Source organism: Tachypleus tridentatus, chromosome 4 (assembly GCF_004210375.1).
Source record: "Tachypleus tridentatus isolate NWPU-2018 chromosome 4, ASM421037v1, whole genome shotgun sequence".
NCBI lineage: Eukaryota > Metazoa > Arthropoda > Merostomata > Xiphosura > Limulidae > Tachypleus > Tachypleus tridentatus.
Genome location: NC_134828.1, coordinates 88,511,530 through 88,640,498, shown reverse-complemented (window position 1 = coordinate 88,640,498; position 128,969 = coordinate 88,511,530). Strand labels below are relative to the sequence as shown.

The 128,969-nt window shown below is 33.5% G+C and overlaps 2 protein-coding genes across 4 annotated transcripts; both read right to left on the bottom strand.

The window, feature by feature from the left end:
* Positions 1-8,444: 8,444 nt before the first annotated feature.
* Positions 8,445-19,764, bottom strand: LOC143249652 (uncharacterized). Of its 3 annotated transcripts, none has more exons than XR_013027885.1 (3): positions 19,596-19,764; positions 10,863-13,688; positions 8,445-8,858 (listed from the first exon to the last, which is right to left on the bottom strand). XR_013027885.1 is itself a non-coding variant. In XM_076499904.1 (2 exons), exons 1-2 carry the CDS (start codon positions 19,762-19,764, stop codon positions 12,826-12,828), a joined length of 1,032 nt encoding a protein of 343 aa, XP_076356019.1. In that variant the 3' UTR covers positions 8,445-12,825. The 3 variants fall into 3 exon arrangements, 1 of the variants encoding a protein (XP_076356019.1); XR_013027884.1 differs by having other exon boundaries at positions 8,445-11,018; positions 12,023-13,688; XM_076499904.1 differs by having other exon boundaries at positions 8,445-13,688.
* Positions 19,765-19,852: 88 nt separating this feature from the next.
* LOC143249651 (histone-lysine N-methyltransferase, H3 lysine-79 specific-like) lies at positions 19,853-89,024 on the bottom strand. The gene is made up of 17 exons (XM_076499903.1): positions 88,851-89,024; positions 88,567-88,607; positions 48,638-48,712; positions 47,328-47,391; positions 46,454-46,591; positions 44,881-44,971; positions 36,604-36,698; positions 34,546-34,664; positions 31,200-31,248; positions 29,837-29,936; positions 29,335-29,441; positions 27,966-28,007; positions 27,403-27,613; positions 25,916-26,107; positions 24,897-25,114; positions 23,352-23,477; positions 19,853-20,899 (listed from the first exon to the last, which is right to left on the bottom strand). Exons 1-17 carry the CDS (start codon positions 88,923-88,925, stop codon positions 19,853-19,855), a joined length of 2,790 nt encoding a protein of 929 aa, XP_076356018.1. The 5' UTR covers positions 88,926-89,024.
* Between the last annotated feature and the right edge of the window lie 39,945 nt (positions 89,025-128,969).

Genomic DNA, 128,969 nt, shown 5'->3' with positions numbered 1-128,969 from the left:
GAAAAATCTTTTTAATAACAGATTTTTCCGTTATTCCAACTACAACTTTTATGAAGTATAAATTTTCCGGCCTGTGTTATTTGTCTTTAAATTCAGTTACTATTTAATTAAAAGTAAGTAAACTTTGCGCATTTATGTTACTTAATTATACACTCAATAACTTAAAACACCAAACTTGTTAATGGTTTAATACATAGGAGGTGGGTGCAGGGAACGTCACGTGCTTGCTGCCATTCGTCGAGATTTCTTTAACCATTAGTTTCCGCGTTTAGCAGTTAGGTAATCACGTGCTCCAACCATCTTAATATAAACTGATAACAGGAAAGGATTATCAAACAAACGAATGTTTAAATTTTTACCTTTGGCCTCTGATATTCTCACCTAACTTGTGGACGTGACAGTAAAATAGTTCAATAATAGTTTTACGCATTTATAAACTTCTGTTTAATTTGCAGAAGTAAGTAAAATAGTTAACATGGGTATTTTCATTTTTTTTTAAATTAATTTATTATTACATGACATGATTGTTTCCATAAAAATAAAATAGTGCATTTTCTCTTTCCTGTGTCTTCAGTATTCAGTTTACATTCTAAACGTCGAATCTTACACATAACACATACAATTAGTATAAACTGGACAAATCTATGTTTGTTCTTTCTGGTTGGGCCGGGTATGTAGTGATAGAAAATGTGTCTGGACTGTGAATCTAAGGGTTTGTATCTTATTGGCGAAAAAATGCTATTCTGTATTTCAGCAGTGGGTGCGCTACAAGATTACTGTATTCACACTCCACAATTCCATCAAATAAGAAATGGTGGTAAATTCTGTTGACTACCTGTCTTCCCTATACTCATCAGGGGTTCGCATCCCCTCAATATACAATAGGTGGCTTTGTTATTAAACACACTTACACGTTCCTTATAATCTATCAGTTCAAAGTTCGGCTGAAGTGTCGATAGGCATAACCATAACCATATAAAACCATACCGATATTATTTTCGGAAGAGCAGGGAGGTAAGGAGGGACTATAAGCCCGAACGCCGAGTATTTTTAATTGGAACAAAGCAAGTATTTATTACCTTTCAATCTTAATTGGTTAAAGAGCTATCAACTAAGAAATCAGTCCCCTCCTTCCACGTCTTCTCTTTCATGATTTGTGAATACAGTTCTCTCTTATGTCTACGACTATATTAGTTATAATTATAACAATTGATTACACTATGTAACAAAAGTTTACTTTTTCTTGTTCCTAAGCAGAAAGTGTTATTTCCCAATTGCTTATGCCTAAAGTAAATGGAAAATACTTATTTTTCTCTTCAAACTTTGCTTTTGTGACCTGGGAACGTATAACGAAAACGTGATGGGAGACTATATTTGGGAGCTGATACGTAAAAGTGGTTTACATTACAGTCGCAAATCTTAAAAAACTACTCACTTCTAAACATTTTTGTATAACTTTAGTACAAAAACATGTAAATCTTGATTCATATGTTGTTTTATTCAGACCTTATGTAAATGAAAATGTGCAAATTTGCCCGTTTTTACATAGAAAATAGGTTAATTACTATATTTCATTATTCAGGTCACAAAAGCAAAGTTTGAAGGGAATAACGGCCATTTTCTGTACTTTTACAACATAAGCAATTAAGAAATAACACATAATATCCAGGAACAAAATTTGTTACATAGTGTTATAATTAATGGACAGGTAAGATTTTCGTCTATCAAATGACATATTATATTATTTTCTGTATAGAGATTTGTAACTCACTTTCTACGAATTTTTGTTTTTTCCCACAAAAACGATATTGAGTACACGGATGACATTTTGATGGTTCATATTGCGCTAGAAACGTCAGAGAAATTGTAATGGTTACAGATATTATTGCATTATTTTATTAGATATAAATCATTTAGTGTACTTTAACCATGAGTATGAAAGAGCAGTGTTCACAGAGATACAGATTATCTTTTTTTCTCTCTCTCTTGTAACAAAAATAATGATCTCCTAAGAAGATAAGATCTATATAACGAATCAGCTTAAACCGAAGTGGCGCCAAGCGTGGTCTTACTGTATTTATTCTACCGTATTTAAACCTAACTTGAGATTACTTTAACTTACAGGAGAAAACATTAAACTGATAAGAATCATTCAATAAAGTATTCATTCACTTTTATCGCCACTGAGCACTTGTTCTGTATGTAATTGTTTACAGATTGCATTGTAACAAATTCGTGTTATTGTCAATGCTTATGTCTTTGAAATTTTCATACTATCGGTATCGAGTTGTTTTCCTAAATGACGCGAGTGGAAATACGATCAACACTTTTGCTACATAGTATAGTATTTTTTTAACCTTCGGTTAACAGACCTAAGAAACTGCTGTGTTGATCGCGAATGCCATGATAACAAAATCACTCAACCTCTTAATATTTTATGATGCATTACAGGGACCTCGTAGTCCACTACTTCTTTTAAACAGTGTGAGTTCTTTGTCCCATCTTATATCTCATAGTTGTATACTGCCTTGATATTTACTTTTCCCACCTTTTATACTCACCGTTGGTGAGCCATATGGACAACATTCAACATTACACTTCCTAGTTCTACGAAGAAGTTCAATAACATAACATATTTGTTTCTTTACTTTTACATCTACAGAAATATGGCACCAAATATGTTTAAATGTAATATTTTCTTATGTCCTCAGTTAGGATATCCATCCTATCAGCTAAACTTGTACGATAAGCCACTTCCAGTTGATGATCCTAACTTCTCATCCATGTTTCTGAATATTCCTGTTATCTGTTTCAAACGGTTCTCTCTTTAAGAAATAAATACACTTTCTTTTCCAATCATAACTTCATCCACATGCAAGTCTTCGTGAATTAATATACTAATACGTTCATTGTACACTATTAATCATCACTTTAATTATATCTCTTGGCTGAAGAGAAAATGTGGCTTTCTGATGACTCGTAAGACTGGAATTAAGTGCCAAGGAGAAAAACGAATATTTTTGTCCTTGATCGTCTAATCCAACAAATGAGTTCTGGCACTTAGTGAAGGTCCTCTTAAGCAGTGAGTTGTGGAGACTTAACGATGCATATGAAATGGTATTTATACACACATCTTATTTGGAATAAAAAAAAGACATTAAGAGAAACCTGGCAAAAACGTTTGAGGTTACATGATTTTTATCACAGATTTTAGGCTTATTGGTTTTAATGCTTTTCAGGTCTTAACATTTAAGTCACAGTAACTGAGAAAATATCTGAAATTACTATATATACATGACTACAAAAAAGGCACACTTAACTGGGAACATTTACATATCTATATCTGATTATGTATATATATTTAGATAAATAAATGTAATCAAAATATATGTTTGTACTGATAACTTATCAACTAATTCCAGGAAATGTTGATAGTTTATCTGTTCAATATCATATAAACTAGCATGAATAAATATGATATTGTAAGTACCGCTGACTTAACACTATATATACATACATAACGTTTTCTAGAATTAGTTGATAAGTAATCAGTACAAAAATATATTTTGATTACATTACCGACGAGAGTTTGCAGAATCCTCATCGTGATTAACTGCATCAAGTACTTTACTTGTTGCATGTTCATGTGATGTTCAAGAGGTAGAAATGTGTACTATGGCGATGGAAACCTATGACATAAAAAAAAGAAACACACACACAAACACAGCTTCACACTGTTCATGACCCTGAGTTGCACTGATCGTACTAGCAAAAGTTAGATGACCAACTGATGCTGTGTCATAGAAAATCAATATGTGGGAGAAGAACCTTGAGCCATGTGTTATGACTATAATTTCATCCGTAGAAGATTAATGCATTGTTTGTAATGAGAACTGTTCCTAGGTATACGACTTCGACTGATTGAGCAAATACAATTTAACGGTACAATCATGAAGGTTGCTTTTGGAAAGTATAGAGAAGGTAGACAACGTGGCAAGAACTGTATGCAGCAATACAGGAAACTTACTTCTCTTGCTCAGACGTTTTCCGCAGTCTATTTAATTTCAAATATTTTCTCCTGCCACAGCATGTGTTGACTAATGTTAGGTAAAACATATTATATATTGTGTCAACAATCTTTTCATTTCCAGATTCAAACATTGTTTATTCCTTTTGTTGCACTCTTCTTTTGTTCTTTCTTTGGTTAAGATGTCGTTTAAGTTCTGAAACCTGTGTTCCAAGGAAATTCTATATATGCTGTAGTGAAAAACCCCAGTCAATCAGAAATAATTCTCACGAAATCCCCTGTCAATAACAAATAATTCTCCCTTTTGAAGATCGTTAAACCGGAGTTGTCCAACTGGCTGCATAGAGTCCTCATCAGAACCACGAAGGATTTTAAAATGGCTCGCCAACGAACAAGTGTATATGATACTATGTATACCCGTCAGCACAATGGTACATTTTGACAAAAATTCATATAATATTAAGAAATACTTATATTTTGTAATGTAAGCTGAAAAAAAATTTCCATATTAGCAACTGCCAAATGAGCCAGCCCAGCATCTTTCAGTATTAAGTCTGAGATGGTCTCCAAGGGTATCATTTCAGAAAGCAGTGATTCAGGGTTATTTCGGTAACTCTCGATAAATGAAGCTCGGCATAATTTTCAAAACCAAAGCAAAAAAAACAAACAAACAAAAAACAACTGAATAATGAAAATATGACATGATGAAATCTATATGGATTAAAGTATGATGGAACCATACTGGGCATTATATCATCCTTCTTCTATTAACTCTTCGTCGCAGAAATAACAATTATAATGTTAAAATGGTTAGCAACATCATCCTGTAATGCATCGTGCTTCTGATGCAACTTCATCACTGCATCTGTGGTCTTCACTGCGCTGTAAGTTTCACAAAATGTTGAAACTAATGATTTCTTATGTATCATTCTAATATTCACTTTTGACGATAACCATATTATTGTACCAGTTTGTTTGTTTTTTATTTTGATGTCAATGCAGTAATAAATTGACGAATATCTATGTAGCTTCCATGTCAAATCGACTGGGATATCTTCGTATAAGTTCTCCCCTCATACGACCTGGGCACATAGCTTAGCTTAATCGCTACATTTAAACAATCACATTCACGACCAGATCTAAAATATTTCAAGCATGTTTCACTGGTATACCGTTTTACTTTACATTTACAAGTTAACTTTTCCATGTTGGCTCTCATGGTTTCTGGTCCGGTCACGGAACCAGTAACCTAGTCCTCGAAATAGTCTAATCAAAATAACCCAAACATTTCAGGGATGATTCTTTTTCTAATTTGGATACAGATCAAGGTACCGAACTGGGTCGGATGACAAGTATAAATAATATTGAAAATTCCTTATTCCGACGGTTCTCAATATAAGTTAGGCTTATGTGACATTTCTATGGCAACGTCCCCATCACCTTCAAACAAAATGTACCTTTATCCGTTCTTATTTGCTGTTATCAATATGTTTGAAAGTATTTCTGTGTTATTAAAGATATGTTACTATTTTGATGATAATTTTTAATTACAAAAAATAGGCAGTAAGTCTATGGATTTACAGCACTAAAATCAGGGGTTCGATTCCCTTCGGTGGGCTCAACAGATAACTGTTGTAACTCCGTAGACTTACTGTCACTGTCCCATCGTGGCATCCCAGTAAAAGCACATGAAACACTTTGAAATTAGAATGGGTTGATCCGGTTTTTCGCTTTGAAAATCCGAGCATCCTAATTAAAAATGAACATGCCTAAGAAAGAAAAGAAAAAAGAATAAGTGTAAATCATCAGTTTCCATGACGTCGAGAAATTGAATACTTAATTCTTGAACCACAGTGCTTAGTGTGTTTACAGAAGGTGAGTGTATGAAAAGACTGTAATATAAAAGAGGCATCATGCCTTTCTCCATGAATGGCATGCCATGGCCAGGTGGTTAAGACACTCGATTCGTAATCCGAGGGTCGCGGTTCCGAATCTCCGTCATACCAAACATGCTTGCCCTATAACCCGTGGGGGAGTTATAATGTGACGGTCAATCTCACTATTTGTTGGTAAAAGAGTAGCCCAAGAGTTGGCGGTGGGTGGTGACGACTAGCTGCCTTCCCTTTAATCTTATGCTGCTAAATTAGGGACGGCTAGCGCAGATAGCCCTCGTGTTGAAAAACAAACAAACAAAAACAATTCTCCATGAACAAAAATATCTCAAGTGTACAGAGGAATCGAAACCTGCACTGGTGATGGACTGAAGAAGTAAACTGAACATGTAAAATTTATTTACAACAGTTACAATTAGTCAAAACGTGGTCGTGTCAACATTTCTTCTTGTTTCTCAAACAGCAAAAGTAAATAAAGCATTTTGTGACGGACAATGAATCAAACATGGCGTCATGAAAATGGCACGGTCATATATGATGAACAAATTACTAAACATTTTTATTTTCACACCACACTATTACATGTCATATTTCTGTGATAGATTAACGAGTTAGTAAACTATTGTTCCCAGATTTATGTTGCATTGGACGAGAGTACAAATATATACTGAAACCAAACAGGCGCGCATTTTCATTAGAACGGTTAATGAAAATTTAGTCCTTTAAAAGAGTTGTTACACTGGCATCATTATATGAAACTATAAAAGAAAAGAATATTTATCATGAAGTAAAATTCGCAGTTAGTGAATATGATGATTTTGTCAAGTGTACAAATATTGTTCCTGAAAGTGCTAAATCAATGACTGATCAAAATAGTTTTGCTGGATTGCTGAAAAAAAAACAACAACACAACATTAAATGCCGGGCATTACAATGCGTTTGGCACAAAGAAACTCTATTTGGGTCTTCCTTACAATTGGCCGATTCGGTTGTTTGTTAAATTTCGCACAAACCTATTCAGGGGTTATCTGAAATAGCCGTTCCTAATTCAGAAAATATAGAATAAAGGAAAAGCAGCTAGTCAACACCGCCAGTCTTCACCTCTTGGGCTATTTTTTTTTACCGATAAATATTAGGATTGACCGAACATTAAAAAATGTTCAAACATGTTCGATGATGAAAATCAAATTCACGCCTGAAGACTTCGAGTTTAGCTATCCAAAATGTCATGAAGATTCTTTTGCGAAAATTACCATCTTTAATTGAAATCCTTTTTGTAAGTGGTTATGATGCATTGTTTCTTCATTGAGCACCCTCACTGTTAGTTTTGCTTCTGCCAAACCCTTTACGGGTGAAACAGTGTCTCCAACTTAATATGAATACCAAATATTTTTGTGTATTTCACATTCCATAAATCACGTTTTGAAACTTCCCGTAAATTAAGTCCTTCTTATGCGCAAGATTTTCTACAAATATCGATTTCGTACACCTAAGAGATCAGGTCATATAATTCCCTTTGTTCCTGCTGTATCAAAATCACAAACTTAGCTAATTATACAGAAACGTCTAAATGCTACTTCACGAACTTGTATGTGTATTTTAGATCTAAATAACTCTGAAATACCCATGTAAATTCTATTTAGTGTAATGTTAATTTTATTTCAGTAAACTGCACACACGTTAAGTGTTTTCTTTTGTGTGTGTGTCTGAAATATTTCGCAAATAAACTAAAGTTGAAATCGAAGTCAGACGTCACGTGATGACAACAACATTATCCTATTGTGTACAATCCTTGTGCATTGAAAAGTTTGACAAAGTAAAAAACTCGTATTGAAAAGTCAATATTCAAACCATATTCCTCGGACAAGTGCTTTTTTAATTATATGATATTTGTAGCTTTTGATCCAAAAATGTGATAAAAGTTGTATTTTTCACCACTCGCTTATGACGCCACCTATCTGGCCAAATTAAAACAAGATCTGAAGCTTTTTTATTTATATAATTGATCTTTCTATACTTATGAAGTGTCGCGGGTTCGAATCCCCGTTACACCAAACATGCTTGCCCTTTCAGCTGTGGGGGCGATATAATGTCACAGTCAATCCCACTATTCGTTGGTAAAAGAGTAGCCCATGAGTTGGCGGTGGATGGTGATTATTAGCTGCCTACCCTCTAGTCTTACACTGTTTTAAATAAGAGACGGCTATCGCAGATAGCCCTTGTATAGCTTTGCGCAAAAATAAAAAACCAAACAATAGCCTTATAATATGAAAAGTAAATATAATACTTGATGTTAACCCGAATATTTGACACTTCTTCTAAAGACAGCATGAAAATACAGTTTCTAATCCAAACACAAAATACAGATATCTAGTGTTGTTGTTGTTTTTAACGTGGTTAATTAGAATGTGCTTTGTTCTCCCATCTTAAAAGTAAATGAAACACGAAAAACAGCGTAGTTTCGTATATGGATAACGAAGTTGTGAATAAGAAACAACTATTTCACAATATAAATATATGTTGTTAAACTTTATCAAAACTACATAATATACATACACAATGCTCCTCATTAGACGGTACAATAAAGTAATGCCACATGTATATAAAATTCAAGATAGAGTAGGCAGCAATGTTGAACTTTTACTCAAAAACATATTTAAAACACTGAGATCACCACATGATAAATACAGACAATATTAATTATATGTGATGTTACAATATCAGATAAATTAATCATTTACTGAATGCGAGTTTGTTTGTTTTCAAGCCTACAGTGGTAAATATACTGAATTACATTCTTCCACAAATCAAAGTTACTAAACATCTACGCCAAAGAGTTCTGTGTTTGTACAAAACAACATTCAAGTTTGCTGTCTTTAACTAGAATCGTTATTATTGAGGAAGGTTTTGTTGAAGCTTCCAAAGTTTGAGAGGCACAGCTGCAGAAAAGTAAACATAATATTTTGTTACAACATATACCACCACTATCGAACTCCCTAACCTTTTACGTGTAACAACAGTTTGGATACATTTTATAAACATTACACGAGTATAAGAAACTTTTTTTTTTCAGTTATGTAGTCGAAATCACACAAGAGATTCTGTACATTTAAAACAAGGTACCTGCTTCCCACGTGGTAAAAAAATAAACATACATCTCAAAGAACAAATGATGTCACAGTAGCTGTTTTTACTCCCTGAAGTTACTGAACCTTAAGACATCTACACTCCAACTTGTTTTACAAAAAAACTTAATTCACACTCTGTACAGGTAGAATTTTGCTTTATCTGGGGGATATAAATAAGTTAAAAAATAACCAGTGAGGAGAAGTAACTAGTTACATGTGATGCACTCACTGTGGCAATTGGCCATTATCAATTCTTTATAAAGAAGAAAAACAATTTCTTTACTCATCAGTGGCAGAGGTGATTGTGATAAGGTTCACACATGATGTACGTTTATGTACATAAATATTTTTCCACATATTTGAAAAAAAAAATTAAATAATTAGATGTGTCACTGAAGACGTACTATTTTAGCACCGACTGGATTCAGTTCCATTTCTTTATATATTCAACCAAATACATCAAGAGGTCAAGAGATATCAAGGATAATCATGAAAGACGTTGGTTAATCAGTTTCTTCCATTGAGTAGTTCTACTTTATTTGATACTGATATAACAGAACTCTTACCTGTGTAGCTGGCAAAAGGTACTTGTCTGTACAAAACAGAAACTGGTGTTTTTTTCTCTGTAGCTTGATAATAGTTTATGTAAGAATGATTCAGAACATTTTTGTTTTTTCAACTGTTTAACTACAGAACTAACAATTCATCACACAGGTAATTTTCTACGTACTCCAAACAATAATTTAAATCAGTCTTTCTAAAGGACCTTACTCTGAGGCACATAAATAAATTACAAAAACCTTTACATCATATAAGTATGTGGTTACATATGTTGGCCTACTTCATGAAAGGCTAAAGTTGCTTTTGTTTTTCTTCAATTCACAAATAAATTACATGGAATCATTTCCACACTTCCTTTGAGAAATTAAAAAAAGTGCAAAAAACAACTTAATTACACATTGCCACTCATATATATTTCAGTAAATACTGAAACCATGGTTTTAAAACTGATAGTTCAAATAATAGTGGAACAAAAAATATATACTTACAGGGGCTTGCTACTTAACTAATAATTATCATACTTCAGTACATTATATAACATTAAAAACAGAACAGAATCACTAATCTATTATGTGCCAGAAAGACTTAAAAGCTTAACCATTTTTTCCAAAGTTATTTTAATTACTTGCTTTCACAAAATTAATATCCAGGTTTTCTCTACCACCAAATGATTTTTTAAATCTATTCTTTGAGTACTTGGAATTTTTATTTTTTTATTTATCTGAGCTATACTGAATGTAAGGCTCGCTCTATTCATGTCACCTAGATTTTATATTATTATTTATATGTGAACTTTCAAAATTGATGTACTAATGTCCTTTTCACATCAGTTACATTTTTATACATTATGGCAAAATTAAGTTCAGACAAGGGACAATCTATGAGAAACAAGACATAAGGCATGAACTAAGAATTTTAACGACCTTGTGTACTTCATGATCGATATCATTAAAAAAAATGAATGTAGTTTGACCATTTTAGTTTCTCAATCAGATTTCAGTCCCAAGACCATCTAGCCTAGCCAAAAGCTTGTCTTCAAACAACTGATATAAATATATATAGATATACCACTGAAACAAATACATGTTAAAAATTAAAATCAATGACTTATGCCAGACTAAACAGTCAAGTCATTTTCACTAAATTTGTTGCTATGTACATTTCTTAACAGTCTGCCATGCCATTAATGAGTAACAAACATACAAGTAAACATTTCAGGCACGTACTGTTAACAATACTTAAGTCCACACTCACATGAAAGGCAGGATTTGAAGGACTAAAATGATGGCTCTTGTGCCTGTGTTGTCAAAAATGGAGCACATGGTAAAAAAAGTATGTTTTGACACTTCATCTAATGGTTCAGTGGGATCCTTCTTCTGATGATAACTGAATTAGATTCATTACAGAAGACTGAAATGAATTGGATAGGCTGTGATTTAGAGACTTCATTTAATCAATCAAGTAAGATAAGAGATAAGGTTCACACCAGCATATTTTAAAAATGTAGCATTAGGGGCTGTGGCCTACTTAAAAAAAAATCCATGAATTATGGCAAGGAATAAAACTGGTCACAAATAAGTGATTGTGAGCAATGTTTTTTACTTATCAAAACTTAGAAAATATTACAATCCTACAGTCCATTTTCATAAAAAACAAGTAATTTTTTACATTTCTTGTCTTTGGAACAATCCACAACTAAAATACTAAATTTAAAGTCCTAAAATGGAGATAAAATTCCAAAATCTAAGAAATGTTTCCCAGAAGAAGATGTACTTTAACAAAATCAACATCATGTAGAAATTTAGTCAATCTTGACATACGAAAAAGAACACAATCACTATAATAAATGTTTTCTCTATATAGCTACTATGAAAAATCATAATTCCTAAAAATATGTCAGTCAATAGATGTATCTGAACTAAAACGAGGAACACAACAGCAATCAGTTAACCAACTAATTATCCATTCTGCAAGTAGTAACAGGTTTTTAAGAAAGTTGGGAGTTGTATGAACACAATGGCATAGCCATCTTCCAAGAATGACTGAGACAGTCTCAACTAATATTTGATGTTTAGAAGATGAACTGAGTATGGCCTGTAAAGTAAATATCAAGATAAGCCAGGTTTTACAAAGAAAAGCAAAGTCATTAAAATGAAAGAGGTTTCTTGATTAATACTTGATTGTCAATATCACATTATGTTTTGTACATATTTAACCACAAATTTTACTTGTAGAACTTTCAATACATTACAATACAAGCATACAGTTTTACTTCAAGCCAATGCAGTTTTGGTTTTCATATTAACACTATGTGAAAAAAATGGAAAAAAAATCAATACTGATAAAATTACAAGACCAAATATATACTTATAACTCTTAACTGAAAATAAGAAATGTTTCTAGGTTGGTTTTACCTTGGTGCTGTTAGATACAACTGGCACTGCTTTGAATACTAGAGTGATTACTTAGCTTCTGATTGGCTATTGATCTATAGTTCTGCACTGGCTTGGCTATCCATTTGTTAGCTGAATGAAAAGATATTGTGCCTTTCTGGGACACAACCCCTATCAGCAAAGACATAGTTGGATAAGAAACTGATGAATATACTTGTGTCTGGATGTAATCATTAATGGGCAGTGACATCAATGCCTATGAGACATTTATTTCCAGAAGCCAGTACTGTAGGTGTACATGGACATTAAGGATGAATCATTAGACTGTTTTCTATTGCAAACTGAGATGACAGCTATTTAGCTAAAGTCTGAATAGTGCATCTCATCAGGAATGATTGAAAGAGACTGTCCACTAACTGTACAAGTTCAGTGAGGAGTTCAGATGAATATTACTACTAGTAGTAGATGATCATACAGTAGATGAGGGAACATTGAAATCAGGAAGTGCTTCAGGTAGAAGCACATTAGTTGAAGTATGGGGAAGCATGTCACATTTAGGTGGGGAATCACAGGCTGAGAAACACTTATTGTCAGTTAACTTGGGTCATTAGCACTGATAAATGTGCAGGAACCAAAACTAAGGTAAAAGTACCTGCAGGGATATCAGCTGGAGTAGACAGAAGTGGTGAAGAAGACTGAAGTGGTGGTGCAGAAGATTGAGAAGGATTGACTGTTTCTCTAACACTGACTGTGCTCTGGCTGAGTGAGGCAGAATTATGAAACACAAACTGACCAGTGTAATGAATATTCTGAGAGCAAAGATTTCACAGAGCTATAACAGGATGCCCTCCCATGTAGGCTGAATAAGTTGTCATGGGTACAAGAGTCTTTGATCCAGTTTCTACATTACAAATTTTGTCATTGTTCTTTAATGAAGCTGTTAAGTTCCTTCCATTTTTATTCTGTTCAGCAGATGTTTCCATACTAATTTGTTGTTGATGAGGTCCTCTTGATATGGAGTATTTCCCAAGACTACTATTAGAATCTATACTACAAGCTGACTCTGAACATGCCTGAGGGTAGTCATGTGAATGGCAATAAGGTAGTCGTTCATCACCATAACAAAGTGGGCCCACTAATCTACTCTGACTTATACTACTACAGAGACTTTCAACACTGCTAATAGGGCTGTAACAGTGGTATGAAAGTATGTATGTGGTTGGTATTGTAAAACATTCAGGAGCTGCTGATGGTGTTACAGGAGGTGTCTCTGGAGGAGTCCTTGGGCCTTTCCTTGGTATATGTCTTACCCTACAAGGAGAAGACTCTTGGTGATCTTCCTGGATACAGTGGCATGAATTTGAAGGACTCACTGCTTTAAAGGTGATGGAAACAGAACTGTCTTGAGAGCTGGCCTTGTGGTCACCATATTTGATGTTGCCTATCACCCACTTCTTAGGTTCCTGAGGAGGCAAGGTCTGTTCACTGGCACTTTTTCTACAGCCAGTGCATGAATGTCCACACTTATCTGATTTCAATAACTCCTGCTGCTGATCATCTTTATTATTTGATGTTAAAGACAACAGTTTATCAAACCTGTCACTGACTATGGCTTGCCAGTGTTTTTTTTTTGTTTGGTCTTCATGTTTAATATTTTCCTCCTCTGCTTTAAGAAAATTTGTTGTGGCTGTAATAATAATAATAATGCATACACTCTTAACTCAATGACCAAAATATAAAATCATGAAATTAATCCTTATTTCTATACTGAAGCTAGTCATCATGACATATCTTTGATACTAGTTAAGGATTGACAAAATATTCTCTTGCCAAATTGTATAAATAAGTGTAGAACTGTAATGTGTAAAAAATACATATGTCTAATTATACAACTCATGAGTTGGGTCAAAATATAAGGTAAACATTATTCAAATGTATAGTACACTTAACCTGCCCCCTCCCTAGTACAGCGGTATGTCTTCGGATTTACAATGCTAAAATCAGGGGTTCGATTCCCCTTGGCAGGTTCAGCAGATAGCCTGATATGTCTTTGCTATAAGAAAACACACACACTCAACCTGAAAACAGATTCATGAAATGAAAAATACAGTCCACTGATGAACAACTAACCATGAAAGTGATGAATAATACATATTTTTGAGCATTTCAGAATACATACACTCTATCTATCTCCAGCAGAATCTTATACTTCATAGAAAATAATATTCACAAATAACAGTATGAATGTTAAATACATTTTTTTTTCTGTACAACTACAAACATTTAAAACAGGAATGTTGAAGCTCAAAGTGTGGGTGTAATGTGCAAGAACCAGTAAATGAACTTACATATAGACCAACAGTAAATAAGCGAGTAAATATATTAAAACAAGCTTAACTCAACAGAAGTTATTACTTAAGCTAGGAAAATTTTTGCTTAATCATGAGGCTCTTTTTATTCAGAAGTTCCAAATTCATTTGGTCCTTAGTTAAACCTTTAAAATCCACTGATAAGATTGTGTGCCCAGTAATTTGATTTTGGAGTGATAGAAAACTGACAAAAAGTGACCAGTTATGTAATAAATGTCCATATTTTCATCAAATAAGAATTTACTGTAAACTATATGAAATAAGAAATATCCTTCATTCAATTGCCTGTTGACCTCACTTTGTTCACATGTCACTTACTTACATACATGTGGTAGCTGCAAAGCCATCAGTCTATATTCCTAAAACCAAATACCAGTTAACTGTGTATATTCAGAAACAAATGAAGATTTCTCACAGGACTGATCACTTTGTATCATTTCTCAGTACCTCTGCTAGTCACATACACAATTATTGATCAATCATTTGCATTCTTTGTTTTGTATAAGATTTCCATTTCTGGTGGAATTTCTTGCAGTTGTTCATCATTATGAACTGTTGTGAAGTTCTTATCAATGGTTTGTGTTACAGTCCCTATGTGAGTAGTTTCTTAGATGTTCAAGAATTTTTTTCACATGCAGGATGGTAAGTTTCTTCAATATGCAAAAGGTGAAAGATGTTGCCTCAAAACTCACATATAACATATTATTACAGCAAACATTTTTTTTAAACCTCAATAACATAATTTACAATTTTGATTATTCCAAGTCATTGTTAAAGCTCCAATGATGGTCTTACAAACACTTATCTTTACCTCTTCCCAGTTTTCTCTAATAAATGTACATCAGATTTTTTTAAATTGTTTTACAAACTTCACAGCTGAAGTGTTACAAAAAATCTATTTAGTAATTAAAGTGAAGAAAGCATTTTTACCCTTTTTTTCTGTTATTTAGTTTTATAAATGAACTCTGCTCTCAAAAGTGTCATCCTTGATTGATAAAGTCAACTTCTGTCAAGCATTCTCATTAACTTACATAGGTACATTTGTTTGTTTTGTTTCCATTGTGAGTCTATATCCAAGTACATTTACTTTGAGTTTCAATATTCTTATTACAAATGTTTATGGTAGGAAGAAAAAGTTAAACCCAACACTTGTGTTTTCATTCATAATTATTGTTCTCTATTTATTGTATGAAGCTGCTGAAGATGACATTTATGTATGTATTCAAAAACATTAAAATTCATTACTTGTCACTTCTACAGTTGTTTCATTACATCACTTAATCTGTTAACAGAATTACTGTAAGGTACATGATATTCAATAATTTTTAACAAAAAGAAAGCAGATATGTTGAAGAAATAGTACTTTTAACCCTTTCACAAAAAGGGCTCCTTTGAATACTTTTCTGTGCCAATTACCATGTTACATTTAGTATTTAATTGAACACTTTTATTATCATTATATATGAATGAATTTAATACTATAGTGTGTGTTATGATTCAAAGTTGTATTTTATCCAAGTTTTTAGTTCTTTATTTCAAAATAAACCTTTAAAAAAAACTACTCAAGTCTTCAAATGTATTGTAAAGTAACCAATGAACTATGAACATTCTCTATTTTGGCTCTCTGTATCTTCAATAATGCAATGGTAGTTGAACAGAAGTACATCTAGACAATAAGATGCTTAAGTAACTTTTTAATGTGTAAATTTCAAAGTTCTCTAAATGAATACAACACAAATAATAATTTTAACCCCCGACAAGAACCATGTTCACTTTCAACACATTTGTTTGAGGTTCATAGCCTACAAGTAATGTTACACACTCATGTGCATGATCATTAGAAAGAGCTCATTTTACTCAATAATTCAATGTTTTGAAATTTATATGCAAATGTTATCATGAATTTCACATAATTGACTGTAGTACTATTGACTGCTTATTCAACAAGAGCCTTTACAGTTGTTTCTTACCTAAGTACATTGTAGTTAAAGACACAGTTTAATTTACATTTATATCTTAATATTAAATTATATTTTAAAATAAATAATTAAAATTGTTAAGCATTTTATAAATACACATCCTACTTTCCCCATCCTCAAGATTTAGGATATTAAACACTGAACAAAAATTTTGGTGAAGGGTTCCACATCTCCCAAAGAAAATGTAACATTAATCAAGGATACCACTGGCTTGTGTTGAGATGAATAATAAGTGGTAATGAATAATACAGGAAAATAAAACATCACAGATTAGCCATATGTGAAAAAGAAATGATCAGTAACGAGAAATTTAACAAAATGAAAAATCATTAAAGATACTATACAAAATTTTTTTATAATTACTAATTATAATTAATTCACTGTATTGCACATTGATTATAATAGTTAAAATGAGTGATAAGGTGAAGAAAGTTAAAAATAAAATATAAATATTTACCTTAAAAACTTTCAATATCCTTTTAAGTGTTTATAGAAATTATGCAAAGGAAATATTAAAACAATAAGATGAAGAAATGTATTTTTATACATAAAATTAGAATGACCTTGCATTCAAATTTGTTAATAACTTGAATGCTTTAAGTAAAAATATTTAACTATAACATCGTCATTTTTTGGGTACAATTTACTTATGATCTTTAACAAAATCTTACCAGTTTTTGAGAGTATACATAAAGAAACCTCCAAGTTATTACATGTTTAGTTGTACAAATGAAATTTGTAACTCAAATTTCAAAAACTACTCGAACCAATTGTGAAAGAATTTTGCACTGTGCCTTCTTTTTCTTTTTATCACCTTTTACTAGCTTCTAATTTCACCCACATAGATTGGGAAATACTGGAGTCAAACAGTGAGGAATAAAGGTTTTTGGAAATTGTTCAGGATAGCTTTAATCACCAATTAGTTAAGAAACCTACTAGAAATAATGCAATTTTAGGTTTATTGTTAACTCAAAATACAGAAATGATCAAAAGGGTAAAAACTAGTGTATATCTGGGTGTAACTGATCACTGCTCTATTAAGTTCAATGTTTTGCTGCATATGGAGGTAAGAAATGATGATATTTTGGTTACAAATTTCACAAAAGCAAATTTTGAAGAAATGCAACAAGAATTATTTGTTGTGAATTGAGCAACTGAGTTATTTGGAGACATCGATCAGATGTGGAAAGTTTTTAAATAAATTTTAAACATTAAAAGTAAACATATTTCTTTAGGGGAAAAAAATAGGTTGGAGATAGAATTAATGAAAAGCATCATAACTTTAAGAAATTTAAAATGTCAGGTATGACAGGAGATTAAAAAAATTATAGAAAATCAAAAACATTGGTGACACAGGAAATTATGGCATCAAAAAGAATATTTGAGAAAAGGTTGGCTGAAAATGTAAAAATTAAGAGCAAGTATTTCTTTAGATACATTAAGGGTAAACAGATTATAAGGATGGGGTTGGACATTTGAGGAATGATAAAGAAAGCCTTGGAAATGATGATTACAAGATGGCCAACTTACAAAATGTTGTTTTTTTTCAGTTTTTCCTAATGAAGATATAAGCAACATTTCTCATTTTGAACAGTTGATAGATGAAAACAAGATTGAACAAGATGATCATATTAATTTTGAGCTTGGTAAGATGAAACTGGGAGATTTAAAGAGTGATTATGCTTCTGGTCCATATAAAATTCCCCAAGGGTTTTGGCTGACTGGATATGTAAACTACTTTCTACTATTATTTGTCAGTCTTTGTAAATTAGCTAAAGTCACTCCTCTTTTAAAGGGAGGTATTAAAAAATTGTCCCAGTAGTGTTGCACAGGTTGTGGGAAAAAGTATGAAAAATCTGATAAAAAATGCTCTGCAAAGTCACTTGACAAAGTTTAGAATTTTATTGGTTAGTCAACATGGTTTGACTAAGAGAAAAACCTTATCATACAAATCTTTCAACATGCTTTGAAAAGGTTATACTTATGTAGATAAGGATAATGATGTAGATTTGGTGTATCTAGATTTTCAGAATGTATTTGACAAGATGCCACATAAAGGGCTTTGAAAAAAATTGTCTCTTATTGGTATAGGGGATAAGTTAAAAAATCAGACAGAAGAATGGCTGGGTGGAAGCAAGCAGGAGGTTGTTATAAATGTAGTGCAGTCAAACTGGATTAATGTCACATGTAGGGTACCAAAGGATTCAGTCTTAGACCCTTTGCTGTTTTTTATTTACATCAATGAAGGAATGGTCAATAAATTAGTTAAATTTGCAAACTATATTATGGACTTCAGTGTTGCTAACTGTGAAGAGGATGCTAATGCTTTACAAAAGGATTTAGATCATTTATTGATTTGAGCAAATAACAGGCAGATGATTTTTAATTATAAGAAATGCATGATAATACATGTGAGCTGTCATATTTTGAATTATACTTTGAATGGAAATAACCTTAACAGTGTCATGAAAGAAAAGGAGCTTAGTAACAATAGTGTGCAGTGATAGGACAAATAGGATTTTAGGTTGCATATACAGAGATATTAAATATCTATATTTATCTATATTAATATTAAATATTAAATGTCTAATGACATTATAATTTCATTGTGCATGTCACTGATTGTGCTACATTTGGAATATTATGTTCAGTCTTGAGCTCTTTAGTTTAGGAAATACATCAAAGTATTGGAAAAGGTTCAGAAAAGTGCTACTAGGATAGAGCCTCAGAAGGAGGGGTTGTCATATGAGTAGAGGCTGAAATCTCTTATATTGTTTTCTTTTGAAAAAAATAAAAGTTAAGAGGATCTTATTGAAGTGTTTAAGATTGTAAAGGGAACTGATAGTACTGATGCATCATCTTTTTTCATATTTAACAGTTAGAATAGCAGGACTAAGGGACACAAGTATAAATTTTGGCAAGGTAGGATAGTTTTATTTTTCTAATAGTGGCCTTTGAAATGTGTTGCTTTCAGATGTTATAAAGACAGTAAATTTAAACAAGTTTAAGATAAAGCTTGATATGTACATGAATGATAATGGCTGACTTTAAATCTTTTGTTTTGTTTTTTAAGTTAATTTAGAGTGAGGAACAGCCTAGATGGATAAATAGATGTGATCCTGTTTTGTCCTAAAACATTACGTTAAGTTATAATTCAACGTTTGTATAAAGTTAATAAACAACAAAACACTAAAAAATTAGCTAACACAGAAAGCTGTAATGAAATTAAAAAGCCATATGACCCACCTACAGATCTTGTTACATTTTCCAACTGTTTTCCAACACTGGTTGATGAGACTCTGTTGACATCTGATACATCTGCAGTCAAACAGATTCCACTGTCCACAAGAGGTGAATCTCGTGCTGAAAGACTGCAAGCATTCAAGAAGTCACTACTTTGTGACACAGATCTCATATTCTCAAAACCATAGTCAGAGGTACGACCAAGAGGTAAACAGCCACACTTTATTGGTACAGTATTTCCGCTTCCACTAAAAGAAGAGTTATATTTTCGTTTTTATGTTTTTATGTTTTATTTCTTCATACTTGGGATTGGTTTTAGGATTCTTTGCAGCTAAAAGACTGCCTAAATTCAGCACTAAACCCTTCAGAGCTTTTGGACTTGAAAACTTCCCATACGTGCCTTGCTGGGAAGCATTCGTGCTTGAACAGTGCTTCCAAGGTCTTGATCCACAGAGTTGATGATAACTCTGTTTCCCAGCTTTACATACCTTTGGCATTTCTAGCTTTGAATTGTAAGGTAAATGAGGATCTCGACTAAGAAGGGGTGAGGGAGTGACTTTTTCAACATATTTGTGGGTGGTTTGAACTTCTGAAGAGGATAAGCAAGATGTAAACCTTGTAGTGTTTAATCCTTGATGACCACCCAATGAATCAGACTTAGTTGAGGATGATACAGGTTCATACTGATTCTCTAGAATATTACTTTGGGATGATGAAATTCTGCTAGGGTTAATTGAAGAGTAAGAAATGGTAGGTAAAAGATCCCCTTGGAAAGCATTGTCTCCAATTAGATGTGTACAAGTTATGGAAGAATGGATTGACTTCATTACACTTTGGTAGTTACAAGCTAAACCTCCAACATCACAATTACTGATGTTAGGTGAAAAATGGTCAGAGGTGATTACTGGTAATTTTCTCTTCAAATCTTGTTCTTGACATGCATCAAAAGGTGGGCAGGAAGTGAAATTATCCATATACTTATCACAGAATACTGAGCATCCAGTCAGTACCACAGAAGAAAATGGAGCACCTAAGTTTTCATTTTCTTGATTTTCCAGTGTTAGAGGCTTTTTTTCATTTTTCACAGCTCTAGAAACCAGAAGATTCTCTGAAAAACTGTAGTTAATGTGTTGTTCCATGTTATCTTCAGGGCAATGAAACATCTGTTCTTTAACTGTTGTTTTCTCAAGAGAGTAAACTTCATCATCCAACTCCTGTACCTTACTATGGAGAGCTTTGTATTGGGTTAGGACAGATGAGATTTCTTTCAGGATGTGGTCTTGTACCACAGGAAGATACTTAGGATTCTAAAATACATGTTAAGCATAGAAGACATTCAAACTCATTAACAATGATATGAAACTTGACATCTTACAATATGAGGATACAAGTGTTATTATCAGAAAAACAATCAATGAATTAGAAGAGAAATGAAAAGCAGCTCTACATAAACAACTTAAAACCTTTATTTATCTTCTTTTTTTATATGTCATTGAAGTTGAAACATAAATTTTTGTTAATAACACTGATGAAGTTTGTCTGTCATGCATGCTGACTTACACTAGATAATATGTTTTGGCACTCATCATAGTTTCATTATCACAGATAATGAATACTCCTCTGGAAACTATTGATTTGGTTATGTGAACTTTGATTCCTTGAAATAGTCTTAAGCTTTGAAATCACATTAGCTAAAACTTGTTTGTTTTGTTTTGATTTTAATTTTGCACAAAACTACATGAGAGCTATCTGCTCTAGCTGAAACAAAATCAGTTTTATGTAATTTAAAACCTATAAAAATAACTTCTTTTTACAATACTTAAATTTCAAAATGTGTTTAAAAACATAATGAAAGAATGCATGTTTATAGAAAAAAAACGTTCATTAATTATTTCAATTACATTTAATTAGAATCATTTTATTAACAAACTGTTTTGAATAGTGAATGACAACATAGCAACACCTTAGCTCCAAACAGAATAAGCCTAAGCCAGAGTTTAGATACAGCTAAAGCTAATGGTAAATAGCAGTAAAAAACATCCATAAGGTAAAGTAATCTGAAACCCTTCATGAATGATATTTCTTTTAAATAGTCAACCTACAATGTTTCTGATGCCTTTCCTATTATAAAAGGTGAAACATGGGTGTATATATATTACTCAATACTATTACTGATCTTGAAAAGTGGTTTAATTTTGGAAAATGTTTTTTCAAAATTAAATTTTTTTCTTCTTCTGTTGTTGTTTTTGTAATTCCTTTATCTATTTAAATCAATACCACTGAAATTTGTGTTGTACTGTTTATTAACATTTGTATCAGGTCCTGTAATGGATAAAATTTGTATTTTAGTTAGTTGATACTATTATTTTGATTTCTTCTGTCATTATGTTTTAAAGAACTGTTTGTACATTTTTTATTTTGACTGTTTACAACATGATGACAGAAGGAAAGCTAAAAATTTACCAGCAACAGTAAAAACTGATGAGAAATAAATTAGAGATGGGCTGAGACTGACTTACATCAGTAGTCTTATTAACAACTTGAAGAGCATAAGCAAAGAAGAAATTTTGAAATAAAAAAGGATAAGAATCTGAGAAAGTTACAACTAATAAGACTCTGCTTAGGTTTGATTAATTACACTACGTAACAGAATTTTTACCTTTTCTTATTCCTGGACAGAAAATATTATTTCCCAACTGCTTATGCCTAAAGTAAATGGAAAAGACCTATTTTTCTCTTCAAACTTTGCTTTTGTGACCTGGGGCATATAACAAAAACATGATGGGAAACTATATTTGGGGGCTGATACATGAAAGTGATTTACATTATAGTTGCAAATCTCGAAAACCTATTCACTTGTAAACAATTTTGTATAACTTTAGTATAAATGCATGTAAATCTTGATTCATATGTTGTTTTATTCAGACCTTATGTAAATGAAAATGTGCAAATTTGCCCGTTTTTACATAGAAAATAAGTTAATTTCTAAATTTCATTATCCAGCTCACAAAAGCAAAGTTTGAAGGGAATAATGGACACTTTCTGTACTTTTTCAACATAAGCAATAAAGAAATAACACATACTATCCAGGAACAAAATTTGTGTTACATTGTGTAATTAATAATGATATTCTGCTAAAGTGTGATACTTAAAGAGTAGATATAAACCTAAGCTCATTAGGATGAGAGAAGGAATTTAAGAGGTTAAGTTTTCTGTACAGTAACTACAAACACAATTTATTTCCTCATGCACTTCACTAATATGTTAACTTTATAGATGATTAATTAGGTTTAAAGTTTTTATTCCTCTTTGGATATATTTAGTTTTAGCTTCTAGGTAATTTTTATTAATCATTATTTAATACGCTTGTAACTAACCTATTTTAAATCTGTACCAACTTTCATTTCCATACCTATATTTTAAATCAAGATTTCAGTGCACATTTTTTACATTTAATTATTTATGCAATAATGCAATTAAAAATATATGACCACCTTACCAATTTTAAAACACTGTAAATCCAGAAAAAAACAAAAATGTTAGTTAACAATTTAAATTTGAGAAAAAATTATGACATCTTCATTGATAATTTGATTTGCAAAGACCAGTACATGTTGTTATGGGTACGTATAACAATTGTTTTAGTGAAACTTACTCATTAAAAACATAGAATGCTTTGATACAAGCACAATATTATACCATTTTAAATTAGCAATAATTCCAGAGTTTAAACCACACACTTATTCTAAAGCTACATACCTTCTTAAACATATCTAAAGGAGAGTCTAGCAAACAATTCTTCAAAAGAGGGATGCTATCTTCACTAAGTGCTTCAATTTGCTTTTCTAGTTTGCATGCTCTTGAGATCAAATTCATTTTTCGTAGCTATGAGAACAATTAGTGATGTTGTAAGCCTGGTTTTTATAACACTTCCACAAGTTCCAATTTTAGAAGCATCAATTCATTGTGGTTGTAATTGCAAGGTGAGAGCTCAATATTTTTTAAACTGGTCTCACTTGTAATAATATAGATTTATTTCTTACTGGAAATCAGTGCTGAAAGATGATTTCAGTTATGTTTTCCTCTACCCACTTTCCTCTTTTTACCGTAGATAACATTTAATTTTCCTATTACCAAACAAACTTACTTCTATATATGTAAAAATGGCTCATTTGGGTTGAAAAAATATTTTACGCATAGGAGTGAACAACGTTTCAACCTTCTTCGGTCATTGTCAGGTTCACAAAGAAAGAAAGAGGAAACTGACCAGAAGCTGACCACATGTTTGAAAGGAGTTGTGTAACTGAGTGTTGAAATGCAGAGGGCAGTGTTAGATGTTTGAATATATAATATTATATTATTTATTATATTATTTTTAATATAGATATAAAGGTGTTCCTTTGTATTGGTTTATTTTGGGTTTAAGTTGTTGTATAAGTAAGGTTTCTTTAATTTTGCGTTTATGTTTGTTTCTTTATTTAGTATTTGAGTGTTTTCTATGGTTATGTTGTGTTTATTTGATTTGCAGTGTTCAAAATGTGTAAAGGTGACTTTTTATGTTCTTTGAATCTGGTTTCCATTTTTCTACTTGTTTCTCCAATATAGAAGTCGTGGCAGTTATCACATTGTATTTTATAATAATGTTGGTGTGGTGTTTGTCACTGTACTTTTTACATAGTATAGAGCTCAGTTTTGTGCCTGGTTTTTGAATAAATTTGGTATTAACTGGAATGTCATATCTTGTTAATAGTTTTTGCCAAATATTGGTTATTTTTCTGCTGATGTTGGGAATATACGGTATGCAGCAGTATATGGTTTCGTGATTTTTTGATTCATGAGATATATTTACTTTTGTTGGTTGATTGTGCTTTCTGTCTAGGTGTGTGCGTATAATGTTTTCTACGTTTTGTGGAAGAAACTTATTGATGTGATGAAGTATTGTTTTATTTTGCCTAATTCATCGTTAATTTTATCTTACTTCTAAATATAAAATCTGAAAAAAAAAAAATTAATGAACAGAAAAATCCAGAAAATAAGAATAATGTCTATCTTTCAGTTAAACAATAATTTATAATGAGACTTGAAAGTTTACTTTAGAAATTTCAATAAATCTGAAAATAACTAAGATTTCATCACAATCTCTGCAAAGAGCAATACAAAGAAACAAAGAGACATAACTTACCATTTTATAAATCCCTAATCTAATAAAAGTTTTAGTAACAAACATGAAATACTTTGAGGTCTAAATATAGTAAGAAGTTACTACAGAGATGTTAGTTCTTGACATTTCTATAGCTTCCATACCTTTTCTTTTTCAATTTTGTTTTTCAGGTCTTCTTTGTATTGAGAGGTTTTCATTTTTTGCAAGAAATACAAAAATTGACTTTTGTAATTATCTAGTAGTTCTTGCAAAGCAGAAGAGTTTTCCAAAGAAGGAAAAGAAATGCCAGAGTTAGCTGAATTCACAACCATATTATCTAAATTATGGTCAATACAACCAGGAGAGGGTTTGGACTGTTCACCTGTTCAATGTTAAAAAGAATCATTTCTTCACAAACAAACTATAAAAACAATAATGACTTAGAATTTAATGTTTAAATTTTTGTTTTAATTTAATTAAAGTTTATAATGTGGTTATTTGTATGATTACAATGCTATATATAAACTTAAAGTTAAGTTTATGAAACCAAAGAAAGACAAAGGTGAATTTTGTTCAAAGGCTCTTTCCTTCTTATTTTGATAAGACATAAGATTAAAATTCTCCATTACAAAAATGTTAAAAACACTTTAACAAACAAAATATTACTGTAGAAAAAAGTATGATTGTCAAGCATATCTCAAGTTACATACATTTACTGTAAGTAACAAAAATATGAACATACAAATGGTAAATTTTGGAAATACAAAACTGATTGAAATTGCTGTAAGGAAAAAGAAATGTGTGGTCAGTAATTTAACCAACTGATCTGAACAGTCTTGATAAAGAATATTTCCTGAAACAATGACCACATATTTGTCTTTTACTGAGAAATTTTAACGATTCTTCATGTTTCCACAAATAATAAAGCTTGTTTGTGATTTACAAGTTATAATACAAAATATCAAAAATTTTCCTGAAACAATAAAGTATTTCAATATTTTCAACTTTTCTTTTAACCAACTGTGCTCGAATCTTATACTTTAACTACTTGCTTAGCATCAAAGCTCTGAGGCTCAAACTATCAGAATGAACCTAAACCAAGTTTCCTAAAAGTACTAAGAGTTGTATGTCACATAAATCTACCTTTCAGAACTAATCAGTTCATGAGAAGTAATCATCATACCTTTACTAGAAGTACTCAGAACAGTGTGTGTGTGAAGAAGGTCTAGTCCACTAAAATTTAAAGCTTTGTGAGGTTTAGTCCGAATTGTGCCTTTCTTAGGTCGCCCAGGTTTTTTCTTTTTTTCCTTTAGTTTCACTAGCCTCTGTTGCTTTTGCTTGTCTAAAGGCTTTTCTACAGGCCTTTTAAGTGGCTCTGTATAATAAGAATATGCTATGAGCAATGTTGTGATATAGAAACCTTTATTACATAATCAGAAAAATATGCAGAACTGTTATAGTTTTCTCAGTTATTTTGATGAGAGCAAATTTATTATTGAAACAAGTTTAAATTGCATTGTTCTTTACATGAAAATGACACTGATATATTAATCTTTTGTAAAATAAATTTTATAGGCTAAACAAGCAAAGTAAATATACATCATTCAATTAAATTTACAGTAAAACTTGATTACCTCAACAACATTTGTGCAATATGACTTCCTTCTATTATACAAGAACTATACCTGCCATAAAAGAAATTGAGAAAATCCTAGCTAACACAGAATATAAACCAGTTATATATATAGCAATAAAACAGGTTACACATCTTATACACAAAGTATATGGAGTAAATGACCTATGTTTACCCAGTAGACAAACATTTTGGTTAAAATATAGCTACTTACATAAAACATACATAAACTGATAAAAGATACCACGAGAGGAAAGACGTGACACACCTGTGATTACAAAGAAACTTCAATGGCACAAGTCAAAATCAATATGAAAAGCTAAAAATTTGAACTTCCATACCAAATTAAAAATAATAATTTAGGACATTTCACTAAACTGTCATGCTTTTCTGATAGAACTTTAAGAAACACATATTGTATTAAACAATGTAATTAATTATCACAAATTAATGATGACTACATGCAGGGAGCTATAACTAAGCATTTTTTTAGCTTATACCAACAACTAAGTCAATATGTTCTAATAAGGAAAGCATGAATATAAAATTAAAACCTTGAATTACTAGCCTAATTGTGTTCAAATTCCAGATGTTTAATATCACCTGAAAAGAAATAACAAACAGAAAGTCACAGTTAAAGTATGATATACAAAAGTCATAATATTTTCTTCTAATCTGTCGTGACCAGAAGATAAAAGCATTTTAAACAATTTAAGCTAAGCTGGTACAATTTAGTGATCTGTGTGCCTAGATGGTGAATTCCAGACTTTATGGGGAGTAATCCACTGGCACAAAGTATGCTCCACACTTTGATGTTATGGATGCGCTATAAGAGCGTTCATCAAATCACAACATTTGTTTAGACACGAATAAAGCAATTGTTAGCAATGGGTGCTGTGGTTATGCACTCTCTCAATTCTACAAGTTAAAAATTATTGACTGATAAGTGCAAGTCACCCTTGTATAGGTATATGCAAAATATTCAGGCAAATAAGCAATTTATAGTTTCTCACAGCATAATCTGAAAATGAAAATACCATTTTCTTCATTGCTCTCTTGTCCACTAGTGCTGATAATTATTGACTTGTCACGACTATTACACCATGCTGACCAGGCTTTTCTTGTGGTCGGTCCAAAAATTGCTGTATCATCCTTGTTTAGATCTTTAGAATCATTAGATGAAGAATCCATCAGAGAATGGTTAGAAGCTGTGATTTTACATTTCCTGGCACGAGAGTTTCCCACTTCCTATGAAAGATCACATACAGGAAACCATTATTGTCGTTTGTTGTTTTTTTTATACAAATGATCAAGGTTTTATATTGAACAAATCATACCGTAACTCTTCTACCTGTTTATCTGTGTAAATTAAAGAGCTGATGGATAATTTTGTTTTAAAAAATATTAACAGCAGATGTATTTGACAACATATTAGCATGTAGTATGAATGTGACAATAAAATAAAAATATAAAGTGACTTTTACATTCATGTTTAAAACATAAGTACCCTAGATTATAAGCTTAAAATGTTATGAAGGCATTTTTATGAAGAGAACACATGAAACAAAATTTTTTTTTTAATAACACCTTCAGTTCTTACCCTGAGTTTAGGATTCTTCAATTTCTGGAAATAGTGTTCTAGCTATGAAGAAAACAATTTCCTTTTAAATTTTTAAAAAACTAGCAACTTTCTTATTATACTGTGAAAACTTAAAGCAAAAATGTTGACTTTAAAACAAATACTACCTTTTTAACATTTAATAATTTGGGATTTCTACTTCTTTACTAGAAAAATAATCTGTTTGCCTATTTTCAATTTTTTTTTTCAAAAATTAGATGCAAGTGAAACATCTCAATACCATTACTTTTCTTTTATTCCAGTATTCAAATTGTATAGTAGTACTGAAATCATACTGTAATGTTACAAAAATAACTTAGTAAAATGGTTACACTTGTTAATATAAACTTCTCTGAGGAAACAAAATGATATCTTTAAACTTGAGAGACAATAATAATTCAATAGAAATTTGCATGGACAAATGTAATGCATGGTAAAACGAATACAAATAATAATCAATACATATTTACAGAATATTAGTTAAAAGTTGTTTTCTTATTGCATATTTTAAATTCCTCTTTACTTGCATTTATATAAATTATTTTTTTATTTAAATACAGAGGGTTTGGTATGATATCTGATTTCACGAACCATCCTCCACCTAACTATAACTTCAAATCTTTGTGGGTGACTTTGAAGTCACTGAAAATCTATTACAAATCAACAGTTACAGTTAGATTTTGTTCAAAATCTCCATGTATGAAGCCAAAGACTATCATTTTTATCAAGTTGAATGACCAAAGTAATATTTATCTAAGCAGCTACACAAAACAAAACAATAAAAGTTTTCTCAATTTGAGACACAAATATCACAATTTTTTCAGATTAGTTTGGCTTGGCTATGAAGTTGCTTGTGACCTTTTACTTTGAAAGACTAACACCCATGTGTGCATTCTATCCTAAATAGTTGGGTCCTTGAATAATAATTTTGGTTTTTTAGTTAACATAACTACTTATTCGTCCACAATGAACAGCTTCTTTAATGGGCAAATAACCAACAGTGGCAATCATGCAAAAACTGAATTTTCACATGGTGATGAGAGAACGGCAAATGCATGCTTTTTTTACAACTAAAACTGACTAGATTTTATTTTTAAACATAAAAAAATTGACATTTGACTTATTGCATTACTTGCAAATATTGCTTTAAAATTCACCCCTTTTATTTTATATTTTGTACATGATGCAGTTTTATACCAGAACTAAATGACCAAAAACTAAATGAGCTTGAAAATTAGCCAAACACTTGCTACAAACTGAAGTGAAAACAAAATCCTGTGAATGTAGTTTGTGTCGTCATAAGATTTTCTACACAGTACAACCTACAAACATGCCATTTTTCAAAAATCACCTTCGTCCGATCTATTGTGTGTAAAAAGTACGATACAGGTTTCCCAGTCCATGACACTGAACCTTTTATGGGAGTAATTTCCTTCACGTGCATGATGGTTCCAATATCTGAAAGCAAGAAATCTGTTTTCACCTTCAGGTACAATGTGACAATGAAACATTTCATCATCAAGTTACCAAAGGCAATTGATGTTTCAATTCCATGTAAAATAATTTTTTTTTAAAAGAAACTATTATTGCACAGTATCAGTTCACTGAGTGAACTTTTTTCAAGATTATTTCTCAAAACAGTGTATGTGTGTGTGTGTATGTATATGTATATATATGAGTGAATTTATCATCACCTCCCATTTCAGTGTAGTTACAAGAACCATTGTAAACTAAAGAAGAAAAGTATACTTTTGATCAAAACACACATTATCTATCTATTTATATATACATATAATGTAAAACAAAATGTGATAGTATTATTTCATCTACAGTAGGATTCTCTTACTACATACCACTCATAGTTCTGTCTGTGATACGAAAATTGAGATGACAAAATGGTTTAGATGACACAATCCTAGCACCATCTCTCAAGTCTGCAAACCTTTCTTTCAACTGCAAGAACAAGGTAAACACACTTTTTAAAAAAAATAATTAAATAAAAATTCTTCGAATTAAGAAAAATCCATTTTAAAAAAGAAGTAATATTAAAATTGAATAATACAATTGAAGTAATAAAAAGTAAGTGCTAAATATTTAAAAAAAATTGTAGAACATTAACTGGACAACAATAATTTTGAGAACTATAAACTAACTGTGTATCAAATATGCAACTTAACTGATTTATTAACTTCATTATTAACTTCTTTAAATGTAACAAAGTTTATCAGTGTTATTATGTCTAATGATATATTTGTGGATGAATTAACTCATTCACTGCAGCTGGGACATGTACTTGAAAGCATGTATCCTTGCTACAGTTAAGGGGTTAATATTGACAAAATATAAGTATACACTTAAAAGAATAAAGTAATTTGAATTATTATTAAAAAATAAAGAAAAACAAAGCAAATTTCAACATTAGTCTAATTGTTGATTTAGAAATAATAAGTACAAAAATAATATATTTTAATATACAAGTTGAACTTGTAAGAATTGCAGTTAACCAGAAGGTTGATAGATTTAGTGTTTGGCTTTTACTCAAAAAAGAAAATCAAAATAATAAAAACTTTACAGCATTATACCACTTCTTCAAATTATAGACTCTTTCTTAATGTACTATATATATATACTCTTTTCCTGCATAATTTAACTTAATCAAATGCACTAGATGTCACTTCAACTGACATCTTTGGAATATACAATAAATCGTGCATAATTTAACTTAACCAAATGCACTTGATGTCACTTCAGCTGACATCTTTGGAATATACAATGAATTGTGGAAGTTGTATTCAAAGTTGTTCTCATCTGAAACTAAGAAATTTCAATTAATTTGAAGAAGACACATAATATGCAGCCAAAAGTTTTGTTGTTGTTTTTTTTTGTGTGTGTATATGTAGGTTTAGCAGTTATGAAAAATAATCTTACTTTTTAATTTGTATTCTTCCAATTCTTATTCAATTATACATATTTTCTCTGATGCTCGTGCAGAAAACTCTCATTAGTGACTTTAACAGTGCATGCATTAAGGGTAAAGCAAAGACAAAATATTAATTTGCATTGTAAATTACACTTTATACAAATAATAACAAAATTGTATAACATACAATTCTTAAACCACAATGTGAAGTCAAATATTTATTCTGAAATTAAATAGTTATAAATAATTTCAATTTATTCATAACTTGTAAGTTATAAATCTTTTTTATTACACACCATGTGATCCACAGTGGGGCCAAAAGCAAAGTTGTTCACAAACACCAACCTTTGCAAACAAATGTTACTTATTAGTATATAAAAATGAAGAACATTAATAAAAATCATTCCTAAGTGTAATGTGCTTTATAAAAAACAACTACAAAACGAATGAGTACAAACTTAAAATAATTTTGATGAAAAGCACAGCAAAGAATAGAGTTTTCTATGTAGTTTTTGTTTTAAAATGTTCAAGTCAATTTCTTACTTTAACAAAAAGTGAAGAATAATTATGCCTTTATTTCAACATTAATATACATTCATTTAAAAATAAAAATAATATTAAAACTGATCTGACATATAAATTTCTTGTTGTTTATTACTGCTAGAAATGAAGTGATGGAAAGTAAGCACTAAATCTTGGAAAAAATAAAACATTTGTAGAAAAATAGCTCGTAGATCTTTACTTCAAAAAATACTTCCTGCAGATTTTTAGGTGATACTTTAACATCTTAGGTGTCAATTCTATCCCAAATAGGCAAGTTTATGAATTATTTATGTTAAGTTGTGAAGCAGGTAATACACCATTGGTCTTTGGTGAAAAGAACATTCCTTAAGCTTCGTCTTACTATAAACCTACTTGTTTTAAATCTTTATATTAGTTTAGAATACAAAAATATCAGTACATACACTCAATCATATAAACATGTCATCTTTATAATACAATGACATGATATTGTTGGTACTCTTACTGCTGTCTAATAGAGAAAGTTTTTAAACACAAGAAACTCAGTTTATCAACAATCAGCATCCATACAGTGTTCTAAACCTAATATTTCTATATAAAAGTAATTTTTTTTATGTATTAATGTACAAGTGTGAAATGCATAATACATATTTCACATAATGATAAAATGAAGTTTATTTTATTTAATATGAAGTATCAGTTGCATATGAAATATAAGATTTTTAAAGAAAAATGTGGAACAAGTACATCTTTTTGTTGTTTAATTTATTTAATCAAAATAAGCTCCGTTAGACTCAATATACTTCTGCCAATGAGTTGTTATTTTATAAATGCTGTCTTTAAAGAACTGGCTGTCCTTTGGTCCAACAGCCTTTAAAGACATGTTCAATTGACCTTTGTCTTACAAACGTTCTTTCCTTAAATAAACGAGTCCAAATGTTTAAAAAGTGATAATATATAAGGAAAAATTCTGGTGAATATGATGGATGAGGTAAAGTTTTATACTGAAGTTCATTTATTTTTCGGACAGTAACACATGAGACATGAGGTAGAGCATGCATTGCCATAAAGCAGTATGTGTCCACTATTAACTATTATTGGATGTTTTTGTGACAAATGCTGATGCATATTTTCAAGTTCACAGCAATATATCATATGCTATGACTGTTTCTCCTAAGTTTAAGAATGAAAAATAGGTCACACCTGCTGATGACCACCAAACACTGACTATAAGCTTCTTAGAGTAAAGAGCTGATGTTGGTGTATATCTTGCTGCTTTATCATAGTTAAGTCATTGACTGTCATAAAGAATTCATTTTTCATCACAGGTGACAATTCTATGGAGAAATGGATTGTTTCTGTTGTGTGTAAGGAGTGAAAAACAAATTTCAATTTGTCATGTTTGATGGTTTGCAGTCAATTCATGAGGTACCCATTTATCAAGCTATATCACCTTATCAATTGTTTCAAGATGTCCAGAAACTGTTGAATAATGATCATCAGGTTTGTCAGCAAGTTTTATCACAGTTGACAGCTTTCTGATTCAACTAAGGCCTTTAATTCTTCCTCATTAAAGGCTGTCTGAAGGTAGTACTAAGGCTCATTTTCAAGGCTTGTCATCAAAGCAAAAATCTCCTAAATCAATTTATGATAACTCTTCTCTTTCAGCCACTAAAAATCAAATTTCATATTTGCACATGAAAATCCAATATTTCATATGCAACAGCCTGATAATTATGTCTCCTACACTCTGATATTAGCAATAAGTAAGAAATCTGGAAGTTAGAAATCTGAACCCTGAAGATTTTAAGTTACAATGTAGACATATTTCTATGTTCCAATTAAAGTGCATGTTTATTTGCTTATTTTATGTTATTGAACTACCACTGTCAAAACCTGCCATGGTGCAAAGAGGAATTTAGTAGTCTCTTTTCTGAATTGGCAATTCTTTTGGGAATAGTAAAACTCTTAAGCAAAAAGTTCCTTGATATTTAAGTGATGATCAATCTCTTCATTAAGAGTAACCAATCATGTGAAATACTGAGTCCAACTGCATGGCTTGTCTGTTGAATCATAGAACTTTACTTAAAAATCAATGTTCATGATCTGTTAAGAAATGTAATGGAAAAAGAAAGAATAGCACCCACTTTAGTAAGCTTCTATAACTATTTCAACATGGTTATTACTAAATTTGTGCATATTTAATAATTAAAATGTCTACAAGTTATAAAATCTATTTGTACTATTTAACAAGATACTAAAATGTGTGAACTATTCTAAAGTATCACACCGACCTCAATTAGAACTGGAATTTAGTGACCTATCTCTCAAATCTCCCTGTTTTATCACACTATCAAATAATTAAGTAGTATAATTTTTTCAAGAGGGCACATTATGAAAGAGTAAAGATGGTTGAAAGATAAACTCCTGAAAGTTTTGGAAATCTTATATTCTCTTTTGAAAAAAGAAGAAGGGTTATAAGGGCATGATTGAAATTTTTAATATTGTTAATGGAACTGGTAGTTTTGTTGTGCCATTATTTTTCTTTTTAATACTTAAAGGTTAGAATAGAAGGACTAGATGATACAAATATAAATTGACAGAATAGGTCATTGATGCAGTAAAGTTAAAGGAGTTTATGGGAAGTTTTGATAAATGTGAGTAGTAATGGCTGGCTATGAGTGTTTCACTTTTATTTGAAATTTCTGTGTAGAGGATGGGACAATCCAGGTGGACCAATCAGTCCTATATTGTCCTCAAATGTAACATTAATTCCATGACAATACTGTTAACTGGAATTTCTCAAATATAGACACATTAAATTTTTCAAAAGTAAAATTTCAAATTATTTTTCAGTCAAACAAATATACTTCCAATACAAAGTGAATATCATTATGGATGAAGCTGCAAAAGCATGAGTTAGTTCTGATAGAGTGAAAGATATTAATTATTCTGTGTATATTCTGATCTACTGTTGAAATGCTGGAACTTCAATGAAAAAAGTTGTTTTAAAACAAATTATTTTGTATTTGAATAAAACATTCCCTAATTCTCTCTCTATTATATTTTATGGTTATAACAAACTTAATAAAAATTAATGAAATGAGAGAAAGAACTTACGAAGCATTGACAATTGCATCTCTATGCTCATCTGCAAGAAAATCCCCTTTTACAAGCTTGTATTCCCCATGTGTTTTTCCATACCATTTCATCCAGAATCTAAAATGCCTGTCCATTGCCTAAAATTGTTAAATAAATGTTGACAAGAAATACAAACGATATGCACATGGATGGTTTACTGCATATATAACAAAATGCAATAAAAGGTTAAACCACTTGGAAAAATAATTTACCATAAGTTAACAAAATCCTACTAAAAAGTAAATTTGATAAAAAAACAAACTGTAAAATCACACAAACAAGCATAAAAATATCAACAAAATCTTTGTATAATATTTATTTAATATGAATATCTAGCTTTAAGAAAGATATATAACAAGATTTTTACTGCTTTCTAATTTGGATCTAATATAATGTACAATATAATCTTAATATACAGTCTCACATTTACTGACTACTACTGTTACTTAAGTTACTTGGTAAATCATTCACTTGCTAAATATAATAAACTACATTCATCAATCCTTGTGAAGAAGAATGAAAACTTATTTCACTTTTAAAATTTAGGTAAAATAATTTTACAATATAAATGTCATTTTTTGGAAAATTTTCATACACAAAAAAGATTTGTCATAAAGTTAGGTCCCATAATAATCGAAGTTTTAGTGTGTGTTACTCTTGTCTTTGTTTTCACAAAGTGAGAGTAAAATGGAAATGAGAAAAACTATACATCATTAATAGACTGCCTATGTGTGATTTATCTCAAGGATACACAAAAGTATAATACCAGACATTATTACCATCATAAAAGAAAATACATTTAAACATAAAAGTCACTAAAACACAAAATTTCAACCAAAAAAAATTAAACTTATAAAGAGCTTTGGATTAATTTGAATAAGTGATTTAATGTTCTGTATAAATGACATAAGACTTTTAATTACAAAGGGAAACAAGTATTTATGACACCAATACTACTACACAACAGAAAACAATACAAGACTTTTGAAAGTTATTGGCACTTAAATAAATACAACTGTATTGTATCAATATCCACAGCAACAATCTACTATATCGGTACAAAATAAAATCACATTCTGACCAATACTCCTAATTGCTTATTTCAGTGTGCTTATTTGTGTTGCCACAAAATTCTAACAAGTCTGGGAAAAAAGAACACTATACACAGGTAGCAAGAACGTTAAAATCTTTTGGTATTTGTAAAAAACAATTTAAGGAAATGAGTAGAGGGACAGAGGTTTTTTTAACTTTGGCAATTTTCTTCTTTTGGACAATAGTAGCTTAAGTGACAATTCATCTTTCTAATGCACATATACAGTTTTAAGTTAACTTAATAGTACTATATTATCAGTGATAAAAATACCAAAATATCAGGATAAAGTACACTCCAGATATTAGAAACAGTATCACTATTAAATTTCAATTAGAAATATATGAATATTATAATCTGGTATTCATGTAATTTCACAATTTATAAAATTAATGTATTTTCTATACGTTCAGTTACATAAGAACAGTTTAATACTATGCCACCCTTAACTATTACTTAAGCTAAATTACAGTGTTATTGTTTATTTGTTTTGAATTTCACTAAGTTACACAAAGGCTATCTATGCTAACTGTCCATTTAGCAGTGGAAGACTATAGGGAAGACAACTAGTCTTTACTGCATACTCTTGGGCTACTCTTTTACCAACAAATAGTAGGACTTACTGTCACATTTATAACACACTAATGGCTAAAAGGATGAGTAAGTATGATGGTATGGAGATCTGAATCCATGACCTTTGGATTGCACCGTAACCACCTGGCCATGCTGGGCCATTTTCTATGTGATAAATTGACCAAGTTAACCAAACACCTCTGAGGCCCAAGTTAAGTTTTTATTATAAATAACAGTTTTATCCTGTACAGAAAAGCAACTAGTTCAAATCAAAACATCCAAGACTAAGTGCTATTTCAATACCTTATATTTTAACCATTCAAAATACATCATTGTTACTAAAAGAAAAAAAGAATTATGATTAAGATTATTACCTCAGCATAATGTGTGGGGACATCAGCCTTTTCAATTCCAATACACATCTTACATGGAGACATTGCAGCCAACTGAAGAACCACTTGACCAAGACCTAGAACAACAGAGAGCACTGTTCATTAAAACTTATAGTTTTGTGCAGTATATGCTTTATTTCTGATATCAATAGTATTAAAAATAAAATATTTAGCTTTTTCAAAATTTATGAAATATGCAAGCCCACGATGGTTCTATTGTCTTGAAATTTCTTCAAATTCTATCTGTAAATCAGGTCAAATTTAGTTATGATTAAAATGTTAACAATTACTAGCTATAGATGTGATGTGTCATTTCTGGATAGTATTTATTTGTGTGAGCACTTTGAAATTATTTTTTCTTTTCATTATGGCAACAAGAGGTTGTGTAAATGATCCAAATACATTATATTTGGTGTAAATTTGATCTAAGTAAGAGGTTTTTTTCCTTTCCCAATGTGTAAACATTTATTTTTGAAATCTGTGTAGCTGAATTATGGAAAATCTGTTATTAAAACCTAAACAACTTTCATGAAGTTTAAATTCACAGGCCTGTGTTATTTATAACAACTTTAGAGTAAAAGCAATGAAAAGTGTATAATAACATATAACCACACTATAATCACTAATATCAACCTTTATAGCTAAAAAATAAAATTCATTTAAATATACAAAGGCTTTAAATAAGCTAAAATGTGCAATTCAGATACTCCCAAAAAATAACAAGTTAAAATGCTATTTTAAATTAGTAAAAATTATTTTCAGATGACAGGTAGGGCTTACACATATTACCCTGAGTAAACTTTAAGTGAAATATATACAGCACTGTGCAAAAGTGAATATTTTTTTCATATTTTCCATTTCATGAGGTTAATTCTTCTACATCATTACACATATTACCCTGAGTAAACTTTAAGTGAAATATATACAGCACTGTGCAAAAGTGAATATTTTTTTCATATTTTCCATTTCATGAGGTTAATTCTTCTACATCATTACACATATTACCCTGAGTAAACTTTAAGTGAAATATATACAGCACTGTGCAAAAGTGAATATTTTTTTCATATTTTCCATTTCATGAGATTAATTCTTCTACATCATTAAAGAACATCAATTTCAACACAATGAAAATGTTTTACTGATCCTTTCTGACAACTGAATGAGACAAGGTGACAATACTTTTTCTTTAGAAATCACATATACTTCTATCAAGGGAATGTTACCATGTTATAAAGGTTCTTCTTGAATGAACATGATGATTAAATTTAGTCTGAAATAACTGTGATGGTACCATATGCAGTATCTTAAAGGTGAATTTTCAACAAATTTAATAATTGCCTTAGAAACTATACTTTGGTTAGGTATAATTCCTGTGTGGTTGCCATATTTATAAACACTTTAGTTTTTGAGTAAAAAATGAAACAAAATATCGACAAAGAAACCATTTGCAACTGTAGAACCTTCAAAATTAATCAGTATGAGTAGTTCTTTTGACTGCAAAGTTTTTTTTTTCTGTATGCATATAATACTGTAGCATGTGCTGGTAGTTGTCCACTAAAGGCATTCATCTTTATAATGAAAAGTGTAACACTCAAGACACAGCCATGGGGATTCCAAGTTCCTGTGGGAAAGTGTCGAACCAACACGGACTTGGAATTGACAGTTCGTTGCAAAAATGTTTAATACTGCATAAAAATGAGAGAAACAGTGTTTAATATAATGTAATAAATTTTGTTGTCATGCATACAAATGTCAGTAAAGCACAGTTCACATTAAAGGTTTATGTGATGCTGGTTGGACTCTCCAACAAATTTCTGCAGACTTGAACTGATTCTGAAACACTTTCAAGAACATCCTAGTTCATAAAACCAAGACAGGCAATTTTGAAAATAGGAAAGTAAAAGGCAGAACACCTATATTCACTGATATTGATGTTAAATATCTTCATTTATTTATCCTTTGGGACAGATGGAAGCCTGCTACTGATCTAAATCAAATATTATTAAGAGACTGAAATGTGCTAAAAAGTATAAAAATTGAACTGTTGATAACTGGAAAAGGGAGTTATGAATGGATAGACGAGACAAATTTTAAAATGTTTGGTTCAGAACATAAGTTGTACGTTCAGTGGAAGAAAGGTGAAAAATACTTACCTCAATACATAGCACCTATGAAGCATACATATAAAAAAGACAAGATATCTGGGTGTATTCAACCAATGTACAATTTTTCTAAGTTTCAAGTCAATCTGCCAAGAAATTAAGGAATACCAGCCAATAAAAAGGTGCTTGGTTTGGTTTGAATTTCACTCAAAGCTACTTGAGGGCTATCTGCACTAGCTGTCTGTCCTAACTTAGTAGCATAAGACTAGAGGAAAGGCAGCTAGTCATCACCACCCACCACCAACTCTTAAGCTACTCTTTTACCAACGAATAATTGAATTGGCCATAGCATTATAACACCCCCATGGCTGAAAGAGCGAGCATCTTTGGTGTAATGGGAATTTGAACCCTTGACTCTCAGATTACAAGTCGACTGCCTTAACCACATTGGCCAACAACAAATAACAAACACAGAATAATGTCTCTCTGAAAAGACACAAGTTGGTTGGTTGTTTAGTGTTTATTGGTGCAAAGCAACTGAGCTATATACATCAAACAGCCGGTAAAAAGTAAAATCAGTAGAAAGGAATTATGCTGAAATCTGTGACATAGTCCAATTTTCAGATTAAAATCTTAAATAGAGTTAAAAAGATCAATGGTCCTTAAAAATTTAAAAATATAAATTAGGTGGACATTATCATCTTCACCAATGACACTGACCAATGTCAAGGGTGAACCCACTGTAAAAATATGTTTAAAATGGTGCCATCACTCTAGATTATAATGACAGCATAACAGTAAGATGTATGCTTTGTGATATGAGTTCCACTCAGATCACACATTGGTGCATCAGTACCAAAAAAAGGAAAGTGGCAAGTTAAAAAACTGTGACCAATGCATTGCATAGTCAGAAAAACTTCTTCCTTCTGATTGTTAGGAAAGCAAGAGAGCCAAAGAGCAATAGAAGTTTTGATTTGGAAAAGCTTATTATCACATTGCTCACTCCAAGTTGACTTCCAACTGGCATGGAGCCGAGCCTCGAATACAGGACTATGGTCCATGTATGGGACAGGCACAGCAACGATAGAACACAAGCATACTGACTTAGCTGCAATGTCAGCAAGCGTTTTCTTGCAAATACCAATGTGGTTTGGTGTCCAGAAAAACTGGACAGAAGTAAATGATAGAGAGAAATGGGCCAATTGGTTTGAATATCGATGAGAATAGGGTGAGAACTGACATGAAGTGATTCCAAGGCTAACAGAGAGTTAAGTGAATAGGCATAAATGGTGCAGTTGGTGTACTGCATAGCTTCTATGTGACCCAGGACAAGAGAAATAGCATACAGTTTGGCAGTGAACACAGAAACTACAGAGGGGATTCTGTGTGCAACAACTGAATCACAGCAAACCATGCAAAGTCCACAGAATCATCTGTATAAATGGAAATGGAAAAAAGGTTTGAAAAATGTTTGGCAAATAAAAGGCAATATTTCCAATCAGGAGTATCTGCCATCTTCAGATAACTCAAAGAAAGGTCACGTTTTGGAATAGTAATTAGTCATGGTTGAATGGGCTGATCTGTGGATACCTCTATGTCATCCAAAGATAGACTCAATTCATCCAACTGCACCTGGATACGAAAGCTAAAAGGAACAATGGCAGACCATCTATTATAAAAAAGTGTGGCCCACTGAGGAAGGAAAACACAACCCCATGTGGATTGTTGTGGTAAAAATCAAAGTTCTGAAGCATACTTTAAAGACAGTTGCAAACAACAAAGGTATGGTGGGGGTTCATAGGACTCCGTGTACAAACTCTGGACTGGAGAAGTGCAGAAGGCCCTTGTACAGAGCCTAAGCTCCTGATGGTGAACAGGGTCCATCATTTGAAAGGCTGAGGTCTTGGATATCCATAGTCCAGTTTTGATCAAATAAGGACATAAGAGATTTTTTAGTATGAAACATCGATCCACCCCCCAAGACGGGAAAGAGAGGACACAGAGCATGTTCAGTGCCCATGTATTCTTGACATATAGCTGCTTGATGTGTGGAATAAAGGTTAGCTTGTGGTCAAAGATAAGCCCCAAGAGATTGCCTCAGGAACCACAGGAAGTACAACTTCTCCAATATGGAGTTCAGGATCATGGTGAATACCCTGTTGATGGCAAGTGTATGCAAACAGTTTTGGAGAGAGAAAGATTAAATCTGTTTGCTGTGGTCTACTTCAGTAAATGATTGAAGGCAGTCTGTATCTGCCACCTAATATCTCATGTTTGATGACCAACACCATATGTGGAAGTCATCGACAAAGAAACCATTTGCAACTGTAGGGGTAGTTGTCCACTAAAGGCATTCATCTTTATAATGAAAAGTGTAACACTCAAGACACAGCCATGGGGATTCCAAGTTCCTGTGGGAAAGTGTCGAACCAACACGGACTTGGAATTGACAGTTCGTTAAAAAATGTTTAATAAAAATTGGTAAATTGCCACACAACCCATACAAGTAGAGGTCTTGCAAGATGCCATACCTCCACGTTGTATCATAAGCTTTCTAAAGGTAAAACAACACAGAAACAAGATGTTGTTGCTTGAGAAAGCCTTCCAAGATTGATGTTTCAAGTCAAATCAGGTGGTCCATGGTGGAGTGCTGTCTTCGGAACCTACGCTGAGTGTTGAGAGGTAGTTGTTTGATTTGAAGAACCAAACAAGATGAGTATTAACCATCCTCTCTAAGATCTCACAAAGACAGCTTGTCAAAGCAACTGGATGGTAGTTTAAAGGAATCTTGGGATCCTTCCCAGACTTAGAAAAAGGTAGGACAATAGCCTGACACATTATCCTGCCAGATCTGGTTAAAAAACAATCAGAAGAAGAGCAAGAGAAGCAGAAGATAGATGGTGCAACATCTCGTAATGAATATCATCAGATCCAACTGATGTACTGCCAAACTGATGAATATCAAGTTTAAGTTCCACCAGCATAAGGGGGAGATTATAGTCATAGAGGCAATCAGCCCAAAAGGAAAGAGGCATTCCTTCTGCCCATATTTTAATGGCTAAGAAGATGGGAGATGAAGTAGAAGTGCTAGATGCATAAGAAGAGCTTTTACCACAAGTATTGGCAATGCTCTGGGCATCAGCAACTTCTTGGCCATCTGAGAACAAGATCAAAAGGGGGCAGAAGTATACTAGCCACTAATCTTTCAAATTTTGTCCCATATGACTTTGGAACTGGTGGTAGAAGAGATGATAGAGGTGTATTTAATCCAAGATTCCTTCTGGCTTTGACATCTGATCTGCTGAGCATGTGCACGAACCTGCTGAAATCCAATACAGTTTAAAAATGTAAGATACCTATGAAAAGTATCCCAAGCCTGTTTTTGAGCTTTTCTTGTCATGTGGCAGGCAGAATTCCACCAAGGACGAGGATATTGTGGGAAATGTGTTGAGGCTTTCAGAATACACTGAGCAGCTGCCTGGACAATAAAGTCAGTTACTGCTGCCACACAGTCATCTATAGATGGCTCACACACAATGGCAGGATTGAGTTCTGAGAGAGTGGTGAAAGAGGCCAGTTAGCCTGGTCCAACTTCCATCGAGGCACATGGGTCGAATGGCATCGACCACAACCAGTCTCTCTCCGATAGGAAGATGATCACTGCCCCATAGATTTCTACCGACCCTCCAAAAAAGGAAGTGAAAAGTGAAGGGGTGCAGATAGAAAGATATGTAGCAGTAAAAGACTGATTAGGTGCATGAAAATAAGTATAAAAACCAGTATAGAGGAGAGACAGGTTGTGGTCCAAGAGCATATGCTCTATAACACAACCCTCCCATCAATACTAGCACCACCCCATAGGGGATTATGTCCATTAAAATCCCCTAATAGTAAAAAGGAGGATGATAATTGCTCAATAAAGGTATGAAGGTCTGACTAATTATAGATCTCTTCTGGAGTCAGGTAGAGAGAACAAATAGTGATGGTACAACCCAAGGAAACACAGATGGCTACAGTCTCCAAGGGTGCATCAAGTGACAAAGACAGCATAGGCAAATGCTGATCAACCAACAATGCCACCCCACCATGCACTCATCCATCACATGACCCAGTGTTTCTGTACAAAGAAAACTGCCAAAGGGCGACTGTATCGCCAGATTTCAGAAACGTTTCTTTTAAGGAGAGACACGTGGAATGGTAAGAATCAATAAAATCCTTAACGTCATCTATATTTGATCGAAAACCCCTTAACAGTTTGACTGGATCAAAGTGGCCATTTTTATTTATGTGGAGGGAAATGTGATGGGGAAACTTTCTGTTTACGATCATGGTTCTTTTCTTTATTGGACAAAAATCTATCAACCTCCATGGATCCTGCCCTGAGTCAAGTACGCAGATCTCTGTCTGTGGACAAAGATTCCAATGACTGAGGGCATGAGCAAATGGCTAGCTTAATTCTTGAGGTTGCAGAAGAGGATGAACTTGAAAAATCACTTGAACCTGAAGAAAGTAGAACTGGGCAGTCACTGGAATAAGTGGAAGGGACAGAGATGGAAGTAGACATAGATGCATGAGCTTTTTTAATTATGAAGGGCACAATATTCTTAAAGATGTTTTGTACAGAATAGTATATATGTACTCCCACTGTGGCAGTGGAATGGAGTGCTGCAGCATATGTCCAAGATGGAGATAAGGACAATAATTTCCAAGCCTCTGGGTAGACAATATTATTAACAGTCTTCAAGCACCTCTTTCTCTTCTTCCCATTTAGGGCAAGAAATAGAGTAAGAGGGGTGTGGGATACTACAGTCAATACACTGTGGTTTCAAATTGCACTCAAAACCATTGTGATTTTTACCATCACAATGAGCATATATCAAAGAACCATGACATGATGTTTTTGAGTGACCAAACTGCTGACACTGTAAACATTTGAGAGGGTTAGGAATGTAAGGCTGTACCTTGCAGTTCAGATAACCTGCTTTGACTGTGGCAGGAGGATGAGGTGATGTATCAGAAGTATCAGAACATTGGTAGGGTCCATAATTCTGTCTTTATGGGTGAAGATTCGGGGTATCGTAATAACACCATGGCTAGAGAAACCAGCGAGGATATCTGACTCAGGAATGTTCTTTAAATTGCTCTCAACTATAACTCACCTGAAAGAATTCAATATTGCATGGGGAATAATCTCAATTGGTATATCCCCAACAGCCTTTGACTTTGCGAGGAGTTTGGTATGTAATAATGAAGATGTTTCCACTAAAATGTCTCCAGAGCACAACTTCTTTAATGACTTTGGGGAGCCAACAAGTCCCTCTAATAACTTTGAATAAAAAATTGAGACATCTGCACCAAGGATTTCTCAGATAAAGAATGGATAATCAGAAATCGAGGTGCAGAATCTGGCTGTAATATTGACTGTACAGAGTCATCCATGTGTGTTTGTTTTCCAATGTTCTGTTTTATTCAATTTTTTCATTTTTATTTATTTTGTCAGAAAAAAGGTATCCATAATAAAGAAGCTACATTTCAGTGCCCACTGACCCCACCCACCATGAAGCCCTATGAGGGGATGCACTACAGTGTCAAACTAGGACATTGCAGCAATGCTATGGCTTCATGAGCATTATAGCCTAACACCAGCATTAGATACAATGTTCACAACACCCATAGAGAACATCTAACACTGGTCACTAGTACTTCGTTAAAACTAGCCCAAGTGGACCAGCTGATTGACCCTAGGAGGGCCACCCCAAGGCTGCCTGTCTACAGGAATTCAAGGCCAAATTGGTGTATTAGTGTTGGACCCCTCAACCACCAAGATCCTCTCCTCCCATTCACAGGTTGCCACGCACAGCAAACACATAGGTGGATGTTTAGAAATAAACTGAAAGAACAGAACTTTCTCTGGGAGTCCCCACCACCATGTACAGGAATCCACACCAAGAAGAGACGTAATAAGAATAACCTGTGAAAATGCCTCTGATATAAGTGTCAAAAGACTGGTAAATTCAAATGACCACTATCTCAATATACAGTCCTTTGTTCATCAAAAGCTTACTTAACAGCTTAGATTTAGAGTAACCATCGAACATATTGGTATAAATTATAAGTAATGCAAACTCAAAGTATTACCTTGCATCAAGCTACTCACCACTTCCAAGGTCAATGAACACATCATCTTTACTTAAGGTAATCTCTTGGATCATTTGAGCCACAAACTCATATGATGTTTCTCCATACACCTATAAAATTAGGATTTTTATACTTAGCACTAGAAATAAATAATGTTAAATCTATATATATATTAGACACTGATAAACAACATATTTCATTTTTGGCTGGCCTGGATGAAATAGCTTTATGTTGATCTATTATTCAGAAATGTGGAATTACCAAAGCATTTTCATTGCTTGTACAAAAGTAAACAAGTCATGTTTATATGTTGCCTCGAAAACTTGCATAACACACATGGGAAAGTATCATTTCTCACCATCACAACAAATGTAATTATGTTATCATAGCAACTCAGGTAAAAGTAAACTGCAGATTGCATTAAACAAGATTTGAAACAAAGAAAACAAACCATGAGATTTCATTAATTATAAAACTTGTCATGTTGTTTTTCTTTTAAAGCTTTAACTCCTGCACCATAATTAACAAAATATCTCTTCTTTAATAGATTCAGAAGTTTTAGTTTCAATTTTTAATGATTATTCTGGTATAATTAATCTGTACATATTATAGTTATATGAGAAGGTACAAGTAGAAAGTGGTTTAAATTACAAGATAGAGGTTCAAGTTATAATTACCCTATTGTTTAATACAAATAATTATCACACACAAACTAAACAGTTTTGATATTCATGGTGGAAGCCCCATATTGAAATATTTGAACATGCTATGCAAAGCATACATTATAAGATGTTTTGACTGTATAAAAGTATATATAAAGTGAGCTCCATAAACAGGACAAATACAAAAGATTTGAAACTAAAACATAAAAATGGTTATGTTGAAAAATGTATTTATTTGTTACTTAAATATCAAATTAATACAAAATTGTTAATGCAAGTACTTCCACTTAAAAACTGTTTTTCATGTAAAGAGTTAAGTAATTATATGCTGCAAATTTTAAAAAATAAGAACAAGTTTTATTAATTTATCTGTAAACCACTGATGCTGCTTTTTATTTTATGATACCCACTACTTAATGGATGAAGTTCCATAAATGAATTTATCTCTAAATTTTTTGTTTAAACAATGTGGATACAAAAAACACATGTCAGTATAAACCATCACAGCTGTTAATTATGACCAAAGTAAGCTAGCAAGTTAACTATATAGACCAGTACAAAAATATTTTTAAATCAGCACTATATATTCAACGTTAACAAAGATAATCCTTACTTAATGGAAGGTTTAGGGAGGAAAATGTTTACCAGTAACTCTATATGTTGTCCTAAACTTCCTATACAAATGCAGTCTATTAACAACACCTTTCAAAAGAGAATCCAATGTAACAAACAGACTAGAAGAACTTAATGTTTTGAATCAATATTTCAAAAAAAAAAAACAACAACTACAGTTTATAATATTAAGATTACACTAAATCACTATCTGGTTACCAATTGTGTTAGTAATTTTGACTGCAATAAGAGAGGCTAAAACAAAATGGATCTCTATAAATAACACCTATTCAAAAACATGAAGTTACAATTACACACCTCAGGGGAGAAAGGTTCATACTGGTTTAACCTCTCAGGATCAGTGACTGAGTGGTTGTACACTTGCTGAATGATGTGTCTCAACAATCCATTTGTTGGTTGACTGTGGGCAGTAACAGGAGTGCAAGTGCCATTACTCTAAATCACAATGTGTTCTTATTATTTATTTTTCAGGAAGTGAATTAGTTTAACAGCTACTGACCATTTTTAACTAAAAAGTATGAACTTTATAAAAATTTCTTATAATCAAAAATTTTATTAATAATTTAGTTACAATAGAATTTGTTTTTGTAAATGCTCATAGAGTTTCATAAAAATAAACATGAGAACTAAAATTATGCTATGCTTATGCGAGATTCATAAAAACAACACTAGAAAGAAATATTACTACACTTGGTTCTTTAAAATATAACATAAGGAAAAGGCTGTTTAATAATACACTGAGTAGTTATATCACTAACAGTTAGGTGACTCTGTCTAGCAATACCTTACAACAAATAATGGCTTCAATATGTATTATTGCATTACACATCTTTATACCAAAGTTTAAAGCTATTTTGAAATTTGGTGTGTGTGTGTGTGTGTGTGTGTGTGTACACATACACACACACACACTATTTCCAGATTAAAAGATAAACAATATTTTTTCATATGTATATTATTATTTCATTAATGGCCAATTAAAAACATTATCAATGTTTACGTAATAAAGAAGAATTGGATTTAATCTAGATTATTGTTTTCAGTAAATGTTCCTCAATATTATCCTTTTGTGCATAGCAGAGATTATAAATAATATAAGCTGTTGTAATAGGACATGTTTACATCAAATTAAACAAACCTCTCTATGAAAATGCTGAAAAAAATCACTCACCATCTGTAGTACACCATCGATAGCACTATTATATAAATCACAAAGATTTTTCATGTCTTTATAGCTGAAAATAAATAATAAAATAAGGAGACTGAACCTTTAATGAACAACTACTTTGTGTTATAATCAAAACTAAAAAGTCTTTTGGATTAATTTAACTTTTTTTTCTTATCAATCCTTTCAAAATTTAGTGTGGATGATAATATGGGTCATAACAACAACAGAAAAATTAATCCTTAAGATTTCTCATTTATTATTGTTTAGTGCTGTATTATGGTCAATACCAACTTTCTAGTTTATTACTAATTTAATATATTAGCATGATGTGAGTCCTGACAATATCCACTTACCTCAGCACACAACAACTATAAAACTAATCTACATTTAAACATTTCTAAATCACACTGACACAATAACAGTGGGATTCTTTAGAACATTAAAAGTAAATAAAAATCCATCAAAAGCTGTTTAAAGTAGGAAATAATAAATTTGAATGTATAATTATTCAGATTTAGATGTGCATATTGTTATAATTACAATTATATTCTTCAAACTCAGAAATACTTTATGCAAATATATTATTTAAGATAGAAAACATTTATAAATAACTAGGTTTTCATAAAAAAGGGTTGAATGAAGTACCTACATATACACTATACCTTCTACACAAGGTATAGCACTGATATTATGATCATACTATACTGAATATTTAATACTATACAACAGTGTGTCAAAGACACAGGCCTTCCTTCACTGTAGAATTTATTCACTTTTACAATCATTACAATCATATGTTACTTAAGGTGATTTTATGACTGTTGAAATAATACATATGTTTATCATAAACAGGAAATAAAATTTGATAATTTAAAAAAGAAACTCTTATTTATGCTCATTTATACATAAGAAGTAAACATTAACTTCTACCGTTGCCAGAAACTACAAGTCCTCACTAGATGTCACCAAGTCATTAAACTGTAAAGTTAAACAACTGTTTTTCATATTTCATCCATTCATCAATATTATTCTTCTAAATATTCTTCACTTAATCTAACAGTAATGTTTAATTTTCAAGTTGTTTTAAGCATTGCATTTTCTAAGTGGTGTAGGTTGTTGTTTATGCATTATTAATTGTAATAAGCAACTGGTACTTTCTACAGCAGCTGCTGTCATAAACAAAGCAAGCACAAAAATGTTTAAGTAACCATTATTTTGTAAAATTACATACAAGTCACTAGAAATATATTTAAACTTTATTTTCATTCAATATATACATTTTTTTAAAGAAATGAATGTGGGATTTATCTCACCTTTTTGTATCACAGTTATTCAATATGTGATTTTTAATGACTGACTTCAGTTCTGGAAAATCCTCACAAACCCACCTAAATAAAACAACATAAAAATCAGTTTAAATAAGCTAAAACGATCCAGCAATGAAACATAGTATTGTATTTTATTATTGTTTAAAACCCCAGCACATCATCCTTCCTACAAATATTACATGAACTAAGCTAGAATATGAATCCGACAAGTCGTTCACCAAGTCCAAGAACTGAAATAAATTAGTGCGCACCTGAAAATTATTACTTTTGTCAGAGGACCGCAAAGAGGTAATATAATTGAATGTGTATATAGCAACCAAGACTGACTGTCTTTTTAAAAGAAATACAGACTCAAATTTATTTTAATAAAAAGTAAATAACTAACTGTAAATATGTCCACTAAAAAGCAATTGTTACACCTCCAACTCAGCATTTTTATATAATGATACCAATTAGAGGTAAAAAAAACTATGCAAAATATAATTATGTCTGGCAGAAATTTCTTTGAAATAAAAGGTTATAGGTTATTTAATAGGGATAAAGTACTAAAGAGAAGGAAAGGAATGGCTTTATATGGAAGATGTGAATTATATCTTACTGAAGTTGAGGATCAAAGTTAATAGTATGGAGATTGAATTCATTTGGGTTTTTATCAGCAGATATACAGGAAAAAGGCTTTTAATAGAAATGTTTTACAGACCACCATATGACACTGATGAAGTTAATGAGAATCTTTACAGTGAGATTAAGATTTCAGCTGTTAATGAGGTTATAAGAATTGGTTGATGGGGTGGAAATTGGGGAACATCTGGATACAAATGATCATTGCTCTATTAGATTTGATGTTTTGCTGCATGTGGAGATTGAGAATAAACATATTTTTATTAAAAACTTCAAAAAGCAAATTTTGAAGAGATGTGACAGGAATTATCTGTTGTGAATTGGACAGCTGAGTTACTTGGAAACATTGATCAGGTGTAGAAAATTTTAAAGATAAAACTTAAGAAATTTAAATAGACTGGCTTGACAGGAGATTTAGAAGATAAAGAAAGTTGTTGAAATGAGAAATTAGTATGTCAAAAAAAAAGTATGAAAAAAAAACATTGGCTTAAAATACAAAAATTAACCATGAAGATTTATTTAAATACATTAAAGGTACACATATTATTAAGATAGGGTTAGGATCTTTGAAGGATGATAAAGGAAAGCTCATATTGATGATTACAAGATGTTCTAGTTATTAAATTCTGCTTTTTATTAAGTTTTTCCTGATAAAGATTTAAGCAGTATTTCTCATCTTAAACAGTTGATAGATAGAAACAAGACTACACAAGATGATCACATTAATTCTCAGTTTGTTAAGGTGAAACTTGGAGGTTTGAAAGTAATTAGGCTCCTGAACCAGATAATATTACTCAAGAGTTTTGAAGAAAGTCAAAGATTGGATGTGTAAGTCACTTGTTAATATTATTTGTCAATCCTTGAACAGTGGGTTGGCACCAAAAGATTCCAAATAAGCTGATGTAACTTCTTTTCAAGGGAGGTAATAAAAATTGTTTCAATAATTATGAGCTCATTAGTCTTACATCAGTTGTGGGAAAAAGTTTGGAAAGTCTGATAAAAATGCTCTGTAAAGTCATTTAACAAAATTTGGAATTTTATTGGTTAGTCAACATGGTTTGGCTAAAAGAAACCCTTATCTTACAAATCTTTCAACATGCTTTCCGATTGACATTGATGACAGATGAAGGAATGATCAACAAATTACTTAAATTGGCTGATGATATTAAAGTCTTGGGTGTTGCTAGCTATGATGCTAATGCTGCTATTTTACAAAAGGATTTTGATCTTTTACTGAGTTGATCAAATAAATGGTAGATAGGTTTTAATTTTAATAAGTGATAGATATTGCATGTGGGTTATCACGATTTGAATTAAAAGTATAATTTGGATGGGAAAGCCTTAACAGTGTTACGAAAGAATGGAGTCTTGGTGTAGTGGTTGATCAGTTTCTGAAGTCTTATTTCTAGTAATAAGGCAATTAGAATTTTAGGTTGTATCTAAAGAAATACTGAATACAAGTTAAAAGAGGTTATAATTTCATTTTATAGGCCACAGAGTATTGTGTTCAATCCCTCCTTCTTACCTTAGGAAATACATTGAACTGCTAGAAAGGAATCAAACAAAGGTCACTAGAATAGTGTCTGGGATAGAGGGTTTGTCATATGAGGAGAAGTTAAAATCTCTGGAACTGTTTTCTCTCAAAAAACTAAGTGTTAGAGTTGGTATGATTGAGATGTTTAAAACTACAAATAGAATTAATAATGCTGATGCATCATCATTTTTAATATTTTACAGTGAGAATAGTAAGATTAAGGGACACAAATATAGATTTTGGCAGGATATGAGTCATCTTCAGCTACTACAATTTTATTTTTCTAAGAAAGTGGTTACCTGTTCTGGTTGTGGAGGTAGTAAATTTAAGTGACTTTAAAAGACAACTTGATAATTATATGAATGATAAGAGCTTGGTTAGGAAATTTTATTTTATTGAATAGTTTTAGTTTAGAGGATGGAACTGTCTAGATGAACAAACTGGTTCCTTTTTCTCCTAAAAATTATGTTAAATGTTAATTTCAACACTGCATTTCTTCCAGTTGGATATCATATACTGTATGACCTAAACTTCCTCTTGACTAACACTGACAGATCTTCTAAGTACCCAAGCCCACTATAAGAAAGAAAAGAACACCTCATTATTTTATGGTTTAATAACATGCTGTAAAAAGCAAATTCTCAGTGGAAACAATATGTTGTTTCAATCAACAAACTAGAGTTCTGGTGCTCTAAAAGGTTCATTGACAGCACTTTATTTGATTATCTATAGTAATTTAGTCTTCCTAGAAAACTAAAAACAAGTTTATTTCATGTTATATAGTATTCTGAAAAAGTAAGAAGACCAGCTGGAGTGATTGCCATGAATAACAACTTGATACTAACTTTATCCACCAAATTTTGGATGTGGTCATAAAAAATCATTCAATTATCTCTTGTGAAAACTGTAAACATGGTTATAAACTAAACACCCTTCACTGACTTCTGAATAAATCACAACTCTAAATGCAAGAGATAGATATTTTAAAGGGGTGGTGGTGGCAAAAAAAACAACAACACTCATACTGGTATATAAAGATATACTTCAGTTCCTTGTGCTAAAGGATTCCATATCTCAATAGAAAGTTTCCTGTTTACACAATAAAAAACAACAACTATATATGTTAGTCAGTGGCGTAGCTAGGGGGAGGGGCAAGGGGGTACATCTGTCCGCGGGCGCAGCATCGGGGGGGGGCGCCAAATTGATGTTACGTAATTAGGAATTATGGCTTACATTTTGTCAGGAGGGGGCGCGAAAACTGATTTTGTCCCTGGGCGCTGAAAACCCTAGCTGCGCCACTGATGTTTGTGGAAAACCATCCACCAGAAGTCATTGTTTAATATCTCAACAACATATTACAATACAGACTCGGATTTTAACATGCACTGGTATTTCAATTATGTTAATATATATTCTACCTGTTTGGCTATAAACATTTAAATGAACTAATTTAGCATGAAATCTTGAGGCTTCCAAACAGCAAACAGTGAAGCCCTTTAATACATTATCATGGGTGCGTAATGAAATACATTTAAAAAATATGCAAGCAATCTATATAAACGGAATAAGCTACCACACATTTGGTTTGGTTTTCTTTGAAATACTGCTAGAGAACGATTAAAAATTAACAAAAAATTATTTAAAGCTTGTCTACATTTTAATTTTGCTGTTACAAATGCTTTACTATAATCCGTAATGATAGTTACTATGCTTTATATTTATGAATTAGTAATGGCATTGGTTAAGACGAACTTAATTATAAGCTAAGGTATCCATGTTTGAGAATAAACTATTTTACTCCCACTTACAGTAACCTTAATGTACAACTACTTATCAAGTAAATTAGGCTAATCAATACTGTTGATTATTTTGTATAAAACACTTATATATCCTTCAGTCCTCTCTCTTGCTTCGGGCAGAGTTCATTTTAAAAGTTTTCAATGTCAATGAAAATGCAGACGATATAAAATTTTTGAATATCATTTGTAATCCCAATACTTAAAGAATGTTTTCTTAGAACAGATATCATTTTTCTAACATAAATTTATTTCACTAAACGATATTACATAAATTGCCTTAATAACTTCTATTAGCCTAAAATAATTTCTCATCCGAATATAGCATCAAATATTTTCGTCCTCCCATGTGACCCACAGCAGCTTGCATGCAATTTCCTACGCATACCAAGCTTCACGTATAGGTTGAAAGACCTGATCAGGAGGCATGCCACATTGTGGCCTTGAGTGTCAACAAGTTCAATCGGCAAAGTTCCCCGAGACTGAGAAAGAAGGGGAGATGAGTGGGGGTACAAGTGTAAACTCTGTTTTTAATGCTTTACATGCACACAGACATAGCCCAAAAGACGGCTAACTTGGACGCAGGCAGGGGTACAAAAAAAGTATAGGTACAAGTTATGTGTTCGTGTTGAACATAACCATAGCAAGGGGCAAATCCCTGTCTGTTTCAATCTCGAATGTTCTTTTAATTTTTGTTCAGTCACGTCACTTAAATAGAGAAACTAGTCAAGTTTAATATTTAGCATAAGTTATCTTAAAAACTGACCTTGTATCAGACACTTTTATGACGAAACTAACAATATTATAAACACTTAATGCTCCAACATTCAAGGTCAAATGTAGAAACGACGTCTGAACTTATTATTCTAAATTCTATTCATATTTTTTCTCTCTAAAGAGCAGACGTGTGTCACATCTGCTAAACCAAGTATACAATTTGACTTTACTTAAAGGTCTTATTTATTAATTGCAATTAAATCCCGAAGGAATTCTCACTCATTATCATTTAAAAGGTTTGTTCATTAAATAAACAGCTTAAGTTAATGTATAGTTATTGTTTGTTGTTAAATTACTAGCCAAAAAGTGGTTTATCTTTGGCTATTAGAATGGCAAAGGTTTGGTTTGTTTTGAATTTCGTGCAAAGCTACACGAGGGCTATCTGCGCTAGTCGTCCCTAAATTAGCAGTGTAAGACTAGAGAGAAGGCAGCTAGTCATCACCACCCATCTTGGGCTACTCGTTTACCAACGAATAGTGGGATTAACCGTCACATTATAACGCCCCCACGGCTGGAAGGGCGAGCATGTTTGGTGCGACTGGGATTTGAACCCATGACCCTCAGATTACGAGTCGAGTGCCTTAACCACCTGGCCAGAATGGCAAAGGAAAGAATGATTTTATACATTTCCATACACTTAGGTTTCAATCTAAAGAAAAAAATATATATGCGCCTTTTCTTTGAATGACAAAAAAATTTAGAGTCAGGTAACGACAGACCTTGCTGTACGAAACTGATGTTTAATACCATCCATTCAGTCCTGGTTAACGTGCAAGCGTCTGTTGAAAGTTCTCACGCCAGGACAAAGCGTACCTGAAATGAGGTCTAGTCACCATGTCGGCTGTGCTAGAGTGTATATTACTTTAATAACAGCTGCCACACGACTTATATTATAAATAACAGATGTTGTGCAAGAGATAAAACTTAAACGCTTTATCTACTTGTGTATTTGTACTCACAACGATGTTTATTTCTTTCCTTTCTTATTAGAACAATTTATCACTTTTGCAAAAACCCGCTAAAAACTAAGGAAAAGATTGCTGGTCTCTGAAAGCCTAGCTTTGTATATCTGTACAACTATCCATATTCGAAAACATGAAAACATAATGACATGTAGTATGTAATATAACACATTCAGAAATACTATTAATTTCAATTTTATAAAAATAAACTGGCCCTTAGCGTTCAATTGATATTTGAAGTTGAGAATCAATAATTCACGTGAGATATGTTAAAACAGCTGTTTCGAATTAACAGGATTTTTCATGTGATATTTAAGTCGAACATGCTGCGAGTTTCGTCAGACGATTCTCATTCTAAACAGGTAAACATCGCCAAGACAAGCTGTCTTGACTGTGTGTTAGTAGTCGTTCTCTAGTTTCTGTACAAAAACATGTATTATTTTTCTGTCTTCAAAAACTTCCCATAAACGACAGATTAATCAACATTAAACAACGGATATACTGTAGTTAGCACGGAAATGGGCTTTAAACAGGCAGGATAAGCAGTGTACCGGGTCTAATGGGGGAACAACTGTTGTTACGTGCTTTAACGTATTGGTCACTGGAAGAGCTTGACTCATATATAATAACTGGAAGACTCACTCTTTCAGTTCACAATATGTTAATTTCTCTGACCACAATGGTTACCTACTTCTCATCTCAATAGAATAACGAAAATGTCGAAGACCACGTTAAAATCCCACAGAGGATTAAACATTATTTTAGATGTTTTTCATGTAAACAAAATTAGTTGCAGTACTTTATCGAAAATCTAAATATCGTTGCTAACAGGATGCTAACACTTTTAGGAATAATTATGAGGCATTTCTTCTCCATTCAAAAGCAACAAAAGATATTTTTCCAACAATAATGCAACGCCAACAATCTACTCTGAAAATAGCCATGTATTAATTCTAAAGTACTTATTATTTTGCACTGAAAAGATATTAAAGCATAAAACAAGATCAAACGCTTTCAAAGCTTCGTTTGCTATATTTTAATTTTTAGTCTAAGTCATTGTTAGTAATGGTTTTCCTATGAATAAAATGAATAGTTTATAACTGAAAAGAATAAACCTTTCTATTCAAGGTTTCCTTCCTTGTCTGCCTCTCCGTCTAGAAAGTACGAGATAATGAACAGCGTTTTGATTTCCCTCATTATAACTGTAAAAACATGCATCATATTCTAATTTTATCTGAAGAAGCAGATAACAAGATTTATTAATTATATCACTCAAACAATGACCAACCAAAGTATTCAAGTTTTAAATATTTCTTTTTATATTTTGTTGAAAGGTTTGAAATTACTCGGTATGGTTCAATGAACTTCTTGGATGTTTTGTTAAATAACAGTTACTTTTCTGTAATGATCAATTTTTAACTGAAGGCTTAGAATACTTATTTAACTCTAGACTAAGTATCCTGATCCATCCAACCCTTAACAGGAAAACGTGAAAATACAGTCGACAGTATCAATTAACATAGCAGTGAGGTACATTATTGATGACTCATTATAACCTTATCGTTATAAGCTTGAATTATCTACCTGTTTAAAGTTAATATTGAAATATTATATTAAATGAATCGCTGAACAATATGTGATTTTCTCAACAAAGCGACATCTAGCTAACAATAACCTGGTTTATAGGTAAATAATAACTTGCGATTAGATTAATATAATGTACTTAGAGTCTGTACTGGCTTAGTTTTTGATACAACAAAAAATGTGTTGTATCAACAGAAAGTTAATATTATTAATCATGTACGGTCGTACAACCAAAACGTCAACAGGAAAATACCACATTAGTAAATAATACAATAATGAAACTCTTGCTTATACGTATGATACTGGAAAAACTTATTTTTATTACACGATGTGCAACCCCCAATTTCGCGAAACGTTTATCCTGTGTGCATATAGATTTGCAATAGGGATTACGATCTTTCCGTTTCATCTCCGCTTCCCGTCAAGGACAGCTTTATTTTTCTCCATTCGAATATTATTAAAGTTGTAATTTAAATGTTCGCTAGATTGAGGTGCGGGTTATTAAGATAGGTTTAAAACGCAAAGTTCTAAAAATGTAACGTAATGTTTTCTTGTAATAATTTCCGATCAGAGTAAGCTATGCAATTTTAGTTTGTGTTGGCTTATTAATAATAAAAGGTGAGCTGTATCACTAGCTAATTTTCTTTGCCCTAGACCAGGGGCGTAGCCAGAAATGGCCATGGGGGGTGGGTTAGTTTGAGTGCTTGATGCCGCAGGCGCAAAGCCATGCTAGGGAGGTCCAGGGGCATGCCCCCCAGGAAACTTCTTAATAAAAACACAAAAGAAAAGCCTTAATTACGCATTCTGAGACCACCTGTTTGGCAAATTTCAGAATGGCACACTGAGGTGATTGTCTTATTTGTTTAATAATAAATAAATATATAGGCCTATATATATAATATATAATGTAAAGTTATCAGGCTCAGCAAAGTAGGCCTATAGTCCTGTCATCAACATATAAAATATAGAGTCACTCAGGAGAGTGCAAAATATATGTATAGTGTCTATAATCTGTATTCAAATATCATGGACAGTGTATGTTCAGATTCCCTGGATTTTAAAAATTAACTTCACAAATAAATAGTGAGTGGCACCGTGGCAGGCTGGCAGCACCATGGCACTGTGAATGTGACGTTGACAAACAGAAGTTGCGATAAACAATCATTCACTATGTCAAGCCTGAAAAAGCAAAAGACACTGCATGGGTTCTTTAAACCAATTCACGAGGCTGAAATTGATCAATCTGCTACAGCCAGTCAGGTTGAATCAGAATTGTCAACTGAATTGCCAGAGTCATCACCGTGGCCTTCTACCAGTGCTGCCACTACCACCTCAGGTCCAGTCTGGGACACTGGAAATTACATTTCTGATGATGTCAGCATTGGCAAACAGGTAAGTCGACTCCTCATTATATTAATTCTATATTAAAAATCATGCAAACACTCTGATGAGTTTTAGACTGAATATTCATTGCTGCTATTGACTGTAGGCCTACAGCCACAGGATGTTAGGCCTGCTCTGTGAAGTACAGCTCCAAGCATTTCTCTTCGAGGTTATGGTACTCTCATAACAAACTTTCCAATGTGCAAAATAACTTAATTAGAAATATGTCTTCCTGTATCTTTTGGATAAAAAAAAAATGTATCCTTGAGAATGCCTAGAAGCCAGGAAGTGATTATTTTTTTCCCCAGTGTGGTCCAAGAAAACTGTGTTTTCAGCATCATTGGCTTTCACAGTGGAGATGGCTACCCTACAGTCAACATGCATAGGGTGCTTTCTGCAAGTACTGCTGTCTTTTTGCTCCTGATGGTGCTGGTGTTGGAAGCCAGAAATTGGGACAACTAGTGAAATTTCCATACACAAACTGGAAGAAGGCTGTTGAAGACTTCAAGGCACATGAATTGAAACAGTACCACCAAGACAACAAAGAAAAGGCTAACAATTTTCTACAGATCGTAAACACAAGTTCATCGGTGCACTTGCAGCTTGATGTAATTTACAAGCAAGAAATTGAACAGAACTGGCAATATTTAATGCCTATTATTGATACTGTATTGCTGTGTGGGAGACAGGGTTTAGCTTTGAGGGGAAAATATGATTCTGGTTCAATGTTTGTTGGTGAAACTGATGAGGAGCCCATCAATAATGATGGGAATTTTCGGGCAATTTTGCGCTACAGGGCAAAGGGTGATGTCAAGCTTTCAGCAAGCCTTAACAGTACAAAGAGGAAAGCTACGTATCCGAATCCTCAAATTCAAAATAAAATCATCAATGTCTGTAATACTCATGTTCTTGATGCTTTGGTCAACAGGGTTAATGCTGCAAAGTGTTTGTCAATATTAGCTGATGAAACAACAGATATTTCAGGCATTAAACAGTTTTCGCTGCGTGTTAGATATTTGCATGCCAATGACAACTCTGTCGCAATGAGAGAAGATGTTTTCCAATTTATACCTGTTTACAATGTGACAGGCAGAAACTTGGCTGATGTTATCATAACCAATCTGACAAAATATGGTATTGGCATGGCTTACCTGCGAGGACAAGGGTACGACGGTGCTGCCTCTATGAGTAAGAAATTCAATGGTGTCCAGAAACGCATAACTGATAAATTCCCATTTGCACCCTATGTACACTGCAGTGCCCATTCCCTAAACTTGGCAGTTTCTGATGCTTGTAAAGAAGTTCCTGTGCGAAATTGCATGGAAGTAATTTCTAGCATTGAAAACATTCTCAATACACCCAAACGAAAGCATGTTTTGGCTCTTTCGGTGGAGAATAAAGCACCTGAATAATAAAAAAAAAGTTTGAAAGGTCTCTGCCCCATCCGGTGGGTTGAGAGGCATGACTCAGTCATTGTCTTTTTAGAATTAATCCATGCAGTTGCAGATGCCCTGGAAACCATATCAGGTTAGCAAGACAGAGATTCTGCCACGCAAGCCAATCAGTTGTTGTGTTATATAACACAGCCATAATTCATCATCACTCTACTTACCATTGCTAAATTGTTTTCCTTTAGTTTACCTCTGTACAACTTACTGCAGCAACAGAACATTGATTTAGGTGCTACGATGCATCACGCAGAAATAGTGGAAGATTTAATCTGTTCACTCAGAAATAATACTGTGAATGAATTCAACAACATTTTCTGTGAGGCTCAAACTCTGTGTAGTGAGCTTCAAATTGACATCATAATGTCAAGGCACGCTAGAAGACAGATGTACCGTGCTAACCCACAAACCACTAGCCCTGAGGAGTACTTTCGTATTGTTGTATTTGTACCATTTGTTGATTACTTTCTTTCACAAATATGTGACCGTCTGACCAGTCACAAAACTCTCCTTACAAACTTCATGTGTCTACTACCATCAGGACCTACCACAGAACGGTCAGAACCTACAGCACAACGTGACCAAATTAAAGAGTTGGTCAATATATACAAGGCTGAAATTGACAGCACTTCACTAGCTGCAGTAGGTGAACTTAGGGTTTGCTGCAAATCACTTGAGAACAACAGACCAAAAAATGTCATAGATGCATATGCAATGTGCAATGCAGAAATGTTCCTAGTCATTTCTAGACTGTTGAAAGTATTTGCCATGCTGTCTGTGTCAACGAGCTCAGTGGAGCGTTCGTTTTCAACTCTCAGAAGACTCAAAACGTATTTGAGAAATACCACCACTGAAGATCGATTGAATGGCCTGGCCTCATTATACATTCACCGTGATATTAAAGTTGAACCAACTGTGTTATAGATGTCCTGGCAAGAACGAACAGGCGTTTGAGCCTTTCATAGATATTCGATTGTATTTCTCTAGTTCTGACAAAACTTGCTGTATTAAAAGAGTGTTCAATCAGAAATTTGCATTTGACCATTTGCTGTGTGTGAAATTATCTGCCATGCCATCACGGATCTTTATGAAACTTCACAGGTGGCAACTGAACTTGTCTAAAATGTTTGGGTCCATGGGAGAGGTTAACACCCAAAACCCCTCCTTTGGCTATGCCTCTGCCCTGGACCAACTCCGTTTCTCCTTTCTCACCCCAATGATTTAAAATCTGTAGGCTAAAACACTGTTGAAATTTAAACTGACCAGTCCACCGTATAGTATATTGAGAATACACTAATTTTCAGAAATTAATAAAGTTGTATCTTCTGATAACTAACATTTCAAGACTGTATTCGTTGTCACTTGCTAACAGACAAACACACGAATAGACTATCAACAAAGCTGCCCACACAAAAATGTAAGTAGAACCGTTAAACATTTGGGTAATTTCGGTCAACAATGTATCTGTTTTATTCAGCATACACACGTTAACCTGCCATAATGTTAACACATGATGCTCACGTGCATGTCAAGACTCGGTGTGTGTGTTTGTATTATATGTTATAAATGACACACGAAACCAGCATGCGCAATGCTAATGACCCGTCTCGTGCTAACATATATGCACATCTGACACAACTTGTCTAAATGATGAAGAGTTCACGGCGTTTCAACAGACATCCAAAGTGGATTTTGCGAGTATTTAGATTATTTACAAATGGTTGAACATAACAGAACACTTAGTATATATGTACATGTCAAGATGAAGAGTTATGACTTTAAAGCATAATTTACTTAACAGTCTGAGAAAAAAGTACACAAGAATATTTCTTGGATATTGGCAGAACCAAAAAAAACCCATACCAAGATTAGTTTATACTCTATATTGAATACAGCATAAACCAACTGTAATTTGATTGATGGTCCCACTATATATTACATGCACAAACAATACTACAAAATAACCTTTTAGATGCCATGCCTGAAGAAAAGCAATTAGTTACACAAAAATGTAGCTGCAACCACAAGAAAAAGTGAAATTCTATATATTTTTTCATTTATACTCGGACACACAGTGCGCTTTATCAACAAAGTCGCGCTTCATGGGTTCTTCGAATTTCTACAGAAGCTTTCGTCACAGTAGTTTTGTCAAACCGAGATTCGTCTGAAAACTAACGTGAAGCTCATTTATAATTCACAATTTTCCAGGCAGTAATAAATACACTGTTGTAAGGTGTTCTACCACTTCTATCATTTGGTGGATTCTTTTAGACTACTTGGTGAAAATAATATAAAGATCACTTCGCGTACCGATGAAAGATTTGTTTACTTCTTTAACGATTGCTACACGGGTATACTATCACTTGTACATAATTGTAAGCCTAAGTTCACAAATAACATTTTCACTTTCAACAGAAATGTACTCGCGAACGGTCTACGACTAATGCACTGTTTCACTGATAATCAAATAAGTAACTGAATACACGCAATAACTAGCACTGACCTGAATATTTGAATAAATTCTCAATCATTGAACAAACTGAAAACTATTCCAATGCTTCAGTGACTGTCATTCTACCAAAACCGACTGGAAACAAACGGTTCAGTGATTCACAGTCCTCGTATTTATCACGTACCTTTGTTTGTACACACCATCAAAGTTATCAAGTTTTTCTTGACGTCATCTAGAGTATTTTAGGCTTACTCCAAGAAACTTACTTGATTTTAAGGCCACGCACCCTCTAGTACAAAACACACAACATAAGGAACAAATTAATACAGACATCAACATATCTTGCTTAATGCAACTATCAACAATTTTACAAACACAATAAACACATTAATACCGATATCAACAAATCTGACTCACTTTAAATATCAACAGGCCTTACTAACGATAGAAGAAACGTGTTGGCGTAGGTAAACATACTTCGCACACATTACAAGTTTTAATATTTATCAATCAAATCGATTTTTATTCAGTCACTCATACCACTGCCATAGTGAATTATATAGTCACAAAACCCCTTTTTTAGGTGTCATTTATACATTTTCTACAAAATTGTTCAAACTAAAAAAATTATTTGAAATGTTGTTTATTTATCTGTGTAAATACTATTATTTATGGTATATTTTGTGAATAAAACTAAAATCTGAAATATCTTGTGAATACCAAAAATCTGGTGGGAAAGTATTTTTCTATTAATATTCACTGATAATGTATATGTTTACTATGAAAATTAACTTTAGTCATGCAACGCTCGTTATTGGATTCTGTCCATGCGACAGAAGACAAAAGAAAGGTTCACGTAGGCAAAACTTTGCATTATTGTCAACATGCAAATGTTCTTTCATATAAATTTATATCAGTTATTACATAAAATGAAATACTTAACACATAATATATATATAAACATCTGCTGTCATAAAATATAGTTCAAACCATTTGTCCAATATCTACAAACTACCTGTTTACTTTTTCAGAAGTCACATCAATAGTAGAAGTTTCAGTCACTAGGGGAGGAGAAAAATTAATAATAATAGTAAAAAAATGCATAAATTTATTTGTCACATCTCGTTGTGACAACATACTCTAAAACTGCTTTTGGTTTACGATTTCTATTTTGGCGAGCAAGGTAAAAGACTAAATTAATGTAAAGCTTGATTCAGCCTACATTACTGACAATTTCCAACATGTTGAGAACACCGCCCTTGTAACACTAGCAAATCACTCTGATTTATACTCAAATAAGTTAACTGTAGAATATTAACCACCTAACGGATTACACACATATATAAAATCGAATAATACTACTACTTCTACCCTAACTTTCACAATCTTTGGATTATGCCTAATATGACGTTTTCCATAATTTTAAACTAACGTTCAAAAAGACAGCAGCCAACCAGAAGCACCTTACCATCCATTGTTTACCCTAAGTAATTTCCAATTATTCTTACCCCTGACACACAACTTATAGTGCAGGGGGATATTTTGTGATGTTGTACGAATTTTGACCTAGTTTATCAGCTCCGAAATTCAAAGCATTTCAAAAGTTGAATGAGCATACATGAAAAAATATTGCCTAACAACTTTTTTTTTACTTGAATTGTAGAATAGTCAAAGTATTAAGTCAAGAATTTAAACTAATTACAGAGGGTTAGGTACATTATATAGAAACGATATTGAATAAACAAATAAGCAATGTATATGACACTCACATACGAGATAAAGTCGTGTTGGAACGGAATGCGTCAGAACTACACTGACATAGTATGGCGTTTCTTAAGTAGTGTTAGGCCCGGCATGGCCAGATGGTTAAGGCACTCGACTCGTATGCTGAGGGTCGAGGGTTCTAATCCCCATCACACCAAACATTCTCGCCCTTTTAGCCATAGGGGCGTTATATGTGATGGTCAATCCCACTATTCGTTCGTAAAAGAATAGCTCAAGAGTTGGCGGTGGATTCTGATGACTAGCTGCCTTCCCTCTAGTTTTACACTGCTAAATTAGGGACGGCTAGCGCAAATAGTCCTCGTGTACCTTTGCGCGATATTCAAAACAATCCAAACCAAATCTAATGTTGTGAGATTGTCACCAAAAACTTAATGTTTTGGGAAGACAAGTAAGACCTTTGTCAGACGAGAAATATTCATAGACTCAAATAAAAAATATATGTTCATACCAAGGATATCCCCAGTACTTAGTGGCATTATAAAACAAATGATCTCCTAGAAAAGACTTACAAAAAGTCGTATATCAGCCATGCTAAGTAAACTGTAAGTATATTTATTCTAAGAAGTGATAATCCACGAACACAGAAAAAAAAATAAAACAAAGGGAAAACCCGTCCAAGTGCCTCAGACTAGAGGTCTGCGCAGGCAGAAATTTCATACGTTTACCCGGCCCGAACCCAGCCTAAGCCCGATAGGTGATTACAGTACGTTGTTCAGGTCTGACTTAGGCTTAACCAAAATATTGCTCACAAGAATTTTCCGAATAGTTTGACATCGCCTAAACCTGGATATTGCTTTTTGTCATTGTCCATCCCTCGGGCTAGGCTTGGGCCAGTGCAGACCTATACCTCAGACATCAGGACACAACATAATCAAGAAGGATCTTTGTCTGGAAAAGCAGCGCCAGTCGTGTGTTCACAAGACAATTTCATGAAATATTATTTCAACTGTCACAAGTCTTTAGTAGCTGAAGAACTAAGCAGGAATCCATGCTATTCCGTACAAAGATACCGGTCAAATAGACAGCTGCACAGTATACGGATTTCTGTGCGATCGAGCAGTTGAAACATGGGCAGGAATCGTTATTCACGTACACCACATGGATGATAAAAACTATCCCAGACAAATGATGTACTTCAGACATTACACCTTTACAACAGAACTTTTAGCAATAGAAATATCCGTGGAGTTGCTATTAAGATGTACCATAATCACTAAAAATATATTTTGATAGTATATAAAAGTTTTTGTACATACAGACATCCTCTAATGGCACAGCGACAAGTCTGTCAATCTAGAAATCAGGTTTCGATACCCGTAGTTAGTACAGCACATATAGTTCATTGTGTATAAATATAAACAAAGAAACGTATATAAATTCAGCTTAGGGAGTACTATTACACTCAGGCCTGGCATGGCCAGGTGGCTTAAGCGCGACTCGTAATCTGAGGGTCGCGGGTTTTTATCCCCGTCGCACCAAACATGCTCACCCTTTCATCCGTGGGGGGTTATAATGTCACGGTCAATCTCACTATTCGTTGATAAAAGAGTAGTCCAAGAATTGGCGGTGAGTGGTGACGACTAGCTGCCTTCCCTCTAGCCCTTACACTGCTAAATTAGGGACGGCTAGCGCAGATAGCCCTCAAATAGCTTTGCGCGAAATTAAAAAAAAAAAAAAGCTATTACACTCACCACTAAAGTAAAAAAAGATTCACCCAAGTTATACATGAAAGGATCACTTTTACTGACTGCTACTTCTGCAAAATTTCTAGGATTAACTTACGATACCAAATTAACGTGGATACAGCATACGAACAATATCCTGACTAGAATCTGGAAAAGAGCAAATTATGCAAGAAGTCTTTCAGGTAAAAATCAAGGAACATCACCTGATAATATAATAAAAATCTACAAAACATACATCAGACCTATAATAGAATATGCATCTCCTGCCTGGATAAACATAACACAAAAACAATTACAGAAACTACAAAGAATACAAAACTCAGTTTTAACTTCAGCCTACAAAGTACCACGTAGCACTTCATCCACATTCATGTACAAGTTGTAAACATAGAAACAATATCTGTTAGACTCTTGCATAATGCACTAAACTATTTTAATGAGAATTAGTATACAAACGACTTAATGTATGATCTTGACAGACACTACGTACATGATGAACATAGTCCTAAATACCTCTCTCCTATAAATATATATTTAAGAAATATAAAACAAGCTGGTCACCATGCAGTAAACACTTAGAACTAGTTTTTATTCTATTGTACCTTACTTTTTTACCCTTTTGTTTTCTCTTTAGTAATTCATATATATGTAATAAAAAGATTATATACAACTGAAGAAAAAAAAAAACAAGAAAAGGAATAGAAGTATTGAAAAAAAAACTTAAATAAAAATAGGGGCAAATCAAGGCCATACATGGACATTGCCCTGAAAAGGGCCTGAGTACGATGTAATACTCTGGCCCAAAGTTCTACTCAATAACACACTCCAAAGAGTAGACTACAACAAAGTAAGGGATGGAGGAAAAGGTCTCGTGCACCTGACCCTCCTGGGTATTAAAAAATATATATATCCAATTACCCACACAGAAGAAAGCAAAAACCTACACCCTCTGCCTACAAATTCAAAACTGAATACCGAAATTTTTATTGAAGAAATAATTTTAAAAATCAGTTTTTATCTCTGTAAGATGTACTTCTAGCTAGCAATTTTCATATGATGGGTATACACACACAATATTATAAAGTTAAAAGATGGCTTTCTGTTAACAGAAATCTAAACATGCTGGGAACACGCATTTTGCACATGCGTACCCCTCTTACATATGTACCAACGAATTCTAGTGTCAAGTTCATTGAGATTGTTTCATATTAGTTTATAACAAGTATGAGTGTATAACAGTTATCTGATGCGATCACGTTTCCTTTCGTAGAGATGAAATATCACCGTAATAAAACACTTTTTAATTTACTCATTTCAAGCTCTATTTTGAAAACAATAATAAATCACAACTACCCATAAACAATATGGATATTTATTACGTGGGCAAAGGAGAACTGTTTGCTAACTGCTAGTTCTATGACATGTATACATAAAACCGAAGAAAAGGTAGAGATTTGGGACCATTTTTTTCTCTGACTGGCAGTCTTTATAGCGTGATATGCATTTGTTATTAAAAAGCCCGCGACTCGTAATCTGAGGGTCGCGGGTTCGCATCCCCGTCGCGCCAAACATGCTCGCCATTTCAGCCGTGGGGGCGTTATAATGTGACGGTCAATTCCCCTATTTGTTGGTAAAAGAGTAGCTCAAGAGTTGGCGGTGGGTGGTGATGACTAGCTGCCTTCCCTCTAGTCTTACACTACTAAATTAGGGACGGCTAGCACAGATAACCCTCAAGTAGCTTTGTGCGAAATTCAAGAACAAACAACAAATTGTTTATTAAAAAGGGAGCTTTCATCAAGTCAATATTTGTTTTTTATATTTTCTTTGGAATTTGTGGCAGAAAAAGCTAATATACAGTTATTACAATTTTCACAGTTATTATAAAGTTAAAAAATAAAGGTTGTTAAAAATGGATTGATCCAACTTGTGGTATGAATTACTCGCGCCTTCTTGTTGGAATCTTTTGGATGTTTGTTGCCTTGACACAAATAAATAAACCAATGATTTATTTGTTTTTGAATTTCGCGCAAAGCTACACGAGGGCTATCTGTGCTAACAGTCCCTAATTTAACAGTGTAAGACTAGAGGGAAGGCAGCTAGTCGTCACCACCCACCACCAACTCTTGGGCTACTCGTTTACCAACGAATAGTGGTATTGACTGTCACGCTATAACGCCCCCACGGCTGAAAGGGCAAGCATGTTTGGTGGGACGGAGATTTGAACCCGCGATCTTCGGATTACGAGTCGAGCGCCTTTACTTTAGCTCAACTTATTTCAAATGCCATTGCTTTGGCCCGAAATGGCCAGGTGGTTTAGGCGCTCGACATATAATATATATAAATATATTTATATGAGACTAGCGAATTGAAGGTTAAGACTGGTGGACGGTGTATCCCCGCCTCAATGTGGGTCCTAATTCCGTAGTAACCTCTTAAACCTAGGATACATGTTATAATCCCACGTTGTAGCATGTACCCTATGATTTTTTTTTAAAATATGCAGCGTATTTTGTTTAATTTTAAACAAAAATATTATGGGTTAAAATTTATGGTAATAATATAATTAATCAGAAGTTTGGATTTGTTGTTTTTAACGCAGTCCTTCGTCATGATTTTGTTTACTTACTCAGCTTCATTTGGATGTAATTATTTAATTTCACTAAAAATATACACAGTTAAAGGGAGAAATAAAGCATGTTACTCTAGAAAACACAATTTGTTTTATTTTACTCAACGTTTCGTCATTACGGAGCAAAAATTTGCTAACTGATTTACGTTTATACAGAAGATTTGAAAACAATTCGAGTCTGCACAGTCAGATGGACTTCACTCAACACTATATAAACAAACGAAAAGGACTATACTATTTAAAGCACACAGACGTTATTACACTCATCAAATAGAAAGAGTAAAAATTACAAATTCCAGGGTGTTTAGTTTTTGTTTGTTTAGCTGTGACTTATTCTCTAAAATTAGTAAGCGTTGTTTTGCATTTTCTATCTTAAAAGTTGTTTAAGAATGTTCGCTGTTACGTAACAATTAACATATATTAAATCGCTTTTGTTAACAAAATGCTTAGTCACAGTACTAACTTTATTTGGCCCGGCATGGCCAAGCATCCCCGTCGCGCCAAACATGCTCGCCATTTCAGCCGTCGGGGCGTTATAATGTGACGGTTAATCCCACTATTCGTTGGTAAAAGAGTAGCCCAAGAGTTGGCGGTGGGTGGTGATGACTAGCTGCCTTCCCTCTAGTCTTACGCTGCTAAATTAGGGACGGCTAGCATAGATAGCTCTCGTGTAGCTTTGTGCGAAATTCAAAAACAAACAAACTAACTAACTTTACTATATAACGCATTTCAAGTTCGAAGGTGTTCGTTAATTTTATCCCTTAGAATTCCGTTTTTTACCGATTTCAAATTGCGTATCTTATTGTTGTTACAGTTTCCTCTTAAACCTAATTCATAACCTGCATGTTTATTGCATGTTTTGGGTTTAAAGCTTGATCTTATTAACACATTTTTCAAAGTTCTACCTAGATTCTAGTGACAAGACCTGATTGCATACATGTCTGTCTGATACGAGTTGAAATCTTAGGACTAATTTACGGTATAATGAAATTCGTGTGCAGTTGTATTTTTTTCGCGTGGCAAGGTCTCTGTATTGTTAATGTGAATTGTTTTCATGGCGTCATAAAGTCTTACAGATAAATGTTTGTGGATATCCATCAACATTTAATTTATGCACAAGTATTTGCAGAATTTTTCAACTTTATACTTTAACTTCATTTTTCAATACATTACTCCTTATTTTATCTCATATATAATATACAGACCTCGTAACAAACTATTAAAAAAATGGAGAATATTCCAGTAAATACGTTTATTTATCAACTCTGAAATGGAATTTTCTAATCTTAAATATGTTTTAACCTTTATCCAGTTGGTCTTACTTACATAGGTGAATTTTCAACCGTACAAATATTTTTTTTAACAAATGCTTAATTTGAGATCAATTGCCCACTAGGAAAACGACGAGTTCTTGAATAGCTTTTTATTTGCTTTCATTAGTTACACAAGTTTTACATATACGGTTTAATAATCCAGTAATCACACGTTAAACGGGTAGTAGATATTGTGTGGTAATGTATGGAAACACTGATTTCTCACAACACTAATGACGCAGTTCCATTACAAGTTTGGCATCCTTTGGGATTATTTGAACATCAAGGAACGACAATGTGTTTGATTCGGGATTTATATGGAAAATGTCTCACCAGGTTGTGAAAAAAAAAAAAAAGGACAATGTCTCAGCCAACTAATTTTTATGTCATCTACCTTTTCATTTATTTTTATTATTTTTTGAAGACATCTTGAAAGTTTGTTTATTTGCAATTTTACGTTTGTTTGTTTCAAAATTAGAACTTAATTATGGTAGGAAAATTACTTCAAAAGATTCTTTACTTTCAAGTGAGAATCTAATTAGGTAGGTAATTTGGTGACTATACCTTGTATTTTTCGAAATGAGAAACTACACACTGTTACAAAAAATTTGACCCTTTGCTGCATAAAATTGACGCCTCATGAGGGCAGAAGTTGTTCTACATCATTAAAACAATTGTCATCAAACACAGTTTTCAGTCGAATATAAGAGACTAAAAATTTTCAAAAAATGACTGGAAAATACAAAAGACATACTTATTTGAGAAAAACAACTTTGTCTGAACACAAAACGAAAAATAAGACGATTAAATTCACATGAAAAACATCGTTCAAAAACTTCTTGAATATTTATAAAAATTAGAGAAATTTTTATGGTAAACTTCATTTGATTACCTCATTCAAGTCTTTCAGTTATAATTTTTCACAAATTTTGCGTCTCATGCTATATCAAAGTAACGCCAAATTTTTTCAACAAAGTGCCAAATTTTGCAAAACTATATTTATGAAAAGGAATGCAACATCAAAATTTAGTTTGTTTTAAAGCGAGATTCACTAATCATGAACGTGAGACATTGTTCAGGAACAATTTGAAGTGCCTAATAGTGAGTTTTATAGCAGGACGGAAAATACTGAACAAATCATAGACAATTAGTAAATAGCTTAAAGAGTTATTCCAATTATGTCGTTTATATATCTGGCCCACACTTCCAGCTTCTTATGCTACAGTTGTAAGGCTTGTCTATCTACTATACACATGTAAATAACGTTGAAAATGTTAAGGCTACACAATTACCCATACGAACACCTTATAACTGTATATAACAGATTTCAATAAACCGAAAATAACTGTTTTTCAGCACAAATTTAATATGTTTTTAATGTGTTGAATAGCGTATCTCGCTAAATGTAAACCGTCTTGACGATTCTTTACAAATTCCATATCCATATCGGGCCTCTATATCTTCTTCTTCTTCTTCATGTGTCAAATCTGCGGCAGACATCGACAACCATGGCATGTCAGACTTCTCTGTTGTCAATCCTCCTTATCAACCCGATGTTGCTCATTGAGTTCTTGGTGACATAGTTATTGAGGCTGTCGATATATTTAGTTCTTTGACACCTTCTGCTTTTCATCTCTTCTATTTTTCCACATAGCATCTGTTTCTCTATCCCATTCTTCCTACAGATGTGTCCTAGAAATTCCATTTGTCTCTTTCTTATAGTTTTCATGAGGGACCTTTTGTATCCTGCCAGTTCCATGACTTCCACTCACTGCTGCAGTCTGCACCTGGCATAGATTTGCATGATGTTATGGAGTTACGGTATCGTTTTTGCATCAAGATAAAGTCAGTTTGGTTTCTCACTCTGTCTCCAGGGCTTTTCCATGTCCAACATCTTCTTGAATGGTTCTTGAACAAAGTATTCATTACAGCGATATCATGTTCTTTGCACCAATCAACAAGTCTCTCTCCTCTTTCATTTAGCTCTCCGATTCCAAATGCTTGCCATAGGTTTTTCTTTGCAAAGTGGTACCTATAGTAGGTTTCAATTACTTGCTATAGGAGCAGTGTTCTCCTATATACAGAAAAGTTCCATACCATATAGATCTCTTCAATCAATAGGGTGAAGTTCATATAGACTCATTCCATCCGATGGAGAGTTCCATATTCTACCCCTTCCATCAATGGAGGTGAAAAGTTCCATATCCATATAGATCTCTTCAATCAATAGGGGTGAAGAGTTCCATATCCATATAGACCCCTTCCATCAATAGCGATGGAGAGTTCCATGTCCATATAGACTCCTTCCATCAATAGCGATGGAGAGTTCCATATCCATATAGATCCCTTCCATCAATAGCGATGGAGAGTTCCATGTTCATATACACTCCTTCCATCAATAGCGATTGAGAGTTCCATGTCCATATATACCCCTTCCATCAATATAGATGGAGAGTTCCATGTCTATATACCCTTTCCATCAATAGAGATGGAAAGTTCCATGTCTATATCGACCCCTTCCATCAATTGAATAATATACTCTTCGGACTGCTGGCGTTACCAGTAGAAAGGAGGGTTTCAAGAAAACCTTGAGTGCTTTTTAAGCAGGTAGGAATAATTGTGAAATGGTTTAGCTACAAAAGATTTTCGGTTAGCGAGTCATAAGCTGATACAATGGGTCTCAAACGGATACCTTTTTTCGTGGTCCTTCGGAAGACTGCTAAATTCCGGTGGTCTGCTGTTGTTCGGAATGAGGTTCTTTGTTATCCATTTATAAAGTGTTGAGTTTTTCTGGTTTGTTCAATTAAATCTTTATATTTCTCTCAGTGTTATTGGTAGGATCTCCCTGTAGTGTTCTATAATTGTTTTCATTGCTGAGACGGTCATTTATCTTATTTACAAACACATATCTATTCATAACCTTAATGCCCTTACTTTTGTCAGATACTTTTTATAATTCTGTTATTATTACTTTTTATATTATCCACGTCTCTGTAGTATTCGATACATTATTACGTTCAACTTGGCGATAACGTTTTTCATAAACTCGGATTTGATAAAATGTCTGTTGTAATAATTGCATAACCTCTAAAAGTATTTTGTCATTTAGTTAATCCTAAGTCACTTAATATGTATTGTTTGCCCTAATGAAGCCGTAAAGTCGAATCTTTGGCTTAAACAAACCAACTATGTTTTCTGGAGTAATAGGTTATGTTCTATTTCTCCTGTTAACAATGAATAGAACTCTCCAATATGCTTAACAAATATTAAGCATACATAGGTATTTCTTAACACATCGAACACAGTGACTATATAATCAAACCACATCATTTTGATGCCAAGGGCTCATATTTCCTCTTAGCATATAAAATACTTACAAGTATACTAATAACCAATAATAATACTATATCTACACGGATATATATATGTATATAATAGTAACAAAATTAATTTTTATTGGACTTTTAGTGACGACCGTGTGGATTTTACGCTATGGAAACAATATTTTGTTTGTTTCTTCTCTCCAGAAAATAGTAAAGTTTTGTTAATAGTAAGATATTTGTTTTGGTAGAGATTACTTGACATTACTAAGTAAATAATATTAACTTCCGAGCTATGTACCTAGAACGAAACTAAAAATCGGCTTGGCCATCAGTACAGCTGAACATACTTTTCTTTCTTTCCCAATTAGAAAGATTAGACGGACTGCAATATATCACCATTTTAGGTATCCTTACTGTTAACGAAGTTTCGACTGTGGCTCCAATAATGTGTAACGAGACTTAGCAAGCTTAGAATATTTAGGTTAATCTTTAATATCAAACAGATATTAAGTTAACAGTGCAAACAAACTTCGAAAGAAAAGTATAACAATAAATACTAGATCCAAATAAAAGGTATGCCAAATAGTGTAGCAAATACTGTTAAAACCAGTAAATAAATAATATGTATACTTTACATATAGAATACAGAAACGACGGTATTTGATTGAACTACTATCGTAGAAGTAAATTACACTATGTAACAAATTTTTACTTTTTCTTGTTCCTGGACAGAAAGTGTTATTTCCCAGTTGCTTATACCTAAAGTAAAAAGAAAAGACCTATTTTTCTCTTCAAACTTTGCTTTTGTAGCCTGGGAGCGTATAGCGAAGACATGATGGGAGACTATATTTGGGGACTGATACGTGAAAGTGATTTACATTAAAGTCGCAAATCTCAAAAAACTACTCACTTCTGAAGATTTTTGTATAACTTTAGTATAAATACATGTAAATCTGGATTCATATGTTGTTTTATTCAGACCTTATGTAAATAGAACGTGCAAATTTCTAAATTTCATTATGCAGGTCACAAAAGCAAACTTTAAAGGGAATAATGGCCATTTTCTGTACTTTTACAGCACAAGCAATTACAAAATAACACATACTATCTAGGAACAAAATTTGTGTTACATAGTGCTATTTTAGAAAGTGCAACCTTAATAATACCATATATGTAACTTCTCCACTTCTCTCTTGCTCGTCTTTTAACAAAAAACAACAACATTGTGCCACATTTTTAGTGTATTTTCAAAGTGGAAGCCGTTCACTGTTTCAATTAATTTTTTTTAATTGTGCAAGTATTCATTAAATTATATATTTGTAGTTGCCAGAAGGAGAGCGAGTCAGCTGCAAAATATGTTTTTATACCTTTACCCAGAGACTGTTTGTTTGTTTTTGAATTTCGCGCAAAGCTACTCTAGGGCTATCTGCGCTAGCCGTCCATAATTTAGCAGTGTAAGACTAGAGGGAAGGCAGCTAGTCATCACCACCCTCCGCCAACTCTTGGGCTACTCTTTTACCAACGAATAGTGGGATTGACCGTCACATTATAATGCCCTCACGGCTGAAAAGGCGAGAATGTTTGGTGCGACGGGGACACAAACCCGCGACCCTCAGATTACGAGTCGTATGCCTTAACCCACCTGGCCATGCCGGGCCTTACATAGAGATGCAGATACATATAAGATACCCCTCAAGAGTATTCTGTTGTTATACCATGAATACAGTTGTTCCAAGAAATCTAGATACTCAACCTCTTCATCATAATTGAATGTAAGTGTTTTGGATACTTACAGCAGATATCTTAAAAATGTATGCACGTAATTAAATATTATGTACAATTATCTGGAGAAGTAGTGTGTTTATATACTTATACATAATTATGCATTTCACAGTATAAATATTATTAGTAAATAATGCGCAAAATATAAGTATGCAATGGCAGTATATTTATTTCGATATGAATAATAAGTTTTACTAACTAAATTTTATATAATATACGAGTAGAATTTTAGTGAATAGTGTAAAAGTGGTTGGGTAGGTGAGAAAAGAATGAACTCATTGGATAACGTATGTAAAAAAATGCAACGAGAACCAATAACTTTTATTTTGTTTTTACTTGTCAATGCTCTTTATTAAAGTTTGTTTGTTTGTTTTGAATTTTGCTCAAAGCTATTCAAGTGCTATCTGCGCTAGCCGTCCCTAATTTAGCAGTGACTTACCGTAACATTATAACGCCTCCACGGCTGAAAGGGCGAGCATGTTTGGTGGGACGAGAATTCGAACCCGCGACCCTAGGATTATCAGTCGAACGCCTTAACCCACCTGGCCATGCCGGGCCCTTTATTAAAAGAGACTATCGGGACATTTTTCATGAGTTTCAGACCTTGTATTTTAACATTTTTATGTTCGATAAAAGTATTACGTATGTAATGGATCAGTGTTTGATAATTTTAATTGTGATTATTGTGAATGGGCCCCTTTATTCTCAGTGGGATTTAAGTGTTTCTGTTTACAAAGACAAAATAGAAAATGCTCTTCAGGAGTGTTATTGTCTCTTTTAGCCTTTCATCAGTAGCAATTTAACATTTTGTTTCTCTGGAAAATGGTTATATCCGATGCAGAATGTGACAGCTATATAAATAATGCTGTAAGCGTTATATATATATATATATAATATACGACAAAGAAGCAATGATAATTTAAGTGGATCGAATAGGTAGATTAATATTCCCTTAGACAGAAAAAAACAACATGATCACCAATTGTCATGAGTCCACTTTACATAGGATAGATGAATTAGTTACACCCCATATAGTTTTTAAAGTTGTAATATATTCTTGGGCTGCTACTGAGAGGTACTGCACGAGCTGTTTGCTCTGTATTAGACGAACTTGAGCAACATTATGATTAAAACTATGATAAATGTCTAGGCCTAAAAGAATACCAGGAATTGAAGGTTTATCTTCAGAAGAAAAAATGGGATATTTGTGATTAGTGTAAAACGTTATGTTTTTAATGATGTAATGTTTTTCCTCTTTACATTTTCGCATGTTTGGATTACAAGCTAACGAAAAGACGCGCAAGGCATTCTTTAAAAATGGGGTCAGACCTGCTTTTGCTTATTTTGCGTAATCCATTCATGCTATTTTTAATCATATGCACTGCTCAACAAGAGACTAAACATTTTGACTTCTATGGTATGTTGAAACGTTTACCGTATGTCTTAACGTTATATTAACATTGTGCAATCGTGACTACTTTACCATCTACACAAATAATTTGTCATCAACAAATTTGTAACTCGTCGTTATGAAACATTAATATTTTTCCACAGAGATTCATGACAAATTTAAGAAAATATTGAAAAAACAACATTATGTTGCATCATAAAGGTATATAGTGGAAGAAGAATGAAACTGTCAGGCTTAGCTAAGTTCGAGATTCTTTACAGTGGGTGTCTGTGTTGTTAGTGATAAATTTCAACAGTAGGTAGATATCAAACAAGCCACTTGTATTAAAATAGTATATTAAAATAACCCAAACGTATGTACAAATGTTCGTTACACAGTTCATTTCCACAGTTGTATCCAGAGCTTTAAACAGTCATTTCTTTTCGTCAAGAGGCTGGTTTCCGTTACTTTAGAACCCAACTGACAGGACGAATTATTTTCCTCTACTCTGTTATAGCAATACACTCATTGATAAATCCATTTACTTTTCCCCGTGGATTACAACAGTTGTTTCTAAAGCTTTAAATAATTCTTATTTACATCCAAAGTCCACACAGGCTGGTTCAGTTACTTTAGAGCCCAATTGACAAGCCAATCTTTTTCTCTATATTGTGTTATTATAATACAAGGCTGTGATACTCACTTTAAAATCATCACTATAACTGTTGTTACCGCTGTTGTAGATAGAACTTTAAATAATTTTCCTTTTCGTCAAAATCTACGCATGTGGGTTCAATTACTTTAGAACACCTTTTGACAATACAAATTCTTCTCTATCTCTTTTATTACAAAAAGACCCACAATACTCAATTTAAAAATATCCAGCTATGACTAGACTCCCACACAGTCTAACTTAATTTTTTTGCTTTTACTTTCAATAACTCAACTTAATTGTATAATCTTAGGTGCACCTGTAGCACAGTGGTATGTCTGTGGACTTATAATGCTAGAAACCTGGTTTTTATACCAGTGGTTGGCAGAAAGAGCACAAATAACCCATCGTGTAGCTTTGTGTTGAATGAGAAACAAACAAATTGCTTGACTGAGGCCTGGAACTCTTTACAAACTATGAGACGTTATGATGTAATAATACTCCACCCTTTTGCATTTAAAATTTTATTGAACTCCTATTCTATGAATTTATGTTAATAAGAATCATACTGTAGATTATAATTCAAACTTTAACATTATATATGAGTTAATTTCTTAATTTAAAAGTAAGTATTCAAATAACACACTTAAATATAATTTTAATAAGTCACGTGGTATGTTGAATGTAGCACTGTTTAAAATTAGATTTTTGTGATGTCAGTAGGTTCGTTTCATGCATGAACTCAAATTACTAATATTAACAAGCTATAATATAAAATAAGCACCTCATATATTTTTATTTTGCTGAGATATGACTTAGGTATGGAATCAAATACCCCGTTCCCCTCTTTCCATTTTTGAAACGGTCCCTAACATATACTTACTTCATTAGATGACATGTAAATTACCAATCAATAGTTTAGAATGTCCCCAGAGTGTTTTTTCTCAACCATTTTAATCTCTGAAAAGATTACCATGTTATTTTTGTTTGACATCCTCAACATGCGAAATTTTAACACGCTTAGCAAACTGGGTCCAGCAGCAACCGAATTCAAAGATCGTAGAGAGAAAAGATAATTGCTTGCTTTACTTCTTGAGTTATTGTTCTACATTTTCAGAAAATATATTTTTAATAATTTATTTATAAATTGCAATAATCTATATACACATATATAGTATGCAATAATTGAAATGTGACTGTATATTACAATATACTAGTCCATTAAAACACAGCCAAGACAGGGAAGACTAAAGGTCAGTTTTATCTTATTGGATACGTAACATGAGTACGTGCATCGCGTCAATGCAAGTTATGTAATGTTAGCTAGTTATGATTGGAAAGTCAGTGCAATAAAAAAATAGTGAAAATATATTTATATATATATTCATTATTTATGAGACTTAAGGTAGTCAGACTAAACACTTGAATTTTTGTGTTATAATGTGTAGTAACTCTAGCACGAAAAAAGCATAATTTATATTTATTTCCTTTTTTTACGATGGTTACGAGGTTGGTCAAGTAAAAGACTTCACATAGAGTATAAAAATAACATAAGATAGAGAGTCTTACTAAAAATAAACGTTTGAAAAGTATTTAGGATGGTTTTTAGAGAATATATTTTAATTATAACATGAAATCAATTTGCACTCGGGCTAGTAACGACAGAAACTCAATATTTTCACAAGTAAATCTTTAGTAAAAATATTTCATCAAAAATCTTATTTGCTTATTCAATATATACTCGTAACCTTTACTAAATAGTCTACCAAATTTTGTAGAGATACAAATGCTGTATCAAAACTTATAGTTCATATACTTAATGTGCGCAAATGTGTAGACGAACTCGTGTATATTATACCATTGTTTATTACTTTAAAATCGATGCTACAAATAAAACAAAGGTAAAAAGGAGGACGAGGTAATCTCGAAAATCAACAAGAAAGGAGTTGTAATCAGCAAATGTTGGGGAAATTTGGTCTAAAAGATGTGCCTCATTTACGTATCGATAACATATAACATTGCAACATTTATCGAAGTTTAGACAAATCATTGTGAACAGTTACAATCATGTTACGCCAGAAAAGAAAGTTTATGTTAATTACATCAGGTTTGGGTTGAATTTCTGATTGACTTGCTAATTTGTATGATCAAATTCTCTTTAATATAACTTACTCAAGCCAACGAATATTCATAAAGAAAAGAAAATTCCTGATTTGTCTAGAGTGAAATGTGTTTAACGGTTTCACAAAATATGATGCAAAGATCACGAAAACTTGATTATATGTATGAAATAACACTTTATTTACTAAACAAGTTATTTAAAACAAACAAACTAGGTTTATTCAACTATACCATATTATGTTAATTTCAAAGCCATTAAACGCATATTGCACATTTCGAATCGTTTTTTGTGGGAAATCTTAGAAACAGATAATCTACTAACAAGTAAAAAGGCTTAGAAAGCAAGGAGTTATTCAGTTTTTGTAGAAAGCATTTGAGGTATGTGTCTGTGCAATTAATGGAGTATAAAAAGTTATTTTTATACAGTTTTCTTCACGATGCCTGGTGGTGACTCAACCATTTAGTTTAAGCAAGGGTGGACTGCCGTCCCTAGGGGGCGCGACGACACAAGCCACTAGAAGTTGACGCCACTGCTACATCTGTAATGATGCTTAAAGTTTGAAATCGTAATGGATACGGTTTGATATTGGAGGGTATCTTGTGTCGGAACGATATAAGAGTCCTTATTGAGTTAGGTTAGAAAAGTAAATATATAATTGAATTTAACCTTTCTTGTCAGTTGCCTAGATAATAAGGTGGGTGCTTTGAAAAAACTTAAACCACAAAGACCAAAAAGTTATAGGTAGTTACAATAAACATATTTATGAAGTTTTTCACATTAGATTTGTATTAGTTAGTTTTAAAATGTTTATATTTGATATAAAATTTAACTATTGAAGTGATGGTGTTAGAGCTAGTTAAAAACTTCCCAGCAAGTGTTGCTTCAGATTTGGAGCAGAAACTGCAGCGCGAAACGCTTGAAAAACATTTACTCCCAAAATTTTTAATAATGTTTTCTTTGTTGCTTATGAAAATTGAAAAAAAAAGATTCCTTGTCATCGTGCCTTCTCTTTATATGGGATTTCCATCACCAATGTGAATGTGTGTGTGTGTGTTTTCTTAGGGCACAGCCACATCGGGCTATCTGCTTTACCCACCGAGGGGAATCGTACCCCTGATTTTAGCGTTGTAAATCGGGAGACTTACCGCTGTATTAGCGGGGATCCAATGTGAGTTGAAAGTAATGAATTTTATAACTATACATAACTAACAGTTAAAAAATTAATTGAAGAAATATTTCACACGCCTGTTACAGTGAAATTGTACACGATTTGATGAAATTTAAGTGTAGTAAACATCTTATGTAGATAAGTTCTCAAACCTTTCGTTGAATAGCAACACGAAGTTAATCGATGATGTTATTTATTCATTCTACTTTTAAACTGTACTCTTTTAAAAATTCTACCTTTTCGTTTGTTTTTGAATTTCGCGCAAAGCTACACGAGGACTATCTGCGCTAGCCATTCCCACTTTAGCAGTGCAAGACAAGAGGGAAGACAGCTTGTCATCAGAATCCACCCCCAACTCTTGGGGTACTCTTTCACTAACGAAATAGTGGAATTGACTCTCATATTATAACGTCCCCACAGATGAAAGGGTGAGCATGTTTGATATGACTGGGATTTGAACCCGCGACCCTCCAATTACGAGTGGAATGCCTTATCCACCTGGCCATGCCGGGCCTAGTTACATCAGAGTTAAATAATTACACATTAAAACAACAAGCGACGAAAGGAGTTAATTTAGTACTGGTGTAGCAAATCATGGAGCCAATAGGACAGTAACTTTTCTTGACAGTACGTCTGTAATATATTCATTAGCCAAGGCACGTGGAAAAACAAAATAATTCGACGTACGTACAATTCAGCTACATTGGTATGTACAAGCATGTCTAAGACCCCAACCTCTTTCAGGTTACAAACATTATCATCAAAATACACTCGTGCTGGGTTCTACGTTGCCGTGCTTTCGAAGACTTCATTCAAAATATTTATTTAAATATAACTTTATTATTTTCACCCATCAGTAGTTCTATAGTTAACTTCCTCGTTTTTAAACAGTTAAATTGTAGTTAATATTAATACATTTCTAGGCGCGGCAAAGAGGCTCTATAAAACGGCTATTTTTTTTCCACGTACAAACGTTTAGCTCATAGCTCCACCATCTCTTGTCTGATTTGAGATTCATTTATAGTTCTGAACTCAGGAGGTCAGACCCTTTAGACCACGCCCAAGGTCTTATAGATTAATCTACTCCAGCCTAAAAGTATTTCAGTTTGAGGGTAAGGTGTCAGAGATATGATATATAATCAAATCGAATCGGGTGGCCAGGTGGTTAAGGTACTCGACTCGTAATCAGAGGGTCGCGGGTTCGAATCCCCGTCGCATCAAACATGCTCGTCCTTTCAGTAGTGGGGACATTATAATGTTACGGTCAATCTCACTATTCCTTGGTACAAGAGTAGCCCAAGAGTTGGCGGGAAATGGTGATGACTATCTGCGACTATAGTCTTACACTGCTAAACTAGGTACGGCTAGCGCAGATAGCCCTCGTGTAGCTTCGCGCGAAATTCAAAACAAACCGAGTACATGCGCGTCCCGCGTTTGATATTGGTGAAGCACAAAAATGTGACTAAGAAGAAAAAAGGCGGGTCTTGCAATTTAATTTACTCTAATCCCGCCTAAAACAATTTCAGTGTCGCGGCTATTGAGGATTCCCTCTTATTAAAATAATAATTTCATATTTGTATCTTTCTGTACATACTATGTTCTACATCTTCATATTTTTTAATTAAAATACGATCACAAACGAAGAAAAAAGACTAACCCAAATACACTGTAAATACCAAACATGCTCACCCTTTCAGCCGTGGGGGCGTTATAATGTTTCGGTCAATCCCACTATTCGTTGGTAAAAGAGTAGCCTAAGAATTGGCGGTGGGTGGTGATGACTAGCTACCTTCCCTCTAGTCTTACACTGCTAAACTAGGGACAGCTAGCGCAGATAGCCTCGTGTAACTTTGCGCGATATTTAAAACAAACCAAACCTAGCAAAATGAAAAATATAAAAATATTTATTTTAAGTTCTCCAAATTTTAATTTATATTTCTGAAATGAGCATTAAAAATTACATTGAGATATATATCTACATTTTTTTTTCTCTATTTGAACTCGGTGCGTGAAACAGAAACAGAATTCCGAGTTAAAATATTTTTTCACGTTCTACCGGGACAGTATGACACTTCCCTTGTTGTAATCACTCGCTTATGTGACGTAGCCAACATCACTTTTCAAGCCGCCATGGGAATTCACCGAATGATTCAAATTAAACAGAAAAAAAACACCACTAAATATTACTTTCGCAACATATTCGGTCAAGCTAATATCTTGCTAGGTAAACCAACCAAAAAATACATTTTTCTTCCAGCTTTCATAGTTACCAGATTTCATAATTCTTGATGATTCCTAGCGGTCAATAACGCAAAAGACAGAACCCATTACGTGAATGTTATTACGTGAAATCTGGTGCAAACCAAGAGCCTTTGCAACAGCATTGACCAAATCGTGGAAATTCTGGCAGAAACCGATTTAAACATACATGATTGTTATAGTTACTTCATGCATTGTGTTGATTGAATTAAAATCTATTAAAAAACCACATATTCATTAGAGGAGTTCGGTTTGAATACAAACGAGGCCTTGGTTTTACGATCTGGAACGATATTTACGCTATGTAACGTCACCTCTAACGTTATAGCCTCTCTAAATAAGCTTACAGAACTTGTCAGAAGTGTCAGTTCATCTACACAGAAGCCTTGGAATAATTTTACTCCAAGATTGCATAGAAACTGTGCATTTTTCTGTAAGAATGAGTGTGACGCAAGAATGGTTTCACGTGTAGCTCGTGATGACAAAGGTGTTTGTTGAGACCTGTAGTCCAACGGATCTGCTTACTCTCATCCATAAATTTGGGGTGACGGAACTTACAACTGATTTACCACTATCAGGATCCGTGAAAGTCAAGTCACAATTTCAAAAAGTAACACTGGACAAGGCAGTCCACCAAGAGAATATAGCAATCATACACTTACCACGTTTACTAGTTTGACTTAGAAAATTGTGTGGAAAATGGTGCACGATACACTAGAATTGTTTCCAGACAAGATGGAAAAGGTGGCAATAAGGACATCCTGCTAAGCTTTGCTTTGAAATTCATTGCATGTGATCAATTGAATAACATTTAACTTGACAGCATCCTGTGGACTGGTGAGACCTACTTCACGACCAGCTGGCCACCAACGATAGCACTATCTAGGGTGAAACAAGCCCTCATACATTAGTTAACCTTAAGGTGATTGAAGGAGTTGGATTTACGAACACCGTCATCATTGTGACTAAATCTTTTGGAGAAGCCCACAGATTATGGTTTGAGAATCTTTACTACATTAACAGCACACATCAGCTAACAGTTATTGCACCAGACAAGGGAGAATTCAGCGGGACACTGTATTCTCACTAGACGGTACACTATAACTTGTTACCAATGCTTCGAAGAATTGGCTGTGTCATACTTTCAGTGAACAGTTCATCAGTAGGGAATGTCCGTATATTTGGCCAGCTCAATCACCATATCTCACACCTGCAGGTTCCTGTTATCAGCAAGCGCTGGTGAATCATGACTGTTGAAAATAAAGCCAACATTCAAAGCCACATTATTAACGTCCACAGTTGTGAGTTCCGCACAGTTTTGTACCAAGGGCAGCGGATATAGTCAACACTTACTGTTATGAGTTAATCAAACTGTTAAAGAGGTCGATATGTTTCAATAAACTGGTGTTGGTAGTTGCATTCTGCTTGTATTTCGTTAAGGTTACACATCGATTTCGAAAGCTACTTCAAACATTCACATGTGATGGCAGAAAGGGTAAGTGGTGCTTCAGGTAGCAAAATCAGTAAATTATAGGAACGCGTTCCCCATGACACTGTATGTATGTATATTTACTTCCACTAATACATGTGTTACGGTCTCGAAGTTATAAGTAACGGAATGTATAAAGAGACGTTATAGTCACCATGTATAATCTAAATACAGATGTACTCTGTAATATTCCCGGTTTTCACTTAACCGTTCCAAAGAGAGGATTTCTACCAAGGCCTAATTTGCCATTTCGTCTAAAACTCTTTCTAAAGCGATAGCTCATTTTTTGGCTGTAATTTACCAAATCCTATCAGAAATATCCCCAATAATTTAGTTGCAAATTATAACTTTGGACAAAAACATGCTACTACATACAAGTAACAGAAATTTCACAGTCGCTTTCATTTTTAACCTATAATATCAACAGAATAAGAATATAAGTAAAGTTTTGAAAACAAGATTCTTAAAACATCAAAATTTAAATTACTGATTGTTTGTTGTTAAGCGCAAAGCTACACAATGGGTATTACCACTGAACCACATGGGGCCTCCATAATAAACGTTTATAGTATAATATATATGCATTTTACTTCAGACTCCCGTGCTTAGACAAAATAAATGAATGAACTTTTAATTCTGCAACAACGCCAGAAGATACTCAATTACACCGAACTGCTTGACAGACCGCTAAAAGTAAGCTTAATCACAGTTGTATAACTGAAGTTAAACTTAGCTTCTTTGAACTGACTCCAGTAAACAATATCCCCACTTATTCACTAAATGAATATATATTATAGAATTAATGGTCAGTCAAATCAACCTGTGAAATTACATTTTAGGTGTCGCCACTCTATAGCTAAGTACTTGAGCTTTTTGCTAAAGGGATATATTTATATATTAGCTAAACAAACAAAAATATCCCTATATGTTACCCGCCTCATACGATATGTGGTACCCACAGACTTTCCACTTGTAAACAGGCCAACTAACAACAGCTGAATTTGTCAACAACAAAAAATCGGGAAACACACAAGTTTCTTATCAGTACACTAGAACGATATGGAGGTTAATGACCTTAACACAAATTTATGTGTATATATATCCAGTCTACACTGTAAGCTAGCCTTCCTTCACAGTGGAAGAGGACGGCGCCAGACGGTCAGATCACGTGATCCACACAATAAACAAGGCTTGAAACCGATGGTGATCACCTGCATGGTAAACTGTTCACTGCCCTAACTATATATATATATGTGTGTGTGTGTGTATGTGTGTACTAGTTCAGCAGCAAGTGTTACTTTACAAACGTGTATGTATTATCAGTTTGTTAAGGTCCCATTTATCATCACAACCAACAACTACTTTCCTTCGTAGCTCTTTTCCATCTTGTGGTTGAGTTCGTTATTTTTAATGTTTATGCGCTTTCTTATAGCAAAGCCACATTGGCTTTCCTGCGGAGTCCACCGAGGAGAATCAAGCCCTTGATTTTAGCGTTCTAAATCCGTAAACTTACCGCTATACCAGCGGTGAACATTATTTTAAATCTTCTGCTCCATGCACTAATTTTGAAGAAAGTAATTAAATTTCTATTCCATCCATTATGATTATTACGATTTTTATGTATCACAACCAGTTGTTATTTCTTGCCGTTTTTAATTCTTCTTGAATTTCAGTTTTAGGGTTAACGTAATGTATCAACGTATACATTATTATTTATTTCCTAGTGTCAAAACATCCCTTTCTTATCCACTTCGTTGTTTGTTTGTTTTTAACTCTTTGAAACATTGTTAAAACACGTGCCCTAACAGGATGAAAAGTTACACTGAAAAAACCAGAACATTGAATTACGCGGTTCAGTCAAAATTAAAATGTGAGGGTATATTAAAAACTTAAATTTTTGACGAGTAAATGAGCCGACTTTTGATAATGTTGCTTGTAAACTATATTTTCAAAAGTCTTAAAATAGGCTTAACGACAAGGTTGAGAAAACATCGGTTACAAAACATAACCCGGCCTGGTCAGATGATCAGGGTGCTCGACTTATAATTTAAGGGTCGCTGGTTCGAATCCTCATCACACAAAACATGGTTGCCCTTTTAGCCGTGGAGGCATTATTATTTGACAATCCATCCCACTATTCGTTGGTAAAACAGTAGTCCAAGAGTTGGCGGAGGATTCTGATGACTAGCTGCTATCCCTTTTGTCTTACACTGCTAAAGTAGAGATAGCTAGCGCAAATAACCCTCGTGTTGCTTTGCACGAAATTCAAAAACAAACGAAAAGGTGGAATTTTTAAAAAACCACAGTTACTACACTTAAATTTCATCAAATCGTGTGCAATTTCACTGTAACAGGCGTGTGAAATATTTCTTCAATGAATTCCTAACTAAGTTATATGTAGTTATAAAACTCATAACTTTCAATTCACATTGGTAACGAAAACCCCATGCAAAAATTATTATTGCAAATTCAGGGGTAAATGTTTTTCGATCGTTTCGCGCAGTAGTTGTTCCTCCAAATCCGAAGCAGCACTTGCTGGAAACTTTTTTAACTAGCTCTAACACCATCACTTCAAGAGTTAAACTTTATATCAAATATTAACATTTTAAAACTAACTAATACAAGTCTAAGGTGAAACTTCATTAAGTTTTTCAAAGCACCCACCTTATTATCTAGCCAACTGACAAGAAAGGTTAAATTCAATTATATACCTACTTTTCTAACCTAACTCAATAAGGACTCTTATATTTTTCCGATACAAGATACCTCGAATATCAAACCATGTCCAATTTCAAACTTCAAGTATCATTAATGATGTAACAGTGACGCAACTTCTAGTGGCTTGTGTCGTCACGCCCCGTAGGGACGGCAGTCCACTCTTACTTAAACTAAATGGTTGAGTCACCACCAGGCATCGTGAAGAAAACTGTATAAAAATAACTTTTTATACTCCTTTAATTGCACAGACACATACCTCAAATGCTTTCTACAAAAACTGAATAACTCCCTGCTTTCTAAGCCTTTTTACTTGTTAGTAGATTATCTGTTTCGAAAATTTCACACAAAAAAGCAATTCGAAATGTGCAAAACGTGTTCAATGACCTTGAAACTAACATAATATTGGTAGAGTTGAATGAACCTAGTTCATTTGTTTTTTTGTTGTTTTTTTTGTTGTAAATAACTTGTTTCGTGAATAAAGTGTTATTTCAGATAAAAATATAATCAAGTTTTCGTGGTATTTGTATCACATTTTGTGAAACCGATAAATACATTTCACTCTAGAGTCTAGACAAATCAGGAATTTTATTTTCTTCATAAATATTCATAGGCTTGAGTAAGTTATATTAAAAAGAATTTGATCATACAAATCAGCAAGTCACGTGATGATCACTGCTAATATAACATCGCAGTGGAACAGAGTATTTGAGAAACATTTTGAAATCGTGCGGTGTAACCGACAAACTGATCGCTTTTAGAAACAGTATGCAACAACCCTTTTCGATAAAAAATATCTAAACACGAGGACCATACATACGTGTTCAGATTTAGAATTTCCAAGATGTTTATATTCCCTTTTCTTAATGGCATTGGTAAACATAGGAATATAATTCAGTTTGAAGTACCAGGACCATCCAAAACGAAACCTGCAACAAGTCATACCCCAACTGTAGCAAGATACGTAATGTGCGAGGTCGTCCAACAGGCCACACTTCATAAACACGAAAGTTCCCCACGTGCCCCAAGAAGCAGTACGAAACATAAGCAAGGATTTCAATGTGGAAAATTGAGTGGTATTATATATAATAAAGACACTTCCATGAAATAGTCCTTCAACTTCTGCATAACTTAAGCATTTTATGCCATTTCCCATGAAAGTATATCAGTCAAGTAGCCAGACGCAACACCTACGACGTTACGTATGATCGGACATTGAAATCAACCATTCTCGCGCACTAGATAGATTATTGATTTTTTGTTTGTTTGTTTTTTGGAATTTCGCACAAAGCTACTCGAGGGCTATCTGTGCTAGCTGTCCCTAATTTAGCAGTGTAAGACTAGAGGGAAGGCAGATAGTCATCACCACCCACCGCCAACTCTTGGGCTACTCTTTTACCAACGAATAGTGGGATTGACCGTCACATTATACATCCCCACGGCTGGGAGGGCGAGCATGTTTAGCGCGATGCGGGCGCGAACCCGCGACCCTCGGATTACGAGTCGCACGCCTTACGCGCTTGGCCATGCCAGGCCCAGATTATTGATAGCATGCAGGGAAGAGGGGTGTGCTTACGACATGTCATGTTTGTAGTGTAAACAATACTGCAGGACTACTTAACTTCTGTATAGCTTAGATAGTTACTTACAGCAGTCAATTGCTCAATAGCATCTGCTGACCCCTCACCTCCTTAAAAACACAAAGAACAGAGGTACAGGAGAAATAGTTTTATTTATCCCAATTTCAAATTCATATAAATTATTAAGTTTCATGCAAAATGTATAAAGCATTCGTAAAATAACATTCAAATATTACTTTTTGGATTTCCAATGATATCGACTCAAGAGAACTGATAGCTTAATTTATAAAAGGTTTCATATATTGCTGAAATAAACAGCAGATAATTCACTGACGTTCAAAGCTTTCAAAAGAAAGTTGAAATCGCACATCACAATAAAACAAGGTATTTCTCCCGATGTTGAGCTGCATTAGTCAAATACTTCTGGCGTACTGTTATGCAAATTGTCTGGTCGTGACGATTTTAAAACATTCACAAACAACAAAATAGCATTTGCATAGCGTTTATGTATTTTATTTAAATCATCCCAGCTAATGTCCAGCAAAATCACTACCTATTTGAGCCATGAAGAATGAAAACAGCCAGGCGTGACGAGATGGTTAGGGCGCTCGACTCGTAATCTGAGGATCAAGGGTTTTAATCTCCGTCACACCAAACACGCTCGCCCTTTCAGCTGTGGGGATGTTATAATGGTACGATCAATCCCACTATACGTTGGTAAAAAGAGTAGCCCAAGAGTTAGCGGTGGGTGGTGATGACTAGCTGTATTCCCTCTAGTTTTACACTGCTAAATTAGGGACGGCTAGCGCAGATAACCCTCGTGTAGCTTTGCGCGAAATTAAATAACAAACAAGATTGAATACTATGACAGTTAATAGCAACTAATGTTTATAATATTACTTTTACGTTAAAGAAATATAACCTTACGTACAACTATCGTAATTTCATACTTTAAACTAACAGAGAAAAGTACAATATTTCGTTTAAATTTCTATTTAAAATGAAAATAAAGTTTAAAATAAGAATTTTGAGTGGTCTTAAAATTAGGTCTAATTTTGTTTGTTTATGAATTTCGCGCAAAGCTACACAATGGCTATGTGCGTTAGTCGTCCCTAATTTAGCAGTGTAAGACTAGAGGGAAGGCAGCTAGTCATCACCATCCACCACCAACTCTTAGACTACTCTTTTATCAACGAATAGTGAGACTGACTGTCACATTACAATGCCCTCATGGCTGAAAGAGCGAGCATATTTGGTGGCACGGCGATTCCAACCTCCCACCCTCACATTAAGAGTCGAGTGCCTCATCCGCCTGGCCATGCCGGGCGTGGGTCTAATTCAGAGATAAACTATAACTTTTCATTTAGCTGTGTCTACTAGTAGTACTACGCTATGATCAGCTTAAATCTGGAACTACATAACTGATCCGTAGCAATTAAAATAAAAAGGTAGTATATCAACTTACCTAATAGTTTCCACAATTTCAACAGCTTCATCATTCTTGTCCTGTAAAAATATAACAAAAGGGATTAAGAGGTGAATTCGGATGTTTATTTATTATCTATACAAAATAAAGAAACACGTGATAGCGTCTTCCCCACGTAATTCCGCAGACAGACCAAGCAAATTAGCAACCTTATAAACACATCCACACACGCGTTTTTCTCGAGATTGTTGCGATATCTACTGTTCTGCAAACAGCGCGCGTAGAACAAAGCCACATGAACAGTTATATTGGAAGATACTCACAGAAGATGACAAAGGCCAATAGTAAATAGCTGGGTCTACTCCAACAGGGCTGCGTAAAACTAACTGTGGAGTCATTATCTTGTACCCTAAACAACCAATTTCACTACGTTACACTATCATCTAACTTCAAGCTTCATATATTTCTTATTTTGCCACAAATCAAGGAACCACGAAAGCCTCCGCTCACATGTCCATGTGTGACGGAGGAGTTGTCACGTGAAGTCGGAAGAAACGAATACATGATTGGTGGGAAGGCAAGCAACGGCTCCGCTCTCTAGCAGAGCGTTCATTGGCCAGTAATTCAGATTTGCTCCGGAAAATCTACGCTGTGCCGCGAACTTTGACTTCGTTGTTGTACAACGTGACAGATCATTTATATACAGATGAGATACAAGCCATCTTTCTAAAATAGAGCACTGCAAAACTGTTTGACCACCTAAAAGCACTTTTTAACTTATCTCTATCCTCAGGATACATACCAGACAAAGTTCTTGAGAGAATAATAAGTAACATATTCTCTACATTTTTGGAGATAACATAACAGTTACCAGAAGAACAAAATGGATTCAGGAATTTTAAACAAACAACTGACCACTTAGTCAGACTAACGGAAGAAATAATAGATAGTTTTAACAAAAAACAGTGCACTGTCGCCTTCTTTCTTGACATTGAGAAAGATCTTGACACTGTATGGTGCAATGGTCTACTGTTCCATATAAATGAAATGGGACTGTCGCGTGGAATTATTCGCTGGTTATCTAACTTTTTGGAAAATAGAAAATGTAGAGGGTAATATTTCTGAGTATTTTGCTCCAGAAGCTGGTGTCCCTCAGGTAAGGGTGGTTAGCCCTGTACTCTTCATTAGGTATGTAGACAATATGCCATTGAATGATCCTAATCATGGATTCTCCTCACAGTTCGCTGATGATGTGGCAGTCTGGCAGAGTGCCACAACACCAACAACACCAGCCACAAACATACAACCACAATTAAATAGAATAAGCAAATATTGTCAAAAATACAGAATAAAAATAAATACAGCAAAAACACAACTTGTCGTCTTTACAAAATTGACAAAATACACAAAACTACAGCCTGAAATATATATGAATGGAACACTACTTCAGACTGCCTCATCGGCAAAATTTCTTGGTCTAACCTATGATTTAAAATTAAAATGGATTAACCATGTAAACGAAATTAAAAGTAAAGTCTGGCGAAGAACAAACTATGTTAGGAGTCTAACTGTCAAGAATAGTGGAGCATCAATACACAACATACTAAAAATTTACAAAACATACATTAGACCAGTAATCGACTATGCAGCTCCAGCTTGGATAACTGTAAATGACAAAATACTTAAAACCAAGCTACAAACAATTCAAAGCACACTCCTCACAACAGAGCAACATCATCTCAATTTATACATAAACATTCAAACATACCAACCATATCAGATAGATTCCTACATAATACAATAACGTATTTTGATAAAAATTGGATGAAAAATGAATTATTATGCGAACTAGACAGGTACCTCATACATGATGAAGATAGTCCTAAACACCTCTCCCCGATCAACATATATTTTAAACATAAAAATAAATAAATGAAAAAAATAATAAAAATATAAATAAAAAGTTACATATATATATATATATATATATACACACACACACACACACTGCTGGCCAAAATCTTAAGGCCAATGAACACGAAGAAAAAATATGCATTTTGCGTTGTTTGACTCAACCACTTATTTAAGTAGAGCTTCAAAAGATGAAAATAAGAAAATGGAAAATAAAAATACAAATTTTTTTAGAATTTAATAGGGAAAATGTGAACACTATGAAATTAGCCTAAATACTAGCTGGTCAAAAGTTTAAGACCACACTGAAACGAATTAACGAATCGGTAAACACGGAACGAAATTTACTCATTTGTGTTCAAGCATTAGCGTTGTCAACATCTCTCACTGACATCTTCTGTGTTACATTGGGTAAAAACATGGCAAAGACTAAAAAAGTTGAAAGAGTTTGAACGTGGCAGAATTGTCGAGCTGCAAAAGCAAGGTCTCTCTCAACGTGCCATCGCTGGTGAGATTGGGCACAGTAAAACTGCTGTTGAATATTTCTTAAAAGACCCTGAGGGATAGGGAACGAGAATTTCAAATGGTCGGCCCAAGAAAATTTCGCCAGCGTTGAGCAGGAGGATTCGACGGGTTGCCTGGCAAGACACCAGCTGATCGTCGAACCGGATTAAGGCCCTTACGGACGCAGAATGCAGCTCAATAACATTAAGACGGCATCTACAAGAGAAAAGCTTTAAAAACCGTAAACGTCTTCAAAGGCCACGCCTCCTTCCACACCACGAAACAGCTTGGTTAAACTTTGCTGAGAAGCACCAAACATGGGACGTAGAAAAGTGGAAGAAGGTTTTGTTCTCTGATGAGAAAAAATTAACCTGGATGGTCCAGATGGCTTCCAACGTTACTCACACGATAAGGATATCCCACCGGAGACATTTTCTACACGACACAGTGAAGGAGGTTCCATCATGATCATCTAGGGTGCTTTCTCCTTCCATGCAACAATGGGACTTCAGGTTATACAGGGGCGTCAAACAGAAGCTGGCTACATTAGCATGCTGGAGAGAACATCCTTACTGACTGAAGGCCCTCGCTTGTGTGGAAATGACTGGATCTTTCAGCAGAACAACGCTGCAATCCACAATGCCTTTGTCCTTATTGAAAATGTTTGGGGGGTAGATAGCAAGGGATGTCTATAGAAATGGACATCAATTCCAAACAGTGCATGATCTTCGTGAAGCCATCTTCACCACTTGGAATAACATTATAACCAGCCTTCTGCAAATGCTTATACCGACCATACCAAAGCGAATGTTTGAAGTTATTCGCAATGACGGCCGTGCAACTCACTACTGAAACCTCTTGTTGGGCATTTCCTACCCTGTTTAAAACTTCTTTTTGGTATGGTCTTAAACTTTTGACCAGCTAGTATTTAGGCTAATTTCATAGCGTTAACATTTTCCTTATTAAATGCTAAAAAGTGTTTTATTTTCTCTTTTCTTATTTTCATCTTTGGAAGCTCTGCTCAAATAAGTGGTTAAGTCTAACAACGCAAAATGCATATTTTTTCTTTATGTTTTTTGGCCTTAAGATTTTGGCCAGCAGTGTATATATTTTGAAAGGGCTACCATCAACCAGACATCTTACTGATAGGGCAAAAGAACACGGACATTGCCCTGAAAAGGGTCGAGTAATTCAGCCCACTCTGACCCAAAAGCAGTAACTAACATCATCAAACACTGCATGACTACATAAGTAAAGGAAGGAGGAAGGGGTCAAAGAACACCTGACCCTCCAGGGTGTATATAATACCCAAACCTGAGAGAGAGAGACTATTTAGTTAGGTTAACAATAACAATAACGGATAGCTTTAATAAAAGAGAATGCACTATCACTTGCTTCTTCGACATCGAGAAGGCGCTCGACACTGTATGGCACAATGGTCTTCGGTTTCGTATGAAGGAAATTGGACTATCGCGTGGAATTACTCGCTGGGTCTCTAACTTTATGGAAAATAGATAATACAGAAAAAAACGTAGAGGGAACTTTCTCGGAGTTATTCACTCTAAAAGCCGGCGTCCCTCAAGGAGGGGTGGTTAGTCCTATTCTCTTCATCATGTGTATGAACAATATGCTACTTAAAGATCCAAATCATTGATACTCGTAACAATTCGCTGACGACGTAACAATCTGGAAAAGTGCCCCAACACCACCAATAGCAGCCACAAATATAAAACCGCAATTAAACAGAATATATGAATACTGCCAAAAATATAGAATCAAAATAAACACAGCAAAAACCCAACTAGTGATTTTACAAAGTCAACGAAACACCAAAAAAGCACAACCTCAGATTTACATGAATGGAGCACTTCTCCAGACTGCAAAATTTTTAGGACTAACATATGATTCCAAACCTACATGGACAAACCATGTAAATAATATAAAAAACTAAAATTTGGCGAAGAACAAACTATGCTAAGAGTCTAACTGGTAAAAACAGTGGAACAACACCAGAAAACATCCTAAAAATATATAAAACATATTTTAGACCTGTTATAGACTATGCAGCTCCAGCATGGATTAACGTAAGCAAAGAACAATTGAAAATCAAACTACAGTCATTACAATTACATTACTTATGACAGCATATAGAGTATCTAGAACCACATATTCAAAGCTTATGCATAAATATTCAAACACACAAACAATAGCAGATAGACTCCTACACTGTACAATAAAATATTTGATAAAAGTTGGAGTAAAAACGAACTATTATGCGAACTCGACAGGTCCTGCATACATGATGAAAATGGTCCTAAGCACCTCTCCCTGATTAACTTATATATTAGATCATTAAGAAGTAAATTATGAAATAATTTCTAAAAAAATAAAAAATTAATATACAGATATACATATAATAATCAAGTACTAAAATAAAAACAGGCCACCTATGAGCTAGACATCAGCGACGAACTGTTGGTGCAAGATACATGCGGGTTACTCTGGCCCTCGTGTAGTAATTATTAATATACTAAACATCAGTGATGACGAGAAAACTCACTTGTAGAGAAATATATATGTAAATATGGCTGGTTTGGGTTGAGAATTTATGTAGAGGATCGAATAACGTTTCGAACTTCGTTGTTCGCTCCTTCACATAAAAAAAATTCTCAACCCAAACCAGCCGTTTTACATATACAATATACTAAACAGTTCACACCAACAAAGAAAAGGAGGGAGGAAGAGATCAAGTGCACCTGACCCTCCTGGCTATACACATATATACCCATACAACGAGACAGCCCTGTTAACGTGATCTGTCCAGTTACGTACGATAGATGCCAAAGATGGTTAGTTACATGAGGAAATTATACTTTTTCATTATTTTCTGAAAAACCTTTATTCGAGAAATTTAATTTTCAGTCATGTTTAAACTACTTATTAATTTGTGCCTCAAATTCGAATAAAAAAGTTGTATTAATTAAAACTTACGCTTCAAAATAAATATACTGTGCTCACGTAGATAAGTTAAAATATATTAGATGCGCACTAGGATTTACGAAAGTAAAATCCAATCTACAGCTTTTTAGATTTAGTACTTTTAAAAACTCTTGTTTATTACTAACATGATAAATGCTGCTATTTCATTTTTACTATATAAAGAAATACCAATTTGTAAATAGACACAATAAGACAATAACTGTGTTGTGACATTCTGTGTAATAAACAATCATAAAAAGTAGGCCTCACATATTTTTATCATGAAAAATATTAACACTTTTATATCAACAGACTGAAGCATTTCAAGTTTTGTCTTAAGGCCTAGTACAATTGGCGGACCGTGTAATCAAAACTTAACATCAAATATACTCGCCCCATCTCTCATGGATGCGATAAAATGTGACTGTCAGACCCACTATTTATTGATAAAAGTGTTATTCAAGAGTTCGTGGTTTGTCACCGTAGGTAATGCAGGCCAGTTGTCTACTCTATGGTTGGCACTTCAAAATTGGAGATAGATACCCTAGCAGCTTTATTATAAATGATTAAAGCAAGCAATTTTGATGTTTAGGAAAGATCCAAGATTAAAAATTCTAATTTATTTTGTATTACTTACAAATAATATTTCTAAGTGATATTTTATTTGTACAAAGCTAATTTTGCTAAACCTTGTAAGTTTACATACCTTTGCTTATAAGAAAATTATTTAAACAATGTTTAAAAACCAAGAGCATTAGCATAGTCATAACATAGTACAATCACGAATGTTAGGTTTATCACACACAAAGAAAATGATACATAATAATTATTAACGTGAACGCGAAGACGTTAAAACAAAAGTAAAGAAGCCTGTTTTTTCTTCAACCTGTAATTGATATTTTCAATAATGTAAGTGCAAATAATTTCCTGTACACATTTATGGAATGCAAATTGTAGGAATTTTTAAACTTAATGTAAGAAGGCTAAGAAGTAGCTGCTATGCTATTGAAATGTAACTTTGTATGGAATACAAACATTCTTTAATAATTACAGAAAAAGTGCTTGTTGAAAGCATTTTCGTGTTTTACATTAAGTTAAATGAGTTATCATATAAACGAACCGTCTGTTTAAATAATCCAAGCTAAATGTATTTTTGAACATTTTTTTTAAAATCGTAAACGAGATTATAGGAATAAGTGTGTGCTGTGTTTTTGAATTTCGCGCAAAGCTACTCGAGGGTTATCTGCTTTAGCCGTCCCTAATTTAGCAGTGTAAGACTAGAGAGAAGGTGATGACTAGTCATCACCACCCACCACCAGCACCCTCGGATTACGAGTCAAATGCCTTAACACGCTTGGCCATGTCGGGCCATATACATATAAGTAAAGTATAACTTTTAAAAAATTAGTGTAGGGATGGCTAATATCAATCCTTCAAAAACAATACAAACAAGAGAAGGTACTTGCGTAATACCTATATAATAGAACAAACACACACTGTAGCAGAATGTTAACAGACAAAAATAGTATAAACTCAATTATGATTGAATAATTATATATTTTCTGTATGTTAATTCTTGCCTCTACTATTATATAGGGATGGTGCAAAAGCCATCCCTACTATATTCTTTGCATTGTTTTTGAAGGATTGATATGAGCCATCTCAACATTAACTTCCTTTTTTTAAGTTTTACTTTTTTTTCTTGTTTGTTTTAATGCAGTACTTTAACATACATAGGATGGTTTTATTTATAACCAAGTTCTAAATACAATGAGGTTCCAACTGTAATATTTATTGTTTATCTATTATTGGCTGGTAATTCCTGTTCCATCCTGTACTTAGCGTTTTAAAAGAACACTAAATGTTTGTTATATAACTAACTTTCAAGGGTAATGATAACATCGTTTATATTAGTTTATGATTTTTTTTTTAATTACTACTAATTATTAATAATACAAAAGCTGATGCTCCATTTAAAACTACGTCATCTCAGTGCAGATGGATGACACCATTGTTTTAGTATCTAAGTTATTATGTAATAAAAAGCATTAGAAGAAAGAAGAACAGAAAATTCAAACTTTTTACTGTGATATTTACAAACATTACCAGAACTTGTGGCTCAGTCATTATATAGATATTGGTATAAAAAGAAACACTGTATAGTATTATAAAGTTCTGGTGATCTATTGAGAAGATATTGAAAATATGCATTCGATGAACAATCCAAACCACCCCTACACAGGCAATGCTACTGCTTGTCTGATATATATTCATACGTTATTTGTTCGATATAGAAAAGGCGTTACTTATAAATCTTTAACTGAGTTTTTTATCATTCATAGACAATTCACTCTATTTTTTTATAAATGTGTTCGACCACTATTAAGCAAATAGGCGCAGATAACCTAGATTCTTTACGTCATAAAACACCCAACCAACCAACTAAGCAAATGTAATATTTTTAGGTAAAATTATTTACTTAAAAAGTACTGAGAAGCTCCCCTTTTTAACGAAAAATTATAATTAGGAAGTAATGCTGAATTAGCTAAAACTAACAGAGTTTGAAGAAGAAAAAAAAACTGGGTCAACATGTGATACGTAATTCATACACACTGTTAATTCAGATACAAAAGACGATTCTGAATGGTCGCCTATCACTGCATTCATAGGTAAGGTTTCCAGAACTGACCAAATGACTGAGCAAGTTCAGGCGAGTTAAAAATTGCTACAGCTCTGAAATACTAACCGAACCCTGGTACGCAGGGAAATGACATGTAGTTGTTTAGATTTAGAGATATACTAGTAATGGATAATTTACTAACAATATTAAAATGCTTAAAAATGGCATGATTAAATTTACAAAACATTTTGTTTAGAAGATTTACGACATGGCTAATTCTAAGCAAATAAAATGTAAACTACTTCAAATTATATCACCAAGTGGCTCAACAGTAAGTTGTAGGTTAAAAACTCTCAGTTTTGGATATTGGTATCAGTGGTGGGCACAGCAAAGATAATCCATTGGGTATTTTTGTACCAAAGAACAAACAAACTTCAAATATTGACCTTTAAAAGATAAACTTCAAGAATAAAGAAAAACTAGATTTTAGTTTAATTGTTATAAGGCGACAGAAAAGTGGCCATGTGATATTGATGTAGTTAACTATAACGACTTATAAAACAAATACATTGATAACCCGATAGAGTATGGCACATGGAGTTAAAGCTTTTTATAACAATATTCAATTATAGGGCGCTCGAGTCGTAATCTGAGGGTCGCGGGTTCAAATCCTTGTCACACCAAATATGCTCGCCCTTTTAGCCGTCGTGGCTTTATAATGTAACGGTCAATCCCACTATTCGTTGATAAAAGAGTAGCCCAGGTGTTTGCTATGGGTGGTGATGACTAACTACTTTCCTTTTAGTCTTACACTACTAAATTAGAAACGGCTAGCGCAGATTGCCTTCGTGTAGCTTTGCACGAAATACAAAGAAACAAACAAAACAAACCTCTTCAGTTATAGAGACGTAAATATTTTCTTTCATTTTAGATATATGGTGTATGTTAGCAGTATCTTCATAGAATTTGTATTAAAAGTTTTCCGCGTAAAATTCTGTACATTTTATTCAGGGAATATTTGAAGTGACCAGACTGGTGTCACGTATCAGAGGATATTTTGGCTATAAGATCAACAGTGTTTCCATAATCTGGACACATGATGAATTAATATGATTGAAACGTATCGGGAGACTATTGAAATGATAAATGAAAACACAATTATGTTGAAAAATAACCGATAAAACCTGTAATTTAATATTTTAATTACACATGTACCTGTTTACAGAGACTCCATTTCATGTCTGTATAATAGCTATTATATCATACATCAAAAATTATCCTCACGAATTATGCAAATAGATAATATGCAATATACAGCTGTGTGTGTATTTTCTTATAGCAAAGCCGTATCGGGCTATCTGCTGAATCTACTGAGGGGAATCGGACCCCTGATTTTAGCGCTGTAAATCCATAAACTTACCGCTGTAACAGCGGGGGACGCACAACTGTATATATATTTTGGTAAAACCAAAAACCCAGGGATCAAAACATCACCAGTTCACTTTCATTACCGAGTACCTGCAACACCTATCGTGTTTTGTTTTGTTTTTTAAGTACACGAAATGCATTTGAAAATCTTGCAAATTTCACAAAGTGACAATGTGATGGCATTTGTGCTAAGTTAATTTGAAAGTTATTTATAACAGTATATGTTGTTATAGCAGGTTTAATATTTTCTTCAGTAGACATACTGTAAAACAACGATATTCGTGATTTTCGTAAACTTCTTTGGTGAATCTGCTGCCATTAAAACGATTGATTTAAATTCAAACAAAAATAGCATTGGCAGACTAAAGAGATTTCCTTCCTCACTACAGAATCATCCCCTTTCACCCTCTCGTCTGAAAACATGCACCCAGTATAAGTACCTAATCACTCACATAGCCATCAATGTGACAAGATGTCAAACAAAATAAACTATATTTTCAACAAACATTTGTTCAGTTTAGAACGTTGCCACAAATTAGTGGATATTAAAAAAACACCTCATGTCCATTGATAGCACAAAGACTTTGCATAATGTAAAGAAAATGAACACAAAGCAAATTATAAAACAAAAAAGTATTAAATATATTAAAACACAAACTGTTTACGTTTATGAGGTAAGTGTGCTTCAAGTAATAGTATTCATCATGAATGTGCAACATGTATAATAATACAATCCAAGGAGGTTTTGTTGTTGTTTTTTTTACAAACTGTTCACTGAGTGAAATTTGTCTTTAGCAAGGACAACATTTTTCTATCAATAGAGTTTAATATTCATGGGATATTCCAAACACAGCAGTGGTGTTGTCAATTATGTATACTTTCATTAGATCTTCTATTACTTTATATTGTCTACTAAACCTTTTCCTTATTTCTTGTTCTAACTTCCAGTGTATTGTTAACTTAACCTAGTTCTGAGACACTCACCTGCAACAAATCAAAACGGGCAGTATTAAAGCTATAAATATTCCTATTTTGTCTGTCAACACCTGCTGTATTAATGTAGAACCAGCATGACCACATTCAAAGATACTGAGGAAAACCAAGAAAGCCTTTTTCAATCGTCTAAGTTTGCACTAAAAAATTGAGTTATAGAACTAGATCACATTGATTTATCGACCAATCAAAGAGTGCATTTTGACTCTTTGCACGTGCCAGATGGTATAAACACCGTGAATGTGGTAAAGCATTGGTGAAAACTCTGATCTACAAATTGTTGGGCCATTTTAGCGCAACTTTTCAAATCAATTTGATGACATCCACAGTGGTGCAGGATAACAGTGAATATGATACAGGTGTTTTTTAGGTAAAAACGTGAATAGAAGGTGCAAGTAAGTATTACCAGAGAAAGAGGATGACAGACAGCTTACCTTTTCTAATACTAGTTCCACGCTTTGCCTAGTCCTAGGGAGAAATTTAGACCAAGATACGACTACCCTATCGGTGCATCTGGACCTGTCCTTCGTGCTATCTGTATAATATGCAAGAAATGTGACCGCTATATTGCCCCAAAACATCAGGAAGATCTATTAGTCCAGAAAGAAACTGAAGATGGAGGAAAAAAAAAAAACAAACTGCAGAGGTGAAAGAGGTTCAGATCTTTGTGTCCAACATACAAGAACAGAATCGTGTGCATAACTGGAAGTCCAGTACCACATGTTAAAGAGACAACACCAGATGTTTGGCAACGTCATCACATATGGACTGTAGTAAACTAGATATTTACGTGAATAATTAACTAGAATACTAAGTGAATTATTAAAACACAACCGGTATGCAGAACTCTGAATAAAAGAACACTCGCTAGTGTTACAATAACGGTCCCTTAAAAAATAAAGAAGAAAACAATGATTCCTTTATTAACAGTTTTAGTACCCTGAAAACCAATGTAATAGTTACATTATTCTTTCAATATTAACTTTATATATAGGTGGCATTTCTTCACATCTGTCCATAAGAGACTAAATTTTGTAGATATTATCTTATATACTAAGTATTATATATACGTATTTTATGAACTGAAGGGCTAAATTCAGTTGGACAATATCATAACTAGTTTTATTCGTTATTTTACATAAAACTAAATTTGATAACTTGGAGCATCAATATGATTAACATTAAAATGGAATTGTTCTGTGACCAAATCAGTAAGGTGTTTTAAAGCCATTGACAAATAACCTTCACACAATGTTACAGAGTGAGATAAATATTTTTGTTCCACAAACTTGACAAAAGCGTTTTTAACTCTTTCTTTTGTAAACGTTTTCGTGTTTTTAGATTCATATTTTATTGATTGTTAGGTGGCTTACTATATTTTGTCGTGAATGAGACATAAGACTCGAGAAACACCAACATTTCAGAAAGGAAAGTTATTAGGAACATAATGAAACCACTTCTAAGGTGAGATCCAGCTTCTACGTCTGGTGTTAAAAGGTGAAATTCCAGTATACATTTCAGACGATTAATTTGCAATAAAAATGAAAACAACTAAACCTGTTATTAAGTAGAACCAATCTTCTGTTTCACTGTTAATAAAAAGTTTAAACTAACTGTTAGTTTTGTTTTACCACACATCTGCACAATGGGCTATCTGCGCTGTATCTTTTAGGATGATTAATCCCGAATTAAAATAGTAGCCCAACAGTTGACGGTGGGTGGTGATAACTACCTGCCTTTTTCTTAGCCTTTCGCTGCTAAATCACGGATTGCTAGCGCAGACAGACCTTGTGTAATTTTGCGTTAAATTCAAAACAAAGTTAACTGCTGAATTACAGGGTTTAAAAATTTAAGCCATAATTTATTTGGTAATTTTTTTTAATCATGTTGCGCTGTCGTAATGATGTTCAATAATTTATATTATTCAGTGTGGAAGTATCTAATTATTATACAATGTTTGGTTATGTTGCAGCTTGTAGTAATTTCATGTTTGTTATTTAATGCTATTGTAAGACGTATAATACATTTGTCTCAACCATACCATGTATTTTTCTATCTCTTGTATTAACAGAGGAATACTTTAACACTTTAACACTTTTATTTGTTTATGTGTGTGCAGTTTCCACGTAACAAACTAGTCAGGAACGTTTAAGTTGCTGTTGCTCTAGCTACCTATTACTCTGCGCCATTCACCTACAACAGCATCTTTTTTTTGTCTTCTTGTGGTAATCTCTTTGAGTAATGAACTCTTTTATGGTTTTTTTTGGGAATGACCAGTTACTTGGTTAGTGCTAGTCGCTGTGGGTAAGTTTGCAGTAAACGAGTTAATTAATAACGAAACTTACTTGTTTTAAGAAAAATATCTTGTTTATGACTTTCTGGAATAAATTAGAGACAATTTCAATCCTAACTCCACTGAAGGTGACTGTCTGTTGTGACTAGTAAAATACATTTCTACCGAGTGTATTTGACTACAAATCGTTTATTGTGGCTGTATATTATCGACGATTCTTTCGTTATTATCTCATAACGAACATTACTGAACAACTGTATCACCGATGTATAAGCAACTATCGTGTGTTATTCAAATATTATGCACGAGAATGGTGGAATACACGCATACATAACAGTTTTGACGTGTGGTATTTCCACATAGCAACGATTCTCCCTTATAATGATAAGACTGCTCTGATGAATAACTAGAGACCCGTCAAGATATCTAATGTGAAATTACCACACGTCAAAACTGTTATGTATGCGTGTATTCCACCATTCTCGTGCACAATATTTGAATAACACACGATAGTTGCTTAAACATACATCGGTGATACAGTTGTTCAGTAATGTTCGTTATGAGATAATAACGAAAGAATCGTCGATAATACTAAAATTATGTATTAGTTATCAATGATTACTGGTTAACATTTTCTTCCAGTGGAATACCAAAAATAGTTTTCAGGTACAACAACTATTGCTTACCCCGTCTCGAAGTTCATTGTTAGTTAGTTTGTTTGTTTTTTTAATTTCGCGCAAAGCTACACGAGGGCTATCTGCGCTAGCCGTCCCTAATTTTGCAGTGTAAGACTAGAGGAAAGGCAGCTAGTTATCACCATCCACCGCCAACTCTTGGGTTACTCTTTTACCAACGAATAGTGTGATTGACCTCACATTATAACGCCCCCACAGCTGATATGGCGAGCATGTTTGGTGCGACAAGGATTCGAACCCGCGACCCACCTGGCCATGACGGGCCTTTCATTGCTAGCATATACAATCATTTTTGTCACTGTCAAAATACGTTGCGTCCTTTAAACAATTTTCTTCTAAAACACATATATGCACATATATATCAATATATATTTATATATATTTGCACACATAGTGTAACGTCCTTTAAGTTAATAGTTTATAGAATTCGTAGCCACATTATCTTGATTAATGTACAACTTGTTAATCTGACAGTTTGTTGAACCTCTGTTGAGCTTGTCTCAGAGCGCATACTCTAAGAACGTCACTGTTGGGAAGTTAGGTACCCAATAACGATGTTTTACCCTGAAGATATAAAACAAGAAGAAATTAAACCATATAAAATAGTTTTTTTTTAAAGAACTTTCTATGAAAAACTTTATGGTTTAGTAACTTATATTATTATGACATCTACTGTTATTATCATACTTAGACGAATGACATTGAGTTTAGGTACTTTTCATAGTTTCTGGAAATGTGAAACGGCTTTAATTAAAGCTTTTGGTTGGATACTCGATACGAAAAAAATGTCTTATAAACATTATGTGATGGTATTTAATATTTTTTCAATGATCGCCGCTACATTTTAGATCCAATTACATTTCAAATCTGTCCGAAACTTTTGAAATGTAATTGAATATAAAAACTGGCAAAGATCATTGTGCAGTTAATATCGTATAGCAAGCCACGTTTTGTTTTCGCACGTGATGTTATTCTTTCATATTTTTTAAAAAATAATTAAACATTGTTAAGGATCGTCAAAAAAGTACAGAAACAAGTTGAATCAAAATGCAAAGATATAATTTTCTAGGAACTTTAGGAAAAGAATGAAGCAAATTAGGCTGGAAATAGTGTCTACGTTATTTTCTTAAACCACAAATTCCTATTATGACTCCGTGTCTGTAGTACTTGTACATTTTCGTGAATTCAAAATAAGGATGCCTTTATATTAAGAAAGAGCCAATTTCTTAGCAACCTCCTCCGTTTACATCAACAAAACTCATCAATGTGCAATATGAGTCTGTGATATACGTCAATCGCTGATGACGAACAGTCAAACACAATTCAGGTACACTTGTTGTTCAAATAAACTAATATTTCTTTTGAAACTGGCCAGGTAGTTAAAGCACTTGACTCGCAATCTAAGGGTCGTAGGTTCGAATCCCCGTGCCACCCAACATGCTCACCCTTTCAGCCATGAGGGCATCATGTGACGATCAATCCCACTATTCGTTGATAAAACATTATCTCAAGAGTTGGTGATGGCTAGCTACCTTCCATCTAGCCTTTCATTGCTAAATTAGGGATGGCTAGCGTAGATAGCCCTCGAATAGCTTTGCGCGAAATTCAAAACAAACAAATAAACAAACTGACAGTTTGTTGAATCTCTGTTGAGCTTGTCTCAGAGCGCATGCTCTAAGAACGTCACTGTGGGGAAGTTGGGTAGCCAATAAGGAGGTTTTACCCTGAAGATATAAAACAAGAGCCATCGTAACTTTTCTACTTGAATATGAAGGACCAATAAATGGTAAGTTTTGTCACTGTTTTCCAACAACAACTGCAAAACGAACTTTAAGAGATTCTTTGCAATAAAAACAAAATAAAAGACAACAACAAAGAAATTGGAGGCACCTTGTATATATTACGTTATGTACCAAGTGATTTCCGTTTACGGAAATACCTAGAGAAATACGTTATACTTTTTTTTTAAAGTAATATGAAAGTTCACTTTCACACTTGCTTATCGTTCAGCAACAATGGAGTTTTTTATTTGTTTGAAATTTAGCGCAAAGCTACATGAGGGCTATCTGCACTACATTGGAATAAATTTGGTAAACGAATTCTAACGAAATTTGAACGTCGGAATAAGAAACAGCCGAGGTAAAAATAAAACATGTCCAGTGAATGTATGTTTCCAAAGTTATTTTGATCAAACATCCAAAGTATACAGCGTATTTTAAAGATATTAATATTACATTTGTTTTCATGTTTATCTGTTTATATGCTTTTGTAATGTAACTCTGTATTTGAAACTAAACTAACGATTCACAGACTCGCGTTTTTAAATTATTCAAATACAATGTTTTAATGCCTGCTACTGCAAACTCTATTTACATTATCATAACTCGATGCAAGTTAATAAAAACTGACACTACATGTTGGTGATTATACGAAGCTTTCAAAATGCTTGATTAGCTGTTTTTTTTTTTTTTTAATACAACAAAATTAGAACTCTTCATAAAATTATTGGATAACAGTGAAAATATCTGTTGGGATAAAACAAGGTCGAGAACAATTTTGTTTAAACATGTGTTAAACCAGTTCTTTTGCATATCAAAAGCTGATTCTGTCCCAGCTGTTCCCCTTTGTAAGGATACCCGCTCAATACAGCTAATCAACACTCCACTTTTGCAATATTTTTAGACATGAGACTTGTATTTTTGAGGTTTGTCTTTTAAGGGAGGTAGTAACCTAAGGCAAGCCATCAGATTTTATGTTTTTCAGTCCTGAATCTTTAATTCAAGGATGGAAAATGCAAACCAACACTTATACAGCAACCAATACTGGAGCCACTTATTCAATTACTTTTTAAATCAATTATACAAAATATAGGAATTATGTAGTTTTCGAAAACGAAGCTATAAGGTTGCAGGGGCAGACATTTTCTGTTTCTTTTTGCTCTCCCCCAGAACAGATACAGTTAATGACGTACTTGGTTAGCGAAGGGGGGGGGCATATATTAAAAAAGCGAAGCAAGTGAGGTGTTTATGTTTGTTTGTTTTGTTTTTGAATTTCGCGCAAAGCTACACGAAGGCTATCTGCGCTAGTCGTCCCTAACCTACCAGTGTAAGACTAGAGGAAAGGCAGCTAGTCATCAGCACCCACCGCCAATTCTTGGGCTACTGAAGGTAGCTAGTTATCAGCACCCACCGCCAACTCTTGGGCTACTCTTTTATCAACGAATAGTGGGATGGACCGTCACATTATAACGCCCCCGTGGCTGGAAGGGCGAGCATGTTTGGTGCGACGGGGATTCGAACCCGCGACCATCGGATTAGGAGTCGAACCTTAACTCACCTGGCCGTGCCGAGCATCTAGTGATGTGACCAAATAGGAATACGTTGAAATGGTGACAAAAAAGAAAGAAAAAAGAATTAGCCAGTTGAAAGAGATTATTCCAAAATAAACGCATGTAATATACTAAGTGTTGAGTACCTTATGTTAAGATGACTTTGAATATTCAAACCAGCAAGTCATGTCAACTACAACCGATACAATATTGTTATGGTGGAGCATTGTGTATCAACACTACATTTTGACATTATATAGTGTTCAGTAGATCGTGTAATGCCATCAGAAAGTAATAGCTTTTCGGAACAGTTGTATCAGCAAAATATTATTACACTCAGATCATAAATATGTGTCACGAAAGGAAATTCAGAATTTCCAAGACGGTAATATCCATTACAGTTAAGCATTGAAAGCCAAAGAATCAACTTTAGGAATCAGAAACAGATCTGCGAAAAAAATCGTTCCCCAGCTGTGTTAAGTAAAGCGAGGCGTGATGTAACAGATGGAAATCTACGAACACAAAATTAAGTAGCAAAAGCTGTCTATGGATCCAACTAGCAGTACGTGACATAATCATGAAGAATCTACGTTTGGAAAAGATTCCCAAATATATCCGTTCTACATTCGCATATCTTAAGCAACTAGAGAATAAAATTTATATCCATGCTATTCCTTATGAAGGGTGAAACAGACGCTTGAAATTTATGATCCTTCAAAAGTAGATGGATTATGAAAAGGAAGCAGGGAGGAGTGCCATACTCTTTATACAACAACCCTTTTTATAATAGAGCCCTGTTTATTAGGCTGTTTCCTTACTTTTTACTTGAATGTTATTCCACTAAATAGCTAGAAATTACTTTAACGGAACTTTAAAGCAGGATAATAGTTTAGATATTTAATTATGTTTTAGCTTTTCATTTGTAATGTTGGCGTAACACCAGAGACGTACTTAAATTACTAAAACAGGAATGATTTGACGTGTTTTAAAGTACAATGAGACAGAAACTGCAAGAATACTAAATAAAGATTTCTACATTTGTTTTATCAATAACTTTATTGTTCTTTTCTGGGAAACTGATTCATAGTAGAGAACATGATTTTGTTGTAGCTTAAAAAGACAAGCATTCGATGCATGACATTTAAAACGGCAGCTGGTTTAACATCCAAACGTGTTTGACTTTTGACTGACGTCACATTTGACGTAGCTACAATTATAAGTTTAGTTTAAATAATAACAAGCTGTAATTATGAATTTAACAATGACTAATTAATGCTTTGTTTTCTTTTCTTCTTATGTTGACATTTTCTCCATTTTAAATATGGCTAGTGACCTTTCTGTTTATGTGACTTAATTAGTCGTCTCGCGAACTTTAAACATTTACTAGTTACCTTAAACTCTTCATGTTTGCATAAACCTTTGTAATTGTCTAGTGTGTGGAATTACTGATTATCTTATTTGACTAACTTGTAGCGTCAAAATGGCAGAGTTGTTACCAGTGGTAACAAATTACAAATCTGTTAGAAACAAGGATAAAACGAACACATTTATTTATGTTATAATTCATCTTTTAAGAACACCGTAAGAGACATGTAAGAGTATAATACCTGATAAACCTGATATAGTAAGTGAATAATTTCCATCAACCATACTTTACAGGCAGCAACACTGTATACTCTTATGTTACTTTAAATAAAAAAAACATGTAGCTAGCTGGTGTGCTTCACCTTTATCAGGTTTCGTGGGTGAAAAGAATCACGGATATCATATCAGTTACTGTTAAAGTTATTCTGATTCAAAGTCAAGACAAACGAGACGCTTTTCTTACTTAATATGTCGTATGTCATACATACAATATTTGTGTGTGACGTCATTAGAGAAACTTGTTTGTTCTAACAAATCACATAATGTGTAACAATATTCATCAGATTTGATTTTAAGTTCAAATATTATCGATACTTTAGGAACAAAACCACACATTTTTGTTCAGGTTTTTTTTTTCCTTAGCATAAAAATCACTATCTAACCTAATGAATATATTAAAGAAGAGTCAGTGGGAAGGTTTTAGCTCCCCCCACCAACCGTGGCAAAGCTTTATATCTGCACACTAGAAACTGGCTTTCGATACACGTGGTGGCCAAAGCACAGATAGTTCATAGTGTAGTTTTGAGTTTAATTACAAATAAAACTAAGGTTTCCAGCGTTAGTTGTTTGTCTAAAATCAAGTACTAATCACCATAGAAGCTTATAAATAACTAAAACATTCGTGAATATTTGTATAAATAATCAGAACATACGCTTCATAATAATAAACATAAAATTGTTATACCGTCATGGTTTAAAAACGAACTTGCTAGAGCATGGTAAAATGGAAATATTATTTTTACTGAACTATTAAAATCTGTAATACAATGCAGTAAGGAATTCATCTGTTACCTAATTTTCAATATATGACTTACACATCTGTAAAACATCTGCTGCTGTTCCAATTTCAGTCTATATCGTTTTCTTCATTTTCTTCTACGACTTTACACCGTTTTATTTTTATTGCAGAAAGAGAAATAAACCACGTGTGTGTTCGTCAGACGTTTTAATCCTCAATGTGTTATGAACATATAAAGTTCGTCTAACTTTATATGTGTTCATATTAGACAGTTTAATTTGGCCAGGTGGGTTAAGGTTCGACTCTTAATCTGACGGTCGCGGGTTCGAATCCCCATCGCACCAAATATGCTCGCCCTTTCAGCTGTGGGAGCGTTATAATGTTACAGTTAATCCCACCATTCGTTGGTAAAAGAATAACCCAAGAGTTGGCGGTGGGTGGTGATGACTAGCTGCTTTCCCTTTAGTCTTACACTGCAAAATTAGGGATGACTAGCGCAGATAGCCCTCGTGTAGCTTTTCGCGAAATTAAAAAAAGCAAACATAGTTTAATTGTACAAGATTTAACTTGTAGAAATAACTAAACTAAAACGCGACGGTTATACATTAGATAGGGGGTTGATTTTTTTTGTTTTATAACGATGTCTTATGATGATGAATACGCTGATATAATGGAAAATGTAATTATTAAAAATACGTTTAATTACGTGTATTATTAAATCTATAAGACGCTAGTTTAAGTACTCCTGATTCATAATATTAGCCACTAAGTTATTGTCCAAGTATGCCAATAGTTATCAGTTTTCGTCGACATAAGTTTACTTAAATGTGTGTGTGTTTTCTTATAATAAAGCCGCATCGAGGTTATCCTTTGTGTTCACCATTGACCTACAGCTGTCCAAGCGTCGGACTTACTTAAAAGACACCAAATAATGTCATAATGTAGTTCTGCAGCATTCTTTTCCACTGCAAGTTTTTTTTTTATATCAACTTTGGTTGTCACGCGACTTTTATTTAGCTCCCCGGGTAGGACAGTGGTACCTCTACGAAATTACGACGTTAAAATTCAAGGTTCAGTTTCCCATGACAGATACAGAAAATAGCCTAATGTGATTTTCACCTAACAAAAACAAACAAAATCGTTTTATTATAGTACAGCAACCAACACTCTGTAAACAAATGCTAAACACCCCGCTAGTATCAATAAGATTCACTCCACTGCATTAAAATACAAACATAGTTTATGAAATTCGATTAAACATCTGTATCACTAGTTGATTTTAAGATATTAAGATCGTATCAACTTGATGACGAATTTTGGTTATATGTTTATTAATGGACAACAGAACAAATTAATGGACATGTTGTTTTACCAGGAAAATATTTATATATTTGTTGTTTTTTATTATTTTGACCTTACAGTCATGCCTAGCAAACATTACATAACTTGCATTGACGCAATACATGTGCACTCATGTTATGTATCTATATAATAATATAGGCCCGGCATGCCCAAGTGATTAAGGCACTCGACTCGTGGGCTTAAGAGTCGCGGATTCAAATCCCCGTAACACCAAACATGCTTGCCATTTCAGCCGTGGGGGCGTTATAATGTTACAGTCATTCATCCTATTCGTTGATGAAGAAGTAGTCCAAGAGTTGGCGGTTGGTGGTGATGACTAGCTGCCTTCTGTTTAGTCTTACACTGCTAAATTAGGGACGGCTAACGCACATAGCCCAATAATATAAAACTGATATTTAGACTTCCTTCTCTTGGCTGTGTTTCAGTGGAGTAGTGCATTGTAATATACAGTCACATTTCAATTATTATATATATGTATATAGATTATCACTATTTAGAAATAAATTATTAAACTTATTTTTTCTTAAAATATAAAACAATAAATCAAGAAGTAAGCAAACAATTATCTCTTCTCGCTACGAATCCTTGAATTCGGTTGCTGCTGGACAAAGATTGCTAAGACTTTAAAAGTTTCGCATGTAGAGGATATCATACAAAAAGAACGTGGTAGTCCTTTCACAGATTAAAGTGGCTGAGGAAACCACTCTGGGGACATTCTAAGCTGTTGATTGGTTATTCAGATATCGTATATCGAAGTAAGTGTATATGAGGGACCGTTTCAAAAATGGAAAAAGGTGAATGGGTCCACTGTATTTGATTGAGGTAATAACTGTTGTATAGAATGTGCATGACTATATATCCCAATTAAACAAGTTCAGTGCTTTTGTCAATAAAATAAACTATAGGATAAGCCTTATCTTTATGTTCATCATCAGTGGTTGTCTGAGGGGTAACTGTTGATAACTGTGAAGTTCGGTGGTTCGTTTTGTTTGTTTTTTGAATTTCGCGCAAAACTACACGAGGGCTATCTGCGCTAGCCGTCCCTAAGTTAGAAATTTAAGACTATAGGGAAGGCAACTAGTCATTACCACCCACCGCCAACTCTTGGGCTGCTCTTTTACCAACGAATATTAGGATTGACCGTCACATTATAACACCCCCGCGACCCTCAGATTACGAGTCGAACGTCTTTACCCACCTGGCCATGCCGGGCTTAAGTTAAATAGAAATAAATAAATATGTAAAAAAAACGCAAGCAAAAACAAATAATGACTTTATTATATCGATATTAGGACACTATATGGGCAATGACTGAAATTTGTTATCTAATAATCTTCTGCGTTGACAATGTATATGAAAGGTAGGTGATGATTTACTTTGCAAATGAATGTGGTTTTGTTTCGATATTTGTACAGATTTATTCATGTTCTAGAAGACTCAAATTCAGATATTCTTTACTTATCTGAGTTTATTTGCTGTTAAATACAGAGCTAAACAATGGACTATCTATTCTGTGGCCACCATGAGTGACGCAGATAGTCACATTGTTTCGTACCATAAACCCCCGGCAAGCACACTAACAGATAATGAAACGCATTTATCGCTGAGTCAATAGGAGGCTTCATTTTTCAAAATTCATAACATTTCGTGTTTTTAAAAAAACATAGTGTTTGATGTATAGGTACATTGTTTCCATAGTTTCAATAGTCTAGTGGTTCGTATCAAAAGAAATACTATTGGTCTATCTAGAGTAAACTCAACGGTTTTTATGTCTTTATATCCATTAATATGTATACGTAGATAGAAGCGTGGAAGTAGAAAATCATGTTTTTATATGAAATATAAATTTATATATATATATATTATTACTAGGTCCACTGATGAGTAACGGTATGCTTAAGGACTTCAAACACTGAAACCCAAGGTTTAACTCCTTGTGGTAGACATGGCTTAGATAACCTCTAATAGTGTAGCTTTGAGCTAAAAGCAGTTAGTTTACAAATAGCACTTTAACTAAAAGCTTAAATTCTCTATTTATGTAGTTATCAGTTGTAAATTCAAAATTTAATATTTATTTAATAATAATAAATAGGCATCTATTGATATTAACGGTAATTATTATGCTTATTTTAAATTAGAAATTAAAGCATCTTTACAAATTCACTCACTGTAGTGGAACCTTTTATAATTAAACTGTATTTCCTAACTATATAAAACCAATACAAAATCCCTGTATGTCACGTCACGCCTGAAATATCATGATATACTAAAGGCCATATCGTAATTACATATATCATTCTCTATCATTTTTTCGACCTTAAACCACTACGACGATTATTTATATGAAAAACAAGTGATATCCTAAAATAGTTTGAAAGTTGATCCCACTTTTAAAGTCTGTATGTTGTTTGTTCTTCTAGTAGAAATATGGGCTTCAGTCGTGATATAGAGAAGTTACGAGAATGGCTTTTACAAATTCTCGCAAGTGATGAGGTCCAGATTATTTTCTTCACAGAACCGTTTTGGTAAAAATTAATACGAATTACGCATAACTAGAGAGATAAAAAAAAAACCATAATTTCCGTGATAGGAAACACTAGAACATTTTTATAACTCTACCAAGATCATTAAATGATGAAAAAGTAAAAAATTAATTAATTGTTGGCTTATGAATTTCAGATATATTTAAATTTAAATAATTCATTTGTCTGTGTTTCATCTATGTATCGACATGAGTAACATCAATGTTTAATTCCTACTGTGTAACAAACGTCAGTGTTTGTCTTTAAAACCATTCGTTCTGTTTGTTCGTTATTAAGCAAAAAAGTACACAACAAGCTATCTGTGCATTACCCACGATTGGTATAAAAACACGATTTCTTTTTGTGTTATAAGTCTTCAGATTTACCGCTGAACCACTAGGGGCCTTGAATCTGTGCTGTTACTCCTAATGTGATTTAAAATTTCATTTGCGATATTAGTATAATTTGTGACCCTGCGTGACTATGAAGGTCTGTTTTAACGCCACACCTGAAAACATAATTACAAACGAGTCTTTTAAGGTGACATAAACAAAAAGTGATTAGACATATTTTTCGCGCCATTTCTAATTCACACCTTAACAGTCATTGTTAAACAGTTTGCTAATATAAACTGCATTTTACCCATTTTTATGTCCCTTCTATCCCAATCGGCTTGAAGAAATTTGATATTGGGCGAAAGATCTCGCCGGTGATAGATATAACAGAGTTAACATGGTTCGCATATTACTGTACATTTTTTTTAACTTCATTCAAAAGTTCTTGTTAGTAATTCAATAACTTTAAATATTATCTTCAAATGAATAAGAATTCAGATCATGTTGTGACTATTTGCATACTGCTTTAAAAATTACTTTTTTTCGCTCACTCCTAATCTGATTTTATGAACTATTTTCCATCATTTAATTTTTACCATGTAGAGGGCCTTACATGATCTGATGGTTAGACCACTCGATTCCATCTTCTAACGGTCGCGGAATAGAAACCTATCGCCGAATATACTCGCCCTTTCAGCCGTGGGAGGATTATAATGCGACGGTTGTTCCCGCCATTGATCAAGAGTAATCCGAGAATTGGCTGTGGATGGCGTCGACTATCAATCTTTTCCATAGTTTGTCACTTCAAAATTAGAGTCAACTACCGTAGATAGCGTAGTATGAAATTCAACAAACAAACAAACTATCATACAGAATCGAAACTATAAAATATAATTCACAAATATTTGTAAACTCGGTAAAATATGGCAATGTTTCTAACATTAAATTATTAATTGTTCAAAGCAAGAACTAAATTTAACGTGGGTTTAATTACTCGGACAGTTTTATATATATATATATAAGACACTGCATTCTGCTGACTCAGGGGTGGGATCGAGGGCTTCAAACACTAAAATTTGAAGTTCAATTCCTGTAGTGGTCATAGCGTAGATAGTACATTCTGTAGCTTTCTGATTTAGCAATAAAAATATCAAGAAACAAATGTGCTGAGTTGAAACAGATCTTAGCACATAAAAGTTGTATTAATGTATAAAACATTTCAGTTAGCTCTGTGATAAAATAACTTAAGATATTTGATAAAGAAAAAACTACTTATAGTTGGCTTTCTAATACCTAGTAGAAACTTCTACTCGTTTCCAACATTCCTTACATCTGTGATGGCACACCCGCTTTTCTGGTTGAGTTTAGCTCAGTGGTTAGCGTTCTGGACTGTGACTTTGTGGATCTCTCGTTCATATGCCGTTACTGCCAAAACATAATAATAATCGTGCTTACCACTTTGGATCCTTGTATTTTAGATTTCCAATATTCGGTTAGAATGTAGAATTTGTTGAAAGTTAAGCTCAAAGTTTCACAATGGGCTAACTTTGCTCTGCTGCCCACCACGGGTATTGAAACCCGGTTACTAGTGTTGCAAGTTAGCAGATGCCCCACTGTTCTTCATTGGGAGGGGGGAGGCTAGTTGGTCAGACGAGAAAAAATAAACAGTAGGTGAATGCTGTTGGTTACCCACTTTCTCTTAATCCTATCAACTAAAACGTAGGTGATGGCTAGTATATATAGCCATTCATTGGCTTTCCAGCAATATACGAAAGTACTGTTTTGACCAAAGAAAGGTCATGTACTCTGTCATATAGTCACAATAAATCTCAAATAAATTCTCGCAATTTTGTGATTTTTAATTCTTAAAATACTTCATAGTTTATTGTATTTTTATTAATTAACTTTTACTTCACAGTTGATTAGTTAGAACATTAACGATCGTATCTAGGTTGTTTTTTTTAAATTTCGCGCTTTGCTACACGAGGGCTATCTGCGCTAGCTGTCCATAATTTATTAGTGTAACACTAGAGGGAAGACAGCTAGTCATCACCACCCACCGCCAACTCTTGGGCTACTCTTTTATCAACGAATATTGAGATTCACCGTCACATTATAAAGCCTCCACGACTGAAAGAGAGACATTTTTGATACGATGGGGTTTCGAACCAGCGATCCTCGAATTACGAGTCGAACGCTTTAACCCATCTGGCCATTCCGGGGCCTATGTAGGGATTGCATAACTTTTTAAAAATATTTTAGAATGTTCATGTGTTATCATATTGTCAACTTTATCGTCTGCATCTTCACAAATTTATTATTTCTCAGGTTCATTCAGCTCTGTGTATCAATTTTAACTAATGTATGCTTTTGTATATTTTTCAAATTTTCTACATTTTGTTGTTTGAATGTTTTTGAAAAAAAAATTTATGTTGAACGAAAGTATTTATTCTACTTTTCACTAGATGCCGCCACTACACACAGCTACAATTTAAAAAATTGCTTTACAACTGGCCATCTGAGCTACGTTCACTCCGGATCAAACCCAGGGTTTTTGCTCGATAACCCCATCAAGCTGATCACTGAATCCTAGGGGGTTTATACAATAAATTTCTAAAAATTGAGTTTACACACTAAACATGCATACTGACCAAGCTATTAATCAATTTTTCGACTTCTTGTTGCATTAAATAAGAACATATTTAATTTTGTTATAATATATACCACAATGTAGTGTTTGATTATATTAAAACTGTAGAAGCAAATTTTAAAATATAACAAGATAACAAAGACATCGATTCAAATTATTTTGATCCTTCTGGAATTTTTTAATCTATTTCTGGTCTCTGACTCGCTTTAAAACAATTATTAAGGTTCTTCTTAACAAAACACATTTCACACGGATGTTAAGGTGAAAATTACATTTCTTCTACAAGGATAGAAAATGAAATACTTTGCTAACAACGAGATATTTGTGCGTTAATCAGGGTCAAGTTAGCGAGAAAGGAACGAGGGGAGCTGGGTCCCCTGAAATGTCTTTGGCCAATTACTCCAATGCCTTTCATTAATCTAATTTTATATTTATTTTAGATTTGGCCCCATTATATATTTCACAGTTCCCCCATCCTTCAGTTAAGAAAATCTGGAACTGGGTATGGTGATATTTGTAAGATATTCAGGTTGTAGTAAGAGAAACTGGTAGAAACATGAGTATTTGCTTATAACCTATTATCTCGTATTCTTTGGAAAGTGACCCTATCTCAATCACCTCAGCCAAAGTGCTTATTCGGAGAATATTTGTAAAAATATATATATACATGTATATAAAAAGTAGCTTTACTAATAAGACATAGTTAATATAGTAATTCTAATCACAAAGAATGAGTTTATTTGTTTGTAATCTAGTATTTAGCATGACATGATTATTTAAGTGTTTCGTGCTAATATTGTATTTAATTATAACATTGTATCTTAGTAACTTGTTCCGTGTTTTCCCTCTCTCTTTTTGTTACACTCTATGTTTAAGCTTACCGTATAAAATACTCATTGGATTCTTTATTTTGAACTGTACCATAAGATGGAATAGTGATGCCATTCTACGATGATTAATTATTTAATCCAAAATTAAGCTTCAACCGCATAATGATAATTTATTGATTTAAAACGTTTAAAATGCATAGGCATAGAGCTAATAAGGTAATACATAGCAGTATTTCAATTTTTGGGTAATATTTTTACAAATAATTGTAGTTTTGGTTTTATAACTTTGAAGATGGTACTGCTACATCGCTTATTTCACTGGATTATATATATATATATCCCGTCGCGCCAAACATGCTCGCCCTTTTAGCCGTGGGGGCGTTATAATATGACGGTCAATCCCACTATTCGTTGGTAAAAGGGTGGCCCAAGAGTTGGCGGTGGGTGGTGATGACTAGCTGCCTTCTCTCTAGTCTTACACTACTAAATTAGGGACGGCTAGCACAGATAGCTCTCGAGTATCTTGGTGCGAAATTAAAATAAACAAATATATATATATATATATATATACCCATGTATCATGTAATTTCTCACAAGTATAATGGATTAGTTAATTGGGTTTGCTTGTTGCTGAGCGCAAAGCCACATAATGGGTTAACTCTGTTCTGCCCATGACATTATCAGCACCAAATTTTTAGCGTCGTAATCCTACAGACTTTCTGCTGAGTCACTAAGATAAAGAGAAGAGCTCCAGAAGTGGAAAAAATGGAGAAAATGATGTGAAAGTTAAGTGATCACTTCGAAATGTTGAAACATTTCAATAGAAATATATACGAACGGCATTCTTTTTGTTCTACGAATTACTAAGCGTAACACACTAAACGTATTATTAAAGTGGCGTCAAGGATTTTTATATTGTTAAGTTTGGTGAAGTTATTTTTCTGCTTACCAGTCAGTAATAAAGCTTTATAAAAAACTGAGCCCCGGGTGTCTGTAACAGTGACTGAGTAGTCTTACTTTGTACAATTTTGTAAGTTTGATTCTTTAAATTAACAAAATACGAAAGCATTCTTACCGAAGAGAATTTTATAAGAACGTTTCGTCATCATATAATACATTCTTGCAAGAGGAAGGAAAACGAAACCATAGGTGCTGCACACATTAACACAGTAATAATATATATATATTATAAATAAACTAGAAAAAGTCTTCATATACGAGAGAACAATATAGGAAAGACTGCAGAACTTATTTAAAGTACGATACACCTGTCTCTAACTTGAGAGATTTTTCTAAAAATCTCTAGTAACTTACACAACGTTGCTCATATTCAGACCTCAATACGAAAATGTATCCGTATGTCCGTCGTTATCAACAGACACGGATCATTTCTAGTAGGAAAATAACGAATATACTGCATAAATACATCAAGTGTAACCAAAATACGACCACGTTTGACTGAGTTGTAAGGCAAATATAGTGTTAACAGACAGCGATTTTTTTAATATTCAAGACCGTGTTGTGACCTTAATCTTTGACCGTCCCAAACCTACTCACTTCAAATGTGTACCAATTTTCGTCGAAATCCATTCAGCTGTTTTCGAGAAATCTCACTGACAAACACACACAGGGGTTAAAACATAATCTCATTACATTCGATAGCGGAGACAATAAAACCAGGATATATATTATGCATGCTGTGTGAATGATTAAATATATCCTAGTAAGAAAGGAATCTGTAGATTAAGAGTCTATACAGCGTTGGGGATACATAGTCTCTTCTATATGACTTCTATTCGCAAGTCTTTCATTTCAAATGAAACTAGAACTCAAAAATTAAGAGCGGATAAGCGTAGTCAAACCAAATACATGAACGTCTAAAATAACAGTTCACCCTCTGTAGGAAACAAAAAGGTAAATACAAAGAATTTTTCATGGCAACCAGGTTACTACTATCGCACTACTATGGCTATTAAGTAAACTTTATACTCTGAATTTAAGATTCCTGTCTCCATTATAATGACCAATCTGTATGAACATGAAAATGAATTAAGAGATCTAAACTGCTAATAAGTACAACAACTGCTTGATGTTTTACCTCAAAGTCCCTCAAACTGTTTTGTCTCGAGAGCAAATGAAACCAAAATTAAGAGTAACAAATATTTTTATTTCTTGCTTTTGAATTTCTTATATCATGCTGTGTTGAAGCTTACAGACGGCATAATTCTTGTGATTTATGACATGCGCGTGTTTTATTGATGTCATTTGAATGTATACTGACTAACAGACAAACAGGATACTACTGTATATTGGTGCGAGTTATTAAAACAACTAAATTTGGAGTGGCACTCTGTAGAGTGCATATCTCCGCCACACAGGGTTGATCATATTCAGTCCTCAAAAAACAAGAAAATGTGTCTGTATGTCTGTTGTTTATGCACAGACTCGGACTAGTTTAGACGGGATAATAACGAATAATATTCTACACAAGTCCACCAATTTTCATCAAAATACAATCATTTGGGACTGAGTTATAGGACAAACATAGTATAAAAAATCAATCCATATATTAACAGATAAGGATTTTTTAAAAATATTTCTGGCTTTTTTATGGCCTTGCACCTACGAAAATATAATTACGAGTTGAACGCCTTAATCCACCTGGCCATGCCGGGTCTTCTTCAAATAGACAAACATAAATTATAAGGAGTCGTCAGAAATATTAATTTAAGGTCAATCATAAGTAACTGTACTGCTAAAGTAATTTTTCTTACAAGCTCAGTTAAGTTAAAGGTTTCCAAAGTATTGACGTTAACCCACCAAACACCAGTTACTATTTAAGAGGCTCGGCATGACCAGGTGGCTAAGGCACTCGACTCATAATCCGAGGATTGCGGGCTCGAATCCACGTCACATCAAACATGCTTGCCCTTTCAGCCGTGGGGGCGTAATAATGTGACAGCCAATCTCTCGTTGTAGTAGCCCAAGAGTTATCAGTGGGTGGTGATGACTAGCTGTCTTCCTTCTAGTCTTGCACTGCTAAATTAGGGACGGCTAGCGCAGGTAACCCTCATGTAGCTTTGCGCGAAATTCAAAACAAACAAACAAACAACTCTCTTCAAGTTTTAGAAAATCCTTAATTTGAACTGTCTTGTGACAAAAAGTCTTTGTACGTTTGTGTTTCGTTACAACTGACAAATCGCTAGATCGGTTGTCTTTATCCCTGACATATGCCAACGATATTCAGATCTGCACCCTTTTTTGATCGTTTACTTCAACTTATTAATAAGGATTTAACCCTTATTTCATTTTTCTTAAACACGCTCTCGTTATACAGAAAACTTCTAGATGGCGCTTTATTCTTATATCCCAAAAATGTACTGTTATAAGTAGATCAAATCAAAGTTATTCAGTAACGTGATACTAACTAATAACTTGTATACAAAACCGTGATTCGAAGGTTCAAATCATTAGTAACTTAGGGGTTGAAAGATGTATCCCACAACGAATAATATGATAATGCATTGGGAGTTAGTATATCCTCTGATTATTCATGTAGCAGTGGTTAATACAATTTTATCTTGTATTTAATTCTACAGATTGTCTTAGTTCGGATTACATTGATTCTGCACAAGGTGATTTCAAATTGTAATATAAATGATGTTGTTTAGATGTTCTTTGATAAGTAAAGATTTCTTTATTCGTTCTATAAAACCACATAACTTTTTATAGTCGTTTTCTTATTACTTATTCAAGTATTCACTTGTCTACCAATGATGTAACTATTTCCGAAGTAACCGCCATTGCCTATAATGAAAGACGTTACGATTAACGTAAAGATATGTTTGTTATTCAAGTATTATAAACATCACTTGAACATTTAGTTTATATTTGAATGAAAGGGTTAAGTGTTTATAGAATCACGTGTGTACAGCAGTTTATACGTTGACGTTTGGTACGTATCTGAGAATATATAAAGTCAACCTAACCCAACAACTTTTAATTCTGTTGATTACAACTTCAACGTTAAGGAGTGTCATAACTGAAGCCTATCAAGAATTTTTCTGATTCAGTCATTGTTTGAATGTTTGTGAAATATCAAAAGGTGTTCTCTCAGTGGAAAGATATGATATTATTATTGTTAACTAGAACTTTTATTAACAGAGTATGAAACAACGTTAAATTTATAATTAAAAAGACTGCCTTAGGTATAATCTAAATAAAGTTTCAGTAATCCAGAATCTTGAAATTTTTAAAATAACAACTTTCAGTATTCGCTATTTACCCGAATATTTAGTTTATAGCAAGAGATCCGACGATAGAAATATCGCTTAAAGTCTTGTAACTTACAATAAATGTTTTCTGTATCCCTAGATACACAGTTGAGTTGAAAATAATTTAATTAGAACCACAGTACTGCCCAGAACCACAGTACTACCCAGGACCACAGTACACCCAAGAACCACAGTACTGGTCAAAATGTTCATTTGAAAAACAAACAAGACAAAAAATGTCAAATTAAATACACGATAGCCTGATGAGCAGAGAAATGCACCCTAGTTTCACAAAGCTGACAGTCAATACGTTCCTGCAGCTTTAGTGAGTGGAAGAAAGAGAAAATATGGAATATAAGTTTATGGTGTAAACAAAAAAGGGAGTTTGTTTTCAATTCAATAAAATTATTATATTTATTTTTAATTTCTTCCCCATCTCTTTTTACAATACAGACTTCGCTGCAACTCCTAATCAAACCTAAGCCTAAAGACATAAACATGAAACAGATGACTTATTGTTATTTAGACGCATATTTTATGTCTATTATACATAAAACACACGACTTGTTGTTCCGCATCTTTCAGAAGGTGTCATATATAGGTGTTCCAGATGTCGTTAGGTATATGAAATACCATTACTCAATAAATTATGAAGAATGATTCCAAGGTCCATGACAGCTTAAAAAATCTCTTATCTAAAGACCTTGATCCTTGATAAATCATTCAAATAATATAAGAAATATACGGGACAAGAGTGGATTTAAGTCTTAGGGACCATTTCTTTAAATATTATTTTTTTCACGAGTTAAAAAAAAAGTATTTGCATGAACAAAAGTTAAAATTAAAAACAAATTCCTGAACCAGTTATTTATAATGGAACTAAACTTTTAAATTCTGATATTTTATTTTGCACATCATCCTCAAATAAGAAACAATTTGATTGCAGATCTTCGTAGCGGTACGTCTGCGGACTAACAACGCTAGAATCCAGGTTTAAATGCCTCTAGTGGACGGAGTACAGATAACCCATTATGTAGCTTTCTATTTACTTACAAATAAATAAATCGTACTAAATTAGGTATATTTGCAAAAGTGAAGTTTTTCAATAAATAATACGGGTTGCTTTCTGTTATTTTTATTTGAAATAACAACAAGCAAGTAAATCTACAAATTTAAACGCAAATAGCTGCGTTATTAATCCCACATATTGATTCCTATTAAATAAATTACTAATTTTCTCAAAAAGATGTATCACTAAATGTTGTGACTTATTTAGTTACGTGCCACACCAGTAAAGTATGACATGATTTTCAACGAATCAACGCTGTATTTTACGAGAAGACTCTTTTTTTCTGATTAAAGTTCAATAAGACAATAACTCTCACGAGGGATTGTAGCTACGTTACCATCTAGAAACTATTTCTATTTTAACTGTGATGACGTCATCTCTTTCTCTCCTGTCACTCTGGCAACAAACGTGTGCAGAACGTCTTTTATAAATCAGAGTCGATGTTAACACTTTCTCTGAAGCATATCTGAACCAGTCACGGACGTAATTACATTAAACTTACTTTCTTCAATTATTTACGGGCTTATGATATAGAGTGTATGAAAATATATTGATAATGTTTTATATATATTATATACATTTTATAAATAGTAATAGAAATCTAAAATTTGTAATTTTTTTTCAAATCGGTTCATATGCAATAGATAAGTTTGAAAGTTCATACAGTTAGTGTAACAATTCATGTCTTTATGCAATTAAAGTGGTTTAATTTGACTTCAAAGTAAATATACCTGTTCACGCCACACAACTCATATAATGATATAACAAACCAACCATGAAGAACAAGGATCTTTCCAAACAGGTCAGGGATAAAGTGGTAGAGAATCACATATCAAGAACAGGTTACAAGATTATTTCATTAAGAAGTGTAAGGTGCTTCATACCACCCAGTCATCGCCCATATCAGGCCACCCCTTAAAACTAAGCAGCCGAGCAAGCAAGAAACGGGTCAGGGATTACAGTGTGAAGTCGAAAGTAATTTTGAAAATATTACAAAGTGCCTTTACTGAGATGAAAGTCAACATTCGTACATCGACAATATCCTGGTCCTTACACAAAGCTGACCTGTATGGGTGAGAGGGAAGAAAACAGTTATTACTGAAAAACAGTCATCTTGAATCTCTTATGGAGTTTGTGACAAAACATATAATAGACACTGAAGACATGTGGCAGAGGGTTTTATGGTGAGACGAAACAAAAGTTAAACTTTTTGGTCCACATTCAAAGCGTTACATCTGGCAGGAGCCCTAAACAGCACATCATCCAGTCAACACCATCTACATTGTTTAGCACGGTGATGGCAGCATCATGCTGTGTGGATGATACTCATCAGCAGGAACTGGGAAGCTTGTCAGGACTGAGGGATAGTACAAAGTACAGGGAAAATCTGTTTGAGTCAGCTAAGAATCTAAAACCGAGTCAAAAACTCACATTTCAGCAGGACAGTGACTGGAATGGTTTGAAAAGAAGGAAATGAATGTCCTGGAATGACCCAGTGAAAGTCCTAACTTGAATTCAAAGGACAATTTATGACGAGACTTGACGATTGCAATCTATCAACGATCTCCCATAAACTTGTAACAACTGAAGAACTTTTATTAGGAAGAATAGGCAAAAATCACCCGGCTGGTATAGATATTAAAACTTTTATTGATAAGCAGAGAACAACGTTTCGACTTTCCTAGGCCATCTTCAGATTAAGAAAAACAGATAAAAAACAATTCTATAAACATACAAACGATATTCTGTAAAATAAAATGTATCAGTACTTTGATTCACATCTTTCTTTCCTAGCAAAAGAGGTCCGGCATGGCAAGGCACTCGACTCGCTATCTGAGGGTCGCGGGTTCGAATCCCCATCACACCAAACGTGCTCGTCCTTTCAGCTGTGGGGGTGTTATAATGCTTCGGTCAGTCCCACTATTCTTGCTCATTCAAACTTTGAAATAATTCATGCTTTTTGCTGTTTTTAAGTTGTTTTTCACCCCGTTAAGCCTTCTTTTCAGAAGCACAAAAAGTAGATCATCGTTTGAAGATTCTTGGTGTAATATACACATTATACAGAAAGATGATATGTAATATACACATTATACAGAAAGATGATATATTATGATCACGTCATTCGGGATTTGCATAATTTCAGGTGTTGAATTTCACCGTGTGTGATTTATTTACTGTATAGTAAATATAGTTACAACAGCCACCCGGTGTCTGCGGACTCATATCGCCAGAAACTATGTTTCGATACTCGTTTTGGGCAGAGCACAGATAGCCCATTGTGTAGTTTTTTGCTTAATTTCCCACAAAAGCAAATAGTTTTAACTACTTCTGATATCAGTTTCAGTGTGTGTAAACTATACCTGTTGTTGTTGTTTTCGTTGTTCATTAGAAAAAAGGTTGAAGACTAAAGAAAGAAATTTCGAAAACTGTAAAACAAAGTTAATAAAAATGTTCTGAAATGCTATGCAAAATCTGTGTTATAATAAGATAATAATTTTAAGAATGAATGAGATTATTTGTTTGTTTCAGAATTTCGCACAAACCTACACAAACAGTCATCCACGTAAAGACGTACACAAGCTGAAGTTGCAAATGAGAAGGAAAGAGGTCCGACATGGCCAGGTAGCTAAGGTACTCGACTCATAATCTGAGGGTCCCAGGTTCGAATCCCCGTCACACCAAATATGCTTGCCCTTTCAGCCGTGGGGGCGTTATAATGTTACGGTCAATCCAACTATTAGTTGGTGAAAGAGTAACCCAAGAGTTGGCGGTGGGTGGTGATGACTAGCTGCCTTCCCTCTAGTCTTACATTGCTAAATTAGGAACGACTAGCGCAGATAGCCATCGGTAGCCTTGCGCGAAATTCAAAACAAACAAATGAGAAGGAAGGCATCCAGTGAACAGCACCCACCGCTTTTATTCTCTGGTTGAATAGTGGGATTTGATAGTTATTCGTATAGCGCATTCAAAGCACGAAGCGTATTTTCGACGGCAAATGGAACGAGAATCAAGAAACCATTCAATTCACGGTCTGAATGTTAACCATCAAAACACGTTCTGAACTTTCAGCTATGTGACCGCCAATCTCATCATACAATTGTTTGTTTGATTTTGAATTTCGCGCAAAGCTACACGAAAGCTACCTGCGCTAGTCGTCCCTAATTTAGCTTTGTTTGTTTGTTTTGGAATTTCGCACAAAGCTACTCGAGGGCTATCTGTGCTAGCCGTTCCTAATTTAGCATTGTAACAGCTAGTCATCACCACTCGCCGCCAACTTTTGGACTACTCTTTTACCAAAAAATAGTGGGATTGACGGTCACATTATAACACCCTCCACGGCTGAAACGATGAACATGTTTGTAGGCTTCTGGGATTCGAACCCGCGGCCCTCAGATACGACTAGAATGTCTTAACCATGTCAGGCCTTATACAATTGAAGATGCCGGTCAAAGTCCTTGTAATGGCGGGCACTCTTGGTTATGTGCTGTCTTGTTAGTAGATCGAAATTATGAACGGCCACACCTGAATCTCAGTGAGATTCTGGTTTGGTTGTTTATCTCCTTGTGCACGTAATGTGCTGTTCATGTTATCAATCTTTATTCGGATGCCAATAGTTTTGTGTGTGTGTTTTTTTTTGTCTTTAGAAAGGTGACTAGCTTGTGAACTGATGTTATTTTTTGAATTAGTTAATTAATTTAAAATGACAGTACTGTGGTTCTAGTATTGCAGGCAACGTGTACGTGACTTTATCGAATTTTGTGAAATGTACTTTTCTACTGATAGATCTATTTGTTCGTTAGCATAAACTTTCATAATAAGCTATTTTGTGCACTGCCCACTGCGAGTATCGAAAATTGGTTTAAGGCGTTATCAGCCCTTAGTCTTACTACTGAGTTATCAGAGGAATAAAAGTTTCTCATCCTAATATATTGTTGTTCGATTCCTAACTGTAAAAATCCATAAGTTATTAAATTTATCTAGTCATGAGATCTGAAAGAAATGAAGTCATTATTTATCCTGGATTGAAACTGATAAAGATTTATTTATTATTATTATTTGTAGATCCCCTATTAGCATAACTACATGACTGCGGAGTTACAACGTTAAATTCCTAGTTTCGATACCAGTGGTGGGCAAAGCACAGATAGCCCATTGAATTGCTTTGTGCTTAGCTTCAAACAAACATTATTTTTAAAAGCTCTAAATCCAATAAACGTAACATAGTCCTTACTTGAAAAAAACAACAAAAAATCAAACCAGACATAATACAACATATAGGACGATGTAAATGCTCTAATGAAGGAAGTTTAGTTGTCAAAGAGACATTATTAATTCATAACTTAGAGCCTGAACTGAATATAACTACTTTATCAACTGATTTATTATTAAAGGTTTAACTGTTCATCTTTTATTACGAGGAAAACCATAACTATTTACAGTAGCCCTTCAGGTAGTTGTAGATAGTAAAATGGAAATGAAACTGAGGTGAGTGAGGGAGAGAAAAGTCTACTACAATAGCAGGAATAACTGTAGTAATAAAATAACAAATCATGGTGATAAATGAGAACATTAAAGAAGAATCTGCGGATAAAATAAATGAAGTAATTATGAATTGGAAATAGCCGTTAGTTTTTGTTCAGGGAATATCGACGGTGAATTTATCAAATCAGAAATGGATCTAAATCCTGACTTAAAGAAGTTAATTGGAAACTTCAGAAGGAAAAACTATTCGTTGAGAGATCGGGTTTTTATATCAGAAATAAAGATAAATATTACTGGACAGTATTCAATGCATTAGGTTATGGAGGTAATTGAAATTCTGTCTACCTCATCTAAAGATATAATGAAATCTGTACACCCAGCTGGATCTATTAATTTACAGTCACATCTTACAAAAATAGTTTCGTCCTATGAATAGGATAGATGTAATCATATTATTTTATAAATCAAGTCGAAGAACTAAAACGAGAAGTGTATAATTAGTTTTTTAAGTAGAAGAAAACTCTTCTGATAGAAGTCATTAATATTAACCTAACAAAGGGTAACATTTATGTAAATTAACATCTAACGTTCCAGAATAAAAACCCGTTGTCTGAGATGAAAAAAAAACTTACTTGTTTGTCAGCAATTAAGAGGTATCTTTAGTAAAAACAAACATGGGAGAAGGTAATAAGCGTGAGAAACGTTGTTGACTTTCAAGTAAAACATTATCTTACGATTATTAGTTTATTAATTTGAGTGAGATATGTTTTATGAAATTTGTTCAAGTATGAAAACTGGTTGAACTATTATTGATACATCCTATCATCTTAGAGCTCATCCACATAACTCCCAGTGTCTCAGCAGTAAGTTTCTTATAATGAACAATATTCAAGTTTCGATACACGTGGTAGGCACAGCTGAGAAGATGTATTTTTGTAACTTTGCACTTGACAACAAACTAGCAAATGAATCATCCAATAAAATGATGTTTAGTACGATATAATGTATTATTCTTATTTTATAATTTTTTACAAGAATTGACATTTGTTACAAGACAAATCAGTTCATATCGCAAGCTTGGATTATGTGTGTGTTTTTCCTTATAGCAAAGCTATCTGCTGAGTCCACCGAGGGGAATCGACCCTCTGATTTTAGCGTTGTAAATACGTACACTTACTGCTGTACTAGCGGGAAACAGCCTGGATTATGTGACACAAAAAAGTGTCATTTTTCTTCTAAAACAATCACAACGATTCTCCACTAGAAAGAATTAATTTAAAATTCTGTATTAGACTTACTTTACTGCAATTTTAGAAGTTTTAGTAAAAAAAAAAATTGTTGTCCGTAATAAATGCATAAAATTAATATATATTATTAAGAAGAAAAGACGTGCTATTTATCCATTAAGGAAGCGATTTACGTAAAAATATTATAAAGTAAGGTTTGTTTTTTATTTTAGTTAGGACCTATTCATGATATTTTTTCATTTTGGTATGATATAAAGTTGTTATTGACTTCTTTTAAAAAAGCAGAAACATGCATTACATAAATTATTCTATAAGAGACCCAATTGTAATGAAACTTTGTTAGGAACTCCCTCTTATGATGTTGAAAAATTCTGCGAAGTTTCAGCCAAAGTGGTCTTAAACCATGTGTGGAGTTTTGCGGACAGACGGACATTAACCTATTATACATTTACAGATTACAAGTTAAAAAACTTCTATATTGAATTAATATCTTACATTAATGAATATTTTTTTCTTTTAGAAAAATTATGTTGACATTGGTTGTAGTCGGTAAAACTGAACGAAGCTATTTATAATCGTTCAAACATATAAGAAAAGAAATCCCATATGGAATAAACACTACAGAGTATCGACCTATTACTTAACTTTTAATATCCATTAAGTTATTTCAGGAAAACGTTAACTTAATGTTAGTGAATTTATTACACGTTGTTTATTTTTTTATAATGATTTTGGAGTTTTTGGAAATAAGACATACGTAAGATTTATTTTGTGTGTGTAACTAACTTTCTTCTCGAGTTATTGATACTTTTGTATAATGAGTCTTGCAACCGATTTAATTATAGACATTAAAAACGCTTTGGACAACGTTTTTTGTTGAATATTATATAAACTGGAACAAGCTCGAGTTAGAACATTATCATTAAAGTAGTTTGACATTTAACCCGATATTAGATTTCAGTTAATTAGAATTGGTATTCGGTTAGTTATATACTATAGCAATATATCCACATCGGTTAGAGTTGGTAGAAAGGTTAGCCAAATACTAGAACATTATATCCTGATCAGTTAGAATTGGTATTCGATTAGTTATATACTATAACAATATATCCAAATCATATAAATTGGGTAGTCAGGTTAATCAAATACTACATCCTAATCAATTAGAATTGGTATTCGATTAGTTAAATACTATAAAATATGTCTCAATCAGTTATATTTGGTTGGCTAAATGTTGTAAAAATAGACCTAAATCAGTTACAAGTATTTTCATTCTTGTGCTAATGATTTGATGATGATGCATTATTTTATTCAATATCATTTTCTGACAAACTTTATTAGTATTTGCAAAGTGAGATGAGATTAAATTATTAAAACCTGTTTAGAAAAGTTCTGTTCGATCGACTCGAATGGAATTTTAAAGCCACGATTTGCTTTAAAGATTATTTTTTTAATTAATTCCGTCATTTTGTAGGTTTCATGATGAAATTTATTATGTTGTGAATAACCTTTATAAGTTTCACCAAATCAGATAATGTTTAGTGTCACTTAGGTCTCGATAAAATCTGAAACAAACAATTGTGTATTTTTTACGAAAATAAGAAGTGCTAATAAAAATCAATTACTTTTATAATTTATCCCTACAGCAACAGCATAGCTTTAAAATTGAAATGTGACCGAGATTTGCATGTTATAAATATAAACTAGTAAGGAGTGTTTTTAGAATTCTATTTTCAACAAAGACATTATTTTTGAATTCCACTTTTTTCCCTACAGCTTTCTGTCAACAAGTCAGCTGTGTTTTCAAGAAACTAGAGTCATATAGTCAGATTGGATGATATTCTAAAGGCTGGTGTAACTGTATATGTTAATACCTGGCAAGGTGAAAAAATGGACTTCAATATAACGGTGTGTTACGTTACTTAAGTATCAACTATTAGAGTGTTGTTGTCAGTTTTTATTATATTATATTTAGTATAAATTTAAAACAAACTTTTAGATTTTAATAAAATAAAGCATCTGGAAAATGTTTCATTTTACAGACTAAACAAATTTGACTAATTGTGTTTAAAAATTAGTTAACCTAGGGTTTTAAACTAAGTTTGTATTACAAACCACATCCACAAGGTTTACAACTTTGTTCAGTTATAATATTTATTTAGAAGCGGATACAGATCGTTACATGTGTCCACGACTTTTTGTTATTAGGTGTTAATTATTGGCCACTGCTTTCGCACACTATTATCTACCAAGTAATATCCCTGAAATAATATTAAAGCTTGTTGTCCTCAGTCTGCTGAGGACCTCACCCTTCGGACCCCCCTAACGACCCTATTGACTTAACAATCTAGCTCCGCCCCCCCATATCTATGATATTGATTTTAAAAATGTTACATGGTAATGAGCATGCTAAAGCAAGATATATTAATTTAAGAGACTTACTTTTACTAAACATTTGTTAACTTGTTGTGATATTATATCCTACGACTGTACTTATGTTTTTGTTTTAAAGCACATGGAGGTATCTGCTCTGCTCA

Bases quoted from the DNA above. Each gene is read 5' to 3' on its own strand.
- LOC143249652 (XM_076499904.1), bottom strand. From the start codon at position 19,764: ATGAGATCTGTGTCACAAAGTAGTGACTTCTTGAATGCTTGCAGTCTT. The intron at 13,689-19,595 runs GTGGGTCATATG...TTATTATTACAG, and splicing joins AAATGTAACAAGATCTGTAG to CCACAACAAATTTTCTTAAA.
- LOC143249651 (XM_076499903.1), bottom strand. From the start codon at position 88,925: ATGACTCCACAGTTAGTTTTACGCAGCCCTGTTGGAGTAGACCCAGCT. The intron at 48,713-88,566 runs GTAAGTTGATAT...TGTTTTATTTAG, and splicing joins GAAATTGTGGAAACTATTAG to GTGGGTTTGTGAGGATTTTC. The intron at 29,442-29,836 runs GTATGTAGTAAG...TCTTGCTTTCAG, and splicing joins CACAGACAGAACTATGAGTG to ATATTGGAACCATCATGCAC.